At 36.9% G+C, this 144,179-nt stretch overlaps 5 protein-coding genes, 2 long non-coding RNA genes and 1 pseudogene across 7 annotated transcripts; 5 read left to right on the top strand and 3 right to left on the bottom strand.

Annotated features, from left to right (window-relative positions):
• Positions 1 to 9,262: 9,262 nt before the first annotated feature.
• On the bottom strand, positions 9,263 to 27,687 carry sdhaf3 (succinate dehydrogenase complex assembly factor 3). The gene is made up of 2 exons (XM_065294497.2): positions 27,291 to 27,687; positions 9,263 to 9,556 (listed from the first exon to the last, which is right to left on the bottom strand). The coding sequence occupies exons 1-2, from the start codon at positions 27,465 to 27,467 to the stop codon at positions 9,362 to 9,364; spliced, it is 372 nt and encodes a 123-aa protein (XP_065150569.1). The 5' UTR covers positions 27,468 to 27,687; the 3' UTR covers positions 9,263 to 9,361.
• A 1,908-nt stretch (positions 27,688 to 29,595) lies between these two features.
• Positions 29,596 to 56,062, bottom strand: col28a1a (collagen, type XXVIII, alpha 1a). Its single transcript, XM_065294505.2, has 34 exons — positions 55,939 to 56,062; positions 49,194 to 49,759; positions 48,367 to 48,387; positions 48,199 to 48,258; positions 46,426 to 46,479; positions 45,476 to 45,520; positions 45,356 to 45,382; positions 45,122 to 45,166; positions 45,004 to 45,048; positions 42,803 to 42,856; positions 41,624 to 41,692; positions 41,418 to 41,486; positions 41,198 to 41,266; positions 41,030 to 41,098; positions 40,865 to 40,933; positions 40,689 to 40,757; positions 40,488 to 40,556; positions 40,311 to 40,382; positions 39,638 to 39,706; positions 38,845 to 38,916; positions 38,165 to 38,233; positions 37,921 to 37,989; positions 37,766 to 37,834; positions 37,606 to 37,674; positions 37,435 to 37,503; positions 37,280 to 37,348; positions 37,109 to 37,177; positions 36,878 to 36,958; positions 34,411 to 34,446; positions 34,294 to 34,330; positions 33,661 to 34,212; positions 33,435 to 33,568; positions 30,852 to 31,098; positions 29,596 to 30,514 (listed from the first exon to the last, which is right to left on the bottom strand). Exons 1-34 carry the CDS (start codon positions 56,057 to 56,059, stop codon positions 30,336 to 30,338), a joined length of 3,483 nt encoding a protein of 1,160 aa, XP_065150577.1. The 5' UTR covers positions 56,060 to 56,062; the 3' UTR covers positions 29,596 to 30,335.
• A 6,430-nt stretch (positions 56,063 to 62,492) lies between these two features.
• LOC135784009 (uncharacterized) lies at positions 62,493 to 64,290 on the top strand. The gene is made up of 3 exons (XR_010545966.2): positions 62,493 to 63,222; positions 63,315 to 63,372; positions 63,579 to 64,290. It is a non-coding gene; the product is annotated as an uncharacterized lncRNA (long non-coding RNA).
• Positions 64,291 to 70,514: 6,224 nt separating this feature from the next.
• Positions 70,515 to 70,885, top strand: LOC135784064 (uncharacterized). Its single transcript, XR_010545977.1, has 2 exons — positions 70,515 to 70,623; positions 70,790 to 70,885. It is a non-coding gene; the product is annotated as an uncharacterized lncRNA (long non-coding RNA).
• A 5,079-nt stretch (positions 70,886 to 75,964) lies between these two features.
• On the top strand, positions 75,965 to 86,058 carry LOC135783100 (protein NLRC3-like; annotated as a pseudogene).
• Positions 86,059 to 86,091: 33 nt separating this feature from the next.
• rpa3 (replication protein A3) lies at positions 86,092 to 87,113 on the bottom strand. Its single transcript, XM_065294501.1, has 4 exons — positions 86,869 to 87,113; positions 86,554 to 86,628; positions 86,362 to 86,470; positions 86,092 to 86,271 (listed from the first exon to the last, which is right to left on the bottom strand). The coding sequence occupies exons 1-4, from the start codon at positions 86,965 to 86,967 to the stop codon at positions 86,189 to 86,191; spliced, it is 366 nt and encodes a 121-aa protein (XP_065150573.1). The 5' UTR covers positions 86,968 to 87,113; the 3' UTR covers positions 86,092 to 86,188.
• A 340-nt stretch (positions 87,114 to 87,453) lies between these two features.
• On the top strand, positions 87,454 to 98,391 carry umad1 (UBAP1-MVB12-associated (UMA) domain containing 1). Its single transcript, XM_065294491.2, has 3 exons — positions 87,454 to 87,962; positions 90,557 to 90,642; positions 96,637 to 98,391. Exons 1-3 carry the CDS (start codon positions 87,881 to 87,883, stop codon positions 96,913 to 96,915), a joined length of 447 nt encoding a protein of 148 aa, XP_065150563.1. The 5' UTR covers positions 87,454 to 87,880; the 3' UTR covers positions 96,916 to 98,391.
• Positions 98,392 to 98,682: 291 nt separating this feature from the next.
• glcci1a (glucocorticoid induced 1a) lies at positions 98,683 to 143,689 on the top strand. Its single transcript, XM_065293967.2, has 8 exons — positions 98,683 to 99,533; positions 119,719 to 119,870; positions 132,925 to 133,014; positions 140,270 to 140,413; positions 140,525 to 140,674; positions 141,265 to 141,472; positions 141,803 to 141,923; positions 142,157 to 143,689. Exons 1-8 carry the CDS (start codon positions 99,110 to 99,112, stop codon positions 142,488 to 142,490), a joined length of 1,623 nt encoding a protein of 540 aa, XP_065150039.1. The 5' UTR covers positions 98,683 to 99,109; the 3' UTR covers positions 142,491 to 143,689.
• Positions 143,690 to 144,179: the final 490 nt, after the last annotated feature.

The following is a 144,179-nucleotide window of genomic DNA, read 5'->3' as shown; positions in this document are numbered from 1 at the left end:
AAAAATAATTGTCAGCTTTATAATTGTTAATATGCTGAATAAGACTGTCTTGATGACGTATACCGCCTACACATGCAACCTCCGGAGGCTTCAGCTATCGGCCAGCATGAGTGTAGAGTGAAAGCGCGAAAGGCGGAGCTTGAATTTCAGCAATGTCCCTCGTCGGCGAATGTATTTCAAAGATGGAGGCACAACATGGATTCAGCCAGAGAGCGCTTCGACGGTATGCATTTTAAATAGCAGATTCTACACTTACGAGAATACTTTCATTAGTGGGTGGGAAGTAATTACACATGAATGAGCACATACTTTTGAAAGAAAACATGGGTTTTTGTTAAGAATTAACTCAATAAAGTACACAGTAGAGCTTTAAAAAATCTAAAAAATAAAAAGCTTCAGTTCATGTTATACTATAAGCATTTACAGTAAAGAAACACGTGGAACAATTTTCAATCATTGTTTAAGCCCTCAAGGAACTAATATAAAAAAAAATGGTTGGAAGGGACATAATTGACTGTGACACTCAAGATGGCCACCAGGTAAGCAGTTCTTATTTTTCTCTCAAGATAAAAGTTAAAATTTTGTTTGTCATAGTACCTAGACAACTTTTTACTTCTCATTACCAAAACATATTAAATGCATATATTTACTGTAATATCATGTTGCGGTAATGATCATTTTTGATAATGATAATATAAAAAAAATTATAATTCTATAGGAAATAGTAGTTATAGTAAGTTCAGACCTTAATCTTATATGTGCAAAAAAAATTGGCTTCAAGGGATTTTTAAAAATTCTAATGCTGGACACCTTCTAAATCTGGATTTCGTGAGAATCACCCGGGAGCGTAATTATTGGACCCAATTTGAGCTTTAGATGCGTTGAAAAAATAAACTTGTGTGACTACACCGCATGTGACACGCCGACCAGAAGTGATGTATTTCAGTGTGTTACAATCAAAACACTTGTAAAAATTATTAATACTTTTTTTTGTTGAACTTTATTAGTAACACTTGAACCCTTAAAATGACTGCCACCAGGGGGCGAACTCTGACAGTCGCATCAGAATGTAGTGGACAATGGAAAGGCGGTGTAGCCTATATATCTTTAAAATATTAAAAAGAAAACCGGAAGTGCAATTTAAGTCATTAGTAGAAGACTGACTATCCACTATCTGTTGTGAATCCTTGAAATGTAACAATTTATGAAAGTTAAACAGTTTTAAACAAAAGAAGTTTAATTGCTCTGCTATACAAAAATACATGGGTTGATTATTTACACTTGCAGTTTTTGGTGCAATGTTCAGAGTTAAACTATTATCACTTGGCTCTTGCAATGTTAAACTGCAATTGTTTTAAAATATTAAAAAAGAAAATATGAGTTTTAAATAATTAAAAAAAAAGGTATAGGACCTATTACAAAAAATTACAAAAACAACATAAGTTATAACATTCTGTATGTAATCGTAAAAAGTAAAAAAAATATAAAAGTTAAAAAAATAGGTGCATAAGTTTGGCCCGCATCATATTTACAATTTTAAAATCTGGCCCTCGAAGAAGAGTAGTTGAAGACCCATGAAGTACAGTATATGGATAATAATGTGGTTTTTAAACTTAAACCATTTAAACACATTGCATTACACCAAATACACCAAATAATATTATTTTTAGCAACATCACATGACACCTTTAATACTATATTATGCCTGTTACTTATCATACACTGTCAGAAAAAATTGTCAGAAATTGTCCCTAGCTAACAAATGGTACCTGTTAAAATATACCTTTGCATATTGAGTTCATATTAGTACCTCAGAGGAACATATTGGTCCCAATGCATATTAGTACTGTACCTAAATGCTATATTAAGACCTTTTAAAGGGTACTGCCCCCGTGACAGGGGACCAATTTTTCTGCTTCTTTTTTTAAATTTTCTTACTGTAAATTATTAAGGAAAACGATAACCATACAGTAATTTCAAATGTAAAGTCATCTCTTGCACATCTGGAGCTCATAACCCTGAAAATGTGCATTATGTGCCGTGAATAAAAGATGAAGCGTCGTGAGTGAACGGTACCTCCATCTGGAAAGCCTCTTAAATAATTGACTTTTAATAATTCAGGTTTTTCCCACCGACTATATTAAATCTCTCTGTTAACAAGCGTGAAGCAGAAGAGAAGCAAATTAATGATCATTGTTCGGATCTAAGGCTGCAGAAGATTAAAAAGGATAGAAATAGCATTGAAGATTTAGTCTATCAAAAATGTAAAAGGTGTAATCAGCAAAGAGTTGAATTATAATGGAAATACTGATCGAGTGAATTAACAGAGTGACCTTTAGCAGAACAAAACTCTCGAGCGCTTTTATTGTTCTCATGTCTCACGAACAAGGCCAGCATTTGTGCAAACAAACTCGCATCCTTAACGCTTTTTGTGGGTGAGTCGTGATCACACCAGTAATTAGTGAAGCCAAATGGCAGTGTTGAGTTGGGAGCTGGAGATTGTTGTTTGTTGGAGAGAACGCATACGCTGGGTTAGTCAAAAAACACGGCAATTTAACATCACACACTTAAAAACAGAAACTCTCATACAGAGGACTCTTATAAAGCGTAATTAAAACTGTAGTCACAAGTGCTTCTCTCAACACTGAGTGCGTTGCAATCTGTTCGATTTATGCCATGTTGTAAAAAGTCTTTATAAATAAATTCATTTCAATAAGCAATCAGCTGCATAAACATTTCAAACAGATGCTTGCATATGATATCAAGAGAAAAGCTTTTTAGTTTTAAAGAGCCAACCCTGAACAAGGCAATGAGTCACCTCACCTGAATGTAATCTTTAAAGTCACGGATCCCATGCAGCTCCCACTTTAGATGACATGTATAAACACTTCAGAGTTAAAAAAAACAGGCCGTGAATAAAGCAGAGGGATGTCGTGGAAGCACTTAAACCAGAAAATATAGCTGTGCTACTTTTACAAATCCACTCTTAGGTGAAATGACTTGCTCTATAGCAAAAACAAATTATTTTTTTTTTTTAAAGCAAGCATAGGGCAGAGCATATGATAACTGTTGAGAGACGAGGAAAGAGGCATTTATTTATAAGTACTGTAGTAGTCCTGAGTAAAAATACTGACGTAGAGGACAGGTCTCAGTCTCCAAAGCTACAGTAGTAAAAAATAAAAGCCTCTTTTAGGACTTTTAAGATTTGTTGCCATTATTAGAAGTTTTTTTTTTTTTACTTAAGCACATCCATTAGAATAATGGGTTTTACAAAAACATCCTGATGCATTATGGTCACAAGAACCTGCCTGCGGATGTGGGAAACTTTCCTATCGGCTTTTTTACTTTAAAACAAAACTTCCTTTAAAGGGACACAAGGCAGCATTTTTATGTTAATAAATCATCTTCGTAAGTCGGTATATGGTTAAATGACTCATTACATGACGAATGAAGACTCTCTCGCCCACCCCTACCGTCTGTAGGAAGAATACCCCACTTGCAAGTTCGCTGTATCCGACCCGGTGTCCTTCAGTCTGTAAAGTCTCAGATATAGAAAGCTATTACTCCCAGACACTAGGGGGAGCTATCAGACTTGCCTTGTGTGCCTTTAATTTAAAAGAAAATAAAAAACTTTAGAAATGAAAACTTTTTCCACAAAAATTAAACTTTACTCAACGTGAAGTTGTTCAAAACCTGCATAAATGTCAGTGTTTTGCTGAAGACAAAGGAAGATATTTATAATTAAGCAGGGAGCAGGAGCACCACTGACTTCCATAGTAGGAAAAATACTATGGAAGTCAATAGTGCTCCAAAAGTGTTAGGTTAAAAACAATTGCTGAAAAATCTTTCTTTGTGTTCAATCTAATCTGATTAGATTGTTTGAAGTTGGGTCATGTTACTAAAAGATGGACGACGCGATGTTCGCCTCCCAACATTGTAATGAATTGAAGCCAAAAATGTCGGACCACGGTCTTCGCCATGTTACGTAAAAACGTCAGTTTGGAGCCAAGGCTTGCACAGAAGGAATCCTCCGTGGGGCCAGAGGCGGAGTCGCGGTATCGAACTTCTGCCCAAACGCTCGCGCGACCAATTCAACCACGCCAATCATAACGACACGCCCCGTTTCTATAGCATCAAATTACTAGCTAAAATGAAACTTACCATATAATATAATAATGAACACTTGAACATATATCAGCTTGATAACAACTACTTGAAAAGACCAAAACCATCTTTCGGAAACTTTTATTAGAAGTGTAAAAAATTTTTTTATGTAGAGCAGAGTCCCATTCGTTTGAATGGAGAGGGCGGGCTTTATGACTTGTACTGCAGCCAGCCACCAGGGGGCGATCCAAGAGCCAGAGGCTTTACTTTTCATGGCTTATGAGGCACACCCGGAGGTGACGCATTACAAGTAACGTGCATTACGTAATAATATTACTTTTCTGAAGTAATGAGTAAAGTAACGCATAACTTTTTAAATGAACACATTACTATTTGAGTTACTTTTAAAAAAAGAAATGCAAGTTACTTTTTAAGTTTAATTAATTTGATTAAAAAATATGTACTGAATTAATTAAACTAAACGTAGTCAAATTATGCACTCTATGTGTACACGCCTGTGTGGGAACAGCTTAAGTCAGAAACTGAGATGGCAGGCCAGAGCTAGACATTTTTGTGATGAAAAATGCAATTTCTGAATTCAGAACTTTTCAGTCATAAAAAAACACCTGAAAGGCCTGAAAGAGATCAAGCCTCAGCCAAGAAAAAGTAACGCAAAAGTAACTAAAAAGTAGGTACTTTCCATGAAACGTAACTAGGTATTGCAATTAGTTACTTTTTTTGGGTGTAAATTAATATTGTAATGCATTACTTTTAAAAGTAACTTATACACTGTTTATATGATTAAAATAATAGTTAAAAGTGTAATTTTGGATTAGAAAGATAAGGGTTTTCTTTCTCAGGCTCTTTTATTCTTTAAGAAAAAAATTATATTTCTACACTGTAAAAACTAAAAGTTGGATTTAGTCACCATGAAACGGAAGTTGCGATTGCCTTATTTTTCCTGTGGTGACGTACAGTATATCCAAGTGAAACGGCTTTTGAAATGAAATAAGGCAGGGCTGGATTTGTATTTGTCCATCGAGATCTGATTAGATTGTTTGAAGTTGGGTCATGTTACTAAATGCAATCTAATCCGGACCCCGCCCACCTGCTATACCATATGACTGAAAGTAAATAGAGATATCTTTTGGATAAAAGAGGAGATTTGTGTTTCTGATTAAAGATTATGAGGACACATGAATTTTTTTCATAGATAAGTAATTTGTATAGATACCAAATTATTCCAAAACAAATTACAGCTTTTCTTTTAAATTTTTATGGTGACTTTAAAAAATATATCTTCAATTGGTAAACACCTAAAACCAATTTATTTTCTTACTTTAAGTGAAAATTTTAAAGGGGACATATCATGAAGATGTGACCTTTTAATTTAAGGGCTATAATTGGGTCCCCAGTGCTTCTATCTACTTGAAAAAGATCAACCCAGTAACTTAGTTTTGGTAAACCATTCTCTGCAAGCATGTGACAAAATAGGTAATTGAAATATGGCTCCCCTTGTGATGTCAGAAGGGGATAATACCGCCCCCTAATCACACTTTTCAACCACAGCACTGCTATTTAATGCAAGGAGATCAGCTTATTTGCTTTTCAAAGGACACACCCTAAAACTGCACATTTTTGCTAACACCTACAAAGTGGCAATTTCAACATGCTATAATAAATGATCTATATGATATATAACTTCATATTCACACTCTTGGAACACCAAAGTTTTATTTGACATCTTAAAAAAGTCTTGTGAAATGTCCCCAAGATGAAAGAAAACTTTAAATGGTAACACCCAAAAATCTGTGGCGGACGGATTTTTTCATAAACGGTTTTGACGCGTGTGCAGCAGGCACTTATTTTGACAAAACACGTGATGCACATGGTTCACATGATGCAACAAACACATATTTTGATAATGCAAGCATCACACGACACTCCAAACACTTACTTTGAATTAGCGCCCCTTGGATGAGCAATCACGGCCCGCCACTGCTAAAAATGTAAGCTTTTCAACTTTAAATTTTTTAGGTGTTATCGATTGAAGTATAGTTTTTTTAGGTTAATCCAACGTTCACTTTTTAAAGTCTATTGAACTGTATTTGTTTCACTCTTTATTAACAAATCCATCTTGTTATATTACACCAGTAGCTTGTTTGCGATGGGCTGGGTTTGTTTGAATAAGCAGCGCTTCACTTTATGAATAATGCAGCGTGTCAACACATGAAAATTGATTTGTCAGAAGCACACACACTGAGATCTCCATTTCAACAGCCCCCTGATAACCTGGACACTTTAGCTCTCTGAATCATATCTTTTTCATATGGTTCATTTTATAACTTGTTGACTTTTATTATTGAAATGCCCGTAATGTGTGCACTGCGAGTCGAATGTGGCCATAAATCCAGCCTGTGATGTTTGAACCCAATCAAGCGGCTTTAACTAATTGCACGCTGTATAAATGGTTTACTTCACCACATTATAATTACAGTAGCAACTGTACTTGTCACTTACACTGATAATGATCGCACTTAGAAGTAATTACCACTCTTGTATGTAATTCATCTTTTAGAGAAAGGTTTACCTGCAACCTAAGGAGCTCATAGGTTCAAATGGGTGATGAATCGCTGATATTCATAAACCTTACAGATCACAATCTCAGTACCATGTAACATGAGAAACACTGAAAATGCTTATATTTGGTCCATCACTAACCAGCCCATGATGTAAAGCATATCAATCTGCAGTCTACTCAAACAACATGGAAGAGTGGATTTTTGCCCTTTTCTTAAAGGTTGCAGTCCGTGCACTCCTGTTTTATCACTTTATCACTGTGTGCGGAGACAAAAGCATAGAGATTACCCCAGAGTTTTGCCATAATCCCTGAGGTTAGATGATCTCTTTCTTTCCTGTGTGAAATATGCTGAGCACACAGTCAAGCACTGGTAGAGCTCACAGGATCTTGGGCATCTTTACAGAGTAAAAAAGAAAAAAAAAAGAAAGAAAAAATCAGATGCAAGGCAGACGCTTTAAATGAGTCTGACATGTTTTCTTGTAAACAAGTATATGTTTAGAAATTTCACTTTAATAGTGATGAAAAGGTTATTAGTCAGTAATTGGAATGCCTCTTTTCAAAAATGTCACTTTTGTCATTTCATTAGTATTTAATACATTTGACTGGCTTTCTCTACAAAACCCTCTAAGTGCATGCAAAAAATCTTGTAATGCCTCTTTTCAAAAAATGTCACTTTTGTCATTTCATTGGTATTTAATAAATTTGACTGTCTTTCGCTACAAAACCCCTTTACTTCTAAAAAAATATCTCCAGTTACTCTGCACTGTTCTTTCAGAATACAGGTAAAAGGCTCAAGAATTCGATCAATATCCTAATATATTCAGTAAACCTTCTTTAATCAGGTAACAAACTATTGCACTATGAAATGCAATTCCTCTTCGGTGCACTTAGAGGATTTTGCTGAAAAATCATCATGTCATTTAACGGATTTTGCCAAAAAATGGCATTTCTGATTGGCCTGAGGCCAGGATTAAGCAGATTTGAAGTGAAAGTATTGAAGAATACATGCCGAAACAATTCGATTAAAATCATCATCTGATTTTTGATGGAGGTGCACTGCAAAAAATGACTTTCTTACTTAGGATTTTGTCTTGTTCTTAAATTAAGATGTATTGTCCTGATGAGCAAAATGACCTTAAAAAAATTATAGTTTTTAGACAAAAATAATATTCAATTTAAGTGAATTTGTGCTTTAAATAAGCAAAAAAAAAAAAAAAAGATGCCAATAGGGTAAGACATTTCTTTTTGCATTTTTCTTGAATTAATTGTTTAAGAAAAATATTTATTTTTCTTACCCTATTGGCAGATTATTATTTTTTTTTTGCTTGTTTTATTTTAAGATTTTTGTCTAAAAACTACACTTAAATTGCTCATTAAGAAAATTCATCTTTAACATAAGAATGTTTATCTGTATTGAAAATAAGATAAAAATACCAAGTAAGAAAGTCATTTCTTCAAATATTTGACAATGAATGAAGGCCTCACTATCATGAAAACAAAATCATGTTCAAATCTTATCAGTTTAATAAATATGACAGATTGAGGGAATGTAATCGCATGCGTTTTATTTGGAAAGATTGATTTTGGCTCACATAGCCTACTGTAGACTTTCACAGGAGCTGCATTGTTTAGTTATGGCTTCTTTCATGAGTGAAGGGGCATTCAAAAATTATTAATTTGCACAATGAGAGAGCCACGTTCAAGTGCCGGCAACAAAACAAACCACCTCCGCTTAAACGCCTCTATTCAAAACACTTGAGAGTATTTCTTGGCATTATACGAGTTAAGACTGCATGCTCTCAAGTGAATACAGATTTCTTTTCGAACCATTGATTTTAGCGTTCAATGCTGTGCAAATTGGTTTTCTTACTTGACTAAAGACGCATATCATCCAGCGCAGGATTAGTTAAGGTTTAACATGGGGAAAATCTGTTTCCACCAATCAGATGATTGCAGCTGACAGTGCTGATAGTTTGTAATGGAAGTAGTGTATATAAGCAGATACAGAAGTCTCTCAGGCTAATGAGGTATTATTTTTCAGACAATCTAATAATTCAAAGAGCAAAGGAAGCATTATTGATTTGATCTGCAAGGAGTCTCGGGAGAACGGTGGAAAGTTTTTCTTTGTAGGCACACTTTTCCCGGAGGCACTTATTGTATCTCTAAGGCACGATTATCCAGTTTGATGTCAATACACCGAAGCGTTGCCAAAACCGCTTTGATTCCTGTTTAAGTGTCTTTGCTAGCATTTTTAATGTTGAAAATCTAAATCCTAGTTGCTAGCATTTATGAAGCTCTGTTTGAGATCGAATGGGTTAAACTTTTAGAAAAGAAATGCTAATGCTCAAAATGGCATGGAGTTGTATTATAGATCTAAGAACATTTGTAATTTTTTGCAATATATGCAGAATGGTTGAACCATTTTTTCTTAAGTGACAATGATTTTTAGGCTGTGTAATGATATTTTGACCATTAGGTCGCTTGAGGAAACTGATCAAGTACCTTCACCAGGACCATGGGAACCATTATACCTGTTAAACATTTATAAGGTTCCCCTTGAATCAACCACAAATACTCTTGGATTCACAGAGCATTTTATTATAAAGTCTTGGTTATAAACAACAGTGCTTTCTTGTCCAAATATCTGATGAAGAGCATCTCTTTGCGGGCACTGTGTTACTTTGGTGTATCTTCCTCTTGAATGTCAAATTGCCGGTTTGGTTTTTTAGACTCAAGCATAAGCTCGTAAAGCTGCCCGATCTGCTCGTCCTGAAAGTCTTGGAGTTTCTCTTTTGATAAATCCAGCCCGAACGTCAACTTTTTGTTTCCCATCGCTTCCAGCACCTGCGTCTGCAGGGTGTCTTTGTAGACCTGCACAGAAAATAAGAAACAAGAATATAATTACATTGTTAAAAATGGTTTAAAGTAACTTGTCCTTATCACATAAAGCAAAAGGAACTTTATGGATCCAAATTCTGCATTTAACATCAAATATCTAGCTGGCTGTGTTGCTATGCACTGTAATAAAATTCCTCGTTGCACTTACATTTTGAAGTTTAATTAACTTGACTTAACAATTAATCAACTTTCTTGACTACTGAAGAGTTGTTATGAATTTATTTATTATTTAAACTTTATTTTTATAATTTATAGTAACTCCTCAATAGCCAAGAAACTTAAAATAAATTGCAAAGTCAAGTTGATTAAACTTAAATTTTTTTTACAATTGTTTATCGGTTGAAACTTGTCGCATTTCCTCCTGGTTAGGAGTGTTATTTTAACCATTACAACAAGCCTTAATGTATGTGCTACCACTTACTGATTGTATTGGTCTTCGTATTGATTTAACAAGCAGGCACAAGTCAAAACTTCATTTGATAGAGCGCTATTGATTTACTATAAGAGACTCTGACAGAATTATTTATTTTTTATTTATTTCATCGATTGCAATTCACATGATGAAACTGAGTCACAGGGATTTCATTGAAGCTGTTAAGGTCTAATGGAGGTCAAGTCTGCTGGATTATCCTTCTCTTCTTAAGAAATGAAATATTTCCCTCTATTTTGCAATTACTGTCTGTATCAAAGTCTTAACAAGTTCAATGTCCTATAAAATCGATGTTTGTTTCTGTCCAAGTTACAAATTTAGTCTCTCATCTGTTCTTTTTTAAGGATTTATTATTATGTTATGACACGATATGTTTTGTCTCATCAGAGTGAAGGACAGGGAGTATTCAGATTTACTTCCATTTTATATAGAAATGAATAATGAGTGGCTTTGTTACAATGATGGTTTACAGCAAAAAGCTTCTTATAATTTAATTATTTTTCAAGTTATATATATGGGGTAATATCCTTTTCTCCTTTTAATTAAGTTTGTTGTTCATAACCATTTGGGGTGTAATGGGTTTTTATTGTTGCAAGCATAAACCACACTAAATCAAGTCAGAGTAAAGAATTGTTACATATTTTTTACTGAAAAAAATTAACAAAAATACTACACTGTAAAAAAAAATTGTTGTTGAATCAACTCAGATTTACAAGTCATTTCAACGTACTATTATTTATCTTGACTAGAGATTAGTTGTTATAACTACAGATGACTTTAAAGGTGCAGTTTCCCAGACAGTGTTTAGATTAATCCAGGATTAGGCCTTAGATATATTAGGTCATTTAAGTAGTTTTTTCAAACAAACCTTACAAAAACGATGCTGGTGTGCATCTTGAGACAAAACAATGACACTTATATATTTCAAGATATGTCAAGATGTTTTTAAAGAGCACCTCATTGCTAAAAAACAATGTTATTTTGTGTATTTGGTATAATACAATGTGTTTGCGTGGTTTATGGTTGAAAAAACACATTATTTTCCACATACTGTACATTTTTGTAGCTCCGGATTTCACTCTCTTCCTAAAACACACGCATTTAAAGCAACACTATGTAGTTTCCATGTAAAAATGACTTACAGCTCCCCCATGTGGTTGAAAAGCGCAACAGTGCTGGTATCAGACACTCTTCTGCAGGCAGGGGGAGAGGCGGGGCTGTGTGCTCTACCCTCCACCGCCTAGATGCAGGATGAATTATGATAATGTCGGCCTTTACTACATCCCCAATCCCAGGAAGTAAACTGTTGCCTACAATCCGTGTGTTTGTTGTAGTCCAAGAAAAGAGATTTACGTTGGAGACGATAACTCGCGTCATCATTTACTTTATTGTTAACATGTACTAATACACCCTTACACACCAAATGAAACTTAAAAACATGAATCGGACAATAGGTGCTCTTTAAATTAAGGCAAATCAAATTTTCTTTTTATGGCGCTTTTTCATTGCATAGTAGCCCACAGTTTGGTTCGGTTCAGCTTACTTTTGCGATCTTTTCCACTGGGTGCAGTACGTAGTACTCTATATTTTTTTTAGAACCACCTCAGTCATGGTTCCAAGCGACCCGAGCTGATACCAAAACGTGATGCGAAAACACCGTAGATCACTGATTGGTCAGAGAGAATCGTCACTACCAGCGCCATCGCTATAATGTAAAAGATTAGCTTTACCTTTGGTGCTAGTCTGCGCTGTCTCGAGCAAACATGTTGTCATCTGTGCTCTGCTATAAGTTTCCAAACTCCGTTTTAGCGATGAAAAACATCCACAGGTTAAAAATCAGGAATACCATACCAATTTTTTTCCAGACTTGCAGTTTGTGGCGGCACATTCGCCACGCACACGTTCACATATATGCTTAAATGCAACTTAAATGTGGCTCAGGTGAGCGCATCGACTGACGCCATGGGTCTTTGTACAGAATATGAGACAGAGGGAGTGATAAATGCGATGTGCAAACATCTATTTGTGGTGGTCAATTTAAATTTTGTGGTGGCCTGAGAAATAAATGAATTTATGGGAATGTACAACGACGCTCTCACTTGTATGATGTCACAGCAGTAGGCAGCGCAAATTTAACAAAATGCCTATAATCCCTCCCACTCTGAAGTGTTACAAAACTCGATGGAAAAGCTAACCAAGCCAAAGTGAGCTAACCTGACCTGGTCCAAACCAAACCGTGGGGTACTACTATGCGATGGAAAAGCGTTATTAGTCTGCGACTAGTGTAAGCCCTGTCCGGGACATTCACATAAAATATAGTCGAAAAAAGTAATTAAGTTGTAGCAACTCATCTCTTATCAAGATAAATATAAGTAAGTTGAAATTAACTGTAAATATACGTTTATTTAACAAAAAATGAATGCAGAAAAGTTTTTTTTACAATGTACAATGTTAAATATATTTATACCACGGGTCTGTTGAATGCTGTATTCTGATCGGCTGAGAAATGTTCCGTGGGTATGCATTAATTTCTGATAACTGCACACCTAACTTGTCAAATGTCTTAAAAATAGGCACCAGAGCAATATTTGTGGTAACCGTGGTATAAGAGGAATAATTGACTCCGGTCCTTTGAATTATTTGAAAATAATGCACACCCGCTGTGTAACGATTGCACCTTGGGTGTGCATTATTTTCTTATAATTCAATGGCCCGTCGTCAATTATTCCTTACATATATCTTTATCTATATCTATATCTCTATCTATCTATCTATCTATCTATCTATCTATCTATCTATCTATCTATCTATCTATCTATCTATCTATCTATCTATCTATCTATCTATCTATCTATCTATCTATCTATAATATCTTTTCTGTAACTTATGAAATTAAGTTAAACAATTGCAACTTCTTTTTTTAGTGATGTCAACTTATCACAAGTCAAAACCTAAAAAAGTAGTTTGAATGAACTTTATTTTCAGTGTAGGAATCTACAGATGCTGATATTCAATTACCTAGGATGTTATTTGATGATGAATCATCAGATACCAATAGTTGTGCTTTGTACTCCTTGTTTCAAATAATTTTGTCAAGAAATCCTAGAATTGCAGAATGTACAAACTGCAACTCTGATGTCATTGTGACCCTTTTCAAAAAAGTCATGATGCATTTTTTGATCACCAGGATATAATCTTGCCTGATCATCGGCTGTTTTTAAACAATCAGATGATGGCCGATAGTGGGAAAATTGCTTTTATCTGCCGATAACAATTATAGGCCGATACATTGCTTTGCAATAAAATACTGAGTACAAAAATATTTGGCAGGGACGACACCACAGCAAAAGATTTAAACAAGCATTAGCAGTTTGGATTTGTGAACTTCTATTTAATGAATCGGACAAATAGACTCCCTCGTTTAGTGATTCGGTTAGTGTCTGAATCACTCAATCACAAAAGTGTTGTTGCCGAATCATGAAGTGTTGTTTATGAACTATAAAATCATGAGTATTTTAATATTAAGTATTCAATATGGTAGACAACTGTGTGCTTTAAAAGTACAGAAACAATTGTTAATGAATTCATTTGGAGCCAAACTTGTAGATAAGAAGGTAAATCAAAAACTTAAAAATGGTCCAATATTGTATGCACCACACATAGTCCTGAAATGTGTCAGAGTGCCTATTCGCATCCCACCGTGATCTCAAGTGTTTGGTGATTATATTATATGTGCTTGCTTGTTTGGACATTTTCATCAAAACTGTCACGTCTGTCACGACGGTTTACGATCAGACTTATAAGAAATTACGTAGAGACCCATTCAGTAAAACACACTGAAAACAAAACCATTAAGGGGCTCCATTCACTCATCTAACGTACTGGAATGTGAACGCAATTCAATTTTGGAAGCAAAAAGCCATTTGTCTGAGAAGCTTCTTCCGCTACATAATGTAATTAGATTGAACATTTGCCAAGGAGTAATATTTTAAGAATGGAGAGGGGGAGTGGATGTTGAACGGCAAGCTTTTTGGTGAAGCTCACCTTCTGAATATAAACACTTCATTTCCCATCGCAATGACGTAATTGGGCAATCCTTTTCAAGCTTGTCTGACTTTCCCAAGGGCAAAAAAACACTATACTGACAAACAGATTTGCTGCGTCAACTACTCTGTACTTATTAAACTAAAGAGCTTGCTGTACAAAGTATTAAGTCTCTGAATAGATACATTATTTGAATTATAGTAGTCTAATGATTCAAAAAATTACTCTTGCTTTTGGGTGGCCTAACAGCACTGCATTACTGCCTTCATTTATCCATGTTGTAGCTGAATAAAATAGTAATTTTCTTTGGTTATTGTCATGTTGCATATACATAGTTGCTTATAAAATGTATGCGAAAAAATTTTAAATGTATTCGAATATAAAGGAAAACTTATTTTAAAAATATTTGACCTTATAAAAAGCTAATTAATCATTTATTTAAATGATGTTTGAGAAAGACGTTATTATAAACCTCATTCACACAGCACTTTGATCCCAGACAGAACATTTCCGTAAAATTGTCAAAAAAGGCTTCTGTGTGAACACAAACACATCCTGTTAATGTTTTGGATTTCGCTCCCGAAAAGAGGAACCAGTAACATTGCCATAACATTCACGGAAAGCACGGAAACAAGACACAAAAACATTGCCGTAACGGGTGTGCCGTAGTGAGGACTTGGGAAATGTCGGCAAACTGTACTGAAGCAGAGATCAGGGAGCTCGTCACTATCCGCGCTGAAGCTGAGATCATTTACCAACATGACAAAACAGCCCATCACGTGCTCATTATTATCTTGTCATAATTAAAAATGCAGCCGCGTGGTTTCTCGAGATAGAAAACTTCAAACGCTATAGAAAAAACTACCAAGTACAGAACTTACGTCATGTTTCTTTACAGGATCTTTACGGTGTTTGTGTGAATGCACGCACAGTTAGAGCTGCACGATTCTGTATAAAATGAGAATCACCATTCTTTTGCTTAAAATAAAGATCACGATTCTCTCACGTTTAACATAAATTTTTACATGTGCAAAGAATTCTGCTTCTGAGAGTTTCAGATAAGTTTAGATAATATTTAAATTAAATTTATGTTAACTTTAAAGTGATTATGTATTCATTTTATTTAAAGAAAAACTTAAAAATATACATTTAAATTAGCCTAAATAAAAAAACAAATATGTTTTGGTGCAGATTGCTGCCACATGGATTGACACTATGACGGGGTTATGCGGCAATCAATCGGAAGGCGGAAACGTTGGACGGCAAAACCAATCGGAAAGCGGAAACCTCCACTTGAGAGGATTCCAGAAAATGCATTCGAGCGTCAGAGCGCAGGGCAGCCAGAGCGTTTTTTGACACTCTCGTCGGCATGCTTAATCTTCAAGCCCACTAGAACACTGCTGCGTTTACACCACCGCGTTTGAGGCGTCAAAATCGCGTCTACCGCGCCTAGTTTTCCGTTTCAACAGTTTGAATGCATTTGCGCATCTAGATCCAAATAAAGGAAAACGTCATGTAAGTTGTCAAGTGGTCAAGTGCAAAGACAGCAAGTGTGGTTTTTTGGACGCAGCCAATGTTTCCCCCTGAGTTAAAAACCCATTCGATAAGATAAGGAATAAGATCCTCTTTTTGGTACTAAAACAACGTCAAGGTTCTTGTCGGACGTACCTGTGCATTGCTCTGCATTCTCTTTAGTTTCTGTTTCTTTCTGTCTAACGTCTTGGCGAAAGCATCCGCTGTACCGGTGGAGCGAACACGTGCACGTCTGGCTTACGCAATAATAAATGAAAAGTCATCGCGACCGCTATTAGTGATTGCGTGTTGTCGCGAGAACTGCCGAGACTGCGTCTTTCCTCCTTGAAATTATAATTACCTGAATCTTAGAAATGCTGGATTATTGGGGGGTTAAATCGAAACCACATTTTTTTAACAATTAATCGTGCAGCTCAAACGCACAGATTGCAAAAAACCATTGGCCGTGTGAATGAACCAAAAATCAAATGATCCCGGACGCATTTTCCTTAATCTATGTGTGAAAAGGCAGTCCTTCCAGAAAAACGCAGAGGATTTTTGTGATTGTTGCGGGCAAAAATCCTGGATCGTGTTTTCTTAAAAAACGCGATGGAATATGCGGGATATTTATGCAATTTTATGCGATGAAATTGAGGGAACTTGCAAAAACTCGGGAACTTGCAAAAACTACGGGAACTTGCAAAAACTACGGGAACTTAGGGAAACTGTTTGCAGCTTTTGCAGCTTTTCAATGATGTTCACGTCACATAATCACTTCATAAAGTTCCCATGGCAACAAGGGACATGGCTACGCTTGTGAAAAGTAAATGCAACATTTTTCAAATGTCTGCTAAGATACATTTGATTTTTGCTACTAAAATGCGTGGAATATGAAATTATGCAAGCCCTGCATATTTTGTGCACAGAAATCTGCAATTTATGCTGCAGAAGTATTTGAAAAAATGGGCCCCCACATAAATATGCGGACTTTGGCTCATTATGCTTTGAATCATGCGATCGCATAATCGTGTGAAGGGACTGAAAAGGGCTTATTTGAATCATTAAGATCTTTTCACCATTTCAGGATGAGCCTAAACTTATTGTTGTAATTATTTAAAATGCTCTTGTTTAGAAAAAGCAAGCATATCTAGCACCTCATACTTGTCTTGTTTCATGAATTGCACTCAAACAAGCCCCTATTTCATATGCAATTCAATAACCCAGTCTTCCCCACTGAGCCATGCCAGCGACAATTTAAGAACGAGATGTGGGTGTGTCAACCGATTTTACAAAGTTGAGAAAATGCATTTTTATGCAAACAAGCAGTGACAGCTTCCAATAGTAGTCAGGGCAGTGAAGCCTGTGATCCATTTATTGTAAAACACTGTGGTTGGCTTTAGCTAAGGGGAAAACCGTGTTATACATTATCAGCATTCTGAGTAGGTTTGATTGATTCATGCGCTGATTCATCAGGTTCATGATATGATGCTGATGAACAGTGCTCCTGTACGGCTCTGTCTGTGGTAGAGCATTGTGTTATTAGGTCATGGGTTTAAACCCAGGAAACATGCATACTGATAAAAATGTACACCAAGTAATGCACTGTAAGTTGCTTTGAATAAAAGCATCTGCCAAATGCATAAATGTAATGTAAATGATGCATCCTGCAATTTATCTTTAAATTACTTTCCTCTCTAGAAAAAAATCAACTGCATCTCATTCAAAAAATGCCCAGCTTATAAATAACAACCAATGTCAAACAGTACAGCTATACAATACAACTACTGTCAGTGTTAACATAGTTTAAGCAAAGAAACAGCACACCTCTTCTCAATAAGCTGCACAATTTGGTACAATTCATGTCGGCACAAAAGTCATCCAGGATGAGTTATACAACATACAGTTTGGCCAAAATGAATACGCATCCTTGTTTAGCAAACGCCAAAAAATCTAAGGCTAGAAACCTATACAGTATATATAGTTCGCCTTAAACACATTCTCTCATTTTTCCCTTAGTCCTTAAGGAATGCTTGTCTGTTGCAATGCAGGCGATTTATTAGGCGATGAGAAGTCCCCTGGGTCATCTACTGTAACGGGATTAAAGTGAACACTCAGTGCTTCTAATCACATTTGAAGACTCGCTCCACGTCTGTTCCTGACTGCATTCCCCCCACATTCACCCCACCACCCGCTTTTCTCTTTTCCCAGCTGTGCTTTGAAACCCAAGAGCCGCTCGGTGATTCATTCACCTCGTGATGAACGTAAGGGGAGGGGTTCTTAAGTACAGACTGGCTCCTTCCCAGAACTAGCCTATATGATATATTTATTGGTACCAAATATATACATATCTGTACCTAAATGGTACATAGGATCTTTTTAAAGGGCACTGCACCAGTGTTTTCTACACAATAAATAGTACAAAAACAATTATATATGATATGATTGTTATTATGTATGATTAGTAGATAAAAAACGTTAACTCTTTCCCCGCCAAACGTTAAACTTTTTTCCGGAGTTTATCCGGCAATCCGTATTTCCGCTATTATCCACCAGGTGGCGCTCTTACCTAACTTATAAAACCCAGAAGTATTCCCTTAGGGTCCACAGTTCAAACTCCGTGTATGTTTTGATCATTGCTCTGAATCTGATCTCTACTCAAAAGTCCTAAAAATGCAATTATTATCTCAGCTTTTTGCTCAAAATCTTTGTATTTTTGAAGAAACGTACCCATAATTAAGAGGTGATACAAAGAGAACAAATGGTAGGTAGGATTTTTTGTTTTTGTTTGTATGTTTATATATTTAAAGAAGAAATTTCTTGGAAGGTATTAAAACTTGTGTAAAAATCATAAAAAATGCTGGCGCTGGCTGACAATTTTTTTTTTTTAATTCTGGGGGGAAAGAGTTAAAAAAATGTCAGCCAGCAGCAGCATTTCCCGCCATTGATGCCAGTTTTCTCATCAATCAAAAGAAAACATTTGCATGAAAAACGTGTTGCTGCTGTGGTTTTATGGTTATTTGTAATATCGCGGTTATCCACTAGATGGCGCACTTACCCAATTTATAAAAAACTAAAGCAAAAAATAATTTATTAATTTTACACTCTGATCTTTAACAAAATTCCTCCACAAAAATTGAATTATTTCAGCTTTTTTGCAAAAAAAAGAAAAATACCCATATTTAAGAGTTTATAAGCAGAAAAATATAGATAGGATGAAACGTTTTTTCCCCCGTTTGTTTGTATGTTTGTTTAAAAGCAGAAGGTCTGTTCTTTTATTTGATATATTTGTTTGTTGAAGGCACTTTGTGAAACTTTTGTGAAAATCACAGAAAAAACAGGCTGGCGGGGAATGAGTTAATGTCTTCCAGAAAATGGTATTTTATAAATATATAAAAATTACAATATATCAAATGAAAGAACAGACCCTCCACTTCCAAACAACTTCAAAAAAGTTTCATCCCATCTTCATTTGGTCTCTTTTTGTCACCTCTCAAATATGGGTATGTTTTAGGGGTGTCACGATTCTCCAAATCCTCGATTCGATTACATTTTCGATTCTAATGTTGCGATTCGATTCTTGATTTTTAAATTATAATTTTTTTGAAAGACAAAAAATGATATGCCATTATTATGTTGGCTTGAGAAAGCCAACATACTGTTGTTGCACTTAAACTTATTATTATTATTATGTTGGCTTTGAAAAAGCCAATATATTGTTATTGCTATTAAACGTATTATTATTATTCTTTTTCTCCCCCCAAAATTTCGGCAACTAACTCGTCCTAGGGCTTTCAAGCTACATGCACCAAATTTTCCACAGACCTTCAGACTGGTCTGACTTAGTGTGCTATATCTTTTCTAACTGATGGGACCTTCTGAATTCCTAAACGGGGGTCTCGAACACCCCAAAATTTCCATTGACTTAACATTGAGACAAACTTTGACGGGTCATAGCTGTGAGTGAGAAACTTGTAGAAACTTGTGGCTTACCACATTTAAGGTGGCTGACAGGCTCTGTAAGAACATACATAACAATGGGGTGTAAGCTATACCCCTGGGGTGTAAGAGGCCCCCAAAATTTCCCATTGACTTATAATGGGGCAGGAAACATGCCCATATAAGGGAATAAAAGCGTCCCAGATGGAATATCTTTACTTTAGAGTGTCGTAGAGACATGGGGGTGGGCTCATTTTACTCAGTCATCCAATCAGTCTCTTAGGATCGCCCCAAAGCTATTTAGCCACGCCCCTAGCAACAATTTTGGGTACCCTAGCAACATCTCCCATAGACTACCATTATAAAAAGCCCAGATGGATATCTTTACACCAGAGTGTCATAGAGACATAGGGGTGGGCTCATTTTACTCAGGCATCCAATCAGTCTTTATAGGATTCTTATTGAGGCATTAAGCCACGCCCCTAGCAACCAAATTTGAGCACCCTAGCAACATAATAAACAAAGCCTTATATCTCTTGGTCTGAACATCATAGAGACATGGGGTTGGGTCTTTGGGTCATGTTAGCTTCATGCTAGCTCTATGCTAAGTCATACTAGCTTCATGCTAGTTTCATGCTAGCTTTATGCTAATTTCATAATAAATCTTGCTAACTTCATGCTAAATCATGCTAACTTCATGCTAAATCATGCTAGCTTCATGCTATTCATGCTAACATCATGCTAGCTTCATGCTAATCATGCTAGCATCATGCTAATCATGTTAGCATCATGCTAGCTTCATACTAATCATCCTAGCTTCATGCTAATCATGCTAGCATCATGCTAGCTTCATGCTAATCATGCTAGCATCATGTTAGCTTCATGCTAATCATGCTAGCATCATGCTAGCTTCATGCTAATCATGCTAGCATCATGCTAACTTCATGTTAATCATGCTAGCATCATGCTAGCTTCATGCTAGCTTCATGCTAATCATGCTAGCATCATGCTAGCTTCATGCTAATCATGCTAGCATCATGCTAGCTTCATGCTAATCATGCTAGCTTCATGCTAATCATGCTAGCATCATGTTAGCTTCATGCTAATCATGCTAGCATCATGCTAACTTCATGCTAATCATGCTAGCATCATGCTAGCTTCATGCTAATCATGCTAGCATCATGCTAGCGTCATGCTAATCATGCTAGCATCATGTTAGCTTCATGCTAATCATGCTAGCATCATGCTAGCTTCATGCTAATCATGCTAGCTTCATGTTAATCATGCTAGCTTCATGCTAATCATGCTAGCATCATGTTAGCTTCATGCTAATCATGCTAGCATCATGCTAGCTTCATGCTAATCATGCTAGCTTCATGCTAATCATGCTAGCATCATGCTAGCTTCATGCTAATCATGCTAGCATCATGCTAGCTTCATGCTAATCATGCTAACATCATGCTAACTTCATGCTAATCATGTTAGCATCATGCTAGCTTCATGCTAATCATGTTAGCATCATGTTAGCTTCATGCTAATCATGCTAGCATCATGCTAGCTTCATGCTAATCATGCTAGCATCATGCTAGCGTCATGCTAATCATGCTAGCATCATGTTAGCTTCATGCTAATCATGCTAGCATCATGCTAGCTTCATGCTAATCATGCTAGCTTCATGTTAATCATGCTAGCTTCATGCTAATCATGCTAGCATCATGTTAGCTTCATGCTAATCATGCTAGCATCATGCTAGCTTCATGCTAATCATACTAGCTTCATGCTAATCATGCTAGCTTCATGCTAATCATGCTAGCATCATGCTAGCTTCATGCTAATCATGCTAGCATCATGCTAGCTTCATGCTAATCATGCTAACATCATGCTAACTTCATGCTAATCATGTTAGCATCATGCTAGCTTCATGCTAATCATGTTAGCATCATGTTAGCTTCATGCTAATCATGCTAGCATCATGCTAGCTTCATGCTAATCATGTTAGCATCATGCTAGCGTCATGCTAATCATGCTAACATCATGCTAGCTTCATGCTAATCATGCTATCATTATGCTAGCTTCATGCTAATCATGCTAGCATCGTGCTAGCTTCATGCTAATCATGCTAACATCGTGCTAGCTTCATGCTAATCATGCTAGCTTCATGCTAATCATGCTAATATCATGCTAGCTTCATGCTAATCATGTTAGCATCATGATTATCATGTTAACATCATGTTAAATCATGATAAATCATACTACCTTCATACCTCAACATACTAACTGCCAGATAGCCTACTAAACTTCTTTCAAACCGTTTTAAACCTTCAGGCTACGCTTTTTCAAGCCAACATAAAGTTTGTCTTCAAACTTTAATATCTAGTTATTATTATTATTCTTTTTCTTCTGAGACTAAAATTTCTAACTCTAACTCGTCCTAGAGCTTTCAAGCTACAGCCATCAAACTTTGGACAGACCTTCGGTCTGATCTGACTCGAGTTGCTATATCTTTTCTAACTGATGGGACCTTCCGAATTCCTAAACGGGGCGCTGAAACACCCCAAAATTTCCATTGACTTAACATTGAGACAAACTTTGACGGGTCATAGCTGCGAGTGAGAAACTTGTAGAAACTTGTGGCTTACCACATTTAAGGAGGCTGACAGGCTGTGTAAGAACATACCTCACAATGGGGTGTAAGCTGTACCCCTGGGGTGTAAGAGGCCCCCAAAATTTCCCATTGACTTATAATGGGGCAGGAAACATGCCCATAAAAGGGAATAAAAGCGTCCCAGATGGAATATCTTCACTTTAGAGTGTCTTAGAGACATGGGGGTGGGCTCATTTTACTCAAGCATCCAATCAGTCTCTTAGGATCACCCCAGAGCTATTAAGCCACGCCCCTAGCAACAATTTTGGGTACCCTAGCAACATCTCCCATAGACTACCATTATAAAAAGCCCAGATGGATATCTTTGCACCAGAGTGTCATAGAGACATAGGGGTGGGCTCATTTTACTCAGGCATCCAATCAGTCTCTTAGGATTCTTATTGAGGTATTAAGCCACGCCCCTAGCAACCAAATATGAGCACCCTAGCAACATAATAAACAAAGCCTTATATCTCTGGATCTGAACATCGTAGAGACACAGGGGTTGGACCGTTTTACTTGTGGCTTGAAGTGTAATCATTATGGGATGGCAATTTTCTCCCTAGCAACCAAACGTAGTACCCTAGCAACGGAATAAACAAAGCCTTATATCTCCGCTTCAGAACATCATAGAGACACGGGGATTGGACCGTTTTACTTGTGGCTTGAAATGTGATCATTATGGGATGCCAATTTTCTCCCTAGCAACCAAACTTAGTACCCTAGCAACAGAATAAACAAAGCCTTATATCTCCGCATCAGAACATTGTAGAGACACGGGGGTTGGACCGTTTTACTTGTGGCTTGAAGTGTGATCATTATGGGATGCCAATTTTCTCCCTAGCAACCAAACTTAGTACCCTAGCAACGGAATAAACAAAGCCTTATATCTCCGCATCAGAACATTGTAGAGACACGGGGGTTGGACCGTTTTACTTGTGGCTTGAAGTGTGATCATTATGGGATTCCAATTTTCTCCCTAGCAACCAAACTTAGTACCCTAGCAACGCAATAAATGTTAGCTTCATGCTAGCTTCCTGCTAATCATGCTAGCTTCATGCTAATCATGCTAGCTTCATGCTAATCATGCTAACTTCATGCTAGCTTCATGCTAATCATGCTAACTTCATGCTAGCTTCCTGCTAATCATGCTAGCTTCATGCTAGCTTCATGCTAATCATGCTAGCTTCATGCTAATCATGCTAACTTCATGCTAGCTTCATGCTAATCATGCTAACTTCATGCTAGCTTCATGCTAATCATGCTAGCATCATGCTAGCTTCATGCTTATCATGCTAGGATCATGCTAGCTTCATGCTAATCATGCTAGGATCATGCTAGATTCATGCTAATCATGCTACCATCATGCTAGCTTCATGCTAATCATGCTAGCTTCATGCTAATCATGCTAACTTCATGCTAGCTTCATGCTAATCATGCTAACTTCATGCTAGCTTCCTGCTAATCATGCTAGCTTCATGCTAATCATGCTAACTTCATGCTAGCTTCATGCTAATCATGCTAACTTCATGCTAGCTTCATGCTAATCATGCTAGCATCATGCTAGCTTCATGCTAATCATGCTAGCATCATGCTAGCTTCATGCTAATCATGCTATCTTCATGCTAATAATGTTAGCATCATGTTAGCTTCATGCTAATCATGCTAGCATCATGCTAGCTTCATGCTAATCATGCTAGCATCATGCTAGCTTCATGCTAATCATGCTAGCATCATGCTAGCTTCATGCTAATCATGCTAGCATCATGCTAGCTTCATGCTAATCATGCTAGCTTCATGCTAATCATGCTAGCTTCATGCTAATCATGTTAGCATCATGCTAATCATGTTAGCATCATGCTAATCATGCTAGCATCATGCTAGCTTCATGCTAATCATTCTATCATCATGCTAGCCTCATGTTAATCATGTTATCATCATGCTAATTTTATGCTAATCATGGTAGCATCATGCTAACTTTATGCTAATCATTCTATCATCATGCTAGCCTCATGTTAATCATGTTATCATCATGCTAATTTTATGCTAATCATGTTAGCATCATGCTAGCTTCATGTTAAATTATGCTAGCTTCATGCTAACTTCATGCTAAATCGTGTAAGCATCATGCTAGCTTAATGTTAAATCATGCTAGCTTCATGCTAAATCATGTTCGCTTCATGTTAAATCATGCTAGCTTTATCTTAAATCATGATAGCTTCATGCTAAGTTGTCAAACTCTACTCTCAGACTAGGCTTTCTCAAGCCAACATAAAGTTTGTTCCGACGAACTTTTCTATCTAGTTATTATTATTATTATTATTATAGTTTCACATTAACATGCACATTGTGTGCTTTTTTCCAGCGGTCATAAGCAGCTGCGCTTCTCTCTGTGTCACGTGCACGCTCTCGCATCTGTCCAAAGTCTAAACATAAACTAAAGTAGTAATCCTTACGTATTTGTTCAGTTTTATGCGTTTCATGCGAGCTGAGGCAAACTATCCCTTTTGTTTAAAATATAACCCGCTGCATCTTGGCGGCTCTCACGTGCAGAGAGATGCTGTTTATGATATGCATTAGATGGAGTTGTAGCAATACATCCCTCGTGTTTAAAATATAAATCACGTTCCGCTGGACCAATGTTTTTAAAGGCACCTCTGAGAGGTTTATTTTCCCCCGCTTGACAAGCCGACCGGACGTGACATGGGGGCGTGGCAGCATCGACGATCCCATTTTTTAATTCGAAGTTCGAGGTTGTGACTTAATTGTGATCGAACAACCTTAGTATGTTTCTTCAAAAATACCAAATTTTGTACCAAAAGCTGAAATAATTTTATTTTTGTAAAGGACATAAGGGGCGTGCAAACCAAAACTTTTAAACGCAGCTGAAAACGCCTGGAGGACACTGAATCCCAGCAGTTTTTTCAGCTGAGCCCCAGCTTTCTTCAGATGAGCGCTTTGGTCTGTGAGCCGGTTGGTTGTTGTAATTCTTGTCCTGCCCTTCTTCCACTTTGATTGGACGGCTGTGTGTGAATTGACATTGACGAGCGGAGCTTTTCACCCAAAGTTGAATCTCTTTCAACTCTCGACGCCGAAAAAACGTTGAGCGCCGGCTTTCAGTGCGGAAAAAATACGCTGGCTGCTGGGTGTTTTCAAAAGCATCGCACTTCCATTAGAAACAATTGATAACATGTGCCGGCCACAGGCGTAAAAGCTTTGGTGTGCACGCCCACTTATATTAGAGATCAGATTCAGAGCAATGATCAAAACATATACAGAGTTTTTACTGATTTTGGATCAGTGTATTCTTTAATGTTTTATGAGTTGAGTAAGAGCGCCACCTAGTGGATTATAGACTGTTTCATCTGACCCACGTGCGGTGACGCGATTACGCGTCTGGTCAGAACTTTACTTCCGGTTTCTGTTTGTTTAATGGTCTGACTAGTTGCTAAACTGAACTCTTAAACAAATACCTCATTAAAAATAACAAATGTTTTGGTTTCCTAGGTAATCTGCGTGGACTTTGTTGTTATTGATTCTTAGCGGTGTTTAATAGAAGTTACGTGTGTTCAACGAAAGCTGCTTGTTTAAGTTGTTACTGCTGAAACTCATTATTGGCAGGGAAGCGTTTTCCCTTAATTGACAAGATAACTCATCAATGGCGGGGAAAGAGTTAATGACATCCCACCCCTAACCCTGCCCCTAAACAAAACGTCACTGGGGGTTGACATCTTACTGATTAGGCTAAATTTATTTGTGCCAAAAAAGTAGAGTTTGATTCAAAGCGTAGCCTTTGTTATCCACAAAAGCACAACACACCTGTGACCCATTTTTGGGCTGCGACTCACCAACTGTAAACCACAATTCGTGACCAAAATCTAGGGCAGCAGTGCATGTATCCTTTACAGAAACAAAGAATTCCCAGAATGCATTGCACCAACCTCTATAAAAATGATCCGAAATGGTAGCAGAATTTCAGATAAAATGTCTATTATAAATTCATAACATCCTTCATCAAGTTTCACCTTTGTTATAGTTGACATGGTATGGTATGACGTGTTATTGTGAAATAGCGACCTGTAGTGGTAAACGTCCAACATATTGTGCCTTTAATTGTGACGTGACGATGGAGTTGTAGTTGTTGCCCATAGAAGTGTTTCAAAATTTAACCAACTGCACATTTTGTTTGTTTCCCTTATTCAGATTCAAACCATCAGCTTGTTAGCAGAGAGATCCATAAACTGAAGTAATTATGACGTATAAGATCGACGTTCATAATGTGCAGTACTGGGAGTCCCAGTGAGAACCACAGGTGTAGCGCATTGTAAAACCCCATTTCCATTATGATGTCTACATAGATTTCATCTATTCATGTACGCAGCTAAACACAAAAGTAGCACTCTCTTTTTGTACAAGAACAGAGCGACTCTTGCTACCTGTAAGTGGGTGGTTTTTACCACTTTAGACAATATCTGTTACCGTCAATGTCAATCCAAGAACATCCAGTCCTATGAAGTCACACTGCATGACTGTGAAGATTTCAGTGAGGATCTGCTTCCACGCAGCAGTGCTGATACAGAATAACACTGCAGGTGTAATATATCCTCCTTTAGCATTCAAAAAACACTGCCAATTTGCAGCTTCAGCATCACTGCTCCTTGCTCTTGCATGTTTGAGTTTTCATGCATTAAATCAAAGTGTAGATTTGTCATGCAACATTTCAGAAACATAACTGTAGTACATTCATAATTGAAATGTAAGTAGTATGCATTAGGAGCAGAGTGATGCTGGATTAAAAAACGAAAAAAAAAAAAATTTAAATTCTTAAAAATAAGACAAACATTAAAATAAGCCAAAATGACTTAAAATCAAGTTATTTTTAAGTGTTTGGTTCATTTCATAGCAAGCTATAAAACACTTTTTGATTTAAAATTGCGAGTGTATGCCTTAAAGTCAAAAAGAGATTCACTGCATTAAATGGAGTTTACTGCCATCGTGTGGACAATTGCAACAATTACAAGCAGATGAAAAGTTAATTTCTAAAGACTATCATTATTTATTGCACGGTTATGTGCATTTATATTTACACACTGTCAATATAAACGAACTTAAATATATATAGAAAAGTAAATATATATTACCTCCCATTCTGTCATGAAGCGTTTGGCTTCTTCATTTGTTGCAGTCTTGTGTCTTCTGAATTCATCTTTTACATACTGATCACCCAGAGCTCGCAGATCTATCGGCATGAAGCGGTGGAGTAAAAGGATCCTTTTATACAGAGACCGAACCTTTGACACATGAGCTAGATTTGCCATAACCTGTGGGTGACCTGGCAGCAATATTCTTATAAATAATGTCTATTAGCACGCGGAAAAGCAGTAAAAGATTCAAAGAAATGTCACAAAACAAACCAGTCCTGGAATATTCCAATCATAGTCGATCTATTTATTATAAAATGTCACATGTACACATGTGTTCATTATCGAATGCCCTTGTTTGTGTGCAGATTTCTTCACTGCTCTGATCCGAGTATGAGTTGAGTTGGTGCTGCCCTCTTCTGGCGAATAAATGTAGTGCAACTAAGAAAACGAAACGAGCAGCATGTCCGAAATATCCCCCTTAATGCTTTTAATTTTCAATTTAAGTACTTCATTGGCACGATTGTGTATAGTTTCAACATTGCGAAACAAAAAATCATAATGACAACAAACAATAAGGTGAAGGTGTTAAAAAGGTGTTAAGAATAAAATTACATTATGAAAAAGTATCCAAAGACATGGATGCCTCCATTTCTCTATTAATTGCTGGTTTTTAAAGTGTAGTGTTAAAAGGGATGAATCCAGATTAACCCAGAAAATGTTTGTATTTGACCCAGCAATGGGTTAAACAACCCAGCATTTTGGGTTGAACCAACCTAGCAAAGATTAAATTAACTCAATTGGTTGGGTTCATCCCTTTCTGACCCAGTGCTGCTGGGTTAAAAATAACCCATTATTTTTTTCATGTCGAGTGCAAGACAGGTAGCATTTGTTCTCCTAAATGTCTTTATTTTTTATTCAGAAAATTATTAAAAAGGTACATGATTATTATTAACCTGTACAGTATATTAACCTACTGTACTTTGTCTAAATGAACCTTTGACATGATGTCTTAAAAAATCCAGTCTAGAACTCATGTTCTCACCACATGGGCCATGCACTTCAACATGAGTTTAAAGGAGACAGATTTCCCCATAGGGTTTAATATATGGCCCTCAGTATACTTTGCTCCTCAGAGCCGATGATGGCACGTTCATTGTCTTTGAGAATTTGCACTACAGTCTTTCAAAGCACAATTCAGAGGAACCCTATTGATATTTTGGATGCAGTTTCACACTGAGGAGCATCTGGATATGCTCTTGTTGCAGATGTAATAAAATAAAAGAGAACAATTAACATTATTTAATTGTATTAATATAGCATAAACAGTTTTTCAATTAAAGACCATTGAAAATAAATCATATATTAGCTATATTATTTACTATTCCATAATACACATTAAAACAGGTTTTTCCTACACATCCTCATGCCCATGGCGTCAATATTTGACGCACTTGACCATGCGTCAATATGTTACGCCGAGGGTATACCTTTCGCGTCATTTTTTGACGAACTGGGGACTTCAATACTATTACGTCCGTTGCATTCTCTTTCCTATTTTCTTACCATTTTCGCGTCGGTTTAGGGTTAGATTACGCATATTAAACAGTGTACGCGAAATTAAACAGTTTAAACAGTTGTCACCTGGCGTTGGGGTTAGACACAGTTGTCACCTGGCGTTGGGGTTAGAGTTAGGTTTGGGTAGGGATGTCATTATGTAAATCTAACCCTAAACCGACGCGAAAATGGTAAGAAAATAGGAAAGAGAATGCAACGGACGTAATAGTATTGAAGTCCCCAGTTCGTCAAAAAATGACGCGAAAGGTATACCCTCGGCGTAACATATTGACGCATGGTCAAGTGCGTCAAATATTGACGCCACGGGCATGATTCTTTACTTTTTGTTAAATTTAATTTAAAATTATTTGTTAATCCAGACATAATATTTGTTAATGAGGGAAACTAAGGTGATTGTGGATCTGGAAGTATTTTACAACAACAGTCTTTTAAAAAGAGAGGCCAAATTCCTGAGATTATTGGCACTTCTAGCCTATGGTTATTTTATATATCAACAAACATCTATAAGTTTATTAATGAAATGCTGAAAATCAAAATTATGTTTTGACACATAACATTAATACTGTCATAAATGTGCACACAAAAGCACAAAGATGCATGGGGAAATTTTGGGAAACATGCTGTATGAAAGCCCATTTCTGCCATATAAGATTATGAGATAAAAAGTCAAAATTATGATATAAACAGTCTAAATTATGACTTTAAAAGTTATCAGAGCATGATTTTTTTTCTTATGTGGCGAAAATGGGCTTCCATATGTAATAAACAATATACATGGTCAAAAAATTAACCAAAACTGTCACTTTGGCAGTAGCCTTTAAAAAGCTCCTACTTTGTACTACTAAGGTACAGATGTGTTATGTAGCCTACATCTGAGGTGCCAATATTAACTCTTTAGATGCAACGCTAGGGATCATTTTTATCATTTTTTTCTGACAGGGTACACTGACAAATAATGTGACTCACTAGAATTGTATATTGTTGTACAGATAAAGCAATTATTCATATTGAACAGAAATATACTTCTACAATGATATTTGTTTCACACTGTTTGCAACATACAAAATTCTAGTTTGTTGGAAGAAATAGAAAAATGAAAGATTAAACAAAACACTTTCAGTGCGAGTACAGTAAACCACAATTTGCCATTTCTCATTTAAATAAAAGCACAACAGCGATTCACTAAATGAACATAAAGTTGTGTCTTTTGTTTTAATTGACTGTTTTCTACCTAAAAATCATCCTACATAAAGAACATTCTGTGAAAATATATCCTTAATATCTTTAATATTAACTAAAGATCATTGAGAAATCAATAACTGAAATCAAACTTTGATGCTCCTAATCTCAGATTATGAGCTTAAACCTGGATTTCACAGAGAGGGTGACATATCTAACTGTAATGGTGACACATAGCTTGATAAATATAAATCAGTGATACAAACCTGATGAATAAAGCATTATGCTTCATTGTATTGTCTGCACGCAAGCTTTTTTACAAATGTCTTCTGTATCAAAACGGTTGCTGTTGCCTTGGCAACCACCATACCAGAACTGCGCACATGAGTTTGCCTCTGGGTCATAGTACCACATCACCTCATATGTCCTACATGGCCCGGGGTCCAATCCCTGCATACAGCCTCCATCTAAAAAAAGATGTCATATGTAATACAATTCAATTGAAATGCATCTTTCATGTGTTCTGCACAGTTAAAGATTAGATAAAGGGGGGCAGTATTATAATTAGTTTACAACGGGCACAATTAAAGGGCACATATAAGTGATGTTTCCCTGACAAATTACGGTAATTTATTAATCCATTATCATTGAACCACAACCTCAAAACGAATATAGAAACAAAATGGCATACAAACGGTAACACCTGGAGTGGATCCCCTGAGACAGATGTTAATGCCAAGTACAAAATTACATCTTTTTAGTCTTATACTGAAACATTTATATCAGTCAATATGTGTGAGTTACCTTCTACAAAGACCTCGGGCTGAGGCGGAAGTAACGTTTGTGGAGATGGGCTGATTTCTGGAATACGCAGTACATCTGTAGGTATCTGGGGTCCCACTGCTGAGTTAGAGGACTGGGGTCCCATCATGTTCCCAGATGGGGCGGCTGTAACCATAGGGAACTCATAGGCAGACCCATTAAAAATCATGTCTTCATAGTCTGTTAGTTGAGGAGGAGAAGGTGTCTCAAACTCTGCTGGAAGTTCAGCCTATGATGAAGAGAGACTTTTAGACCATGACCACAAGATCATCAATCACAAAGTCAGTGGGTTCTTTATAAATTATCAACACAGTCTGTGGCGAAAAAGATTTCATACTATTTTTTACGAGCCGATGAGAACACTGAGCATATCTGACTTTGTCTGTGCAATCAGAAACTGTGCAAATTGTATAAATGGTATAAAACATTAAAGGTCACCTAATATGAAGAATTCAAATTTCATTATTTGTGTGTCGCCTGAGTGTGTGACACAACCACCTTGTAATGATAAAAATCTGCCTACTTCTTTTTTTGAATCCCCGTAAAACCCCAACAGTCTCACTGTTCACACCAGATGCAAGTTAAACGTTTTGCGCGAGTAGATTACATACAAAGTCAATGCCAAGATGCGATCAGACGCGTCCTTGTGTGGGGCGATACGAATGACGCGTAATGGGCGGCTTGTTTGGCACGAAAACACGCACTATTCGCCTCAAACGCGTCTTCGCCCAAGTTGAAAATATTCAACTCGAGCAAAAAATTTGCATTACACGAAGTTAAATCCCGCAATTATTCTAGTGCGAGTAACGCGATTCCCTGCGTTTGGTGTGTACGTACCCTCTCGAACCGGTAGGTGTGGCCTCATAGAGCAGCAAAGCAATGCATTCTGGGATTTGGTGTCTTTCATTCACATTAGCAAAAAACACATTTTCTGTCTTTTCTCGGCCTAGAAGGCACCAATTTCTAAAAAAAAACTTCACATTTCTACTACATAGATGACCTCATTTAAATATATATTCATATTTCAATTGAGTGAAATATTCCTTTAAGTTATCTACAGTACATAATCCTTAACTATCTGTTTAAGTTAATTATAACGTGACTTTACACAGGCCCCGCCCACAACCGTTCAAAGACCACAGTTAGATCATAATTTGTATATTAAATAATGCTTAATCTAGATTAATCCCCCAAAAAAGTATTTTTTTGCATAATATATGTGTTTTGCTGTGTGTAAATATTATGTATATATATATATATATATATATATATATATATATATATATATATATATATATATATATATATATATATATATATATATATATATATATATATATATATATATATATATTCTTACATATATACATGTAAGAATTTTTTTGTTTATATATAATATATATACATTCATTATGCAGTGTTTCCCACAGAAAATGTGTTAGTTAAGGTGGTAGGGATGTGCTGGGCAAAGGGGGGGGGGCAGGGGCGTGGCAATCAAAGGGGCGGGGCGTACACGTTATGATAAAATTTAAAATATTTTTATTTGTAAAAACTCAAATAAAACTTAATTTTGAAGAAACCATGACAGAAACGAACACATACTAGATTATTAATTAATTAAATGTTTTTACCTCTAACGGGAATAGCTGCATGATGAAGTTTAACTAAAGGGTTAATAAACACAAACTAAAGCTGATGTTGTAGAACGTCTGGCGAACGATGATAGATAGCGCAAAAATTGTAATAACGTATTATTTCCCACTATTAATTACATTATCTTAAAGGAGTGTAACTACTGTAGCATGTAAATAATGCACATAAATAACTTGAGCAAGAGCGCTCAACAATTATATCTAATCAACAGGGACGTGAAACCTAGCTAGCAGGTTGCTTAAACAACAAAATCACCTGCGAACTTACACACTTGTGGTGTGAAGCGAGTCTGCGCTATTCTCCGAGATGTTTTATCAACTGGCTAGTTATCCTCCAGACAGTGACAGTCCGGACCAAGTCTTTCTCATTTCGGCCGTGTGGCACACATGCCAACTTGTGGTGTGAAGAGCGTCTGCGCTATTCTCCGAGATGCACTTTACCGCATTTTTTTGCATCTAATTTTTTCGTAAAGATGTAAGGTAATTGTCTTATTAGAAATGCTATGTTTTCAGTGTAGATACCAGTAAACGAGGAGGAAAGCAGCAGCTCATTTGCATTTAAAGAGACACACACCAAAACATCACTTCTAGCGCATCCAAAAATTGTCCTTTTTAACATTGTGTGATAAATTATCTATTGGGTGTTTAGACCTGAACACATTTTGAGACTAATATTACATTTTTTAAAAATGCCTTATTAGGTTACCTTTAAGTGATAAGATTTAAATTTCTATAAGTGGAAATGTTACCTTTTTCCTAAACCACTGAAATATGCCAGGGCATTTTACTTTACATTTAAATAACACATATCCTTGATTTTCTAATAAGTGATTTAACAACCTTTGCATATATCATATTAATTGTTAGTTTAGAAGTTATTTCTGTGTGCTTGTGTAGAAGTATGCAGGAGTACCTCTTTGCTATCTGTAGTGAAATAATTACTGGTGGTGGACTCAGGTTTGTCTGGAACAGGACTGGGTCTAAATGGGTGAAAAGCGCTGCTTTCATCACGCTCACAGATTTGACTCAGTAGCCTATTCTCCAATGCTAAAAAATATAAAAACATAAAAAACTCATAATTTAAAGGACCATATGATGTCAGAAATCAGAACTTAGACATATCAGTTTGGACAACGTACAGGGTAGTGTCATGAAGTCATCGATCAAGTAGATGTATTCCAAATCAGGATCAGAGGCTAAAAGGTTCATCTCATTTTTAAACTCTGGGTAGTCTGAGTTACTGCTGTCCATGCCACCAATGACAAAGATCTCAATTCCATCAGAGTGAGCTTCTTCCGCAGCCTCTTCCAACCTCACTTTGTCTCGTCTGTCTGCCAGCCCATCTGTCAACACAACCGCAACCTTCCTCACACCTGGCCGGGCTGCCTGGAAGAGCTGAGCGGCTCTGCGGATGGCGCTACCTGTGAATGTCCCCTCTCCTAGGTACGGCATCCTGCGCACAGCAGCTTTGATTCCAGACTGGTCGGACATCTGCTGCAGGCTGGTCACCACCGTATTCACGTGACTGTAGAGCACCACACCCACACGAGTGGCATCCCAGCTCACGGACATGCGGTCAATCAGTGCGTTCACGAAATCCTTCACCACCTCAAAGTTCTCAGGACCAACACTCTCTGAGCTGTCAATGATGAAGACCAGCTCCAGAGGACTTCTGCATTTGAGTCCACTTCCTGAAGGAAAAAAAACATAGTTCTGTCCCGACTAAGCTTATTTATACATTTTGTGTTAAAGTATTAGGAATGGTTACATACCACATATTTCCAAAATTACTTGAAGCACCTCTTCTTTCTTTAACATAAATAGAGATGTAAATTAAATATACAATATTTGCTCAGATAAAGTGAAAGGTGTATGATGTTTTGACTCACCGATAAGCCAGGCTCTCCTTTCTGTCCTTCTTTTCCCTACAATATTAGTTATGGAGTTGTTTGTTAAGTTATCTACAATACATAATCTTTAACCATCTGTTTAAGTTAGGTGTGAATGAGCTGAGAGATTGAGGTGGGAGTTTGATCTGGGAGTGAGGTGTGAATGACCTGAGCTGATGGTCAGATGGTAGTGAGTTGAAATTATCCTCAGGTGGAGTGAATTGAGAGTGAGGTGGGAGAGAAGATGATAATCAGGTGGGAGTGAGGTAAAATTAGCTGAGCTGATCATCAGATGGAAGTGAGTTGGCAGAGTAAAGTGAGTGATTTAAGATGGGAGTGAGGTGGGAATGAGCTAAGCTAATCAGGTGGGAGTGATTTGAGCTGATAGTTAAGTGGTAATGAGCTTAGCCGATCATCATGTGAGAGTGAGATGATCATCAGTTGAGAGTGAGTTAAGAGTGAGATGGGAATGGGAATGAGCTGAGATGATCATCAGGTGGGAGTGAGGTGCAATAAGATGAGCGAATCCTCAGATGGAAGTGAGTTGACAGAGTAAAGTGAGAGTAATTTTAGATGGGAGTAAGGTGAGAATGAGCTGAACTAATCAGGTGGGAGTGATTTGATCTGAAAATTAGGAAGTAATGAGCTGAGTCAATCAAGTGAGAGTGAGATGATCATCAGGTGGGAGTGAGTTGAGAGTGAGGTGGGAATGACCTGAGATGATCATCAGGTGGGAGTGAGTTGCAAATAACTGAACTGATCCTTAGATGAAAGTGAGTTGACAGAGTAAGGTGAGAGTGATTTGAGATCGGAGTGAGGTGTGAATGAGCTGAGCTAATCAGGTGGGAGTGATTTGAGCTGAAAGTGAAGTGGTAATGAGCTTAGCCGATCATCATGTGAGAGTGAGATGATCATCAGTTGAGAGTGAGTTAAGAGTGAGATGGGAATGGGAATGAGCTGAGATGATCATCAGGTGGGAGTGAGGTGCAATAAGATGAGCGAATCCTCAGATGGAAGTGAGTTGACAGAGTAAAGTGAGAGTAATTTTAGATGGGAGTAAGGTGAGAATGAGCTGAGCTAAACAGGTGGGAGTGATTTGATCTGAAAATTAGGAAGTAATGAGCTGAGTCAATCAAGTGAGAGTGAGATGATCATCAGGTGGGAGTGAGTTGAGAGTGAGGTGGGAATGACCTGAGATGATCATCAGGTGGGAGTGAGTTGCAAATAACTGAACTGATCCTTAGATGAAAGTGAGTTGACAGAGTAAGGTGAGAGTGATTTGAGATGGGAGTGAGGTGTGAATGAGCTGAGCTAATCAGGTGGGAGTGAAATGATCATCAGTTGGGAGTGAGTTGAGCGTGAGGTGGGAATGAGCTGAGATGATCATTAGGTGGGAGTGAGTTGAGAGTGAGATGGGAATGAGCCGAGATGATCATCAGGTGGGAATGAGTTGAAAGAGTGAGGTGGGAATTATTTGATCTGAAAGTGAGGTGGGATGATCTGAGCTAATCATCAGATGGGAGTGAGATGCAATTAGCTGAGCTGATCATCAAATGAAAGTGAGTTGACAGAGTGAGGTGAGAGTAATTTGAGATGGGAGTAAGGTGAGAATGAGCTGAGCTAATCAGGTGGGAGTGATTTGATCTGAAAATTAGGAAGTAATGAGCTGAGTCGATCAACAAGTGAGAGTGAGATGATCATCAGGTGGGAGTAAGTTGAAAGTGAGGTGGGAATGATCTGAGCTAATCATCAGATGAGAGTTAGGTGCAATTAGCTGAACTGATCATCAGATGGACGTGAGTTGACAGAATGAGGTGCGAGCGATTTGAGATGGGAGTGAGGTGAGAATGAGCTGAGCTAATCAGGTGGGAGTGATTTGAGCTGAGAATGATGTGGTAATGAGCTTTGCTGATCATCAGGTGAGAGTGAGGTGCAATTAGCTCAGCTGATCATCAAATGGAAGTGAGTTTACAGAGTAAGGTGAGAGTGATTTAAAATGGGAGTGAGGTGGTAATGAGCTGAGCTGATCATCAGGTAAGAGTGAGATAATCACCATGCGGGAGTGAGTTGAGTGAGATGGGGATAAGGTGGGAATGAGCTGAGATGGGAATGAGTTGAAAGAGTGAGGTGGGAATTATTTAAAATGTAAGTGAGGGATTAAGATGATCTGATCGTCAGGTGGTATTGGGAGTGAGGTGCAAATGAGCTAAGCTGATCATCAAATAGGAGTGAGTGAAGATAATAATCAGGTGTGATCGGGAGTGAGGTGCAAATGAGCTAAGCTTTTCATCATTTAAAAGTGAGTTGAAAGAGTGAGGTGAGAGTGATTTGAGCTGGGAGTGAGGTGAGTCAGGTGAGAGTTGATTGTCAGGCCAGACTGAATTGGTTTTACAGGTGAGAGTTAGATGAGGTGTTCATCTCTTATATAAGTTGATCAACTGAAGTGTTGTTCAAAAGCATCTACAACCTTAGGTCCGGATTTTCCTGGCTTGCCATGTTCTCCTCTTTCTCCCTTGCTCCCTTGTTCCCCTCTCAGGCCTCTGTTACCCTGAAATCACAAGCATGTGTTATTCTTTACTATCACTTAAAAATGTATATATTTTTATTACCACTGTCAAAGTTAATGGGTTAACATGATTAATATAAATCAACTTTAAAGACATATATTACTTTCAGCCAGTGTGTGCTTATTTGGTACCTTATCTCCTGGCAGACCATCACCTGGAAGCCCCCTAGGACCAGGGGACCCTTGAAACCCAGGCTCTCCCTGTAATTATAACATGTTTTCTTGGCATTCAAATTGCATGATTTTCAGTGATAAAATAAAAGTAATGCCTGTGTGAGTAAGATCATTGTGTACAGTATTTACCTTGGGCCCCTGGATACCCTCCCCTGGAACACCTGGAAGACCAGGAACACCAATCTTGCCGGTTGCACCCTGCAAAAAACTCAAATTTCTTAATCAGTATTGAATAAACTATGAGTAAATACACAATTTAGTTCTGTAAAAAAGTGATTTACAACCTTTGGCCCTATCACTCCAATGCCTGGAGGCCCTGAAGGGCCGGTAGCACCAGGTGAGCCCCTGTCTCCCTGAGAACAAACAACATCTTCATAGCCTAAAATTCAGACTTAACTGATGCAATGGAAAGTAAAAGGAGTAAGTTATCATGAATTAGATTTGTTTTACAGTACCTTTGGTCCAGGAATTCCTTGACCTTCGGGTCCAAATTCTCCTGGTAGCCCAGGCAACCCTGGAGGTCCCTAAAAAGATATAACATAGAAAGATTATAGTATTTTGTATTCTATTTTACTTGCAGTAAGTTTAATTTAAGGCTGTATCTCCATCACACACCTGGGGCCCAGGGTAACCATCCCCCTTTATTCCTTGTGGCCCCATTGGCCCAGGACTTCCTCTGTCACCCTGAAATATTCAAACATAGCATTTGTTTTAGTGAATGAGTGCCAAAAAATAATATCAGTACTAAAATGCATATCTGATGGTGTTACCTTTGGCCCGGCAGTCCCGACCCCTGGCTCTCCAACAGGACCTTGGGGGCCTGCAGGTCCTGATTCTCCCTAACAAAAACATGCAAGCACTGTCATTATTACAGAATAAACCTTGACAAATCTTACACAAACTTTTTTTTTAAGTATCTAAGTATATCAGAGATCTCTACTGTTATTATTATTATTTAAATCAACTGTAGAATGACTGAATATTGGTTAGTGAATTGTTTGTGTAGTCACAGACCTTTGAACCAGGTAATCCTCGACCCGGCGGTCCCGGTAACCCCATCATACCGAAACGTCCAGGTTCTCCCTAAATACATGAAAGAAAATGTGTTATTAACATAACTAAATCTGTTATCCCATTGTGTGGTTTATTAAAGCTTGTAGAAAAGCTGAATTTAAATCATAGTTACATAAAGAATAACAGTAAAATATAAAGATTTGAAAGCAGATAAATTTATACATTATGTAGATAATTATAAAAATAGTATAAACATATTTTAATAATTATATGCATTTTTTCTTTGATTGTGTAAGACACTTTACCTATACAGTAAAATGTGCTATAAAAAATGAATATCATCCTTGTCTTGTTTAATAGTCTGTGCCTCACCTTAAATATCTTGACTATGTCCATGATAAAAGATTGTAACTGTTTGCAATTCTTTCACAACAAAGTCCAGGTTATTTTGAAGGCCAAATGTTTTGATCGCACAAGCTTGACCATTCAAACCTTAATTATGAGGAGCCATAAAAGACTAAAACCTGCTTATGAAGTGTTTAAAAGTCTTAAATTATAAAAACTGACATTCCAAAGCTCTAAACACGATAACCTTAACATTAACCTCCACATTTCTAGTGCAAAACCAGACTGTCTAAAATGTGTTAAATGTGTTTTAGTGCAGTCACTGTGCCACCCACCTTGGACCCTGGAGGCCCCACTGCTCCGGGACTTCCAGGGAGACCCCGAGGTCCTCTGACACCCTGGTCCCCCTATGAAAAGATTCGCAAACAATTCCCCCAAAGCAATACATTTAGAGGAAACAGTGTTTGATATATTATGTAACTTTTTTGTTCATATATTATAAAGTATATGACAGACTCATAAAAGATGGTTAAGATTAGAGTGCAGTATTTCATTCTTAAGTACAAGCTTTTGAGTATATCATCGACCATGTTTCACCCCAAAATAAAAATAAGAAATTTTGTAAAATAATTATAAGTTAATATTTTAATTCAATTTGAGTTTACAAATTATCAGGTTTAAAAGTTTATATAAATAAATCTAACATAAAATGTTTTCTTGTTTTACTGTAATTTTCATTACTCCCAATGATTTAAAGTTTTTTTTTAACAGAAAAAAAACTTCTGATATAATGAATAAATTAAAGGCAATAAAATAATAAAATATCATAATTCTTTATAATAAAAATGTCCTGAAAATGTTTAGCTCTAACTTATACACTGTAAACACACTGTGATAAATAAATGTGTTCGCTTTTTACAGTGAACACCCTTGCATTGAGTGGCATGAAATGTACTGTATCTGTTTTTCATTCACATGGGTACTGTACATTTTAATTCCCTGAAATGTATTTTTTCCAAATTCATGACGGTCTGTAGGCCTATTAATCACCGTTAAATTGCAACTAGATCTATCTAATGTGACAAAATCTAATGAGGTAATATGATGTCAATGGGAATGTCACTGTACCTTCTCACCAGGGATTCCTTTTCCTGGTGCTCCCTCTGGTCCTCGTAAACCTGGCAAACCTATCTCACCCTGCAGATATAGATAATATATACTGTAGTGTAGTACATATGCTAGGATAAGGGCTTCAAAAAGGACCGCAACAAGTAATTGGACATCGGCATTTAAAAAATCTTTTTTAATTCTTCATGAAAGTGACTTGATCTAAGCCAAGAAAAAAATCACACTTGTGGTTTGAACAAAAGTATACAGTATACCATCACATAAGCCTTAAAGTTCTGCATAATTAAGGGCGTGACCACTAAAGTGATGGGTGAGATGCACCTGTTGTCACTAGAGTCGAGCTACGCGGGCTTGGTTTCCACCAGTCACCTCAGCTTCACCCACATCCCACCTCTTTACCCATTTTTGGTAATCTGTGAGTGATGCGCGGTGACGCACGGCCAAGATGGTAATGGTAGGCAACGCCTACTATTGGCTTCAAAAATGATCTTCAGAAACCTATGGGTGACGTCACGAACACTACGTCCATCTTTTTTACTGTCTATGATTTTTATGTGTCCACATGTGTTTTGGAGTCAATAATTCATGGGATCATAATTAAATTTTAAAGTGCCCACAATGTAATCTGATTATAATCGGGTTTTTTTAAACTCATAATAAACATCTGATCTACCTTTAGACCAATAGAGCCATCTTCTCCTGGGATTCCAGGAATACCCGGTGCTCCTTCTGGTCCCGAATCACCCTAAAATCACAGACATACCACTACTACATAAAACATTTATACATGAATTTGCCTGTCTGTATCAAAACATGGCAAAATTTAAAGGAGCATTTCTATTATTCATACCTTTGGCCCAGGTTCCCCGGTTCCTCTCTCACCTTGTTGTCCCGGCTCTCCCGGAAAGCCCTGGTCTCCCTGATATCAAAGGTAACAATAAGCAAATAAAAACAGTGCCACGGATTCCTTGGTGTCCTGAACTCTACATTTTACAATATTCATTACAGTATACAATTCATACCAGATCAAAAAAATAAAGACACAATGTACCTTAGGACCAGCAATGCCCACTCCAGAATGACCCCTTGGGCCGGGTGGTCCTATGGGCCCCTGTTCACCCTGTAATAAAAGATGTCACAACAAATGGATTTTAAGATGGATGACGTACTTTGACTACCTCTGAAATACAGCAAAGGTTTGGATGTTGGTTAAGAACATTGCTTTGCCTTCTCTCCCTGAGTCCCTGCTCCTGGAACTCCTATCAATCCAGGCAAACCTGGTTCCCCCATGTTACCCTACAAAAAAACACAACAATAACTTTCAGCTGTGTTGTATTTCTTAATCTCATAACATTCAACACCATCATGTTTTATTTGGAGAAAATGCACTACCTTCTCCCCCCTGATTCCTTCACCTGGAGGTCCACGAACACCTTTAGGGCCCCCAAATCCTCTGTCACCCTAAAAGCACAGTGTAGTGTAGTTAAAGGAGCTGATCTTTAATAAACAAATGTTTCTGTACTGCTATCAGTGGTCAATGGAGATCTGGTTAACTCTTGCCTTTGGCCCTGGTAAACCCTCCCCTGGAAAACCTTGGTTGCCTTGAACTCCTTGTTGTCCTGGTGGGCCCTAAAAAGAGACATTTAGTATATTATACAATACACTTGGTGTCTGTTTGTACCGTGTTACTACATTAGAGCAGGTATAGCACAATGAAGTACAGTATCTCTGAACAGTTCAATCTGAACAGTTTCATAAAGTATTGTGGGCCTAAACTCACTGGTAGTCCTTGCTCGCCTATACCAATAGGTCCAGGTGGCCCAGGCCTGCCCTGGCTGCCTTTGTCCCCCTTAGCAAACATAAAGAATTCACGAATATTATTCTACCATATCCTTGTTTTGTCCATATCTATATTGTATTGTGTTATATAAATGTTGTGTTGAAAAATATTTGTGAAACCCAAAATAGTTTAAAGCTTGATATTACCTTGGCCCCAGGAAACCCAATGCCGGGGTCGCCTGCTGGTCCGGTAGGTCCACTATGTCCTCGTTCACCCTGGGAAAGATGTTAGTGATATTTTATAATGGGTTTTATGATGTATTGTAACCAGGGTTTAAATTGGTCCGAGGCCGTCCGGGGCTAAGCCCCGGCACATAGGCTGAAGGTCGCGCTCTGCTCTTGCCAGTGTATGCCCGCTGCGCTTGTGCGTGTGTACTGACGCGAAGGGAATAATGCGTTTTCATTCATTATGGGGCATACTCACCAACGCAAATTCAACGATTTGCGCGAGCAGATTACATACAAAGTCAATGCAAAGATGCAACCAGGCGCGTCCTCGCACGGGGCGATGAAAATGACGCGAATTGGGCGCCGCAATTGCCGCGAAAACACGCGCTTTTCCCTTTAAATGCGTCTTCGTGCAAGTTATGCAACTCAAGCGAAAAAACTCAGAACTTCAAGAACGCGCTCTCACGCAGGATCATTTGACGAGAGAGCGAGAGAGAGAAAGAGAGAGAGAAAGAGAGAGAGAGGTAATAATGGTGCCCACGCCGAGAAAACTTCATAGAAGACTAGAAACGTGTAAAGGATTAAAGTATGTATGTCACTCATCTAATTACATTATGTTAAGGATAACACTGGATATAACTATTGTATAGTTTAATAAAATAATGTATTTTGATTACACAAATCAAACCTAACTATATGATTGTTTTAGCTGCTGACCAGCATAGGGAATCTCTATGGCTAATTTATAAGACATGTTGATGATACAGTACTGTGTGTTGTACCTTTTCTTGTTAATTGAGTCTTTTTGGGTAGCCTATCTTATGCCTAGAATTATTCAAGGAGGTTGATTCTTTTAACTTCCTTTAAAGTTTGATCAGTTATGCATAATGACATGTGCAACAAATGGATATAGGGCGTCAAACTCATAGATTTGCATCATTTAAAATTCAGAAGCTCTTTTTAAAATATTTTGGGTCAACCATTGGCACAGCTTTAAAGCTGAAACTTATCAAATCCTATCAGTGGCTTTGCTATCATCAGTATTAAACATGTTACCCCTTGAAGTGCCCCTCCCCGCAGAGCCCCCCCACATAACAAATCTCAATTTAACCCATGATTGTAACCATTCATGATTTTAAATCCTTAACATCTCCTTACCTTAAGTCCAATAGGGCCCTCAGGGCCTGAGTCACCAGGACTGCCTCTTGGCCCCTTAAATGGAAAGACAACCAAATATTGGTCTTTATACAGTATACATCAGTAAACAATAAACACATTGAAAAATATTGTACAGTTAGTTGTACAGTCAACACAATGGTTAAAATATTAAAGGACAAGTTGGGTATTTTACACTTAAAGCCCTGTTTTCAGATTGTTTATGATGAAATAGTACGGTTTTGACTGAAATTTGGACATATGCGGCTACCCCGAGAATTTTGGGGTGTTTGTGTTTCACCTCCCACCTTTACAATGGGTTTAATGATGCAGTGGAACAATCCTTCCTATTTAGACTTTCGTTTACAAAGACGTGAAACTCACCGAGTGGTCAGGGGTGTTCACTGATATGCTCACACAAAAATCGCTGCAAAAGATGCTTTCCAACAGCTGTTTTAGCATTCGTTGTAAACTTGTGGACCTATTTTCCAAACGCCTCACACCCATTTATACCATGGTCTGTTTAAATACTCGATTCTGATTGGCTGGAAGGTGTGCATTAAAACCGTTTAACGCACAGGTAGTTCCAGTCAGTTTGATTAAAGTTAGAAATTAATCCACTACTATAAACATTGGTAACCATAGTAACACAGTTACACTTGCAGAGAGAGCGAGAGAGAGAGAGAGAGAGATTTCCAACTGTTTGATTTTTGTTTTCATTTAATTTAATCCATTTCAATAAATGTAATGTGTCCTTATATAGTAATCGTGGTTAGAGATGTCGGTTTTATTTCACACTTTACATAATTCATTTAAATAAATGATTAGTTCAAATAAAGATTGCCTTGTCACTGTCAGTGTTGGCTGTCATTCATAAATTATTTAATGAGTTTAAATAAATATTTAAATTTTTTTAAATATTTAAAAAAATACGCTACGCGTCGGGTGGTTCTTCGCCTCTACGTCGTGCATTAAAACCCTTTAATGCATGGCTGGCCGTGGATTATCCCTTACATATTCTTCCGCTGAGAGCTTGAATAATAGACACTCCAGCTCAGGTGGTGGCGCTAATCCGCCATTGCCAATTGCAAGAATAGAAACAAAGTTCCCGGCGCGGAGTAATACTGTCAGCACATCTAATACATGTCAATGGAGTTGGCAAAAACTACGATAAAACCTGTTGGAATGCGTATTTTGCAGCGATTTTTGTGTGAGCATACCAGTGAACACCCCTGACCACTCGGTGAGTTTCACGTCTTTGTAAACGAAAGTTTAATGCATTTTAGGAAGGATTGTTCCAGTGCACCATTAAACCCATTGTAAAGGTGGGAGGTGAAACACAAACACCCCAAAATTCTCGGGGCAGCCGCATATGTCCAAATTTCAGTCAAAACCGTTCTATTTCATCATAAACAATCTGAAAACAGGGCTTTGAGTGTAAAATACCGAACTTGTCCTTTAAATAAAGTGAATGGTATTCAAGCTCTAACCAAAACAGTTTGTTTAAAGGTGCATTGTGTAACTTTTAGAAGGATCTCTTGACAGAAATGCAATATAATCTACATAACTTTATTATCAGTGGTGTATAAAGACCTTAAATAATGAACTGTATTGTTTTTATTTAACTATGCCATCAGTTATAATGTGATATCACAGGACACCCACGACAGCCGGACAATTTTTCACCACAGAAGATAAATCTATGTGGGAAATGAAAGTGGTACTCAGCCTCTCTAAATCTGAATGGGTTCAGAAGCGGAGGCTGCTGTCATCACAAAATCACAGGCATAGAAAACCAATGGGAATAGGTGTAGATAAAAACCCTCTATCATACGCTAATCCCGGTAGACAACGGAAGCAGTCAGAGGGAAACAATCCAGCGAAGGCCTGTATTCTCTGCTTAGCTTTGCTATATTAGTGTATGGATATCAGTAATCCCACAATCACATTCCATATGTGCATGAGATGGAGAAGTGATCAAAGTCTCTGTCTGTCTGTGTATGCATGATCATTTCCTCACTGCAATGAATGGTATGCCACTCTCTCATTCATAATAATGGGAGTGTTATTGTTCTGCACGTATGGAGATTTGCAGATATTTGGGATTTAAGGATTTATCAACAAAATCTCACTAAAACATGTTCGGCTCATGATTTACGAATCGAAAGTAATTTATTTATAAAGAAATTCAATGAAAAAGTAACCTGATCTCCTCTTGGTCCTCGAGGCCCGGAAGATCCTTCTGGACCCTGTGGGAACAAAGTAAAGGTGATGAACACTGTGGATCACAGATCCAGAAAATCACATAATGTATAAACCTACTTGAACTCCTTTCATTCCCGGGGTCCCACACTCTCCTTTTCCTCCCTACAGAACACAGAAAAAGAAAGAGAGAGAGAGAGAGAGAGAGAGAGAGAGAGAGAGAGAGAGAGAGAGAGAGAGAGAGAGAGAGAGAGAGAGAGAATTTATCACTGTACTGTGTCCAGTATTACCCATAGTGCTTCACCCTCAGGCTGATGTGACTGAATGTTTTGGTTTTAACAAACATATACTAGCCTTTTCTCCTTTAGGTCCATGCCTTCCCTGCAACAAAAGAACCAAATTACTCCTCAGTAAACAAATCAACAAACATACTATATAATATTATATAAGGCAAATAATTAAAGGATATAATACCCTAATACCCTCTAATCCTGGATGCCCATTTAAACCTGGTTCGCCCTGTGAATACAAAGGGTAAAAAAAAATTATAATCAAAATAATAAAAAAATAAAATGTTTACACATTCTTAAAAAATGTGAATGCGTTGCATGAAAAAAATATAAGAATATTGATGCTTCCCTAAACATAAGACAGATTTAGTGCCCTGAAATGAGGCTTATCAGGCTGATCTCGCGAGAATTCATACATATTACACAAGTAGGCTAACTCGTATGAATTTGTACAAAGTTAATTGTGCAAAAATGTAAGATTATTATAAAAAAACAACATGATCTCATAAAACATGAAAGTAGTGTTATAGTCACAAAAATATTTATTAATTTATTTGTGTCCAATGGCACGAAATTCTTTTTTGTCTTTTTCGTGTCACAGAAATTTCTATGAATAATTTTTTGTGTCCGTGGCACGATGTATTGGTTTCTTCATGTTTTTCTTCCGTTTTTAAAATTCTCACCTGGAGTTGGGGTTAGATTTGGGGTTTGGGAAAGGATGTCTATAAATGTAACAGAAAGTGATTCTAACCCCAACCCCAAGCAACAATGGTAAGAAAATAGGAAAAAACAATGAGAAAATAATACATAAAATGAAACAAAAAAGACAGTCGTGCAACAGATTTATAGAAATTCGTGTGAGTGACACGAAAGAGACAATCGTGCTCAAGACATGAAAAAAGCTGAATTTCGTGCCATGGACACGGATAAATTTATCAAAATTTTCTTGACTTTAACCCGACTTTCCATGAGATCAGTCTGTAAAAAACAATAATCAAACCCCTTCCCTAACCCCAATGTCACAGGGGGGAAGGCAAATCATACAAAAATGTATGAATGTGGTTGTAGTAATTGATACGAATTAGCCACTTCATAATATTTTTACAAATTGCCATGAGATAGCAGTGGGCTTACCCTTGATCCTTTTGGACCAGCCAGCCCATTAATTCCCGGATCGCCTGGTTTTCCCTAATAAAAAAAAAAGAAATACAGAAGTACTTTTTAAAGAACATGCAAGCACTGTAATGAATAAAATGTTCTTCAAAATTCAGAAATGTAAAACTGAACTTCATATGAGGACCTCTTATTAAACTTTACGGGGTGTTTCCTGGACAGGGATTATCTTAAACCAGGACTAGATCATAGTTTAACTAGGAAATATAACTAGTTTTAACAAACATGCCTTACTAAAAACATTACTTTTAAGGCAAAACAAAGGGTATTGATGTATTTTAAGTTATACCATGGTCTGTTTAAATACTCGATTCTGATTGGCTGGAAGGTGTGCATTAAAACCGTTTAACGCACAGGTAGTTCCAGTCAGTTTGATTAAAGTTAGAAATTAATCCACTACTATAAACATTGGTAACCATAGTAACACAGTTACACTTGCAGAGAGAGCGAGAGAGAGATTTCCAACTGTTTGATTTTTGTTTTCATTTAATTTAATCCATTTCAATAAATGTAATGTGTCCTTATATAGTAATCGTGGTTAGAGACGTCGGTTTTATTTCACACTTTACATAATTCATTTAAATAAATGATTAGTTCAAATAAAGATTGCCTTGTCACTGTCAGTGTTGGCTGTCATTCATAAATTATTTAATGAGTTTAAATAAATATGATAATTCATTTAAATAAATGCAATACAATGGCACTACTTTATTTAAAGCAGACGGAGTGTGAGCCTTAACTTAAGAAGATGACCGTCATTTTTTACCTGTCGGTTAAAATTACACTGTAAACATTAATTACAGCTTTAACTTGGCAAATAACCAAGGTATAAGCGGGATAATCCACGGCTAGCCATGCATTAAAGGGTTTTAATGCACTTCGCAGAGGCAACCACCCTCCGCTACGCGTCGGGTGGTTCTTCGCCTCTACGTCGTGCATTAAAACCCTTTAATGCATGGCTGGCCGTGGATTATCCCTTACATATGTCAGTGCAAGTTGTTTAAGTTGTTTTCTGCCCATTAATTGGCCTTGACTTTTAACTCCTCTATGTTACAGATGATGAAATGCACATGTGAAAGAGAGGCTTAACAGTTCATAATCTGTGAACCAATCTTAGAGAAACCAAGTTTTCGAGAAACTGAACAAGCTAAGCGTTCACATTACATGGGTTCTGTTGTTTAGCAGTCGTTCTTAAACAGAGCACACTGGGTGCAAATATTTTGAGCCTATTTTGTTGTGACCAGATCAGGTCAAGCTCTTAGTCTAGTTTAAACAACGTTATTGTAAGGTCAGCCATGGAGGAAATATTAGTCATGTTTAAAAGACATTGATGTACATACATACAGTTCAGTTAGAAGAGTAAAGGTTTATATTGTTCTGTTACAGTTTATGTATAGCAGCATTTACATAAATATATTTTGATACTGAAGCGTTTTTTAATTAATCTATTAACAGAGCTGTCAGACAGACTGAGGCACACTCCTAAAAATAAAGGTGCTTCAAGGTGCCACAGTGGAACTATTGTTTGGCTGAATGATAATTTAACATTATTGGAAGAACGTTATTGTTTCATAAAAGGTTTTTGTAATGAAAAAGGTTTGATTTGATTATAAAAAGTTAAGAAATAAATTATTCTTCTAGGGACCTTTGATTGAATTATTTTTTGAGGAACCAAAAATGTCATCATGTAGCACCTTTATTTTTACAGTGTTTAGTAATTGAAGCTAAACCTACTGGATTTCCAGGAGGACCCCTCTCTCCTTTCTCACACAGACAAGATTTGGCCTGTGGACACTGTAAAAGCATATGAAACCACCAATGAGATACATACACGGCAAGTATTTTCCACTATACTGTATGACAAAACAGTTTTTATAAGCTAATGTATCTAAACATACTTACAACCACGTTAGCAATTTCACTCTGTAAAACAGAACAAAGACATTTCAGACGGACACGCACAGTATGAACCTTACATACACTATAGTGATAGAAATGTGTTTGTATGCCAACAAATATATATTTTTAAATGTTAAGGACTACATAAGTACAATTTATTTACTGCACTGTATTACTGTAACACAGATTAAACAACATTATTACACTGCACTCTTGAATACTTGATCCATCATGTCATATCTTCAGATAAAATGAACACAAAACATAAAAATATAGATATTGAAATATGCAAATTGACTCCAGGCACATTATTTTGTAAAAATAGTCAATTAAATGAAATGGGTTTTTTATTTTGCTTTTAATAGTGTTTGGAACATTGAGTATGATTTAGGACATCTATGAGTTGTGTAGCACCTTGGTAGGTAAATGGTCATTTAGCTATTTTAGCCAAAGCAATTTGTTTATAAAACTGGTACAACTACTTGGGGTTAAAGGAATAGTTCAACCAAAAACTGATACAGTATTGGGAACTTAATACTGTATACACTTCAATGGTGTTTATGTTAATGGAGATTTTAGACAGTCCCTGTCTTGACTTTATATAAAAAGCAGTTCCATTAAAAATGTGTCATACAGATTTGGAGCAACACGATAATACAGGATGTTTTAGGTGTCGCTTTGGATAAAAACAACATCTGGTAAATGAATATAATATTTAAATGTAATTATAATGAAACAAAACAGCAACTTTTTGATCACACGCCCTGAGGTTTTGCCATTGTGCTTTACATTTAAGTACCATCCTACTATCACCGACGCCCACCACTCACCAGTTCTCTGTAAAGCTTGTCATCCAACTGTGTGTCGGTGAGGCTGAACAGGTGCTGTTGTGGTGGTGCGCTGGCGATGGACCTCAGTCCACCATTATCCTGCTCATCTAGTGTGGCACCCGACAGCCCAATGACAAACACTCGGATGTTGCGGTTTTTTGCATCTGCCGCTGCGTTCACAGCACTGGGGCTGCGCGGGTGGTCCACCCCATCCGTCAGTAAAATGGCAGCTCTCAGGCTGCTGGGGGCGGTCTGTCGGGTAAATAGATGAGTGGCGTTGGAGATGGCGTAAGATGAGTAGGTCCCATGGCCAATGTAGGTCATTGAATTCACTTTGCTTTGAAAAACGTCGATGTCCTGCCAGTCTCGGAAGTTGTGTTCCACAGAGACAGTGCTGCTGTACTGCAGGGCGGCGAGTCTCACCCGCATATGCCAGCCTGGCACCTGCAGCTGCATCAGTTTGGTGCTGAAACGCAACACAAAGTTCTTCTGCTTCTCAAACAGAGGCATTGTGGCCTTCTCGGAGCTGTCCAACAAAAAGGCCACCTCCACTGGACAAAATAGAGCTGAGAAATGCAGGAAAATAGTAGGAGAATAATAATAAGACATTACAGTAAAGTGCTACTGTAGGTGAGTAAACAGACAGGTGAACAGATAGACAGACAGACCGACAGGCAGATAGACAAACATATGGACATACAGGCAGGTTACCAGATGAACAGGCAGACAAAACTAAGACAGGCAGACTGACAGAAAGACAGGCAGGCAAATAGACAGAAAAGCAGACAGAAAAATAGACAGGCAGAGACACAGAAATACAAACAGACAGACAGACACAAACACATAGAGAGGCAGATAGATAGACTGACAAGTATATAAAGAGACACAAAAATAAACAACCAGACAGACACAGATAGAAATAAACAGACTGACAGGCAGATAAAGATACAGACAGACAGACAGACAAACAAACAAACAGACAGACGGATAGAGAGGCAGACAGACAGAAAGGCAGATAGAGAGACTACAGACAGATAGACAAAGACAGATAGCCAGAAAGATAGATAGACTGTCAGGCAGATAAAGAGACAGACAGGCAGATAGACAAACAGATAGACAGACTGATGGGTAGGTAGAGACAGAGGTGTCAAGTAACGAAGTACAAATACTTCGTTACCTTACTTAAGTAGCTATTTTGGGTATCTATACTTTACTGGAGTAATTATTTTTCAGACGACTTACTTCTACTCCTTACATTTTCACGCAATTATCTGTACTTTCTTCTTCTTACATTTTAAAAATCGCCTCGTTACTTCTCTTATTTCGGCTTGTTTTCTTTTTTTTTACATTCCGGCTTGTCATCGTTAAAAAACCTATCTTGATAAATTGCATCATCCAGATGAATGCGATTGTGGTTGGATGAGAAGTATAAACATACACCATTCCGACACCCTATTGGTTTGTTCGCAATCCCCGCCCCCGCCCCCCCAGCCGACTGCAGATGATCAAAAGTTTGTTCGATGCTGCGGCACAGATAAACACAAAAGAACCGCGAGAGCGATTAAAAAGCATGCGGAGCAGTTTGCTCTCGCGATGCTTTGATATCATCCGCCATCCGTTTGTACAGTAACAGAACGCGGCATTCTGTCTTCAAATGGAAAAGTACGAAATAAAACTCGCGCATCACTTTCAGGTCAGTTCATATTCACAAGCCTGTGTAAATGTACAGCTGGCTGCTGACACCAACTCATCTGTGTGATTAAAATAGTGTAACAATACCAATTTATATCATATAACTTCAGGTGTTCAACTTAAATGACATTGTGCTGCGTTGCGTTTTGAAGCATGGCAAAGATATCTATGCTAAATACATCTGTTGTTTTGTATATGCTAATAACTGCCCTAAATTTTATTTGCATTAACAAAACCTACTTAGCTGAATGCTTGAGTGTTAAATCAATCAAACACACAACCATGCATACAAACTTTTGCTTTTGTAAATGGACATCAGCTGTTTCCTTAAACCTGACTTTTTGAATTTACTTACAAGAAAGACATTTAGTAATTCTCCTTAATTGCTTGGATTTATACTGACTAAAGTAAAGTATACTAAAGTCCATTAGCTACACAAGTACAGATTCAGAAATATAGGCTATAATATATAATTGCATATTTGTAGTTTGTGTTGCCTGTCAAAATACATTTATAAATGATGATAACAATAGCATATTTCTATTCTCACACATACTATAGTTGTGTGTGATTTTGTTGTTTTTTTAACTAAAGAGGGCACCACTGTAAAAGTTTTGCCAGCAGCGGCCCTGCTCTGAAGTTTGACTTTTTGCACCATTACAATATTTATAGGCAACTAGTCATCATATCTTCTTCTCTATGGAACACATGTTAATGCTCAGTAGTACACATATGTGGTTCTTTAATGCAGTGGTTATCAAACTTTTTTTTTGCGGCCTCCCTTGTGTACAGTGGATTCCTTCACGACCCCCCAAAGAAAATGTATGACATAAACATTCTTAAACTTACAACGAACATATAAAATTATACAATGTATTGCTTTTGTTTAGTAGCCTTATTTTTCTGAGGTTTAATTACACAGAATTTATAATAAAGTAATGTATTTCATAAAATATTATAAAACTGGGGCCCCTGGCACCATCTCACGACCCCCAGTTTGAGAACCACTGCTTTAATGTATTTGTTCGCATTGTATTGAAATGCGTTCATTTTTAATGGGCATGTACCGTATGTGGTTGAAACAGATAGTCTAGTGCAGGGGTAGGCAACATGGAGTGCCGATGTCCTGCAGTGATTAGCTCCAGGTCTAATCAAGCAGACCTGAACAAACTAATAAAGGTCTATAAAGTCACCTGAAAATACAGGTAGCTAAGGTTTTATAAGGGTTGGAGCTAAAATCTGCAGGACATCGACACTCCAGGACTGACGTTGCCTACCCCTGGCCCTAGTGCATCCCAAATTTTTTAACATTAACATTTTTACAGTTTTTCTCAATTGCTTTGGCTCAATTCTCAAAATTTTATTTTCCAAAACAATAAGATCAGATCTCTAAACAATTAGCTTATTGTTTACATCAGATTGGAATTTCTTATTGATTTGAGCAAATTGCAAATGCTTTGGCACATGTGTGCAAACAATAAGTACAATCGTCTGCAGTTTGCCCAACAACTAATTGCATATGGCTTGTTGATCAAAACTGATGAGTCAATTCTCACTTAAACTGTCAAACTCTTCACAACTTCTCAATCATTTGTCATCGTGTACGCCATCACATTCAAAACGATCCATTCACTTATCAAAAACTACTAAACATGCATGTACATTCCATAAATATCTGACATTGATATTGTTTGTAATGTCTGCTTCATTGGAGATTTTTTCCCTGGTGCATGGCAATGGAAAACATAAGATGTGATGTGGATGAAAATCTTTGGCCTGACCAACAAGAGCGACAGGATGTCCAACAAGAATAATTAGTTTATCATTGAGGTTATTTTGTAGTTATTTTCTATTATATTTTTTTTGTAACATAGGAAATATGAAATGTACAGCAATTGGACAAGCAAGATTTCAGTTTAAATGTAATACACATACAAAAATAAATGAAGTGAATAAATAGAAATGTTCATTTACTTTTTTTCTATGTACTGTTGACTCTTCTCAATTATTACGATTTTTTTATGAAACCTTATTTTCTATGGTGGACTTTCATGGTGAAAAAACAACTAAACATTTTGACCAGTGTTGCTCACACGATGACAAAAATACTTTATATTTTGGTGCCCTTGGCCAAATTACTGACAAGATAACTAGGTTTTGAAGCATGAATAAAATGTTTTGGGTGTGTAACTTCATTTTGCAGACATGCAATTAAGTTCTGAAGTTCCAGCAAACAGTTGTGACATTTGCACTCACAGTTTAGAGAATAATAAGACTGTTGCAAAAAATGTGCCAAAGCAATTGAGAAAAACTGTAATATAACACTATAGTTATTATGACAGAAACATGTTTTAGAGGAGATAGGGTAGTGCACAAAAGGCCCCTGTGGCGCGGCCTAGGCTTTTTACCTTAATGACATTTTTTCCTTACATTACTTTTACTTTTATACTTTAAGTAGTTTTGAAACCAGTACTTTTTCACTTTTACTTGAGTAAAAAGCTTGAGTTGATACTTCAACTTCTACAAAAGTATTTTTAAACCCTAGTATCTATACTTCTACTTGAGTAATGAATATGAATACTTTTGACACCACTGGGTAGAGAGACTAAAAGACAGACAGACAAATACACAAACACACATAGGGAGGAAATAGACAGACTGACAGATAGATAAAGAGACAGAAAGACAAACAGATAGAGATGCAGATAGGCAGACTGACAGGCAGATAGAGATACAGACAGACAGACAGACAAACAAACAGACGGATAGAGAGGCAGATAGAAAGATTGCTAGATAAATAAAGAGACAGATAGACAGACGGACAGACATATAGAGAGACAGACAGACAGGCAGATAGAGCTACAGACAGTTAGACAGACAAACAAACAAACAAACAGACAGATAGAGAGACAGAAAGACCCACAGATAGAGAAGCAGATAGAGAAACAAAAACACAGACAGATACACAAACACACAGATAAAGAGGCAAAAAGACAGACTGACAGGTAGATAAAGAGACAGAAAGACAAACAGACAGGCAGACAGAGAGACAAACAGATAGAGATTCAGATAGACAGACTGACAGGCAGATAGAGATACAGACAAACAAACAAACAGACGGATAGAGGGGCAGACAGACAAAAAAGCAGAAAGAGAGACAGAAAGACAGACAGACAGATAATCAAAGACACAGATAGAGAGGCAGATAGAAAGACTGATAGGTAGATAAAGAGACAGACATACAGACAGGCAGATAGAGATACAGACAGTTAGACAGACAGACAAACAAACAGACAGATAGAAAGACAGACAGACAGACCCACAGATAGAGACCAGGGCCGTGCACAGGGGGGTGGCCCGGTGGCTAGAGCAACTGCCCCTCTGCCCTAATCAGCTGAGGTGCCCCTCTCACCAACCGGCGCCAACCCGGGTCAAAGTGTTCTGTTACCGCTCGTCTAAAGATCCACCTTTTCTGGTAATCCACTTCGTGATTTCCCGCCCGCTACGCAGCATCTCTCACAATCTGTGTCCACTCTTTGAAGGGCAGAGACGACAGTTTGTTGTATTAACAGGTAGATTCATTACATTACCTCAGTTGTTAAGCTGCTCAATTAGTAAGTCGGTAGTTTGAAGCCGAGAGAAGTCGTGTACTATATTTATTTTTGCTTGGTTATTTTCTCGTGATCACGATTTAATTTTCTCCTTATCTCGAGATAACAGTTGTATTCTTGTGATGTGATTAAAGCTTACAAAAGAACATAATTTTTAGACAGCAAAAGCATATTTAGCTAAATTAGCATGAATGAACAAATTAGATTTTACTTGGATCAGGGATTCGCTCAAGAGGAAACAGATTTGCCAATAATTGACCATTTGATAGCGCGGTGAATTTAGGGACCGTCTATAAAATATCTCCATATACGTTTCTACTTAAACAGCATTAAAATGGAGTTACTTAAAGTCAACAAAGAGTCACAAAACCAACTGTAAAGTGTTCATGTGGTTGTCAACTACGCACACTTTTTTAGATTTTTTATTTTTATTCAAATAAACTGTTAAATACTATTGAAGATAGAAACGTGTACATTGTTACTTTAGAGATGGTCCCTAAATTCACGAACATCAAACTTTATTTATTTATTAAGTCTATCGACAATGAGCTACGCGTGGTAACCCAACTCATATATGCATCAGCAGTCCACTTCAAAATAAACTAATATTATGGACAGGAAATTACATTATGGCATTTGGATTATCATGTCAGGATAACATGAAAACAACTTTTGTTATCTCGAGATCATGAGAAAACAAGCAGCTAAAATAAAAATGTGGATGACCTTTCTTGGCTTTCGTATGTTTTTGTATTTCTGTGGGTAATGATTTGCTCTTGGTCTTCTAAAAGTGCTAACAACTTAGTTGTAAACATTCTTAGAATTACAGTGATTGTCTAATATAAATAACACCAAATTTGCTGTTGTTGGCACACTTTGTAGACAAAAAAAATAAAAAACAATGTTTTCACAAAAAAAAGAAGACTGCAAAGGAAGGCTGCAAAAGCTCTTCAAAATTGTAAACATGGATTCAAAGCTTCAGCACGTAAATCATATTATTAAGCAGTTTTGTCACACTTTAATTCTTGTTATTAAGTATATTTTCCATTATAATCACTTCTCTTTTTCTGATACTGATCTATAACACATCATATTGTTAAAACCATATAAATTGTGCCCTCCCCCAGTGCCCCCTTTTTGGTTTGGGCCACTGCCCCTCAAAATGTCTGTGCACGGCCCTGATAGAGACACAGATAGAGAAACAAAAACACAGACAGATACACAAACACACAGATAAAGAGGCAAATAGACAGACTGACAGGTAGATAAAGAGACATAAAAAATAACAGAGAGACAGACACACAGATAAAGAGGCAGATAGACAGGCAGACAAACAACCAGACAGATGGGTGGGCAGGCTGATTGACAGCCGGAGAGAAAGACAGACAGACAGACAGATGGGTGGACAGACCGACAAACAGGGCCACAGTTGTGCTTCTTACTTTTAACGTCATTTTGGATGACATTATTTTCGGGCTTTTGTCTGTGTTTTCTTCTGGTTTGGCTTCTTACTCTCCAGCACAGCGTTAACAGCAGGAGACACAGCAACACTCTGCACTGCATCCTCCAAACCTACGCACATAATGTATGTTATACTCTCATTGTTTGTCATTATCATTTATTTATATAATTGCAGATAAGTTGCTATGCTAAATAGCATCCATAAAACAGTTATCATAAATTTAGTGAAGTATGCTATTGAACCATAATACCTGGTAATCTCCCCCACTGTGGTAAAGTCACTAAAGTCTCTATATAACTGTAGCCCTTGTGGTTTATTGCTGCTATGATCTAATTTCTGCTCAGATTTGCTGTAAAAAATGATCTTTACAGTTACACTACAAACCACATAATCCACATCTTGCCTTAGACACACTAAAAGTGTCATGAGGGCTTTATCCTTTAAACTGTCCAGAGATTACCATGCACAATATGGTACATGTGTTTTATGAACTTCTGTGCTAAAAATTCACAATCTTCCCTTACTTATAATAGTTACTATAGTTCTGTAATAAATTAAATGTATTGTTTTAAAACAAAACTGTGCTAGTCATCAATGCTCAATGAAATAATGCACAAAGACTTCTAAGAAATTTTTGAAGGAAACACAACATTATCATTTTATAATAGTAATAATAGTATTTTGTCAAAAATCTTTTTATCATGGTTAATATTTATAAAGTTTATACAATAAATGAGATCATAAGGCATTAAAACCTCATCATATTAGCATTTTTATGCTCTTATACACAAGAAGACCACATTAAAGTCTGGAAAAAGCATGTATTTATAGGACTGTAATAAAACCTTTTTAATAATGCATACTTTGTGCACTGTCCATCAATATATTAAGACAATAAAAAATTTAGCAGCATTAATATGGTGGCCCATTCTCTTACCTTAACGTTCAGTGTTCTGTCTGTATCCTTAATAATCCACTCATTAATACTCCAAACCAATCAATTACATCCTCATCGTGTGTGCAATCTTAATATGAAAGGGTTAGAACCAAAATAACCAAAGTTTAATTGAGGTCAGACATATATAAAGAAATACTCTCTTAGTGCTCAATGTGTCAGTGTCCTGTCAGTAAGCGGCTGAATGATTTGGGACTCATAGAGTTAAACCTTCTTTTGTCTTCGAATAGGGAGGGCAGGGATAATTCCTGTTTCTTTAAACATTTTACAGCCTATTGGTCTGATCAGCCGTCAGTTCACATGCACGTTGAAAAAAAATAAGGTCATTTGTTTGAAATGATATGACATTTGATATAGTATTATTGAGATTAATAAGACAGCAGGGGCAGATGGCAAAGAAAATCCTTAGAGAAATCTGCAGGTCCAAACTGGAGCTTTGTCCTCAAGCAAAACATTTTTTTTTAGAAGCCTTCTCATACATCAAAAATAATATTTATTTTCCAATATAATTACTTTTCAATTATTTATTACTTGTCATAAGGGAGAGGGCAGATGATTTGATTCAGTATGTTTTTGCACATTTTTAGAAATATTTTGATCCAAAGGCTTGAACCAGTAACATTTATAAGGTTGAAAATGTGTGTATACATTTCTTTAAACTTGGATACTAGGACTTGTATTTTGGAAATGTAGGACGAAATAGTAAAGGAATATGAGCCAGCATGTATATAAGAACTTTCAGTATTGTTTAAAATCATGCATCTCATAAAGTTAGTTGAGACAGTGAGAGAGTCCGGTGATTTTAATTTATGTCTGTTTAGGTTTTTGACATAACATGTTTTCTTTTTGAGATCCTCACCTCAGTCATACTCATCTTCTATAATGTTAAAATACAGATTTATTTTTTGTTATATGAGTTTTCGGTAAAGAGTAAAGGTTTTACTTTTTGGGACAAGCATGAATATGAGTACAATGAGTATGAGCAAATGTCAGCATCAGTCTTTAAAGGCAGTAACATAACTGAATCCATCAACTTGATCTCGTGACCTAGTTCCTACCTCTTTTCAAAAGTATTTTTAACTCAATATATCCTTGAGATTGTAAATCACTCCTTACAGCTTGGCATTTTTCACTCTAATCTCAATCTGTCCTTGTTAAACCTATAAAAAATGCAATTCAGACATTTTACCTCCTGGTAACTATAGATCTATTTGAAATATATCTAAAATAGAGAAAATTGTTTTTAATTAGTTAAGTACATGTTTTTATTCCTCCTCAGCAACCCGAACATACTGCCTATTATAAATTGTGAGAGCAATAATAATAAAAATAAAATAATAAAAAAACACTGAATTGAAAAAATAAAAATTGTATATTAATAATGAGAAAAAAGCAATAAAAACAAGTTTACAATTACAATTAGGTCAAAGGTATAATATTACATATATTATTAATATTCATAAGTCAAAGTATAATATAATTTCACTTCTGTAAACATTATAAATCCTGCATAGTATAGATTTGTACCGGTACCTGAAAGAGGTGTGCAAAACCTTATAAACTTGCAAAACAATGTACACCTCATTTCTCATCAGGAAATGCATTATGTTAAAAAAATATGATAAAAGGGGTTGCCAAACGTAGGACAATTTAATTGAATATTTCATATTTTCAAGTGTAGATATAACATTAAGTCCCTAAGCCAATGCAATGTTTTAGGTGGGTGGGTGTGTGGGTTGGTGTGTGTAATAATATTTGCCTCCGAACCAGTAATGATGCAAAAGGCTATAATGTTTAGTTGTCTTTGAGTCAGATTCACTTTATCAACTGGGTTGCCAAATATAGGAAATTCAGTTTCAGTTAATCTTCACATAATTCAGACAGTATCGAATATGATTGACCATTAAGTGGCAAGCATGGGGCAGAGCATAAACATGTGGGTTAGATCAGGTTCACGACCTTATACAAGTCTAGTCAAAAGTCTAGTCATCCCACAAATTGAACAGGTGTTCCTAATAATCCTTTAGGTGAGTGTATATTAACGCCACCTTATTGGAATATTCCACTGTATTGCATAAATGGGCTAAACGTGCTGAAAGTTGCAGAGGGGAAAGAGCCGAAATCTGTCCTGCTGCCATTTTCAAATCAAATTTAAAGGGGACTGAAGCGAACACGAATCCATGTATAGTTTATGGAGCTAAAATAGCAAAATTTTTAGGGGGGCTGAGAAGAATTTTGACTTTAAAATAGCCTAATGACGCCCCTGCACAAGGCCACTAAATACAGGAGTAAATCAAGAGAGCAACAAGTGTGGGGCATAAACCAATAATTAAAAGAAAAAGGAGACAAAGGTGTGGGGTCAAGAGACAAACAATGGCTATGTGCTTCCACACAAAACATGGGACTGATATGATCCTAACACAAAACTAGAAAAAGCAAGAACAAGAGAGGAAGGATCATGACATCAATATGGCAAGGCAAGGTATTGATTATTACATATCAGGCTCTAACACACAGAAGTACTTGTCTTTTAAGAATTCATTGGGAATTATTTTTAAAAGGTAAGCTGGAGGTTATTAGGACTTGAACTTGAAGAAGTTTCAGTACAGGATTTACCAATTAGTAATTCCTGATGGGCGTATCCAGCAAACTATTTTTTCTTTCTTTCTTCTTCTTGCCATTCCAGCATCTATGGCTATATTCATGGCAAGAACCAGTTGATCACAGATTGGGGGAGGGGCAATTTGGTATCTTCAATTCACATGTTTTTGGCTTGTGAAGAACCTGGGGTAACCCACACAGAGACAGGGAGAACATGCCAACTCCACACAGAAGGCCACCTGACCTATCCGGGGTTCGAACCGGGTACCTTCTTGCTTCCGACAGTGCTACCCACTGAGCCACTGTGCTGTCCATTAACTATTGTTTGAACATTGCTCTAACAGAGCTACACAGGAACACAAAAACAAATAAGTATATCTAGTGTGTTGAAAAAGCCTTTAGAAAATCGGGAGGCATTGAAATAGATATAGGAATCTTGGAAGGACTGTCATTTTAACACAATACACCCTGCCCACCAAGGTCAAATAAAGAATCCTCCATTTTTCAGATCTGAGTTGAATCAAAAGCAGAATAAAATCCTTTGAATGTTTATCCTTTAAAGTTATGTGATACTCAAATATTAAAACCCAGATCTTGCCATGCGAAAGGGAAACACTGAATAATGCTTGTGCAGGTTTTTGCCTGCTAGGACTTTTTTTCCTCGGCTAAAAGTCCGGGGTTTTTTCTCCTAGGGGGTTTTTCAACCCGGGGAGTCAGCCGTCTGTGGCTTTACTTTGCTCCCTCTTCAATACGTTACATTAGTAATACCCTCGATTATAATGTTGATTCATAGCTACAGCATATTCTGCTGCTTAAGCTACCTGTATTATGTTATGCTATCTGTTGAATGTTCTGTGTTTTTCCCTGCTTGTATTAATGTAAAGCTGCTTTGAAACAATTACCATTTGTGAAAAGCGCTATATAAAGAAAATTGAATTGAATTGAATTGAATTTTCTTTCTTGATGGTACAGCACTTTTAACAGCATTCATTTGTTTGTAAAATTACTATATAATTAGAAATTGCTTACTTGCTTTGCTTTCTACAACACATGATACAAATAAAATTTCTTTGCAAAAGTCAGGTAGTCAACACAAATAATTTTGAAGTGAAATTCCACAAAATTAGTTAAGTGAACTTAATATTTACTTATATACTCTATTCACATTTTATGTTAATATTTAATATAAATAAATACATCTATTCAAACGCTTGAAAATTGTTGTCTTAATTAAGGTCATGTAAATATCTGTGTACAAGAACAGATCACATTGCACATATTTTGACAATGTGATGTCATGAGTGATATTTTTTAAACTGCACATATAATGTCACTCGCAGAGCCATATTACATTCCCGAGAGGAGGTGATATATGCAGCCTGTCTGTATTATTAACATCCTCTTTCATCATGTTTAGTAAAGAGGCTGTTCTACATGAAATGTTCAGGTTAAAGGTAACAAGTAACCTAAATCATCACCACCTTTAATTGCATGTATACTCTGATGGGCCTATACACTATACTCATAACTGGAGATGAAATATTTGGTAAAAACTTTTATAATAATACCATTATACCTTCATAAGGTAATATTATGGTAAAAATATTTTTTCTACGGTAAAACATGGTCATTTGTTTCTACAAATTAGTTCCTTGTTGAATTTGTCAAGTCGCCTTGTTACTGTTACTTAAATCAATAAAGGATTTTATAACTAGATCCATCAAATTCAAGTAAATTCCAAATCTTTTGCCCAGGGTGGACAAGGAAAAATTTTAATCATACCGTGCCCTTAAGGATGTGTGTGAGAACCAATCACAGCATGAGCTTCAAGCTATTAAACTTGACACATTTTGAACTTTAGGTGTAGACATCATATGCATCATATGTGATTTCAAAGTGCTGCAGTGTTTTGCTGTTGCGCAGTACTCAAAGACAAAAAATGCTCTTAAATTCATGACCTCAGGTTATGGAAGGTTCTTGAACTTAGTGTGCTTGGGTGATTTGTTAATCATGTAACAGAACGTGATGAAGAACCCATCCTGAGGCAGTGGAATTCAGAAAGATCCACAGAAAAACATTCACACAGCAAATTATTGAGTGATAAAAACTTAGTGTTGGGCAGCCAGTGTTAAAATCTGGTGTTTAGTTACAAATATTTCATGCTTTAACACTTGTTTAGTGTTAATACACAGTGTTCTTTGTGGGTGTTAACATGGGTCAATCCCTGCCCTGTATCTCAAACAGTTCCATAGCCCCCTAGGTCGTGATTCAGTAAATCATATAGCTTTAGATGCTATTTACACTTTATTATAATTAAATTGTGCAAAAGTACCAATTCTTTGCAATACGTGTAAATGGTAATGGATGCTATAAACACATATTGGCTGATACTGTTTGCACCTCAGTATTTTCCTTTACATTAACAGGATGCAAAAATAAAATAAAATAAAATGTGTAAATTATCATATTTATGATTAAACACGCTTTGGAAAACACTTGAATTTTTCTCTTTTATGTACTAAAGACAAGACACAGTGCTAGAACAGCATTAGGATTAAACAAAAGTATATATTAAGTATATTCAGCATTAAGATTAAATAAAGGAACTTAATATGAATAAACGAAACAAATAATGAATTCATGAGACCCTAGACTGCTGGTTAGATGAACCAAAAGCGAATTATATCTCATTTTTGACACTCAGACACACCAGAGCCAGCGGAAATATCAGAGGAGTGGCAGAGAAATGGGCGCCCTCCGTGGGATACAGGAGCACTGTCCCCTGCTGGTCGAACTTGGAACTCACATCGACATCGTCTGAGCAGACTTCTAAATAAGCGCTATCTTTACTAACTGACCTGAGATATGAAGTTAACACAACCATATTCTCGACTAAACTAGACTTAAAACTAAATTTAGTTTTACAGAAACTAATATTGAGAAGCAGTTATTAGGCTATACGTCTATTGAATCGGCTTGTAAGCTCGCGCGAGCGTAGGGTCACGTGATGTTCCGTGATGGAACAGTACAAAGACCGTTTCTCAATGCAGCCTCCGGAGGTCGCATATGCAGGCTGCATACGTCATCAAGCCTGGTTTGTTTAACTTAACTGAGCATTACATTCGTAAGTCATAAGCATATTACAACAATTTACGATTAACTTAAAATAATAGTCAACTTTAGAATTGTTAATATTCTGAGTTAAGTCTTTATGACGTATGCATCCTACAAATGCGACCTCCGTACAAGGTAGCTGACTGACACGCATCCATATCTACGCATGTGCAATGCTTTTCGACTTTCCCGCCCATAAAGTCATCTTTATGGATTTGTCTGCACACAACGGAATATGTTCCAAGGTAAAGTATTACTTTATCAACTTGTGATTTACTTGTTAACTTGTATAATATCATAAACAACTTATATTTACTTTATATTAAACCGTTTGTGTGAACATTAATTTGCTGGAGCATTTGCACTGCACATTTCACTATTAAAGAGGAGTATGAATATTTCTTATTTAACAAAAAATATCAACGTTAAGTAAATATCTTTTAACATAAAAACACGAAGTATAGATAAATTGTAGCATACGTGTAAGTTGATATTAAGTTAACTGTCTGTGTTTTTACCTCAGGTAAACTCAGCAAGCTTTCAAAGTTACTTAAGATGCTGGCGATAAGTCTTGAGGTCTGAACAATTTTACAGGTAAAACTGAGTTACATTTTAAAATATGCTTTAACTTTTAGTGAATTACAAGACTGCCATGGTAATGTTTATTTTGACCCTCAAATTCATAGGACACCACCATCGCTAAAAGCAAAGCGGCTCAATTCTTTAATGGAGAACAGCAGAGATGTAAGTTAACGTGTTCGTTTTCATTGTGCTAAATGTAATAATTTGGTAAAACAATGAGCAAGTTTTATCTTTTGTCAAGTTTAAAAGTGCAAGACAGACATTAGGGAGTGGGTCGGCCTGATTTGAATCTTTATACTCTGATGTATTTGTGTTTTTATGTGTCATTTTTATTTCTGGTAAAAGCAAAGTTTGTTTACCTTTCACAGGTTGCACAGTAAGGGCAAGAACGCAGTACAAAGACACAAGAAAGTATGTAAAACTAAAAAAAAAACATTTATTTTTAAAACCGAGCTGACTTAAACCACTATAATTTATGACACTTGCATTACATGTGAACAGCCCCTACGCTAATAGGATTCTGTTTCTCTCTCCCTGTCTCATCCTCGACCCTGAGGACAATGAGACAAACAGACCCAGTTCCTGCTGCTGTGAAGGTCATCACACCACTGATCTACTGACCGTCCTTCTACGAGATGCCCAGCCAATGCCTGACCAGCAACCACCGGCGGAACCAGTTTAATTCGCTTACCCGTTCACATACCCCGATAGTATTTATATATATATAAATATATATGTATCTCTCTCAAGGGTTTTTCCCTGGACTAGCCAGGAGGGTTTTCTCCTAGGGGTTTTTTTTCATCCCCTGGAGAGTCCACCACCTTTGGCTTAACCTACTACTTTACTGTATATGTTACATTATTACTATGCTCGCTTTTCTATGCTTTTTTTACATTTATTAATGTAAAGCTGCTTTGAAACAATTGGCAATTGTCAAAAGCGCTATATAAATAAAATTGAATTCAATATTTAATGTTATATTTAATTAGACTGAGTGTATATTTACAAACCATAGTGACATTGAGATGATTTCATGGATTACATGTTGAATTGTTGTATTATTTATGTAAAATTTTATTCCAGTGGATACTGAATATTAAAAAATAATTTATTAAATTGTATGTTGATTTTATGTATTTTTCGAGTAAAGTGTATTATTGAAGTGTAAACTGAAGATTTAGAAAGGAAAAATTTTATTGAATTGTATGTTTCCCACATGTTTATTGCTGAAATGTTGCAGAATTGTTGCAGATTTAATAAATTCAATTTGATGTTTGTAGTCACTGTTTATTTTTTTGTATTTATTTTGAAAAATATATAGTATAAAACTTTTAGTTTTTATCTGCATTGGGATTTTAACATGAAAATGATTTACACCATAGAGTGTTGAACGTTTACACTACTGAGTGTTTGTTAATCAACACAGAGAGTGTTAAAAATTGACACTTTAACAGTGTTTGTTTAAGCAACACTTTGGTAAGTGTTGACTGAACACTATCAAAGATGGACCTGTGTGTTCACCCGGGCAGTGTTAATTTTAACACCCATGGTGTTAAATCTTCCATCATATTTTTGCTGTGCAGTATAAACCAGCTGCTTAGATTATACAAGCCGTTTTAGGTTCTTCTGGACAGCGGAGAAAATGGAGTAACCCGAGTAAACACACACTGACATAGGAAGAACGATATAATGACTTGTTCTTCCCTTTTTTTTTCTATTTTATTTGAAGCTGCTTTGGTATGATGAACAATTGTTAAAAACGCTACATAACTAAAATTGACTTTTATATATTTTATATATATTCTTATATTTATATATATAACATTATTATATATTAAAAAAACACCTGCTTAAAATTCTGAATCAACACATGTCAGCCAGCTTAAAGGTTTATGTATTAAGTATATAGACTAGGACGGAGTATTTGGTGCTACACTGAGTCATTTCTTATTAAGTAATTTTATAAATAGTAGGCTACTCCATTCCATGCCATATTATTATGGTCTAGGATTGAGAATGTGGATGTATTCATTAATTTTAGTAGAACAGTGTAGCATATCATTTCAAATTCAAACTATATTCTAGTTAATGTATTTCCTAAACAAGTTCCTGTAAGATACTATCACAGAAAAATCAAACAACAAAATCACTCCGGTTATGAATGAAGCCATATTAATTTTTAGCAGTTTTACTGTAATGTATAAACGAAAGTTCTAAGTAAAAACTAGCAGCAGTCTCCTAGTAAGCAAGACGAAGCAAGGGTTGAGAAGAGAACTGGCATTATATTGAACCAATCAGAATAGAGAAAGCAATGAGTCATCAGGTGCCTCATTTCATAGCCCCGCCTTCCCACCTGCACTTGCAAACTCAAATCAGTGAGAGAATTGTGACAAAACTGCAAGCGCAGAGGGACCAGTAGATGTCGGGTTATTTCAGGAAATAGTTTTCCTCCGTATGCAACAAGTCATTTACAACTGGTTTATTTTACACAAAGAGACAGATTCTGCGCGATTAATTCATTTTTGCCATTCATGAACATGTGTTTTTCATTTTCTTTCAATGCTTTTGGCAGTATTTCAGCGCAAAAACCGTGCCAAAAGTGTAAGCGCGGAAAAACTGAGGTCAGATGCATACAGTTCATACTTATTTAGTGCTAATATGAAGTTTCAGTTTTACAAGACACGAATTACACTTACAATTAACAGTACAATGATGCAAAACTTGTTTTCTTACGCTTGTAACTTGATTTACACCTTCACAAAATTGGTTTTGCGCATGCAAATTTATTTTATGCTTGCAATGTTAAGTACATTCTTACAAATTTTATCCTGCGCATGCAAATCTTTCAGCCGCTAAATTACCTTCATAAATAACACACCATTTCATTCTGAAGGGCAAATGGCGTTGTAAATGGATATGTAAAACCATCTCTGGATCATTTTTTTTTTCACTTATAAAGGCCACATACCTTCTATTTAGATATCAAAGAACAATGTTACATATTATGTCAATGCATTCTTGGTTACCTTTAAAAGATAATGTTTAGACAGAGAAAATTTTTGCTGTGGTCAATGACTCACATGTGTGGTCCATCAATACCAGGTGCAGCCTACAATTCTGTATTTGTATGTGTTGTATTTACAATGTGTTTCTGTATTTGTATGTGGTGTGAGTAATGGGTTTCTGTATTTGTATTTGTTGTGAGTATTTGCAATGTGTTTCTGTATTTGTATGTGTTGTGAGACATGCGTTTCTGTATTTGTTGTGAGTATTTGCAATGTGTTTCTGTATTTGTATGTGTTGTAAGAATTTGCAACGCGTTTCTGTATTTGTATGTGTTGGAAGTATTTTCAGCCAATTTCTGTATTTGTATGTGTAGTGAGTATTTGCACCAAGTTTCTGTATTTGTTTGTGTTTCGAGTATTTGTAGCGCATTTGTTGTCAAACTGATGAAGATGTTTTCTTGATTTGCTGGTGTTTTTCTATTTGCAAGTGTTTTCTTTTGTTGCAGTGCAGTGACCCCTGTCGGCCACTGTAAGTAACAAATTTCATTTCACTAGAAGATTAAGAGGTTGCAACTAAATAATGCGTACAATTGATGTCTTGTTGATATTAAGGTCTTATATATTTGAAGCAAAAGATATGTTCTGTTACTGATCAAATGAAACTTATTAATAATGTTATATATAAAAGGCTATACTGCTCCGAGCAGCAGTTGAAGAAACAGAAGGTTGTCTGGACTTGTAATAATATAGCAGCTGCTTGGCCTTGGGCAACTCCTCACTAAACCATTAGGAAGTATATATAGAGACCACCAACTTGATCATATTAACCATTTAAAACATAATGAATGAGGCCTGTAGGCATATCATTAAAAATTTTTTTTAGCAAAATTACAGTATAAATGAAGCATGACTATAGCACCACTTATGGTTCCACATAGGACAATATGGTTCTACATAGGTTCAACAGAGGTGCTGTTTAGCAATAAAATGGTTCCCATAAAATTACAAACCAAAGACTTAGTCTATCATCTAGCAAACACCTAAAATATGATAAAACTAAGGTCAACATGCTAAATTGGTCAAACTGGCATCATGTTAGATAGAATTAAAACATGCTAATGTTTATGATAATCCCAAAATCCATTATTATCTCAATGGGGTTATCCTGGTAAAATAAAATCACAAAAAATAAAAATACATATTCTGTAAAATTTTACATTTGAATGTCAAAGAATAAGTGGCCCTGTTTTAAAGTTTTAACACAGCATATGAAACACCACATAAGTAGAGTTTTAAGTTTTTTGTTAGATTAGTATCTACTAGTACTGTCAGGGTAAGAAATACACAGATCCAAATGCAGATATTACTTTTACTTCTCACAATAAAGGAGAGAGAGAGGAGAATGCTGATAGAAGACAGAAAGAGATCCACTGCTTGGTGACAGGGTGAGAGATCCACTGCTTGGTGACAAGGTTAGAGTTTATACTGCTAGATAGCAAGATGTGTGTTCCGCTGCTTGGTGACAGGGTGAGAGTATCGTCGGGCAAAAACCCGCTGCTTAGAGTCTAGACGAGGTGTCCGCTGTACGTAGACAGGGTGAAGTTTCCGCAATGCGATGACAAGATGCGACCTCCGCTGCGTGTAGACTGAGAGAGGCTCCTCTGTACGTAGACAGGGTGATGATTCCAATGTACAATGACAAAGTGATGTTTCCGCTGTACGAAGACAGGGTGCGAAGATGGCAGCAAAGCAGGCGGAGGAGTCTTAATAACACGCCGCGGATGGTCAGCATACACCGCTGGACAGCGATGGTGCTGAAGAGGCAGAGAGAATGTCTGAAGCAGCGAGAGCCCGTGGAGAAGTAATCCTGAGGGCAGAGAGAATGTCTGAAGCAGCGAGAGCCTGTGGTGAAGTAATCCTGAGGGCAGAGAGAATGTCTGAAGCAGCGAGAGCCTGTGGTGAAGTAATCCTGAGGGCAGAGAGAACACACAGAGCACACCAGGCAGCACAGAACGACACAGCAGAGCGCACAGATGACAAAATAAACTAAGAAATAATAAAACTAGAATAAAGAACAGAAACAAAACTGGACAAGACTGGGCGGCGAAGCACATAACTTAACATAATGAACTCACAGGGAAACAGAGGGAGGAAGGGAACTAAATAGCAAACCGTGGGAGAGATAATTGGCATCAGGTGTGTGATGCAGGTGAAAGGAATGAAGCGGGAGGAGGAGCACCCGAGTGACAGACGTGCACGTGAAAGCTGTCAAAACACACAGACACAAGACAAAACCCAAAACAAAGCAGTTGATCAGACCGAGATCATGACAGTACCCCCCCCCCGTACGCCTCAAAAGGGGACAGGAAGTGAATTATGAGCATATTCTACCCAAGGAAGTTGTTGGCACCAAGAGCTCGGAAATCGTGATGTCAGACAGCAGAGGGCTCGACCGAGATCCTGATTAGCACGTTCACACTGGCCGTTGGTCTGTGGATGGTAACCTGAAGACAAGCTGGCGGTGGCGGCGATCTTTCTACAGAACTCTTGCCAGAAACGGGAAATGAATTGAAGACCCCTATCAGATACCACGTCAGTAGGCAGACCATGTAAGCAGAAGACCTGTTTGATTAATACCTGGGCTGTGTCTTTGGTGGAGGGTAGCTTAGGTAAGGGAATAAAATGAACCGCCTTACAGAATTGATCCACCACCATACCCGTACCTTAGAAAGGGGTAAGCCAGTAACAAAATCTATGGCTAAATGTGACCAGGGGCGGGAGGGAACAGAAAGGGGTTTGAGCAAACCAACGAGAGACTGATGAGAGGCTTTAGTGCATCCCTGAGATGCTAAAACAAACTGTTTGACATCCTGACCCAAAGAGGGCCACCAAAAACGTTGACGGACGGTAGCCAACGATCTCCGAACTTCTGGATGGCAGACAAACTTGGACTCATGACACCACCAGATGACCTCGGAACGGAGTGCAACCGGAACCCACAACAGACCCACCGGGCACTCCTCTGGCACTTTCGCCCCTCGTCCGGCCTCCCTCACCCGTTGCTTGATTCCCCTTCCTCCGGAAGGATGGTTTCGGCCCTCACAGCACAGGGACCCTCGAACAAACAGGAGAGGGCATCGAGTTTGACGTTCTTAGCACCGGGCCGGTACGAGAGGGTAAAATTAAATCGGTCAAAGAAGAGCGCCCAGCGAGCCTGTCGCGAGTTCAACAGAACGGATATATTCAGACCAGGAAGGGTTCCGAGGTATGGATGACGTTTTGGGATAAGCTCGGGTCCCCAACCAAGATGGTACTAAAAAAAGTATCGGGTACTACGTACTGCACCTAGTGGAAAAGCTCTGAAAAGTAAGCTGACCCGACCCAAACCGTGTGGTACTATGCAATGGAAAAGCACCATTTTTGTATAGGTTTAAAATAAGTTTCTTATTAAAAGAAAAAAAAATAACTAAAGAAAAGTGGCTTGGGGGTAAAAGAGTTGGAGATCTTCAACCAAAAATTCAAATTCTGTCATCACAGTCGTAACCTGAGACGTTTTTTACTTTTTACAAGTACATCCTCGTGTCTTATAGAAACAGTTCGCTCCAAAACAGAACTTTTTCTTACAGAGTTACTCCCCTATATGCTTCCACAAAAAATAACAGCAACTTAAGCCTATTGGGAAGCAGATGGGAACTAGTTCTGTATGAAAAAGTTTATGTAAGACAAGGATGTTGTGAAAGGTAAATAAAGTCTCGGGTTACACAAAGGTTGGCAAATACCTCACAAGACTCTGTACAGACCAGTCATACTAATTGTTGCAGTTTATATCGTTCACAGTAATAGCACTGTGGCATATTGGTAATAATATGTGACCCTGCCTGTGAAAGCCCAGGTAAACTCACTTTTGTGATTTACTATTTTATATATTAAACATCCTACATAATGTAAAGACAATTCTGTAAAAAATATAATCTATATGCGGCGGTTTCCCCAGACACGGATTAGACTAGTCCCTGACTAAAATAAATGTAAGAGCTGTCCAAACTAAAAACTACTTGCACTGACATTTTTAAAGAAAATAGAAGATTGTACACACTTAAAATACTTTATTTCAGTCAGATTAACTAAACAAACTTGTTTTTGTAAAATGCTTTGATCTGAATGAAACTCCATCACGCCTGAAATCACAATATCACACAAATATTGTTTTGTTCAGTCTGTTTGATCATTTAAAAAGCTAAAAAGATTTGTGACCAAGCTGTGAGACAGTCAACAGTGTTAACATTGTGTTGTGTTTTAGTGGGATTCATGAAGAACCTCCTGAGCTCAGCTGTGTGTTCATAAAGAGTGATGGGTCAATGGAGAAACGTTCTTCATTCAGTGAGACAGACGCTCCTGCTGATGAGAGGTGAGAACAGTATCATGATTTATCACAGGCGTGGACCTCTTGAGATGTCCTCTCTGAGATGTAATGACGTTTCAATTAAAATTAACACTGTTTTCAGAATTAATAAAAAATGAAAAGAGTTTGTGACGAAAATATTACAGTTTCTAACAGTGTTGTTGTGTTTTAGTGAATTTCATGGAGAATCTACTGAGACCAGCTGTGTGTCCATAAAGAGTGACTGGTCAATGAGAAAACCTCCTTCATTCAGTGAGACTGATGAGAGGTAAGTTTCATGTTTTAGATAAAACCACTTTATCAACCTGCATTCCATCAGTTGTAAAACTTTGTTTCATTTGTACAGTCAGTATGGCGTGGTGACAAAAATGTGAAACCAGTCTTACAGAAGCACAAAACGTATGCGAGATGACGTAGGGATCAGGAAGTATAGAAGGGAATAACTTCTGTGCCTTAAACGCTTCGTATGTGTCTGTCAAAAAATGTAAAGATATTATGTTAGCGATTTATCAAAATTAGTTTATGATGAGTTGTCACTTGCACACTTTGTGCCCATATGAGGTTTTTTGAGAAGGGTGATAGACTGTCTGCGCCTTGAGACAGAGCACTCATTCACAAATTAAGCTAGACGAGCACTTCTTACGTCCAAAAACTCAGCCTCCACTTTGTAGCTTACCATTTCGCCCAGACCTGCACAGTGAGCTTTCAAGGGATCAGCCAAAAGATACTGGATATACACTATATTGCCAAAAGTTTTTGGGACGCCTGCCTTTATATGCACATGAATCTGAATGACATCCCATTCTTAATTCATAGGGTTTAATATGGAGTTGGCCCACCCTTTGCAGCTAACAGCTTCAACTCTTCTTGGAAGAGTTTCTACAAGGTTTAGGAGTAGGGTTGGGTACCGAAAATCGGTGCCAATAGGGAACCGGTTCTAACGTAAACGGTAGTAACCAGACTGAATACGAATGAAAAATTCGGTGCCTGATTTCGGTTCCTGACTTTTCTTTACCGCCACCTGGTGTTCCGATATGCAGACTTCAGATGCAAAAGCCTCTAAAATGCCATCTGAGATTTTCTTCTCAAATTATCATTTTTATCAAGCTTGTATGTTTATGTTCAGTTATTTCACTTTAATGTCAATGAAAATTACATATTAATTGTCATTAAAGTGAAATTACTGATCCAAAATATATGAGCTTGATAAAAATGCTCATTTTAGAAGAAAATCTCAGATGGCATTTAGAGGCTTTTGCATGTGAAGTATATATATATATATATATATATATATATATATATATATATATATATATATATATATATATATATATATATATATATATATATATATATAAAGTTCCAGTAAATAAAAGTTTTTTTTTTTGACAACGTGTGTGCCTTTTTTTCTAAAGTACCGATATAAGAATCGTTTAAAGGACAAGTTCGGTATTTTAGACTTAAAGCCCTGTTTTCAGATTGTTTATGGTGAAATAGAATGGTTTTGACTGAAATTTCGACATTTTCGGCTGCCCTAAGAATTTTCGTGTGTTTGTGTTTCAGCTCAGACCTCTGCAATGGGTTTAATGGTGCACTGGAACAATCCTTCCTAAAATGCATTAAACTTTCGTTTATAAAGATGTGAAACTCACCGAGTGGTCAGGGGTGTTCACTGATATGCTTACACAAAAATCGCTGCAAAAGATGCTTTCCAACAGCTGTTTTAGCATTCGTTGTTAACTTGTGGACCTATTTTTCCAAACGCCTCACACCCGTACATTCTTCCGCTTAGAGCTTGAATAATAAACACTCCAGCCCAGGTGGTGCCGCTAATCCGCCTTTGCCTATTGCAAGAATAGAAACAAAGTTCCCGGCGCGGAGTAATACCGTACCTCACAGCACAACTAATACAAGTCCATGGGGCTGGTAAAAACTACGATAAAACCTGTTGGAATGCGTCTTTTGGAGCGATTTTTGTGTGAGCATACCAGTGAACACCCCTGACCACTCGGTGAGTTTCACGTCTTTGTAAACGAAAGTTTAATGCATTTTAGGAAGGATTGTTCCAGTGCACCATTAAATCCATTATAGAGGTCTGAGCTGAAACACAAACACGCGAAACTTCTCAGGGCAGCCGAAAATGTCGAAATTTCAGTCAAAACCATTCTATGTCACCATAAACAATCTGAAAACAGGGCTTTAAGTCTAAAATACCGAGCTTGTCCTTTAAGAACCGGAACCGTTTAAAAAAATACCGAGTAGGTACTGGTATCGAATAAAACCCAACCGATACCCAACCCTATTTAGGAGTGTGTTTATGGGAATTTGGCAAAATTTTTTAAGGTCAGACACGGATGTTGGACAAGAAGGCCTAGCTCGTAGTCATCTCAGGGTTCTGTGCAGGCCAGTAAAGTTCCTCCACACCAAACTCGCGCATTTTTTGGCGCTTTTCCATTGCTTAGTACGCCATGGTTTGGGTCAGGTCGGGTCAGCTTACCTCACTTTGGCTTGGTTAGCTTCTCCATCGAGTGTAGTAACACTTGGGAGTGGGAGGGATTATAGGCGTGTCCTTATATTTGCGCTGCCTACTGCTGTGACATCATACAAGTGAAAGTGTCGTTGTACATTCCCATATATTCATTTATTTCTTAGTCTTAATAATATGTGACCCTGCCTGTGAAAGCCCAGGTAAAGTCACTTTTGTGATTTATTATTTTATATATAAAACATCCTACATAATGTAAAGACAATTCTGTAAAAAATATAATCTATATGCGGCGGTTTCCCCAGACACGGATTAGACTAGTTCTAGACTAAAATAAATGTAAGAGCTGTCCAAACTAAAAACCACTTGCACTGACATCTTTAAATACATCAGTGCTCTTTGTTTTGCCTCAAATGCACACAGGTCATGTTTTTAGTACTGTAAGGTATGTTATAAATCCTAAATAAACTAAGGCCTAGTCTTGGCTTAAGCTAATCCCGGTCCGGGAAACCACCACTGTATCTTTAATATTGACTGAATAAGACCATTTTAAAGATTGAAATCAATGATTAAAATTCAACTTTGATGCTCATTATCTCATAATTAGATAATGAGACTTTAACCTGTTTTTTACAGGCAGAGTCACATATACTTTGGAGAAACCTAAAATCTTGATGTTGAAACAAAGATAACCTGTTATTTGTTACCTACTAAATGCTTGATAAAGATATTTGTCAGAAATGTTATTTTTCTGATTACCAACAGAAACAAACAAGATGAAACAAGATGTGAGTCCATCTCTTCTAAAAAGAAGCAGCTGGACTCTATTTTTAAGGTATAAGAGTTTTGTGTTGGATCTACGTTTAGCTGCCAAAACACTGAACATAAGTGGTACATACACAAACAATATAAGCTTTCCTATACACACAGTTATATAGTACCCAGCTAACAGAAAAAAGTTCTAAGAACGTTCCCTGAAAGTGCCCAAGGTTCCCAAAAACGTTCTGCCAACGGAAAAAGTGTCCAGTTTTCTTGACGTTCTAAGAACCTTTTTGTGTTGTCTCAACGTTAGAGCAATGTTACATTTTACCATTTTTAAACGTTATGACAATGTCATGTCTTAATGTTCACACAATGTTTAAAACAACAACTGTTTATTATATTGACTTGTTTGACTATTATGTAAATGATAGAGAAACATTGCATTTTATTTTTTTATAAAACATTATTTCTGAATGTTCAGTAAATATATTGCTGTAGAAAACACAATTCACTTATTAGGCTTAGATGTTGATGTTTTGTTTAATTTTAAGTCACCATTATTGTGATTAGTGTTTGTTTTAGTTGGACTCTTGACTTTTTGCTTGTTTGTTTTTTCCTGGTTGTGTTAACTTTGTGTTAATACACCACATTTGTTATGAACATGTAAAGTTAATAGTGTTATTCTGTGGTAGTTGGTACATAATGGTAAATATCATCACCTAATTAATTTACTAATCAAAAGTTTATTTTCTGTCAATGATGTAAATGAGATCCAGCACTTTCACAGCAGTTTGTCATTAAGGAGTTTTAGAAACTTAACACAAAAAATATCCGCTGTATATTTGGGACACACAAACCTCAAGAATCAGAGTATGAATCTCAACCATGGTGACAAATAAAATTGTAAAAAAAACATTATTTATCCATGCTGCAGTGCATGCTGGGAGTCCTGAATGAGATTTGTAATTTGTTGATACCCAGCATGCATTGCAGCATGAAGTTTTTCATTTATTTGTCACCATGGTTGAGATTCATACTCTGATTCTTGATGTTTGTGCATCCCAAATATACAGCGGATATTTTTTGTCCAAAGTTTCTAAAACTCCTTAATGACAAACTGCTGTGAAAGTGCTGGATCTCATTTACATTATTGACAGAAAATAAACTTTTGATTAGTAAATTAATTAGGTGATGATCCTTACCATTATGTACCAACTACCACAGAATTACACTATTAACTTTACATGTTTATAACAAATGTGGTGCATTAACAAAAAGTTAACACACCCTGGAAAAAACTAGCAAGCAAAAAGTCAAGAGTCAAGAGTCCAACTAAAACAAACACTAATCACAACAATGGTGACTTAAAATTAAACAAAACATCAACATCTAAACCTAATAAGTGAATTGTGTTTTCTACAGCAATATATTTACTGAACATTCAGAAATAATGTTTTATAAAAAAATAAAATGCAATGTTTCTCTATCATTTACATAACAGTCAAACAAGTCAGCATAATAAACAGTTGTTGTTTTAAACATTGTGTGAACATTAAAACATGACATTGTCATAACGTTTAAAAATGGTCAAATGTAACATTCCTCTAACGTTGAGGAACCACAAAAACGTTCTTAGAACGTCAAGAAAACTGGACACTTTTTCCGTTGGCAGAACGTTTTTGGGAACCTTGGGAACTTTCAGGGAACGTTCTTAGAACTTTTTTCTGTTAGCTGGGTACTTGCATGGGTCCACATAGATTCCCACAAATGGTAACAAAAGTGATAGTTGTCATTCCTGTCCTCAGTATCACTAGATGCTGGTTACTGTTCAAATTTGGGAATGACTTCTAATTTTCTGAATTTAAATGCAATATTTGATTTGCAATCTGAAATTGATTATAAGGAAGAATATTATGTAGCCTAATTATTTTATTTTATGATTATTAAGTGCACATTTAATACAATTTATATTTAATAAATGAATCGTTATTGAATATTATGATAATACACACCGACCAGTCATCTAAATCAAATGTCTCAAGAGCCAAACAATATTAAGCAATTTTAGTAGTTGACTTTAGTTTTTCATTCCCTAAATAATCTTTCTGATGAAGAAAGAGCTAAAGAGGTACAAGAAACTACTGAGTACAGATGACCCAGCATGCTCTGAGAAAGAAGAGGAGGATGAAGGTCAGAGAGGAGTCAGAGAAGGGCTTTTGAAGACGACACTGAATGTCCTAAGAATGATGAAACAGATAAACCTTGCTAACACATTACAGACCAGTAAGAGCTTATAAAATTAAAACTATAGAATGAAAAACTCATGTTTGTCAGAATTTCAGTAGCTATTATTAGATTATGTGTATATATAATAGATTATTGTGTATATACTACTGTATATACTAGTCAACATTTGAAGTGGATCAAAACCTTTCATAAAAGTTGTCTTAAAACCAATACTTTATACTTGTTCTTGTCTTAGGACAACTTTGATGAACTTTTTTGATCCACTTCAAATGTTGACTAGTGTAGATTGGATGAAGAACTTTGCAGATGTTGTTAAAGCATGCTTTGTAATTCAGCAGATGTTTTATGATTGATTACTTTGTCGGTTGTCTGAACAATTGACCCTTTGCTAAGCCATGCTCGAAAACCGCCACAGGCCAATCGTGGTTAAGCAACCGTAACTAGGTGCGGGAGGTCTGAAAAGCATTCGAGAGAGGGAAACATGTAAAAAGTGTTGTGCATATGGGTTGTCTAAATTTGATAACTGGTATCCTTAAAGTTTGGATGTAGTGGTGGATTTCTTTCCCTTCCCGAAACTTAAACCCAAGGGGAGAAATGCTGGACGTGGATCATGCATTGTGGAAAGCTTTATTTACATTTAAATATTAACAGGATTAACAAAAACACATACATTTGCTCCAATGTAAGAGCATATGTTAGCTAACGTTAGCTAGCTAAGTCAGCACATCATTGCTTGGAAATAATGACTGTTCTTATATTTGAACATAAAATAAGATGATTAAAGGCATCTTTACTTTAATAAATATTTTAGCATTTTGTTAATGGACGGCCTACCACCAAGTACCCCAATGTGATCGCAGCTCTCGCGGGTTAGTTTTATAAGTGGGAGAATGTTATCCTTGCAAAGTGGTCAGGCCTATATCTTGATTTAGAATCATTAGATTATTTTCAAAAACTTCACTTTCCCTGCTGTGCATGAACAAAGCTGTTCCTAAATTTGTGTGTTTCTCATTTGAATGATCAGCGTATGAGGCGGCTGCTGCTTGCGCTGGGGCCTAAAGGCTTTAGCTTTAATTTTGATTAAATTTTTTGTAGTTAGTTGCATATTATGTTGTGGATATATCCCTTGAAATCATACTGCAGTCCCTTTTGTCTTGCTCTCTCAGAACACAATAGACTTGCCAGGCGCGAATCTGTTTAAAAATGTTAAGCAGGAAAGCTGTATAAATATATAATCCAAGAACTCAAACTAAAACTAGTCCCTTTTGTTAGATGGAGAGCATTGCAGAAGATGGGACTATTACTAGAGAAAAGTAGTCATGCATCAAATTTTGCATCATATTCAGCAAGCATATTGATTACCATTTCTTTTTTTGTGCTCATCAGAACTTGCCCCTATGTATGTGAAGCAACACAAATCCAGAATAAAGGAGAAATGTCAGACCATTTATGAAGGAATCTCAAATCCTGGAAGTGTAACACTTCTGCATGAAATCTACACAGAGCTTTACATGACAAAGGGAGGAAGTGGACAGATCAATACTGAACATGAGGTAAGACAGATTGAAACATCATCCAGGAGTGCAGAAATACAAGAAACACCAATCAAGTGCAATGACATCTTCAAATCCTTACCTGAACAAAACAAACCCATCAGATGTGTGCTGACAAAAGGAATTTCTGGAATTGGTAAAACAGTCTCTGTGTAGAAGTTCATTCTGGATTGGGCTGAAGGAAAGGCGAATCAGGATCTTCACTTAATATTTCCACTTACTTTTAGAGAACTGAACTTGATAAAGGACAAAAATTTTAGTTTGTTGGAGCTTCTTTGTCATTTTTTCACAGACATAAAAAAAAATGAGATTAACAGACCTTGATGACTTCAAGGTCCTGTTCATCTTAGATGGTCTGGCTGAATGTCGGCTTCCTCTGGATTTCCCAAACAATCAAAGTTTGTCTGATGTTACAGAATCAGCATCCGTGGATGTGATGCTCACAAACCTCATCAAGGGAAATCTGCTTCCTTCTGCTCTGATCTGGATAACCTCTCAACCAGCAGCAGCCCACCAGATTCCTCCTGAGTCTATTGACCAGGTAACAGATGTACGAGGGTTCAATGATCCTCAGAAGGATGAGTATTTCAGGAAGAAAATTAATGATCAGAGTATGGCCAATAAAATCATCACACACATCAAATCATCCAGGAGTTTGTACATCATGTGTCACATCCCAGTCTTCTGCTGGATTTCAGCCACTGTTCTAGAGAGAATGCTGAGTGAAGCAGAGAGCGCAGAGATCCCAAAGACTCTCACTCAAATGTTCACACACTTCCTGATCATTCAGATAAAACTAAAATTCCAAAAATTTGATGGAAAATCTGAGGTGGATCCTCAGCAGGCTAGAGAAAGTATTCTGTCATTGGGAAAGTTGGCTTTTGAACAACTGGAGAAAGGGAATCTGATCTTCTATGAAAGGGACTTGATAGAGTGTGGCATTGATGTCAGAGAAGCATCGGTGTATTCAGGAGTGTGTACCCAAATATTCAAAGAGGGCTCTGGGCTTTACCTCGGTAAGATGTATAGCTTTGTACATTTGAGCATTCAGGAGTTTCTTGCAGCTCTATATGTGTTTCTGCTCTTTGTACACAAAGCCACAAATCTCTTTAGTTTCTACATGTCAACAATTAATGATTTTCTAAAGAGAGCCGTTGACAAGGCCTTACAGAGTGAAAATGGACACCTGGACCTTTTCCTCCGCTTTCTTATGGGCCTTTCATTGGAGTCCAATCAGACAATGATACGAGACCTCTTCACACTGACAGAAGGCAGCTCTTACAGCAGTCAGGAAATAAATGAGTACATGAAGCAAAAGATTAGAGATAATCCCAATACAGAGAAATCCATCAATCTGTTTCACTGTCTGAATGAACTCAATGATCAATCGCTAGTGCAGGAGGTACAAACATTCCTAAGTAAAAGAGCTGGCAAAAGTCTCTCTCGAGTCAAACTGTCTACTTCTCAGTGGTCAGCTCTGGTATTTGTTTTGCTATACTCAGAAGAGTTAAATCAGTTTACACTGAGTAAATATATTCGATCAGAAGAATGTCTTCTGAGGCTGCTGCCTGTGGTCAAAGCATCTTCTTAAGCTAAGTAAGTATTTCATAGTGTAAATAATGTTTTTTTTAATAAAACAGGAATAGTATAATGGACATACACTTTTTACTTTTTCAGTTTATAGGAGTTTCTTGCACATAATTCGATACTTCTTACTTTTTATTATATTAAAAAAATATATATAAATGATTATTAATATAGTTATTTTGTCATTACCAGTCTCAGTGGCTGTAATCTCACAGAGATAAGCTGTTCAGCTCTGACCTCCGTTCTCAGCTCAACTTCCTCAAATCTCAGAGATCTGAACTTGAGTCACAATAAACTTCAAGATTCTGGAATGAAGAGGCTTTCTGCTGGACTGGAAAATCAAAACTGTTATCTGGAGAGATTAATGTAAGTAATTCATCATAGTCAGGGAAAAGTGACACACAAATGTGTCCAGAAAGGCCCAGCTTACTTAAGCACAAAGATCATGTAAAGATGCACACTTAGAAGACCTTAAAGAAGTAACATTCCTAGTGAAGTGGGCTCTAACATCTAGGCAAAGGCAACCCACAAGCATTGTAAGCCAGAGAGGACTGATTTGTGATCCAGTGTTGTATACCTGTCCTGCTGTGGCACCCAACTGATGGGGCAACTGATAGGGAGTTCCAATCTCATTCTCTTTTGGGTGATGTTAGTGGTTACTACACTTTTACCACAAGAATAAACATGGTTAATTTTCGTAAGCTATAGACTCCGCTAAAGACTACAAAGAATACAAAAAAGACCTTTAATGAAAACTACAAGATCATGAACTACAAAACACAATTTCAAAATAAAGAAACTAATGAACATGAATTTGTAATGATCTTTAGTAGCTTTAATTTACAGTATTTTGTCAGGGTTATGGTGTATGATGCATTGTTTAAAAGCTATAAATATATAATAGTCACCCATTTATATTATCAATTTGTTTGTTTGTTTTGCAGAATGTCTGACTGTGGTATTACAGAGAAAGGTTTCTCTGCTCTGGCTTCAGCTCTGAGATCAAACCCCTCACACTTGAGAGAACTGAATCTGAACTATTGTAGCCTAGAAAATATAGGAATGAAGCACTTTGATGTACTGATGAATACAGACTGTAAACTAGAGAAGTTAGAGTAAGTGTTACTTTATCATATTGTAACTAGTTAAATACAAATGCACAGGTTATCATATTTGATTTAAATATGATTACATTTATTAGACACAGACACACAAACCCAGTTCCAACTTACTTCCATTTTAAATATACGTGTTCGTCTAGCTGTAAGTGAGAGCTAGGAGCTTTTCTCATTTTCCCTACAGATTGTCTGGTTGTTGTATTGGAAAGGAAGGTTGTGCTGCTTTGGTTTCAGCTCTAAAATCAAATCCATCACACCTGAGAGAACTGGATCTGGGCACTAATACACTGGGAGATTTAGGAGTGAAGCTGCTATCTGATCTACTTATGAATTCAAACTGTAAACTAAAGAAACTACAGTAAGTTAAAATATTATCTGAACAGTTCAAATAAAAATACAAGTATAAGTTCACCAGTGTTCATTTATTTCAGGACTTAATTTGTTTAAATATGAAATGTTTATCTCCTTTTTACAGACTGTATAACTGCAGTATTCCAGATGAAGGTTGTGCTGCTCTGGTATCGGCTCTGAGATCAAACCCCTCACACCTGAGGGATCTTAATCTGAGTTGTAATAAACTAGGAGATTCAGGAGTGAAGCTGCTCTCTGATTTTCTGAAGGATCCACACTGTAAACTAGAGAACCTACAGTGAGTTTAATGTTATTATATATTAAAACAACATGTCACAAAAACAGGGCGTTACATTACCAACCCCTATACCATCAAATGGCATGTTAGCACTAGTAATGCGCGGGTCAATGTATAAACAACCCGCACCCGACCGACGTTTTCAACTAACCCGCCCGCAACTCGGACCGCAAAAAAAATGAATAGTGTACCCGACCCGCTTCCTGGCCCGCATTTTTTAAAAGTAGTAATTGTTTAAAATAGGGGACACTATACTGTCAAAAAGCACCGTCTTTCGGATGAGACGTTAAACCGAGGTCCTGACTCTCTTTGGTCATAAAAAATCCCAGGATGTCCTTCGAAAAAGAGTAGGGGTGTGCCCCGGCATCCTGGCCAAACTTCCCCATTAGCCTACTAATCATCCCTCATATTAATTGGCTATATCACTCCGTCTCCTCTCCACTAATAAGCTGGTGTGTGGTGAGCGTTCTGGCGCAATATGGCTGCCGTCGCATCATCCAGGTGGATGCTGCACATTGGTGGTGGTTGAGGAGATTCCCCTGTTCATATGTAAAGCGCTTTGAGTACTGAGAAAAGCGCTATATAAATGTAAGGAATTATTATTTATTTTTTTATTAAAATAGTTAACTGGCATCTTTATTTCAAACGACCCGACGGGGCTGCGACCCGAATATCATTAAAAATATTTTTGGATGACTCGTAATCGCAGGTAACTGTGGATGACCATTTCGGATCAACTCGCGCATCACTGGTGAGCACACTGTCTGTTCAAGTTACATGTACAGTTGAAAAAAAGTTGTTTGGGCAAAATTTAACAGGGGTGCGTTTCCCAAAAGCATTGTTAGCCAACTACTGTCGTAAGTTTCGTCGTTACTGACAAAGTTCAACAATTTAGTGTTTCCCGAAATTGCAAACTGCATTGCAAACTTTTTGTGGTTTGAACGTCCTGCAAAGTTTAGTTCCAACCCTAATCAAACACACCTGCATTTAATTTCCATGTAATCCTGAAGACTTTGCTTTGATTTGATTTTGCAGGTGTATTTAATTAGGTTTGGATCTAAACTCTGCAGGACAGTGGCTCTCCAGGACCAGGATTCCCCACCCCTGTTATGTAGACTTATGTTGATCATGCTTTTGAACAAAATAAGCAAAATACATGTAGTTCATTCTATATACATCATTCTAAATATATTACAATTTTATTTTATATTACAATTTTATTTATCTTTAAGTTTGTAAACAGAATTAAAGCGCTGTATTTGAAAACTGTGCATGTGCGTAGATCTAAGAGCTTTAAGATCCTGGGGAATCCCTGGGAGAAGGGACGTCAGAGGGAACTTGCGCATGAATTAAATAGCTTGAAATAAAACAACTGATAAGTAAATGACGATAACAAAATCAGTCTTCCGACGCAATTTATGTTATTTACAGCAGTAATCTGACATTAAATTGATTTGCACAGTTTTATTAGTACTCCACCTCCTATGTGACATCATCAACTTCGTTGTTAAACCAACATGGTTCAAATGACGAATGTGCGACAAATTTACCATGCTTTCGGAAAACAGTTGTGACAAGCTAGTAAGTTTCTCCAACTATGCATCATACTATGGTGGTTCAGCAGCGAGTTACGTCATTGTTTGGGCAACGCACCCCAGGATACTTGTGGGGGGGGGGTCTAGGGGCATAACAGACAGCAAAGGGGCCCCATGGTCAAAAAACAGCACCAAAACATTAAATTCTGGTGACTTTGAGGGTAACTTTTATATATTTATTTATTTTTATTTTTATTAGGCCTATATTGTATTGTATATTATTGTTTTTATAACAAACATAAATATATGTTTGCAGATATACTGTTAAAAACTATTCACTTTAACTATTTTGTGTATTTGGTATAATACAATGTGTTTGCGTGGTTTATGGTTTAAAAAACACATTTTTTCCACACACCGTACATTTTTACATACGGTACATACTGGGCGGGAGTGGCTTAGTGGTTCATGTAGGTTGTCTACAAACCGGAAGGTTGGTGTTAATCCCCGGCTCCACCTGACCAAGACGAGCTGACGAGCTGACACCGCTGTCGGTATATAAATGAGTGAGTTAATGGGTGAATGTAAGGCAAATTGTAAAACGCTTTGGATGGCCATTGGTCTATAAAAGTGCTATGTAAATGCAGTCCATTTATCATTTTTTTGTAGCTCCAGTTATCCTGTCTTCTTGAAATGCACTGATTTCGTACAAAACTCACGCCTGAACACCTCTGACGTCAGCCAGAAATGTGACGCTCCTTACCATGTTTAAAAGATTTGCTCACAATGCAATGCTTACAGGAGTTAACTTAGAGGCTGTGAGTCTGAAGCGGGAGGAATTATGATAATGTCGGTCTTGTCTACATCACCAATCACAAGAAGTAAACTATAGCCTACAATCCGTGTGTTTGTGTAGTCCAAGAAAACAGATTTACGTTGGAAACGATAATTTGTGTCATTGTTTATTTTGGAGTTTGTACCTTTTGCATATCGTTAACATGTACTAATCTAATACACACAGTTACATACCAAAGGAAATGTAAAATCGTGAATCGGACCATAGGTCCTCTTTAATATATTTGAATCTACTTATGTTTGTCGGATGCAACTAACCACTTTTTATGTCGAACTAATGTAATAATTTTGTGTAAATTTGCCACATAATTAAAATTAGCATTCATTTTTTTAATGAATGCTTTTCTGCATGGTATTTTTTTCTTCTCTTTTCTTCTTTCTGCAGACTAATTAAATGCAGTATAACAGAAGAACACTGTGCTACTTTAGTCTCAGCCCTGAGATCAAACCCCTCACATCTGAGAGAACTGAATCTGAATTATAATAACCTGGAAGATTCAGGAGTAAAGCTGCTATCCAAAGTAGTGAAGGATTCACACTGTAAACTGGAAAAATTACAGTAATATTGTTTTATCATATGTTAATGGTTAAATATTATATTATAAATTATATTATAATTTTTTTTTACTTTTTACATTCTTTCTGCAGACTGTATAACTGCCATATTGGAGCAGAAGGTTGTACTGCTCTGTTTTCAGCTCTGAAATCAAACCCCTCACACATAAGAGAATTGGATCTGAGCTGCAATAAACCAGGAGATTCAGGTGTGAAGCTGCTCTCCGATGTACTAAAGGATCCACATTGTAAACTGGAGAAACTACAGTGAGTATCATGTTATATTACAGCTGCAGTCTGTAACTGTGGCCTATTTTTCACCATCTCTGATTCAAATATAAAATTGCAGTTATTTGCGGAGTAATGCATTGTGCTTCACCCCGCTATTCTACATGAATGAATCTGATGTCTGTGATTACCGCATCAAAGCGGATCTGTTATCATAAACACGACATTACAGGAAGTACATCCTAAAAGGTTTATATCCGAAAACATGTTATCTGAACAAGTACTTTTCCATGCATATCTGTGTCTGCCCACCACAAAATCAGAACACACCGCTCCAAATAGATGTTTGCACTGGGACCACCCCATTTCAGCGAAGTCCAGTGTAAAACAAACACACTTGCACAACTCTGCTTCTACCAGGAGTAAACAAACTATATCCATTGTTCCCATAATGCTGGGTTCTTTGGGCAGCTGAACAAGCTTAAATTTCCCTTACAAACAACGACACACTTCTTTGGAGATGTTGATTTCGTGTCAGCTCTTGGTTGGTTTGTGTGCTCCCTATTCCAGGTGAAGTGCCCATATAAGGAGGACTTCCGATGTACTTCCCGCCATTCTGTTACGTAACAGAATCAGTAGTCAATAAACTTTCCAAAACTTGTCTGAACTCTGACAAAGTGCATTTGGCACAGAGTTACTCCATCATGTGTCCAAATGGTTCTTAAAAACATGCCTATGTTTACTCTTTAACTTGTGTTAATAAGTCAGAATGCACAAAACACCATTATACCCCCCACCCAATTCAAATATAGTTAATTCTTCAATTCTGTTTTTAGATTGTCTAGTTGCAGTGTTGAAGAGGAAGGTTGTGCTGCTTTGGTTTTAGCTCTGAGATCAAACCCCTTACACCTGAGGGAATTGAATCTGAGATGTTGTAAACTGGGAGATTCAGGAGAACAGATGCTTGTTGATTTACAGAAGGATCCACAATATTCACTGGAGAAGCTACAGTAAGTTATTGATTTGCAGTTGTTGATTTTTTATTGTAAGTCGTATCAAATTTCCCATTGTGTCATGTTTACATGGAGACACAATTGCAGATTGCAGCTTGATTATAACTGCATGTAAATGTACCTCACAAACAATGAGTACATGTCTTAGCTTTCTAACTATCTTACATTTTTATCCTGTACCTAGTATTGTGTAAGAAAAACTCTACAAAGAAGCTACAAGGAGAAACAAAAATAAAACAGTAAGAGTTGCTTACTGCCTCCTACTGGACAAACACAAGCACTGGATGAGATTCATTGTTGTGACATCATTGTCAGTCACCCAACACCTACACAGCACTTGCAAAGCAGAATATCCTGCCTGGGTGTGTGTGGCAAAGAGATTACTCCCTCTTCCAACAATAAACCTTGATAAAGTTTTTGGGATTTACAAGCACAAATAATAAATAGAAACACTGTGTGAAAAACAATTGAAATTTTACTATAAACATGAAAATTACTACATTCATGCCCTGAAATCAATTATTCCAAACTCTGTGATTTTGTGTAAAAACCTGCTTAAAAGTGTGTGATAAAGCTGTTCAAATGTTTGAATTGTAATAACATAAAATATAATATACTTTTGTAACTGTAATATATTAAGTACTTATTTTCAATTCTTTTAACTGGTCTGCTATTATAATTATTGTAGTTATAGCCAATGAATATTTTAAGGCATGCCAGACATTCACCAATCTATAACTAATGTATCCAGTGTAATAAAACAAAACATATAATCTTGTAGAGAGAGACGAATGCTTACCAGAAGTTGTACTGAATTTGTCATTACATGCAATAATAAAATCACTTTTCTTTTGGCATTTTGTTAGGGTACATAACTGCAAAATGTATAGTTGTTTAATTTGTTTTATTTTAATTACAAAAAAAAAGGACAAAAATATTTTACAAAACACAGTAACTATAATTACTAATTATACAACAACAGGTTTATCCGCTTGCAGACACTTCAAAGGGGTAATGCTGTGGATAATCATGAAGAACTTTCAGGCCTTCGTTGTACAGCTCCAAATCTGCAAAACAATAGAAAATGTATTTTTCATCAGAATGTGTGGGGTCACAATCAATAAAGGTAAATACCAAATGAACGCAACAAATAATACCAAAGGGGATTTTGTCCTCTCGATATTGAGTGTATGATGTAGCCATGATTGTGCCTTTGGTGGATACCATGCCAATAACCTCCACAATCCCACTCAACTCTTCATCCAGCTAAACGGAGAAACACAAAACATTTATTAAAGAACCACAACATAAACTAAAGTGTAACATACATACAATAACTGATCACTCACAGGTTCATTTAGCTCCACTGATGCATTCTTTCCTTCTCCATCTGTCAAAGTCAAAGCTTTTCCTGATGGGTGGACCTGACAATATACCAAATTGGTGACACTCTTATTAACATATGCAACATGCATAATAATTATCATAAAATAACTGGTCGAAAAACTTACATACATTCATATTATAATGAACCATTCATACCAATGTATTTTTTTATAAACAATTATGAAGCACAATCACGAACAACAAGATTACATTAAATTATAGAAAATCTATGTTGGTAAGTTAGTCTGCGTAAGTTTTTAATAACGTCAGTAAGTTACCTTTTCCAAACGTCCAAGAAAGCAGACCGGTCGACTAATGTATTGAGACAACATTGAGGCATTTATTCTAACTTTTGGAGATTCATACACGCCTGTCATCGTAAACGTTTATTTAAAACCCTAAAGAAAATAAACACAAACTGCGGATTTTGCGAACAGCCGAGTCAAAACCTCAGAATCGCGGGAAAACTAACGTGAAGTGACGTATTTCCGATAGAGGTTTCCGGTGCATCACATAAAATGGCAGAAACAAATCCCATGTTCTGATTGGTGCCGTCCTAAACAACGTGCCACATTTATACAAATAATTATTAATATAAAGTATACATATCATACATAAAGGTTTTTAACCCTTAAAACTCTAATTATATACCGGATTATTTCATAAATAATCCTGTGTTTTTGTATTTGTGTTAGTGCGTGTTAAACATTCACAATTTAAAATAATACTTTACTATTTTGGGGACAATATATACAAAAAGATGTCTATTTTTATGTTTCTCTGTAAATGCATTATTTATTACAGCGTATTTACTTTAAAACGTATTAAGATAAGAAAGAAACATAAAATCACTTGATTTGGTTTCCACACGGACAGGTAAGGCAGACGAACACGACGTGACTCGTAAACAAAACTCTGGTTTAACCACAATCCGACAGAGATATGAAAAACACTACTTAAAGCAACAGACCATTCGTAGTTAACTCAAAATTTAAACAGTTTGTCTTGTTCTTTTATTTTGACGACAAACATGGAGGATTAAATACACGCGTCGTGTTTCAAAACTAGCGCTTGCTTGCTAACTTAAGTTACCTTGAGCTGTCAATATACAGCAGCTTAAAGAGCTCAGATTTCCTTGAATTCGTGTTATAGCTTTAGTGCGAAGATTTTCTCTCTATTATTCCTAATTCATAAAGAAAGGCAAACATTGTAACAATTAAATTTGAAATACTGGTTTAGACCAAGCACGTGTGTTATACAGTACTACTGACTCTTCCAAGACAGACACTCATGATGTTTAGCTTCTTAGGATTCAAGAAGGATGGAGCAAAAAAGTCATCTGAGAGAGAAACTGATGGGTTTGTACTTATAGGTAAGTCACATGAAAAATCATGACCTAGTTGCGTAACATCTTTCTGTATACCATGATTATAAGTAACGACTCCAGGATATGACTCTAGATTAAGAGTCAAATAAATTACATAATTAGTAGAAAAAATGAAAAATCTATACCATTCATGTATAAAACAGACATCAGTATTACTAATACACTGTTAAACTACTAACTACTGTACCACCACAAGAGGGCGCCCATCATTAGCCATCAGTTTGACCTTGTGTTAGTGCAGAGCAGAGCTACTCATATATAGACTATTTGTAGTGTCTTTGACTTCTCTTATTGTGTATTTATCTATTAAATGAACACCAGATAAGTAATCAGGATATTTACACTAAAATCTGTGTTTGATGGTTTCTGTTTTTGTGTGGTTGTTGTGTTAAGAGAGTGAAAGTGAAATCCACCGGCACCACCTCATTAGAACTGCACATGTCACATGTTATTTTAAGCAGAAAGATGCATGTTATATATGGAGTGAATGTAGAAGATTGTTTATATTATATTGTTTACTGTATTTTTTACCTTATAGTTGAAATTACATTTTGACTACAAGTTGCGATAGTAACAGTGTGTTGTCTGTTTCCTGTTTGCCAGGTAGCTCCAGTTGTCATATGACTTTTAAAAATATGTTATCTCTGTTATAACTTTTACAAGGAATGTAGGTCACAGGGAAGGGTAGAAAGATAAATATAAGGAGTGTTACTAACTATGCTTCATAAATAATGATTTCTTGACTATTAAAACTGCACATATAATTTCAGCAAAATATTTAAGGTTAGATGGATATTTGGCAGAATATTAGCTATGTTTCTCAAAGTTTAGGCTTACCATGCTGTGAGAAGATTTTGGAAGCAGCAGGCAATAAAGAAGAAAGGGTCACCCATGAGGGGTCATTATAGTACTTTCAATTTAAACATGTTGTTAATTTGTACAATTTTGGATTGACAGGAATGGTTTTGATGTCAGTCTTCTTACTGGATTTGTTTAAAGAGGAAGTCATTTGAGGATATTAAGAAAAATGTACTAGAAAATTGTCAATATTTTGGCAAAGAAGCCTGGTCATATTTTCATCGCTCAATGTCAGGGAAAATCATGGAACAAAGAATTGCACATTGACATTGACATTGCACATACATATTATACACACACACACAAACATTAGTCTGAGCTGAACAATAGAGACGGGGCTAATTCACATATTCATAGATCCAACTTACAGTGGGCCATGTCACAGGACTTTTTTAAGATGTCAAATAAATCTTTGGTGTCCCCAGAGCACATATGTGAAGTTTTAGCTTAAAATACCATATAAATAATTTATTATAGCATGTTAAAATTGCCACTTTGTAGGTGAGTGCAAAAATGTGCCGTTTTGGGTGTGTCCTTTAAAATGCACATGTGCGGATGAAGTGCAAACACTGATCACAATGATGGTGGTTTGTTGAAATTGAAACTCAATTTTTCTGTGAATTATTTTCTCTCTGCACTAAATGGCAGTGCTGTGGTTGGATTAAGGGGTGGTTTTATTATAATAAGAGCTCCTTATGACATCATAAGGAGAGCCAAATTTCAACGACCTATTTTTTCATGTGCTTGTAGAGAATGGTCTACCAAAACTAAGTTACTGGGTAGATCTTTTTCAAATTTTCTAGATTGATAGCAGCACTAGGGACCCAATAATAGCACTTAAACAGGGAAAAAGTCAGATTTTCATGCCATGGCCCCTTTAAGTATAGTAAATGAGGCAAGGCTGCAAAGTTACAGTCAAGCTGTTTTAAATCATAAAGAAATTACTGTGACAGAGTAAAACTTATTATGATGCTCAAAAATGAGTTCTAACTGATTAAATTTTTTGACTACAGGAAAACTTTAAACATTTGAATGCACCAAAATGCCAAACTTTTTTACATGAGCTTTCACTTCCGGTTTCCAGCATTCACATGCATATAAATCGAAGTCAAAGGGACAAAAAGTGTAGTGTGACTGCCCCATAAGGCATATGATGTAAGGCATATAAACAGAGCATATTCCCAGAATACAATGCTTGGACACAATCTCAAAGGAGTTTGTTTAGAGGTGTTGTGAAGAGATCAAAAGCAGTGAACTCTTGAGACTGTGGTAATAACAGAGAAGGCCCCAGAGGTGAGCAGATGCTTAGGAGCTCTGTGGAAACCAAGACATTCAGCTCTATGATGCTCAGGAGAAAGGGAGAGGCTGGGTTTACTCTTCAAACAGGTATTACACCATCTGTGAGAGGAGGGATAAATAACAATGCTGGAGAAGAAACAAGAGTCAACAAAAAAGGGAGTTTAGATGACAGCTGGTTGATGATCTGTCATACATGATAGTTTACGGTGTTTTAGCTCATGTATGATCTTTATAATGATTCCACGCTGTTGCAGTCGTCTGGAAAGTAGCAGCGTTGATTGTGCCTGTAAGTATTCAAGAGATCCAATGTGCTGTAATTTATTAATGGAGTCAGAAAACTACCTATTAAAGCTAAAGAAAGAAGCTTTTCTCTTCACATTGATTCTGATTAACTTTTTATTCTATTCTCTTTATCATTTAAGGTGAAACTCTGGAGGAGCAGCGACAGAAGATACAGAGCTTGAACATTGTGCAGCCAGCAACAAATGTAATTGTTCAGCCATCTAAAGTAAGTTTCTGTTCATGACGTTTTGATACAAAAGACTTTGCATGTTGAGGGTGAGTATTTTAGAAAGTAATTAAATCTAAAGAATCGCTCAGAGTTGTACACATTAGCAGGAAGGCGTGATTTCCATATGCTGGGTGCTGGATACACACACGCCCTGTAGAGAGAGAGAGAGAGAGAGAGAGAGCCCTTGAGTTGTGCTGGGTGAACAGCTCTTACACTGCCGGGCCTGTGACAGGTGGCAGGACTAAACCGTTCAACACGTGGTAAAACCAGCAGCAATCTGTTCCACGGCACCGCCTGGAGCCATATGGCTAATGAAAGGGGCTCAGTAAAACTCTCTCTTTAATATGAGGGGATTTCTCAAAACCCCTAAACTTGGAGCCAGTTATTGGGCTTTAATTGTGGAGTGTATGACTGTGTATGTGCGAAAGAGTTAGGTTTACAATGTATTAACAAAGTATGTCTAAAAAATGGACACCATATGCCAAACACAGACACGTGCAGTACATGGACAGGAACAGAATGACACTTTAAATGCTAGCTGACAAGGCTAAAGAAGTGACCACAGAATTAAATCGGTTCCTCTGTGACCAAGTGCACACTGTACATTATAAAGGTGCAGTTATGATAGGTGCCATATATCAGTAAACGATGCACAACGGTTAAAGAAATTGTGTTCCTTAAATTGAAAATTGGGTCATCATTAACTGGCCCGCTTGTCATTCAGAAACTCAGTGACTTTCTGTCATCTGTGTAACACGAAAGCAAATGTTTAGCAGAATATCCAAGTTGATCTTAACCATACAGGAAAGTCAAACACATTTCAACTGACATGACAGCGAACAAAAGATGACATAATTTTTATTTTAAATGTCAAAACAGCACAATGCCTTGTGGAACTTTCAAATGTCTGTTTAATTGCTGTGTAAGGCAGTGACAATACAGTAAATTGTTGTTTAATATACAGCATGGGTCTTCAACCAGGGGTCTGCGGCCCAAATTATGTTAAATTACAAGCATTTTAATTGTTAAAAATATAAAACATTTACAAAACGTTACAAGCAATTTTTCTTTTAAGTTGAGCACATGCACTGATGCATATGCTTATTGAAGGTCCTGCGTGCCGTGCAATTTTAGCATTCGGACAAAAGCTAAATATCTTAAGACTCAACCTTGTGCCCACTCAGGAAGCAGCAGTAGCGACAGAAAAAATTACCTCTCCATCAAAAAACGGATAAATCCTATAGGCACGTTTGTCTTTTTTCAGAATGTAATTTTAGAATCAGGGTGATCTGTCTTATCGTCTAATTTCTGAACTTGGAAATGCTGTACAGCTCTAATTTACAGTCAAATGACACCACACCGCGTCTGCATTATAAACTATCTATTACTGTTAGAAAAAAAATCTAAAAACGCATGCCAATGTACTGATTCATATTAGTTAGATTGAAATCAGGACTAAGGGTGCTTTCACACCTGCCTCGTTTAGTTCGGTTGAATCGTACCAGAGTTCGATTGCTAACTTGGTGTGGTTCGTTTGGGCAGGTGAGAATGCAGCAATCGAACACTGTTGTGCACCAAAAAATGGGGTCGAGACCTCTTTGAAGAGGTGGTCCTGGTGCGCTTTCAAACGAACTCTAGAGTGGTTCGTTTGTGGTGAGGACACGATCCAAGATCAAACCAACCTAACTGCAAAAGTACTGTGCAGGAACCAAAATGCTAAAAAAGCATGCTAAAAAACCTTTGGTCCGGACCAAATGAACCGAACTACAGATGTGAAAACACCCTAATTGTGCTTGTCAAACATGTTGCCCTAAAGATAATGCAGACTCAATGCATATTGTTCTCCTGCCGAAAATAAACTTGTGTAACTCAAACAAGTGACAATAGTGATCCATGACCACATAAAAAACAAAGGTGCTCAGAATTATAAAGTAGCAGTGTGTGTGCTCTTCACCTGCAGCAACACACAAAGAATTAAAAAGACGCATTTGCAAAGCACTCCACTTGATAAAATGATGTGCTTTTACAACAGAATCTATTACTGTACGTCTGCACTGACCAACGTCTTTGTGCCATTCATGATCAGTCATCTTCATAAACTGAAAGTTCAGGTTCAAGTGTACCCAAAGCAAAGCATTGAGAAACCAAGCTAATTTCTTGTGTAGGTTAATGCAGTTGGTTACACAAAAAACTCAAACCAGGGGGGTTAAATTACACCTCAAGGGTTGGGTATGTCCCTTTTGACCCAATGCTGAATAACCCAGCATTTTATAGAGTGTATGTCATGGGCTCCTGAATTACATCTTAAGTAGTTTAGTTTTTTGTTGTTTGATTTTCCTTTAATGTACTGTACTGGTCTTATGTTGCATTAAAGCACAGAGATTAATAGATTGTTCTGACATGTGTTTGGCTGGTATATTGGACAAACAGGAAAGGTAAGAGCGGAAAACCACCTCAACTACTTATGACAATGTGTCCATTTAATTGCATGCATTTAGTTTCAGAGTTGAACATACTAAAAAGGCTGGGTTATTTTCAGTCCTCATGTTTGTTTGCAGAATCCCTTAAACGCCAGAATGATTTTTCAGCCAAATCCTTTAAGTACACAGAGAATTGGATGATTGATGGCGTGCATATGCCAGATTTTTTGGGGGGTCTTTTACCTTTATTCACAAAGGACAGTGAAGAATTACTTTTTAGATGTGGAGCGTTTTGCATGCACTTAGAGGGTTTTGCAGCGAAAGACACATTTGTTAAAAAACAATGAAATGATAAAGTGGCATTTGTTAAAATAGGGCATTTTAATTACTGACTCATAACCTTTTCATTCCCATTAAATTATAATGACTGAACCTAAGTATATTTTATCTGAAAAAAATATATATTTACAAGAAAACTTGTCAGATGCACTTAAAGGGTTTGACATCTGAGCTCCTTATATATTATTATACAACAGTAAATTTGCAAATTTGTGTTTTTTTCATTGAATACCCTTAAGCAATTAAACTAAAGATTTCCCAGATCCCAACCTCAAATAATGATGAGGAAAACATGGCTCTCTATAAATCAGTTTTAAATACTTCCCAGGATTGTCTGAAACTTTGAAATTATCTGCAGATGACATGCTGATTTTTAGTCTCTTGAGAATGTCAGACGTTATTTGTTGAAAAATAACCATTTGCATTTGTCCTTAAAGTCTTTAATATATTAAATGTTATTGGCAGCAACAATCACCACATATTTCCCACAGATTTTGATGTTCTGCTATATAAAACACTACATGTGTTCTTTTACTTGGTTGTATTAACAGAGAAATTTAGCTTCAGTTAACATGTGACCTCAATCCTAAGTACAGAACTTTGGTGTGTAACTCATCCTACGATAGCATACCTGATCCATATGCATTGACCAAAATTTTATGGTTACCTTTCACGTTTGTCCCAGCCTACTAAGCAGCCTTCCAGCAGCAAACCCTTACTTTGAAACCACTTACCAATTTCTGGTCCCCCCAACATTCTAGCACTGTCAAGCACAACACAATGTTAATTTATTTATTAACGACGTGCTTTGGTCGTTTTAGGGGTGTAATAAGAATCAGATTTTAAGATAAGTCTATAAAAAGAACTCTTCATGTAGTTAAACAGATAACAGTACTATAGACACTGATATCTGATGTATCGTATCACCTGACCTTGATGATAACAGCAAGAAAAGGCTAAATTTATTTAGGAGACATGAGGATTTAAAGTCCCCATGAAATCAAAACTGACAATTCTTACTTTTTAATAGAATATTGCAGTATTAATTATAAACAATTTATCCATGTGGGTCAGGGGCGGACTTGGGTCGTCTTGGCCTGCCGTGCAGTCAGCTCAGCTCAGGTTGACATGTGATAGGCTGATATAAATGAATGACGGACCTCTTAAAAACTACGAATCAGGCAACGCACTGCCTTTTTGGCTTTTGTCTGACAAATATGCAGCGCAAACGCAAAAGAGAAGCAGAGAGAGAAAGTGAGCGAATAAAAGAGGCAGCGAGATGCTGCAAAATCACAGAAATATTCCCCAAAAAGGGAGCAGGTTGGTAAAGTTACCAGTAAAAGCATGCATCTATATGTTGGCTGCATGTTTTAAAGTCAGGTGCTGGCATGATGCATTGTTTTGTGTACAGTCCTTACCGGGAAAACACCTACTGCCGCTCTGATTGCATCAGGCAGATCATTAAAGGTAGCTAACGGTAGCCGCATAGCAATGAAATCACACACTTTCGGTTGTGTAGACGTTGTAACTATATCGTTACGCTAATCCGTAAGCGAACACAAATTTCATAAGCAACACAATGTTTCATCAAAGTAGAATATCTGAATCCATCTCAATACAAACATATCGCGTACCTACCTAAATAAACAGTGCAACGACCCTTTCAGACCCTTTGCCTCCTGCAGCTGTTTGCATCTCGTGGTATAGCACGAGATGCATCGGTAAGCAGTAAAGTTACCGATGTTAATTTGGGTTTTTGTTCTTTGCTGATCCGGGCAGTTTTTGCTGTTGTTGTTATAAAAGATGTCTTAAGCTCACGTGATGATGTATGGTGTCTGCGTGGACTAGCTGCGCGGTGGGCATTCAAATTACGCTTACGGATGAGGGACAAAAAGGCAACGTCCGTTCGAACCGAGATCTATAATTGGTTGAAAATTTTTTGGTCCTATGCCTTTCACAGATGACACACATTTCTACAAATAAATTTAAACAACTTAACATAGTGATTGCTATCAGGATGTGAGGAGACTTTTAACCAGCATAACTAAAAATGTTTCAGGATCAAATGTGTTACCCTACCTTTAATTTGCATTTTCAAAAAGTCCTGCTGTTTTTATGCAACCACAGCGAAACACCAAGCGTGATATGTGAAAAGTTTATCATTTTATAAAACTTTTGTTTTTGTGAAAAACTGTATCAAAAGTGCTTTTTTACTGTCATTTCTCCTTTTAATTTGCAGCTGTTAAAAAGGTCTTTTTAAAAAAAATCTATTAATATAAGTAAAGTATAGATTATTAAATATGTTTATTTTATTTCATTTAAAATATAAATATTTCAACAAGTTTAAGCCAACTGTGTATTTGTCTGTGGTATGGTGGTATACATTGTATATTCCTAGTAAGTTTTTGAGGGTTCACCTTCAGTATAGACATACTGCATCTTGACAACTCATACATACATTTGCATACATTTGTTCCCAGTCAGATGAACACAAGGACTGAGTTTACAATTCGTAGTCTACCCGTTATATCAACTAATAATGTTAACCTATAAGATTAGCAAGTCCGGTAGATTAGATAAATATGGTGACAGCAGCAGCGCAGGTGGCCTGGAATGGAGTCAAATTCCCGACCTGAATTATTGTCCCAGTCCGCCCCTGATGTGGGTCATTTTTTATTCATGTGTCCTCATAAACTTGAATCAAAATCTGAAACCGTACATCCGCCCTCTTGTGACGTTCCTTTTCTGATGACATCACTTTGATAGGTTGGGAGGAGCATCCGTTAACCCCACCCATTCCAAACGTCAGTCTGCTGCGAGTTAGGTTTCTGAAGGAAATGCCTACTTTTCTATAGCTGATCGATTCACAGTAAAAAAAAAAACACAAGCCAAGCCCGTTATTTTTCTCGTTTGATATTCCGGTTATTTTGGAAATGCATCACAATATGGAAGTAAAGTTGTTTGCGATTTCCTGTTCACTGTAACTTTTAAGAGGTAAACTGTTCATGGAGGCATTTGGTAAATGAAACCGTACTTTAACCACAGGTACCAGCACTCCACATGCCAAAAAGTTTGAGAACCACTGCTGTAGCTTTACGAGCTCACTTGATTAAATGATATGTCATTTTGTATAATGATGTAAATATACAGTGTATACAAAAAATACAGTGCTGCGTCTCAATTAATGTATTTTGTGGTTTTAATGTGGATTCTCTTCTTTCTTTTTGTTCAGTCATCCACTGCTGGGAACAGAGGAACCACAGAGATGGCTCAGGCTTCCCTCCAGCCAACAACAGCTAAGGCATCCTCAGAGACTCACAATACAGACGTCCCCCCTGCCCTGCCTGAACTTCTAGGGGATATACCCTTCACCTTAGCACCACATATCCTGGCCATGCAGATGGGTCTACCACTTGTTCCAGATATTGCCCTCCCTCATGACATGAGCGACAAGCTGGACAACTTTCGTTATGACTTTACGTTGGAGAACTCTGTGCTTTGTGAGCCTTGACTCGGTTATATCAGTTTATCACTTGCGGTGAACTATGGCCATTTGAATGACAGGATATTCCTTAACCGTTGCCTTTTCCCAAGTAAATGAAGTTTTGTTTTGCTGGTTATAAGGGGGTGGGGCTCAAGATAGGATATTGTCCATTTTGTTTAAATTAGTGAAGTTAGTCAAAATGGTTTACAGTCTCTCAGGATGTTACACTTGTGTGAAGACACTAGGTGAGTATTTATAAGATGAATCATTTTTTTTAAACATAATGCAGATTTTATGGGTGCAGTTCTGTATTTCGACACTGCTTGGTCCTGTAGCATAAGACAATATGCTGAAATGATTTTGAAACTACTATGGTGTTTAGTAGTTGCATTTGATGTTTAAAACGTCAGCCTTCTTTGGCCTTCTTTTTACTTGCTAATAATCAGACACTTAAATATGTATCATAATCATATGTATATATAATAATAGTAAGTATTATAAAGTGCAGATAATGTACAAAGACTAATAGTTATTTTTCTTCACAAATTACGATTGGGAACTATGCCCTTTTTGTCAGTCCACAAATTTTACAGTGAATTACTAATCACTAAAAAGTTCATTAGCATCGCCAAACAAATTACAAAACATAGGTACTGGTTTCAAACGGGTTTCCCCAAACACTCCCTATTTACCAAAATGAGAAATGTTTTAATAATACCACAAATCCAAATAGGATCTCCATACGGTCAGCATAATGAGAGCTTGTCTGTCTGTTCATGTTAAATTTGGATTAAATAATCATATTTAATAAGTAACTGCATGTAGTTTGCGAGAGAGACACTGCAATGTTCGGTACAAAGATGCTAACATGGCAAAAATGTTTCTTTGATTGATTTGCATAGGAACATTGTTGCATATCTTGACTGAGTTGTTTGGTTTAAATGCATGACGTTTAGAGGGTCTTATATTAACAACAGCACCCAATTCTGAACAATGTGTGATTATTGCTTTTCATTTGAATTTAGTCATTGGGTTTTATCATGCATGCTGCTATTTACACAATGCACTCAGGTGTTTCGTTTTTTTTTTCTTTTTGTATTCCCTTCACATCATCTGTACCCTACTTAGTGGATACATCTATTAATTAGATATCACATTTAAACGTATTTTTGCTTATTTGTGAAACCACACACGTTTATTTACTTTGTTTAGTTTGATATGGTTTCCTCATTTGAGTTCATCCTACAAATTGTACTGAACAGTAAACATGTAAGTAAGCACTTGTGTAAAATATTTAAAATCACTTCTTCAGGTAAATATCCTGTCAAAAATTTATCTTCATGGGATCTCTTTAATGCAAGGTCCTTCGTACTGATTTGCATCTGGAACAAAAATCCACATTTTCTGTTTATGGCGTTTATGCTAAATCCGGAGCATGAACAAAATGTAATATGTTAATTAAACTGTAATTTGATTAAAATAATATGTTGCAATTTGCTTTCAGTTGTGTGTTTGTGTTTATTTATCTACAATATTTGCATTTTTCTGTATTTTGGTTAACTTAGGTCCGGACCGGTACACAAACAATGTGTTATCTAGTAATAATTTGGTTTCTTGAACTTTCCTCTCCAAAGTCAGAATCTATATGATTATAAACATTAATGAATCAATTGGTTCCTTATTTTTATGCGAACCAATCATATTTTATTTAGATCATGCGATCCACCAATCAGAGATCGTGAGAGCGCCGAACGAACACGCCCACACACTTCACTGGCTGCGTCGCTGAAGTGTCTGTCATTTGGAGCCGATTTGGAGTAACGCGAGGCAAAGAGTGGTAGAGACACACGACAGTCGGGATGATACTTGTTAAGCTTCAACTTTTTATGTTTTAAGACTCGAATAACTTCTTCACGTATTTTAAATATAAATGTGGTTAACGTCAAACAGTATTTTAAATGCCTAATGAAGACAACTTCGTTCAGGGAAGCTAAGTTACGTTGCTGTAGATGTAGCTCACTAAACAAGCTGAAGCCGTTACACCAAAATTAAAATACGTTTTTATTTGAAAGTTGTATTGGAGACTTTATTTTATCCATGCATTTAAACTGTATTTAGCGCCTGTGCTTTACATGCACATGCTGTCTGAGGAGAAATTTAACGTTAACGTTACTTTGTTAGTTTGAAGTTATTAGATAATCTAGTTTTGTCTAGGTCGGTAATGTCAGCATCACCTGTGAACTCATCCCGGGTCAGACGCAACAATGACGGGTCCCCCATCAACACCTCCTCTTCCTCCTCCTCCTCCCCAGCAGCAGCAGCATCATCATCATCCTCCGCCGGTAACGGCAGTGGCAACACGAGCCGGTTGCAGCCCATTCGCGCCACGGTGCCCTACCAGCTCCTGCGTGGAAATCAGCAGCACAGTCCGACCCGCCCTCCCGCTCCCTCCTCCATCTCAGTCGGGAGTAATACAGAACCGACAGCATCAGCCCAGCACTGCGGCTCCAGTCCTGGCAGCCCGACGCTCGCCAGTCCGGCAGGAAGCGGCTCGCTGGACGGTCGGCTGATCCCGCGGCAGAGGCGATCTCCACCGGAGCACAGGAGCTCGCCCGAGTGCTGTCCTCATTCACCTGTGCTTAGAGGTAAACAACAGGCCCGGATCCTGCTTCACTCACAGCCATTCATTTCATGCGTCATTCATTTAAGCATCTTTTTCCGTAAGCCTGGTGCCGTTTATTTGGGTCAGGGCCGCTTTAAACCGAAAATGAGATGCGTTCGTAGCTATTTGGAGCGACAACATATGCATGACACAGATATGACAGGCTTACAGTATATGGGTCTTATGTCCAGATATGACAGGCTTATATGGGCCGTATGTACAGATATGACAAGCTTATGTTGATCTTATTTAAGTTACAGTAAATAAATTACAAAATACGTTTAGACCTGGTTAGTTTCTTACACTCAATTATTTGCATATTTGAGGAGACTATAGGCTACACAGAATTGTAAAGCCTATGTAACACAAATTATGTCAAATATGTAAATAATATAAACAAATAACTTGTTCCGTCATGATGCGTGTCATTAACCTAGTTAGTTAGCTACCTAGAAGCATTTTGGGGCATCATATGTGTGCATTGACATGGGACGCGTCGGTGCTATTTTGTAGCGCTCATGCGTCAGACGCGTCGCGCATCGGGATCCCTGCATCCAGTTCAATTCCGATGCGCTCAGTTGAGGTGTTTGCAAACCCGAAAACCATATTATGTGCGCACGACGCCTTTGAATTGCCCAAAAATTGTATTTAGGTAGGCAGCTCGCTAGGTTTCGAGACACGGCCCAGGTGGGTTCAGCTTCTGCTAAAGCTAGCGCTCTGTAGCTTCGTAAACATATGCGTTAGTCTTGATATGTTCAGTATTTGGACTATCTAAAGCTCTGTGGTAGGCTTATATGAGATGTTTTAGTGTTTGGCGCTTACCAGAACTGGAATGAAAACAATTAACCGGCTAATTGAAGGCTTGAGTGTGTGTTAGGGCCACACAGGGGCCACAAATACACAAGCGTACTGCCTTGCTTATAAAGCATAATGATGATGCTTGAATATGACATTTGAGCACATAAGGCATTATTTTGCGGTTTAGTCAAAATATTTAGGGTAAAATGAGTTAGGCTAACAACATACACAATGAGCTGTTCATTCATTCTCAAAACTGCAATATCAATATTTATGTTCAGGTACCCACATGAAAAAATACTGTAGTGTAAACTTCATACTGTTTGAACCTTTACATAATAATAAATATTAAGGTGAGCTACAGTACTTACACTTAATCAATTTACTGTAGTTTAATAAAACTACAGAATACTTCACCATACATTAACAAGTTTAGTAATTACTGTAATATACACTACAATTTATACCATTTCCTATAATAGATACTAATGCGTACTACAGTATTCGTCATGTAACCATATACTACAGTAAACTACTGTAAAGTCATCTTAACTTATTAATTGCAACCACTTCCATCAAAAACAAGAAATATATTTATTATGATTTACAGGAATGACAATAACTGTGGTTCCATGGCCCCAAATACATAATCTATTTGGATCTACTGTATATAGGAATAAAACATGGTTGCCGTTGTGCATATTGCAAGAATAATATAATGTCCAAAATGTATGAGAGAGAGCAATACAAACAGCTGTTTAAGTTATAATTTCTATTTTTATTCATGCCCATAGTTGCAATAACCCTGACTGGATATTGTGCTGCTAATAGTTGAATTGTGCAAGTCAGTACCATTAGACAGGCTAATCCAAAAAAGTGGAATTTTCTTGAATCTAGACAATAATTTAATCAGTTGGTATAAATTTCCTAAGGCATTCATCTTATGGATCACTAAAAGTTTATGGGTGATAACTAGAAGTCCATCTTATCTGAAGTGAGCATGTATTATGACCTCTATTGATTGGTACAGAAACCCCTCCCTAGACAACACTGCGGGATGATTAGTGGTGACATCATACTGGATGTAACACCGCACTAGTATTAGATGACAGTCCCACCCTGTTATTTCACTATCACAAGACTGACCGTTGAATGATAATGATGAATACATACATTTTATGTATTATTTGTATTTGTGTTATTTTTGCCTGGATGACTTATCTGTCTGTTATTATGTTTTCACTTTTCAGCATCACATAAATTTGCCCAATTGATGTAGAAAGGAGCTCTTTTTAAATGTTTTGTTGGTTTACCCTTGTTAACATCGCTCAAAAGGAAATTTTCTCCGTTGTAATGGGTCAGCCATTTTTGTGAATCCATTTGTCATGCGTGTTAATGCCAGATCACCCGACGAAAAATCAATACGTGTTTGTAAAGGAGAAGTGGTGAGGAGTAGTGCAGAGAAAATTATGTTACGCAAAATGTAATATAGTTTCTAACTCGAGGCTCTATACGGGAACCCTGTGCAGCTGGTTGGGATTAGAGACGTGCAAAACTACATGTTTTCAAAATGGACTGTTTTGTAGGGTAAATAAAGTTGACTAAACCGTTCGAATAATTAAAATGGTCACAACTGTTACAGTACATTTATTAGAAATAGTCCCTGGTACTTTTTTGAGTCATTTTTAAAATGCAAACTGACAGCACAGCATGCTAAATAAAGTACTGCAGCTGAAAATTTATTGTGGACCATTTTTACTTGACCCTTGTAAAGAAGGGCATTTGCAAATATGGTCAGCAATAAATACTTTCTTTGCTAACTATTTTTTTTTATATGTTAACTCATTTGAAGTTTTTTTATGATATTTAAACAGCATCTTCCTCTGTCTGACACTGAGTTAGTGAAAGTTAATGATTTGGAGTCAGTAGTGGTCAGTAGGTCTGACACAGTGTGAGATTAGATAGATGCGAATGGTTTTTTCCATTATTGTGTTCTCTTCGCAACATGCATGTTATTATTATTTCTTACTAAATTATTTGCATTTAGAATTTATTCTATAAAATAAGTATTTGTAAGGTGTTTACAATGTGCAGTAGGTTAGTTGGCAGTTAACATAGACATGAACCTTTGTTAGGTAAAATGTGTGTTTATCTGTGCAAAAGTCTTAGGGCACCATGCCGGAATTAGATTTGTTGTTTTTGCAATGTTATATTGATCATATATTATTGTTTCTCTATTGTCTCTTTAATAGAATACATCCAGAAAATACAGGAAATGTGTATATAGTATTAAAAACTGTGTAAAAATGAAAACTGATGTGTCAAGTTTTTAGGGTAAACTCCCCTTCTACTTGAGCAATAGCATGGAAACTTCAGGAACTCTTAAATCTAAATAAAATCCTAATTTCTAATTTTAAAGAAATTAGTCTTTTTACTTCATTCTGCTTAAAAAACGCTCAATATGTGTTTACTGCCAAGAGAGGTCACACTAAACACCCACGATGCCTAAAGGAGACATTTAGTCCTGAAAAATGTATTTACATTTTTTTTTTACATATTTTACATTTTTTATTTCCTGTTTTTTTCAATTTGTATCTTAATAAAATAGATTGAAAAATACATACAGATGGACATTAAAACTTCTAAAAAAAAAAACAAGTCTGGTGGTGGTGGCCTAAGACTTTTGCACAGTACTGTATATATAACCAACATACTTCAGTTTCATGTCAGTGTTTGATTAATTGCCTGTGAGTACAGACCGATCTGATTGTTCAGGAAATTTTAATGCAATTTTATAGCCAGTTTTTGTTTGGTTCTGTGATGGATCTGGGTTTTGCGTACGTGCTGCACTGGGAGTGTTTGTGAACACTGGAGACGTCAGATAGGGTTTTCATCTCCATGCTACAGTAAGTGTTGTTCAAGGCTAGCTGACTGGAGTCTGAACTGTTATCTCACATGGGGTGAGAAAGGGATTATGACATAACACTAATTCACACACACACACACACTGTTTACACGCTCTTTCCTTCTGCTAAAGCAAGATCTGCTAAGCTTATGAGAAAAACATTGACAGATTAAAGTAGTTTCTCCCATGTTACATTTGATTCAGAATAATTGACAGTAAGGGTATCGTACAGAACGGTTTGTTATAACTATTTAAGTACTGCATGATTTTCATATCATTTATATCATTTCAAATAAATGACAGTTAGCATTTCTTCAAGGCAAATTCTCGCTGCACAACACTTGGCTATTTTTAATTCGACAGGAAATATTAAATCAAAAGAAATCCCACAGTGAATTTCAGAGTTGACTTTACACTAAGCAGTACAGTTGTTTAAAAGTCATTTAGGAGGATGGAGGATACTTCAAATATTGTGCTGTTTAATGCTCATATACTTTACACATGGCCTTTGTGCATTTATTAATTGTTTTTGACTAAACAAATTGTTTAAACAGTAACATAGTCACATTGTCAGCATGAGAGGCAAATTAATGCAGAGACGTTGTAGTAAAGTTGCTGCTGGCTCAATGTAACAGATTGTCTCATGAACTCATACATAGTTATTTTTTTCATAGTTACATACAAACATAGTTGTTTGAAACATCTCCCCATTAAATCTTATATTGAAATATTACGCGTCAGCTTAATTATTAAAGTCCCCCTTGTATCACTTCAAGCATATCTTTAAGCATTATAACAGCATATGTAAAAGTTTTTCCTGTGACAGTGATTTCTTTATGCTTTAAAATAGCTTGAATATAACTCTACACCCTTGACTCATTTAGTATATGCAAATTAGTCTTCACTTTGACTCAATCGCACAGCTTGGACCAGATATGAATATGCAAATTAGTTCCCTCCTCCACTCTTCACACCACCTCGGACTGTAGATATATATGTAAATAGATGCTTCATCCGGCAGTTTAGACACATAGGTCCAGTTTCACACAATGCATACGCAAACTGTGCATTTGCAGCACTAATGTTTAGTGAAAGGGTTAACAGGTTAGCATTTACACTGCATGTGTGAACATCACAAATGAAGAACTGAAGCAGCTACTGTCTGCTGCGATCAGTTTAGCGTTGAATCTGGCTCAGACCGCCTGATCCACTCGTTCAACATTGTTAATATGAATGGTTACATGTAGGTGTCCAATGTGATTCCAAACCTCGGCATTGAGATTATATTTATGGAGAAAATACTCCACAATGATTGTAACCACAGGGGAAATTTAAGTACTTTTTGGGGTCACTGTATATATACATAAATACATGTGTATACACATATATCCAAATATGGACAGACTGTCTTATCAACATTTGCTTTTTTATATCACTTGGCAGTTTCTACTTGTTCTTGTTTATAATAATATATACCTTAACAGCTGTACACCCTGACATTTAGCCTCCAGTTTTTGCTGATGACTATAATCTCTTTTTTTGGATGCATCACTTCAGTGCCATAATTAGTGCTGTCACAGTACCAAAATTTCAGTAGCTGATACCAATACCAGTAAAGTGTCATGGTTCGCTGTACCAATTACGGCACTAAAGCAAAACACAAAAACATCCTTATTGAACAACACGCTCTTTTTATTATTACGTAAAAATGTATATAAAATTTATAAAACAACCATTGCCATTCTGTATTCATCAAGTATACAGTGTAGTTGCGGTTTAAAATCTTTAGCAGCTGTTGTCTGAGTGTGTTTGCTGCAGTCATAATGAACATCCTCCTTACACTGCATGCTGTAGAAGACAAATTGAATAAACTTAATAAAGACATTCATGCATATATTATTTTTGATGACTGTCACCATCCTCAGGGCTTGATATTAACACCAGCCAAATGAGGTTAGACTTTACCTGTGGCTGGTAAGACTGCCACTTTGGTGGGTTGAGTGTAATTATTTTAATTGTAGTTTTCTTTAAAGCCATGTGAAATAATAAACAATGCGCGGTGCGACGCTTCAAAACTACAACTCCCCTGCACCAAGTTTAAAGGGTTGTTTTTTTACCATGGAGATTTCCAGCGCTGAAGGGACGCAGTCTGAGTGCACACACGCACACTATGCGCAAGAGGAATATTATTTATATATATATATATATATATATAATATGCGATTGAAATAAAAACATTAAAGGTGTGTGCACACTCTTTGAGCGAGATCGGATATACATTCATCGAGATCTGCGCAGATAAGAACGCGCGTCAAGTTTTTTACAATGGCAAATTAAACCAAACTAAAGAGGGATAGGCTCGGCATCATACTGTGCTTCTGCACTTTTACCCAACATGCCCTCTCGACATTTGTCAGTAAATTAGCACCTTAAATGAAGTCTTAAATCACTTTTAACAGAAACCATAATCAAGCTTATAAATTACAATCTGCATAAACAAGTTGACAGTAAAATTAATGTACATGTTCTGACTGAGCAGTGTTTACTGCCGAAGTTAATACATTTAAAGTGTTTGTCTAGAGTTTGTTTGTGTGTTTATCTTGCCAGTTAATCCTTCACACCCCTGCATCCGCTTTTATTATATTCACTAGAAGTTACTCTATTTATGCCGTACTGCACTGCAAAAAATTACTTTATTACTTAGTATTTTTGTCTTGTTTTTAGTATAAATATCTAAAAATTATTAAATCAAGATGTATTTTCTTGATAAGCAAAATTACCTAAGAAAGAAAGTCTAGTTTTAGACATAAAAAACACAGTTTGAATTGAGTGTTTAAGAAAATAGTTCAAGATTTTTTTTACCCCAGTGGCAGATTATGATATAATCTGTAATAATACCAGGTATATACCAGCTAATATATGTAGTCTCAATTTGGGTGTCAAATCTTAAAAAAGTAATTTTAGCATGCAAAAGTCAATTTTAATCATATATGATGTATTTTTTCCAACAACAAAATTGTGGCCAACAGAAATGCTGAGTGGCTAGTTACTTTGGAAAACCACTGGCCACTGTGGCTGGTGAGCAAAAAAGTTAATGTCAAGCCCTGACCATCCTACTTGAGGTATCAAGCCAGTAATAGAAATTTTTTTTTTCTTATTGTCTATAGCCGCCTTTCCACTGCACACGACAAACGACGGCCGATAAGCCGGAAGTCATTCATTTCCTATGGAGAGTCGCAAAGGGATTGCGTGAGGTGCCGACCATCTGCGGATGCGTTAATATCGGATCCGTTTTGAGCGTTGGATCCGTTAAAAAATTTGAACTTGTGCGACTAAACCGCATGCGATATGCCGACCGGAAGTTATGTTTTTCATTGTATTCCAATCACAAACTGTGTGTGAGGTGAAAATGATTAATCCTTTTGGTTTAACTTTATTAGTAACACTTGAATTCTTAAAAAAAACACTTTTGATTACTGATAAGTAATACAATATTAATTTAATTTGTGTACGTTATTATTTTAATCTTGTCTTTATATGTTCTCTCCAAAAAATATTTGCAATCTTTGTCATATATGCATAGCTGTTTATTGTTTCATTCATTTGCGTTCATTTATTTATTCCACCATGGTAAACATATTAGAATGAAGCCTCTTGCGCTGAAATTGAGCTTCTCTCCCATATACGATTAAACTGAAACTTCATTACGACTGCCACTAGGGGGAGAACTCCGACTGTCGTTTCCGTATGTCGTGTGCAGTGGAAAGGCGGCTTAACACGTGTATATAGGTCATTATAAATACTCTGGTGTGTAAAATTGGTAAATCCCATAATGCATACACATTTACCACAGTTAAATTTTGTCAAGCATTAAATTGGTTAATAAGGACACCTGACTGTATTAGCTTTAGCTGTGGTAATAACAGACAAGGGTGTTTATTTCATTCCAACATGTAAATTAAAATAGCCTATGCTGCAACATTCATAATGCAACCACAAGCATAAATTGAAACTCACACCGAACTCCAGTGAATCTAACACTAACACTTTAGTATGGGGAACACACACTGTAAAAACAATTACTATGATCTACTCAATATTTTTGGTGAAGCATTTTTACACTAAAAAAATTGAGTAAATTTGAAAGCTATGAAATCGATTAGATTTCAGTAATTACATTAATTTCCTATCACAAATTAAATTGAGTAGATGGAATCAAAAATATAAAAGCAAATCAATAAAAAATCCCAGTGAAGTCTACTAAAAAATGTAGTTGATATCATTAAAAATAGCTTAGATGTAGCTGAAAATTTTGTGAATATTATTTAACTAAAATAAATTATTTTTATTTACTTAATGTTATAAATTTATTTCATACTGAACCATCAATTATCAATGATAAACAAAGCAATTTGTATCTGTTATTTTATTGAAAATGGCAAACATTGTACAAAAACAATCAGCTGAATAAACTCTGAGAGGTCTCTCAAATTCCAAATTCACAGCATGCAGAATCAACACCTCTTGAACCCAGACAGGTGGACCACCAGCACCTGCAACAAAGATATCTTTATTTAAACGGCTGTCCGCTGTGACTCTGGACGCTGCCACAGAGCGCCACTTAGTTTAACATTAAAATAACATATTTGTCTCAAATCTGTAATGATTTACAAAGGCTATGAATGCATATTTTATATCTGGAAGTAAACTTTGTCTGACTAACCTCGCGCTATTTAATGCGAACGTACGCTGTGGTGTCAGAAACTGTGAGTTGTCCTACACGAGACATAGCGCATCTCCACCGGTGTGCGAGACCCTTAACACAAAAAAGGAAAATAAAGCATAGGCATATGGAGTCGAGAGATAATTAATATAAATGTATATAAGCGTGTGAGCTCTGTTGTGTTATTCTGCTTCAAATAAGTCCGGGTGGAGCGAAACTGGGGACCGGATTTCGGATCGCCTGACTATCACCCACTACAGATTTGCACGTGTTTGTCTACAACGGCATTATGCAGTAATAAAACGATCAGAAATGATTATTTTACACACATTTCAAGTAGCACAGCTGTATTAACACTTTGGTGACCTGAATAAATACGTAAAATAAAAATATTCTTGATTAATCTAGCAGTATGTGCACAGAAAGCTGTTATTGTACCCAGTTTACGGTATGGCTCCGAAAGTATTCAGATAAATACACCGTAAGTTGTTTACGCAAGGACACATCAAATATTTCATTAAAAACAAGTGTAAATATTAATAAACTCAACACTTACCAGGATTTTTGAGGAGTTTTGGGGTTGTTTGTCTTCCTGCAAGAGGCGCAGTTTCTTCTGCTGCTGATTAAAAAACCGTTGGCTTTGTGATTTTTAAATTTACATCTGATTTAATTAATTTTTTTGCCTACATTTACTCAAATAATACAATGTAATAAATGTTTCACCAAAAATATTGAGTAAATCATAGTTAAAGTTATGCATGAAATTTACTAATTTTTTGTTGATGTTAAATACCTATGTTAACTTGAAATGAGCAATTATAATAGTTTTGAAAGCTAAAATATATAAGTGTGACATTCTTAAATATATTGATTCAAATTTACAACAAATATTAAGGATATCTATTAGAAATAATCTGTTAGTTAAATACTTATTTTATTTGATGTATACAACTAAATAATATCTGTACATTTTACACACAAATATATGTTTATTTTTTAGTCATTTATTTTGGTTTGTCTAACTCAAAAAATCAACTTAGTGACAGAAAGAGATTTTATTAACTTATTTTAATAATTTATTTTTGTGATATTTACAAAGCCACTGAATTATTTTTTACAGTGCATATTGATTATTAATTATGACTTTTACCCCAATAAACTCCTAATTTACTGCAAATTAATAGCTCTTAAGGTAGTTGTTGTAGCTTTAGGTTAGGTATTGTGTTGGTTAAAGGGATGTACAATATGGTCATGCAGAAAGGCATTAATATGTCCTTTATTAGTACTAATAAACAGCCAACATGCAAGCTTATAACAAACTAGTTAAAAATGAGAATTAGTCCCTATACTAAAGTGTTACCAATCTTTGTGTCACTCTTTAATGTTTCCTCATTTCGTCACAACACTTTGCTTGTTATCTTCGTGATCTGCCTCAAATGTAAAGTATTTCTGTACGCAACTTTTTTGTGCATTTTTCTTGTTTATACGCTTTTGTGAATTCATCTTCAAATATATATTTACTGTACATGATTGTCATGTCGTCTTGTTGAATCTATGAAAAGTTCCCGACTGACTACCAGACTTTGCATTATTTCTGAGTAGACCCAATACTCCGGTGGTTCTGGTACCTAAAGGAGCTGTATGTATTATTGACATCTATAGATTGAACTTGGTAGCGCCACAGTCTAAATAAAAAATATTGGAGACCCCCCTCCTCAGACTCAATGCTCACATGGGTTGCCAGACACTTACAGGAGCGCAGCTGAAGATGAAAAGCATAGTTTGCAATGTTTTTGTTGTTTGCAAATTGCTGTACAAACCCGCTCGTGTGAATTTTTATCTGCGGCTCATTTTGGAGGTCGCATTTGTGGGCCATTGTTGTTTTATGTAATTAACCGTAATAACTGGAAACTGAGCTGTCAAAATTCGCTATTGGATAAATTGGCAGTGGGCAGGACATTTAGACTCAAAACGCACATTTCAAAAAGAGAATAATTAGCGATAGCAGTTTTTCAGAGAAGCGGATACGTAAACTTAGCATGTTTCTTAAATATCTACAAATATATTATTATAGAATTTTTTTTTATTTAGTACAGTCCAAAACCTACACACAACTCCTTTATCTGGAAGACTTGACAACACTTGCTATAATCGCCACCCAAACAAAAAAACACTGCACACTATAAGCTTTGTTCAGTGTTTGTCTTACATGACGACCAATATTGAATGATAGCAAAATGGCAAAAGCTCATTTCATCTTCATGGATTGGAATGTTAAATTTGCATTCTAATAGATTTTTGTCTTTGCATGGCTACACTTGACATTGCGCTGTACTCAGCAAAGACTTTTTCCAGGATATTTTTGTGTTTTGCTGTAGTGAGGCATAAATTAGATGTGCGCTGGTGAGTTAGTCACATTCAGAGGGGAAAAGTTCACATTTGCATGTCCCCCTGCCTCGCAGTTAGGTTTTGTTTCCTGAAGCGTTTCGCTCAGCCCAACAGAACTCCGACTGTGCTGATGGACGTCGTACAATAGTGTCTGTGTTTTCTGCGATGCAAATCGACAGGGACTTTACTTGCCTCTAAAGGCCTGAAACTTCCACATATCCAATAATGATGATGCTGTTGGCTAGCCCTGCGTTTACCTTGGCTATATCCCCCTAAATAAAAATGTTTCCCAACACATGAAGAACAGAAGCAAGGAGCAATGTTTGTAATTTCCCAATGATTCATATTAAAGCCATGAAAGACTTCCACACGTGTGAAGACATCATAACCTGCAGGCTGCAATTCTAGAGCTTACCAATTACTGTTTTATTCCCCGCTCTCGCAGTGAGCAAAACCACCTGTCCCACATCTAATATGACCTAATTCACAGCTCAGAGTGATAGCAGGATGATGTTTGTTATGTTTGCGTTAATAACAGCAGAAGGTTATAATAATAACAGCATAGTTTTACCCACTCACACACACACACACACACACACACACTGTAGTCACCAGGGTTTTATTTTACTGAATGTCACCCATCACACATTTACCAATCGCCCGTTCCCCACACTCACAGCTTTCAAACTGATAAAGGGAAAGATGAAATAAAGACGTTTCTTTTCTCTCTCAATCTGTCGGCCCTGCCCTGCTGCGGGGGTGTCAAAGAGACAATTTTTGGCATGAAGCTGCTTTGCCTGTTTCCATCTGCTCTCAGGAAACTGTAAAACAGACTGAGAGGAAGGACTTCATTGCCAGAGCTTCATGAGCAAATGCCTTCCACACTCACCGAGTAACATTTGGGCAGGACATACCGTGCGCCAAGTTAACCTCAGCCATCTTGTGTTTGACGCGAAAAATAAGCGTAGCTGTCGTTATCGCAGTTTCGATAACCAGACATGTAAGACTAATTCTGAAATTATGGTTTGTGTTGGATTGAGAGGTTGCAGGTGGCATGTCGGGTCATGATACCAATACTTCAGTTGTAGATAGCAACACCAATATTGTTACAGAAATAAGCAGTGCCAATTTTAGGTATGAAAGCATTATGCATTTAAGTTAAAATTTTGAAAATAAAAATGTATCAAATGTAATTTAATTTTGTCGGATTTCTAAACAATTAAAACATTGGCTTATAGAAACACTAAAAAGATTTTGAGTAAATGGTGGTCTGATTCATTTTTAGTCTGTGCAGTTCAGTCTAAAACATTTTCTATGACTTAACTTTTACTGACTAATGCCTGTTTCACACATACTCCGTACACAGTGCGTTTGCGGTGCATTTTTTTATGTACCCATGTTAACAGGTTGGAGCTTTCACACTGCATACGTATATGGTCCGTCGGGTTAGTTGCAGATGCTGTGCGGTACAGCAGTGCTCCCATCGTTTTTGCACCAAGGCTATTTTTGCTGGACTGCACGAAAAAGCATACGCTAATTTAAAGTGATAGCGCATGTTTAGGCTTAAAAATGAACATTGATTGACGATGGCTGTATCATTTCTAGTGTAAAGAATTATACAAATTTTAAAGGTTTTATTGTTTTTTAACGTTGTTTGACTAAAAGTAAGCGTTTTCTCAGTCTAAAGTAAAAGTAAAGATAACATCCGCGAGTCTGCTAGTGCCCTCTGCAGGCATTTGTTAATACGGAATACTGATTTTTATTACATAGGCTACATAGTGTTTTGTTTAATAAAACCATGTGTTCACTTTGTTTTGATACTTTATTTGAACAATGAAATTTTAAAGGTTATTGCTCAGTTGGGTTTATTTTTATTACTAAAAATATCAAATTATCTTTCATATTCAATTACCAAAATAATGGTTAGGGAGAGTAGTAGATTAGGTAAATAATTTCAAAATTATGTGATTTCTGTTTTCTATTCATATATTTTATCATTGAGGATTTCTAAAAAAGTGTCAAATCTTATCTCGTTCTTGTGAACCTAATCTTGTGTCTCGTCTCGTGGAGTAAGTGTCTCGTCGCACCCCTACTCTCGTCTATAAGATGCAAATCATATATACATAGTGGGAAATGTATAATGTGGTATACTGCAAAACCTTAGACAACCCTGCCTGTCACCTACATTTTCTCTTTAGCAAGTTATTTGATAGTTTTTGATATATTTGGAGACAAATAGGCCTGTCAAAATTAACGCGCTAATAACACAATAACCCAAATTAATTTTAAAGCCACTAATTTTATTTGCATGCCAATAGTGCAATTTCTGTTTGACCCTGTCTAGCCCATAGTTGGATAAATTGAGATACAGCCTTAGACCATAAATGTGACCCGTGTTGTCTATATGAGTAGGAGGTTTTTATAAAAATAAGAACATCCCGACCCCAATATATACACAGATACACAGAATTTCAGTTTTAAAAATATCTGCTTTGACAAGAGTTTACAGATATAATATGTTTTGTCTTAAGTGAATGTTTAAATAACTGTTAAGGAAAATATCTGATGTGTAACATCAAGCATCTTATGTGTAACATAAAGCATCTTATGTGTAACATAAAGCATCTATATTTGTCCACACGTATGTTGATTAGAATATTAAAACTTGAAACGTGTTTAAAAAATGTGTGTGCATTCATAAAAAATAATGTGTTTGATTTTTAGATACATGACGCGGTGCTTCTCACCCGGTATATGGCCACCTTTACATGTTAGTCTTAAATTTTTCTTCAAAACTGATCTGGTTTAAGTTTTAAGTCAGGTACCTAAAAATCAGGACTGGGATGTGATTAAAATTTTTAATCTGATTAATCGCATAATGTGCCGACTAATTCAGTTAATTAATCACATTTAATACCTCATTATTATTGGCACGCATAATCCAGTACCGACAAATAAGTACTTTCCACTACACGATTCAGGGCAGCAAAGGAAAAGCTTCTCTTTAAACAAAAATAAAATCCCAATCTTGGTCACAATTGGCTGGATGGTAAATGGACTGTATTTATATAGCGCTTTCACAGACCAATGGCCGTCCAAAGCGCTTTACAGGTTTTTGTCTCACATTCACCCATTCACGCACTCATTCATACATCGGCGGCGGTGTCATTCATACAAGGCGCCATCCAGCTCGTCGGGAGCGGCTGGGGTTAGGTGTCTTGCTCAAGGACACCTCGACACTTGGCCAGGTGGAGCCGGGGATTGAACCACCAACTTCCGATTTGTAGACAACTGCCGCCCCAAGGCTGTCAATATGAGTATTAAAGGTCAGCTTTTCACCAAGCCAAATACAGAGATATTTAAATTAAGCAACCCTCTCAAGCTACACCATTTAAGGTTTTAATCATATAATAATAAAAAATACATATATATTTTTTAGTGTTCAAAATTAATTTGAACTCATCAAGAGTACTCTGGAATAAATTTCACATAGCTGTGAGAGCTGCATTGAGATCTGTTTCACGTCTTGTTGTGCTTAAATGTTTCAATTGGCAAGGCCTGAATACATGTGAAAGCATGTGAAATGATAACTTTTGTGATTCGATCAGATGAGTTAAAATTTTGAATGCAATATTTTTCACCATAATTAATTAATTAATCTAATTAACACGTTCAATCAGCAGCCCTAATAAAAATTTAGCATTTATAAGTATGAAGATATTTCTCTTTTTTTTATAAATATAAAACAAGACATTTTTTAAACTGATCTTTTGTGGGGTTGTTTGAGGGGTGGAGCCTATCATAGATTTTTTCTATAATTATTTTTACAGTATTTTGGTTTGACATTCTAGTCTTTTCTTCACAATGGTCAAGTCAGTGTAGGCCTACTAAAGAGTTATATAAAGCATTATGTATAGAGTTATGTATAGCATTATATAAATATAATGTATACTATATCTGAAGTCATAATATTCAGAGAATTCTTTATACATTTACACAAATTTATACAAACTCGACATTTGACACTCCACTGTCTTCACTCTCATTGGTAGACTTATCCCAAATATTTCTAAGCAGTGCAGTGTGTAGTTGTAGGACACCCTCACTTCCCCAACAGTCCCTTGCGTTCAGAAGTCAGTAGCTCTTGAAAATGAATGAGTTGATTAAGTGGGGCTTAACTCTGCATAGACTTGCACCAACTTATCCTATCTGTCATTCTTTCCTTCTGTTTGTATCTGTCACTGCTGCTGAAGCTTTAAAATCCCATGTGTATAGAAATTCTAATAATGATAGATATCATTTTAAAATGATCTGCATGAATAATTGTTACACTATATATTACTTGACATATTAGTTACATAAATGCAGCTAGTTATAAATATAAAGAAAGGTCTTCCCAGAACGAACTCGCTTAATTTTGTAGTTGCATGATTTCATTAGGAGTTAGCTAACATTATTCCAGTGGCTCAGTCTCTAGGCACTTCCTAAAAAGCACACAGTGAGATAAGGGCCAAGTCTAAATATGGGCTTCTAGAATGAACTGTAATCCATTAGCTTTGCACTGAACGACCCTACAGGTTACCATAGCAACCATACACTGTCAATGTCTCTAGAACACAAGTTTGCTTTTTGTTCATCTCTGGATCCTTAGAGCTTAATACCTACAACATGTAAACATGTGGCTTATATTTTGCACATTGAAGCATCAACAATGAATAATTCCTCCTTTTGTTTTTAGTTTTCTTTTGATGCTCACTTTTGCTCATCTGATGTGGGCTTCACAGAGTGAAAACACGTAGCGGTGATCATTTAACTGAAGGAGGTGTGAATAGATTTAGCGACATGCAGCAACGTGAGATGTTGAGAAACGTAATGCAACCTACCTTGTTAACCAGGCTTTGAGTTGCAAAATAAACAGCCAGTTCAGGCCAGGCCATAATCTCATCTTGAATAAACTGCACTACTGTAGGTTTTCTCTAAAACATGGCGTTTTTCTTTATTGTGAATATGAGTTGCACATTAAAGTTATACAATGCAAAAAGGTTGGAGAGCTCACAAATTGGATTCATGCTGAATTTTTATCCAAAGCATTACTAGTAGCGCTGGTTGAAAGGTAGTCATCCAAAGAAAGCACTATAGTGGGGACCAACATTTAAAACACAACTTTCCAGCATTTATTAACCAATCAATCCATTCTCTGAACCGGTTTATCCACTGTAGGGTTGCATTAAGGGTGGAGTTTATGCCAGCATCTTTGGCCACAGGCAGGGTTCACCTTTACAGGCCTGGTTGATTAACCCTTCCAGTTAATTATTCTTGAGCTCAACACTACAGCATTGTATTCAGTTTCCAATGTTCTGCTTTTCACATAGCCTTGTACACACAGATACCAGAGTTTGTCTTCTTCAAGCTATAAAGGTGAGCCATGGCCCTGATGATGTATGCATAGAGGCACAGAGAGGTGTAAATCCACCCCAGGAAGGTGTCATGCTCTGCCTGTCGTTGATTAGATATGTTTACACGCCCTTGAACCAGCTCACCTGCCTTTCTTGTCTGTATGGGATGAGGGATGCACTAGTGGTGTTTTTATCATCAAGGATAGAAGTTGTGTTTGAACAAAACTAAAGTGCAGCCAATATCAACCACATTATGTTGCCCCAGCCAAATCCGAGTTATGCAAGTATAGTAGTACATTTACAGCATTTTAAAACGATCACTTATAAGGTTTCATCATAAGTCAATTAGCATAGAAGATGGGTGTAAATGTAGATTTTGAAACAATTTGTGTTATTCATGGTTTCATGGTAGATTCTAGGGTTGTGCCGATAGACGATAGTATTGTGTATCGACGATCGTCAGACATATCACCAATAGCGGGCTTTTGTGACGATAGTTGCCGATGGTTATTATTACCACCATCATAGTTTCGCATAAACATGCGCATTTCGTGCTTTTCCTCGCATGAGAGGGTTTGTGGACTTCACTTTGCGCCAGAGAGCTTGTACAACGTGCGGATTCCTTCTTGCAACCACCTGGACTGAATGCGCGTGTCTTGGACTCTTGCTCAGACCTGAATGCGTGAGGGTCTGACATTTCCTTGCACACACAGTGTGTTGTTCCCGTTCCCTGGCACACAGGAATTAAATGACATGCTTGGATTAATGGCATCAGTTTTAAGAAAGTTGCAGTCATGACAGTGTTGCCCTTGCTTCTTTTTTGTCCACCAATCAAGGTTCTTGTCATAATTGAGTCAAAAATGAACAAATAAATAAATGAGTGAACTACTGCCCCACCCCCCGATCTCACAGGCTGATGAAAGGACGATCTCAAAATGGGGCATATCGCCCAACACTAGTAGATTCTAGGCCTGTCACGATAGCTACTTTTCATAAGTCGGTTAATTGCCCCAGAAATAATGGCGAGAGTCGATCGTATTGTCTTTTTAACTCTTTCCCGCCATTTCCTCGTCAATTAAGAGAAAATGCTTCTCTGCCAATGACGAGTATTTATGGCAGTATTATTTGAGAGTTGATAAAAAGAACTAATGAAGGTTGGATGAAAAATATGAAATATTACTATGAAATTGGAATGTAAAAAATTATATTTAAATATTTAAAACATAAATAAATATTATAAAATATGCATTTCAGTTTTAAACAGCTAATAGTCATTGCACTGCAAAAAATGACTTTCTTACTTAGTATTTTTGTCTTGTTTTCAGTAAAAATATCTTACATTTTGACAAAAATATAAACTTTATAGGGTGGTTTCCCGGACAGGGATTAGCTTAAACCAGGACTAGGCCTTAGTTTAATTAGGAAATATAACTCGTTTTTACAAACATGCCTTACTAAAAACATTACTTGTTTGGATTTTGGGGCAAAACAAAGGGCACTGATGTATTTTAAGATACGTCAGTGCAAGTAGTTTTCAGTTTGGACAGCCTTACATTTTATTTTAGTCTAGGACTAGTCTAATCCCTGTCCGGGAAACCGCCCATAAGTAAATTAGTGCTTAAAACAAGCAAAAAAAATCTGCCAATGGAAAAAGAAAAATTTTCTTGAAATAAGTTTAATTTTTTCTTATTCCATTGGCAGATATTTTTGCTTGTTTTAAGTATTAATTCGCTTAAATTTTATGTTTTTTGTTTAGAAACTAGACTTATTTTCCTAGGTCATTTTGCTCATCAAGAAAATACATCTTGATTTAAGGATTTTTAGATATTTTTACTGAAAACAAGACAAAAATACTAAGTAAGAAAGTCATTTTATGCAGTGTGTTCAGTGTAAATCCCAGCTTTACAGGGTTTATTTCTTTAGACAGGTGTTACTCTGATCGCATCTGTGAGTACAGTATGCGCTATTACGCGCGGTCACGTTTATAATGTTTATTATAGATGACTTTTTATTTGTATAGCTCTTTGCATTGCCTCTGTTTTTGAACAGATTAGACTTGCCAGCTTGACAACGTTAATTTTCTCTCCTCACGTCTCATTTAAGTCAGATATGTTGGTTGTAGCTTTGAAACCAATTTCGGTCAGATTTATTCTTTCAAACTGTGTGTATTTTCCGGAAAACACAAAATTTTAGCTTTAGTAATGCACTCTCTTCGTCTGTTACTGTCCGCTCTGTGCACCCAGCTGCACATGCCACTCTTTCGAGACAGACAGAAATGACAGGCAATCGCGATTGGTTAAAATGCTAATGACATTCATTTTTATAGAAAAATGCATGTAAAAGCAAAAAATGATTAAGGTCATGTTCACTTATCATGCGATAAGTCGATATAGTCATTATCGGAACAGGCCTAGTAGATTCAAGGGTAAAGGTTTGAATCAAGTTTTATTCAGTAGAACCATTCGTTGTTTCATGTATTTTTTTGAAAAAACTGAATACATTTTTAAAACTACACTGTTGAGAATGTTGATCTATAGCTACACAACCAACTGCACAACCTGGTAAAGAAACCCTACCATAGTGCTTAAAAATACATATAGCTAAATGATTTTTCTGTAACTTGTTTTGGTTAAAAAATAAATAAAATCAGTTATTGAGAAAGTACATTAGCAATTTGTGTTAAAAACTCTCCATTCCTACAATGGTAAGTTTATCAGGTCAGCTTTCGCAGGAGCTCTCAGGTCCAATTTCACGAGAACATTTGTTTTTTTTTAACAAATGTTAAGATAGATACATATAAAGATTGTAGCTATAATTAAAGGTAGCATCAGGCATATTTTGGAGATCTTTATTATCCAGCAAAAGACTTTTACAAATTTGCATTAACTGGGTTATTTAGTAGCCACACAAAACTGGTAGCTGTGTTTGCCAGAATAATTCTTTAAAAAAACAGTAAAAATATCAACTTTATACTTTACAGCTACAATTATAAATAGTAAAAATATGTTGTATGCTTTTACAATAAAGTTTTCTAATCAAATTATTTATAGAGCACTTTTTTGAAACAACAATTATTTACCAAAGTGCTGTGCATACAGAATAAAATCATAAAACATTTAAAGATACACTCCACTTTTTTGAAAATATAATAATTTTCAGCTCCCCTATAGTTAAACATTTGATTTTTACCATTTTGGAATCCATTCAGTTGATCTCCGGGTCTGGCGCTACCACTTTTAGCATAGCTTAGCATAATCCATTGAATCTGATTAGACCATTAGCATTAGCTTTGCTGCTGTAACATGGCTGCAGCAGGTGAAGTGATATTATGCACTGCCTGAAAATAGTCCCCTGTTATTGAAAGTTACTAAGGGGACTATTTTCGGCTGCTGCGTAATATCATTGCGCCTCCTGCAGCCATGTTACAGCAACAAAGTCCTTGATTATTACGCCAGAATGAGAGTATAGTTCCTAGCCATATCTGCCTAGAAAATCGCAACTTTACATTTTTTGTCGGTCTTCTACACAATGTAACTACAGAAGAGTCAAGTTTTAAATAGGAAAAAGATCCAAACTCTTTAAATATTTTTAGCGCGATGCTAATGGTCTAATCAGATTCAATGAATTATGCTAAGCTATGATTAAAGTGCTAGCGCCAGACCCGGAGATCAACTGAATGGATTCCAAAAAGGTAAAAAAGAAATGTTTAACTTTAAAGAGTGTATTTTCAACAAAAGTGGAGTGTCCCTTTAAGAACTAATATAAAATATCAAGCAATAAAAAACATGACATAGATAGTAAAAGAAGAAATAAATGTAAAAAATCTTAAAAATACTGAGTTATATGCCATACTGTACAAATGTGCAATTACTGACAGTAACAGGGAAATACCTTAAGGGTGCACCTGCTTACCACCCACCTGTTCCTCTGTCTTTCTCTTTCTGTTTCCATGTGGCAGTTGAGAGGTCAAAGTCACAACAGGTGTGGAGCACAGGTGCTATCAGACGGACTTCCTCTCTGGGTGCTATCACCGGGCCCTACCTGATAGGGCAGTGGCCTCGCGAATCCCACCTGCACAACCTCCCATGCATGAAAGACAAGTCAACGCAGGTAGGTACTTTCACCTGGTGTGTTTAAACCCCCATGTGTTACTATTACTCTCTGGTTGCAAAGCCTGTCTGTTCAGGTGTTTGCAGACGTTACTGTCATTCTTGTTTTAAGATTTTTATATGTTTGCTGTGTATACTTACTTTTGGTCTTTGCATACTGTTTCAAGGTGGTGTTAAGCTTCTTTATGTTTGCTCTCAGTTTTTTATTTTTGATTGTGATCTAGAAGCTCACTGTGAAAATGACTTTATAGCTGCAATAGAGAATTAGTCTATGAAGTTAAGATGGTTGTAAACCTAAAAGAAGTACATACTTGTAAACGTAAGTTACAGTAAGCATTGAACAAAAAACATCTTGGTGGTAAAAATTGAACAAATAATCACTGATAACCTGGAATTTTAGCACATGCAATCTGGATTGATTTCTCTAAACGGCTGTATCACACACTGTAAAAAAAAATTTAATCCAAGAAGACCATTAATTATTTTGTGTATACTGCATAAGATTAGCCCTCAACATGTTGCTAACAAGTATTCATTTCTTCACCGGACTTAAATACTTAAAGGAACAGTATGTAGGATTGTGGCCAAAACTGGTATTGCAATAACAAAACTTGTGGCTAAAACTGGAACTGCAATCACACAACTAGTGGCCAATACACAAAATGACAACATAAACATCAGTTGAGGGCTGCAACTCCACTTTTTAAATGTCAATATCCTGGCCAGACTACTGTTGTCAGGGATTTAAGTATTTGAAATGAACATGATTTCTAAATGTCTAGTGACATATCAGGGCCATTTTATGATTAATTGATATAAATTTCTTACATACTGTTCCTTTAAGTTCTTGACCAAAATGTGTAAAATTTAACTTCGTTAACCAAACTGATTTATCTGAACAAACTGTTTTAAAAGTAAACAAACATTCCCAGTAGGAATGTTTATTATGAATCGATCTTCGATTAATTGTCGAAAATAATTAAATTATTCTGCTATTGAAAGTTACTAGGGAGACTATTTTCGGCTGCTGCGTAATATCATTGCGCCTCCTGCAGCCATGTTACGGAAGCAAGGTCCTTGATTATTATGCCGGAGAGTAAAGTTCCTAACCATATCACCCTAGAAAAGTTTTAATTTTCTGTTGGTCTTAGTACACGATGTAACTACAGAAGAGTCAAGTTTTAAATAGGAAAAATATTAAAACTCTTTGGTTATTTTTTAGCATGATGCTAATGTTCTAATCAAATTTAATGGATTATGCTAAGCTATGCTAAAAGTGTTACCGTCAGACCCAGAGATCAGCTAAATGGATTTCACAACGGTAAAAATCAAATGTTTAACTTTAGGGGGGCTGGAAAATGAGCATATTTTTGGAGTGTCCCTTTAAGGTTATGGGGTCACATGTTGTACATAGTGCAGCATTCATGTCTTTCATAATATTACATAAAGCTATAAAATAGCATTGTGACTTTCGAAAAGTGTGTTTTCTTTAGCTATATCAGAAAACCTCATTTTTGCGGACTTTGGATTTGGTTTACTTTTAAACGTTTTTTTAGTCATCTGATTTTTTCTGAGAAAGTTAAAGATGAAAAGATTTTGTTCATTGGCTATTGGCACTTGGACTGTGAATAGTCGTTGGGATGCTTTTGGGCTAGTTTTGAAAGTCTGGTTTTGATACACGAATCTTGCAACCCTGGCTGTGCCTTTGCCCAGACGTTTGGTTCAGATTATGGGCGATTCCACAGTTTAAGCCTAACTGCAAGGACAATAGCTTACAAAATCTATCTTTATGAAGAAAGCCATTGTCCTCAGATTAACATCCTAGGGAAACCTGGGGTACAGCTGTGTGAAAGGCAGGATATATCTGGCAATGGTAAAGGAGTAACCTTTGGTCAAAGTTGAGTTAATGTAAAATGTAACGTATGTAACATGGAAGGGAAAAACAATGTAAATTCAAGCAGAAAGTGTACTTAATCTAATTTAGTTTAATGAAATTCTGGTTGAATCCCAGTTCATGTTTTGCTTTGTTCCTAATTTGGTACAGTTATGAATCATGTGTTGTGTATGGTTCATAAAACTGGTAATAGGACTTCCATGCAGGCAGGATGGCCGTCTAATATTATCTGTTCTATTAACTTAAGGTCAGTGTATATAATAAAATTGAAATAATAAAAGCAAATTAAATAAAAACTTAATCTTTTTCCCTAGTTGAGTAAACTCATTTTTAAGAAATGTGTTGATTGGCTAGCTATTTTAGGCTAAACTAATTTTTCATTTTTGTACCGAAGTTGACACAACTCATTAAATTAGGTTAGGTACTGTAATCTACTTGGCCCAAAAGTTGAGTAAACAAGAAAAAGCATTTTTCATTGTGCTGAATGAAGATTTTTTTTTATAGTAAACTTTCTCATAATTCAACACATTTCTGTTCTATCCAACATTGATCTTAATAATCAAAGAGCACCATGACATTTTATCGTTCATTTGGTTTATATTTCCGAATAGTCAGCTTCGTTGGCATATAATGAAAGTGTCATACAGTATTGTGGTTTAATATCCGCTCAATTCCAGACAAGCTAACTATTGCGGCATAAGTATATTACCAAGACAAATTATGTGAATGCTTTGTTCCAGACAAGCCTACTATTGCATGATAAGTACATTTACTAGACTAATTATGTGAATGCTTTAAATCCAACTTCACATTTACCATACAGTAACCATAAATCGTCTTTTAAATAGCTGTGATTTTGTCCCGTCACAAAGTTCGTGTTAAATTATATTAGTTATCTTGGTTTCAGAATGAGCTGGCTTCTATAGCTTATGGTTAAACTACTGCTTAAACATTTAAACAAACACCTACACAAACAATAAAAGAGTGACTGTTTTATGATTGTGTAAAAGCAGAGGCGTTGTGAAAATCTTTCACATGTTGTCATTCATATTCATATCTGTTCTGGTTACTTGACCCAAATAATATTTGCAGAAACCACGCTACTAGTTCGTGGCTTGTATTTACATTGAGACAGGGTAATGACAATTGTCATGTGTATGCACAGCAGAGGCAGTTATAGACAGAAAAGTAAAACAACTGAAGGTAACACAGACATATTTTATGTAGAAAATGTAAAACATTGTGGCACTGCATCCTCACATTGTAATGGTAATGCTCAGTGGAAGAGCATTGTGTTAGCAGCGCAAAAGGTTATGGGTTTGATCCCAAAAAACAAACACTTAAAATAAATGCACTAAAAGTGTCTGGCAAATGTATAGTTGTAATGTAAACGATCATTTACATTCTTCTATTCACAAAAAACAGCTTGCTGTGCTGAAAAGAGGCTTTTCAACATAGTGCAAACTTTTTTGTTGATGCTTTGCATTTCTCCGCAATTAAAGCAACAATTGCTTCAATAAGATCTGTTCCTAACAACCTCTGTATTAGATTTCACTTAAATCTTATAAAGCCGTGTATGAATTTTTGTTGGTGTTTTACCAGTCAGCTTAATCTATTACTAATGCATGGCCCTACTGAGCACACAGCGTTCCCAGTGCTCCCCCAGCGTATGTTCAGGTGAGGATTTACCCTCAAATGTCAGCAGGTGTGTCGGTCCGAACACAATCACCACAATCATACTTTTCCACCCACCATCTGCTGCTACACTGAAGGTGAGATTTGGCACCTGTTTAGTGTGTCTAAAGGTAAAGACTCAGCCGTGCCTCTCATTGTGTGCCTCTGCATGCACACAGTGTCATGTTCATCACTCAGAAAGATGAGATGACTCTGGAATGTCCTTCCTTGTGTTTACTGGCCTCCGCTGTTAATCTTTTCAGACACAATGTGCATTTGCTTTGGTTTGAAATCCTTAAAAAGTTGTGGGTTTTTTTGATAACTGGTTATTAGAGCGGATAAAAGTTTAGGGAAAGTTCTGCTGGAACAGCAAAATTTATGCTTTATTAAATGTCTTGTCAAGCAAACTTATGCATGGAAAATTTTTTATTATTTACATTATTAACCATCACTGTATGTTTGTGGAAAATTTTTACAGTTCATAGTGATCATGTTTTAAAGGCTGTTGCTTTGTTTGAGGAACTGACCAAAAATAAGTCATTACTTACCAAAACTATCCGCTTTGCCGCAGGAACCTCATTCTCAATTCCACAAACTCAAACCAGAACTTTAGATTCGGTTCTCGCATAAATGTGGGCACTGATATAAATAAAACTTTTTTGAAGGTTGACACCCACTTTCATACTATGTAGTAGGCGGAAAGCAGTAGGCCAGGCGATTAGTATGTATGAATTCATAGTACTCGAAAAACAGTAGGCGAAAAGTACCCGGATGACCTACTAATTCCAGCAAGATCCTGAAGTGTTCATTCGATTACTATCCAGTGAGTTATCAGGTGAAGAAGTAGATGGAAAGCTGTTGTTTTATTAAAAAATGTCAGAAAGCGGTAGCGCTTTTAGAGGTCTTCACGGGTCCACTTAGATCCGAAAACCCAAGGTTCCTAGTTCAGGTCGGACTCGGGTGTCATTTTCTCGGGTTTGTCTTGGGTCGGGTCTTTCTTTAAAAAAAAATAATTATGCACGTCGGGTTCGGGTATAAAGTGATTTGGGTCAGTTGGGTCGGGTACGTTTCTTTGGATCCGAGAAGACCTCTAGCGCGTTTCTATTCAAAAGCAAATACATATTTTAAACCGCTTTCTCTTGTGGTTAAATTGGGCTCCAGTATGACTAAAGGCTCATTATAGTTGTGCGTACGTCCTACGGCGTAGCCGCGATGGCATAGGATATGCATAGTTTTTTTTTTTGTATATACATCTGCGTTGTCGTCTGCGTCGATGTGCAAACACACATGCAAACCGTAGGTAGGCAGTATCCACGCGTGTTACCACAGTAGTAAACGCGACCATCAATGAAGAAGTAGCTTGGTCAGTTTATCCCACAAACGAAGAAGAAACAGCAGCTTGTTGTGTATGTTTTGAGAAGACAAGCAGTGATGGAAGTTCCCATCTTTGTTCTCACCGTGACAAACGGAAATACCTATGACGTAGTTTGTCACTGACGCGCTGTTAAAGATTTGGCGAGGTGCACGTCAGGCTACGCAGGGGTTACGGATAACCTATGACGTAGACCTTACGCACGATTATAAATTGGACTTAACTTGTTGTTATGATGACTTATGTCATGTGATGTATCAACATGGAGGATTTAGTACGTCTGAATTCATTAATGCTATATAGTACCTCCTGTTTTATATAACTAGCTATAACTAGCTCAAAATACCAATAACGTTCATATAATTCTGTTCCTACTGTCGCAGTATGCGATTTCGACCAGGCACTTACACCACTGATCTTTTTACATGACTAGATTGCGCATAGAAAGCTTAACGTAACCACGAGAAGTGATGCCACCGCAGAGTTTAAATTGGCAGATGGCGTCACTGACTTATATGCAAAATCATGATCTAAATTTACCCGGTTTAAAGCGTATCTGATGAAATCTGATCTTATTGTATTAATTTAACAGGATGTTTTGCCATTCGGTGGCTTCACAATTGTGACTTCATGCACAATCCAGTCATTTATATAGATCAGTTCCGACATGTAAAAACACAAACTATACTCCAGGCTAAATGCATCAGGAGTGAAAGTGATTGTAAAAATTTTACTTCATCGAAAAGAGCATCGGCACAATGTGGCAGATTGCAGGGGGAGTGCATGCAAACAGATCACACGTGAACTATTTTGAGTAAGGGAAGCTACTAACAGTCAACCGCACTAAAAATAGTCCATTATTACTAATTTTTATATGCAAATAAGGTAGCCAATACAGCCTAGGACTTACTTATACAGTACTGTGGAAAAGTCTAAGACCACCATGCCAACATTAGATTTGTTGTTTTTGTAATGGTATAGTGACCAGACATAATTATTTCTCAGAAATTGTATTTGCTGTATTAAAAACAGAATAAAACAATAAGCTGTCAATGTTGTCACCCCCCCTTCCCCTTCAACAATTGCAGGAACCTGCAGGCTTTCTTAAACCAATTAAACTCTTTTAAATTAAATCAAATCCTAATTCAATGGCTTCATGACTTCATTCTCCTCAAAAGAGTTCAAGATGTGTTCAATGAGAAGAGAGGTCACACTTAATACTGACCTTTGCCAGAAGAACATTTTGTTCTGAAAATTGTGTGCGTTTTACGTTCTGAGGTGGAATACAGTGTTACAAAAAGTGTATAATGTGACCCCTTAATCACATGCACTGAGTGAATGAGAGGTCACAGGTCTTGTACTGAGTGATGTACTTGGACTCACAGGTCATGAGAGCAGCAGCAAAGTTACACCGTGTCACATGACCTCATGCATCCTGTTTTTACGACTGCATGGCAACACAAACCACACACTCGATTTGGCTTTTCTCGCAAAGACAGATATACTGTAAAGATGCTTATTTTGTACTTACTGTTTCCTTGCTGAGTTATGGTGTGAAATTTCACGCAAGGGTTAAATGGGTTCTTTGTAAATTCTTTGCTTAACCAGTTAGTTCGTCTTAAACTTCAGTTTCATTCACTTGTATAAGCTTGGGTGTTTCAGGGACTTGCCATCTCAAATCTCACCTTTTAACGCTCACTGGTGTCAAAGAAAAACAAATGACTCTCATTTTTGCTTGCCTTTAATCTTTGATGCATGCACAAAAGCATTATAGATTAGCGCAACAACTCTTGTTTGCATTCAGATTTGTCTCTTTAGTTTAACCCCTCGTCCTCTGCGTCAGACTGACTCACAGCGGATCCACTTAACGTTACCACAGCCAGATCAGGTAAACGCTTGTGACTCAGGGAAAGCCACGTACATCCTGACATGTTGCTTTATTACTTTCTTAGACAAACAACACATACAAAAAACTTGTTGCTGCAATTTGCTTATTTATACTATGCAAAAGTTTACTATTTATGTAATGGAAAAGTACATACATAGAACATACTTATAGGTAACACAAGTAACAAGTAAAAGTTTTTGCTTTTTTTGTTAACAATCACATGCACAATAATACATTGTCATTCATTATATATGTAATTTTTACTATACACTTTTATTTTTATTAATTGATAGTTGCATCATTAATTTTATTTTATTATTTCAGTGTAGCATCTCTAAACTCCTTCCTCCAGAAGTGGTGTGGGTATATTATACACTCACCTAAAGGATTATTAGGAACACCATACTAATACTGTGTATGACCCCCTTTCGCCTTCAGAACTGCCTTAATTCTACGTGAAATTGATTCAACAAGGTGCTGAAAGCGTTCTTTGGAAATTTTGATAGGAAAGCATCTTGCAGTTTTGGAGATTTGTGGGATGCACATCCAGGGCATGAAGCTCCCATTCCACCACATCCCAAAGATGCTCTACTGGGTTGAGAACTGATGACTGTGGGGGCCATTTTAGTACAGTGAACTCATTGTCATGCTCAAGAAACCAATTTGAAATGATTCGAGCTTTGTGACATGATGCATTATCCTGCTGGAAGTAGCCATCAGAGGATGGGTACATGGTGGTCATAAAGGGATAGACATGGTCAGAAACAATGCTCAGGTAGGCCGTGGCATTTAAACGATGCCCAATTGGCATTGATTTTGGCCTAAATTTTGCCAAGAAAACATCCCCCACACCATTACACCACCACCACCAGCCTGCACAGTGGTAACAAGGCATGACAGATCCATGTTTTCATTCTGTTTACGCCAAATTCTGACTCTACCATCTGAATGTCTCAACAGAAATCAAGACTCATCAGACCAGGCAACATTTTTCCAGTCCTCAACTGTCCAATTTTGGTGAGCTTGTGTAAATTGTAGCCTCTTTTTCCTATTTGTAGTGGAGATAAGTGGTACCCGGTGGGGTCTTCTGCTGTTGTAGCCCATCCGCCTCAAGGTTGTGCGGGTTGTGGCTTCGCAAATGCTTTGCTGCATACCTCGGTTATAACGAGTGGTTATTTCAATCAAAGTTGCTCTTCTATCAGCTTGAATCAGATGGCCCATTCTCCTCTGACCTCTAGCATCAACAAGGCATTTTCACCAACAGGACTGCTGCATACTGGATGTTTTTGCCTTTTCACACCATTCTTTGTAAACCCTAGAAATGGTTGTGTGTGAAAATCCCAGTAACTGAGCAGATTGTGAAATACTCAGACCGGCCCGTCTGGCACCAACAACCATGCCACACTCAAAATTGCTTAAATCACCTTTCTTTCCCATTCTGACATTCAGTCTGGAGTTCCGGAGATTGTCTTGAAATTTCAACATACTCCGATTTCAGAAACACTAATTCTTATTTCAAATGCTACTTAGGATGGTATGCGAATCGGGACATTCGCAATGTGTATCGTTATTTACTAACATTTATGTGCATCCTAAGACCATTCTACAATGCTTTTTGTCACATATTCATATATGTGACATATTCCACCCTATATCCATATTTAAAAATAGTCTAGACTCCAACATTTGACATAATTGACCTCAACCCTGCCACAGTGTCTTCAGATTGCATTTAAATAAGGACGAAAATTTGGGCGGCACAGTGGCTCAATGGGTAGCACTGTTGCTTCACAGCAAGAAGGTCCCTGGTCCACACCCCGGTTAGGTTAGGTGGCCCTTTTTGTATGGAGTTTGCATGTTCTCCCTGTGTCAGCATAGGTTTACTCTGGGTACTCCGGTTTCCACAGGCCAAAAACATGCAAGTTAGGTGAATATAAAATTACCTATGTATGGATTAACTTGTGTGGATTAACAGGTTCTTGCCGTGAATATAGCCATAGATGCTGGAATGGTGTAAAGAATAGATGATGAAGAAGAAGAAAACAAAAATCTGATAAGAGTGCTGCAGCAGAGAAGAAGCTTTTCAGCAAATAGCTTTTATTAACAAACACTCACCTTATTTAACATTTAATATGTTCCCTACACAAGCATATGCCTTCAAATGACTTAAAATATGCTGTTGTTGTTGGATATTTTTCCATTGGATGAACCAAAGCATACTCGTTTGGCCCATGATCACTGCTCGCTTTCATTGTATGAAAAAGAGCATAAATGTCAATACAAATGAAGTCAGAATATTTTATTTTTTGGTGAGCTAATCCTTTAAAAGAACTTACAGAAAGAATAAGAACAAAAATGCCTACAAAGCCTCTGTCTATTCCCGTGGCTTTCTAGTGTCGATCTGTTTCCAAATGCCAAGCTTTGAAGTGTTCATATGGGTTAATGAATGCAGGGGTTTTTCGCTTTCACAACAGCTCCAGGCTTTCAAATAAAGCCCTCATATGCTAGAAAGAGCAATTTTCCTACAATATATATTGTCTTTATTTTAGGGTTTCATTTGTTTACATTAGTTAACTACATCAACTGTGTGTTCACAAAACCCAATGCCAAATTGTCTCAACTTATTTAAAACACACACAGTTCCTATGCTGCCTGCACGCTGTGGTATTTCATTCAGGAAATCCAAGTGTTGACTTTATTGTCTTGACCTCAATGAGGACCAACAGGAAGATATTGTAGGAAATTTCATTTATTTTTAGAATTGCCTTCTTTTGCATAATATGCTACTTATTACACTGAGTTGTGACATTTTAGACCTCACACAAGTACACAAACTTGTGTCTGTGCATGTGTGTGTGTGTCTGTGCGTGTGTGCCTGTGTGCGAGGTTTATGGTGTGGATGGTCAGCCCCAATGATCTGCATACCTAAGGTCATACATCACATCCCACGTGTGCCCACATATTTACAGAATGTTGTTGTGAAGAAACGTTGGTGAGTGACTCTTCATTGAAACACAGTGGGACTGTTTGCAGGAACAATGAGGACTTTGTGGTTTTGGTGTGAAAATGAGTCAGAAGTGAGATGCATTTATTGATTTAGTGCAGTAAAGGTCTTGGTTTGAAAACTGTGCATGAAGTTGACCTAAATCAGACCAAACCTCATTTTGGGTAGGTCTGGGGACATCATCAAATAATGTATTTTATAAAAAATATTGTATATTAATATGAACAATGACCCAAAAAATGATTTGGACACAATAAACAACAAATGAAAATGTCTGAAGTTATTGTTTTTTATTATTTATTTAGGAATAGCGATTGATTAGATTCCTTGAAAAACTAAAAAATTCATTTCTGCAATACTTTGAAGCCCTCTACAGTTATTAACACTGCTTTTGTGCAGCAAATTCACCACTTTTTCAACAACACATTTCATAGAGTTGACCTTCAAAAATTTACTTTTGGACTTTTAAATCATTTTGCATGAGCAATGTTCCCATTATTATCCATAATCGTTAGGTCTCTATATTTTTTGTGGATACAGTAGTTTTGCACATTCTTGAAATTAGTTAGCAAGTGTATGATTAGAAATATTACATTTCACTGTAGGGCTGGGCGGTATACAGTATACATTTCCACGAAATAAAATGTCAACCGTTACAGATTTGTGTATTCCTCAAAATGTAAATAAGTGGGCGTGGCTTACTCAGCACTCCTGCATGTTAGACTGAGAAATGTGAAATAGTTCTCTCTCTTTCTTTCTTTCTCTTTCACTCTCTTTCACTCTCTCTCTCTCCTTGTGCAGAGGTCTCTCAAGTTGTACACAAAGAGATGCACTGCCAAATAAAGAAAGCACTTCTTGCACATAACTTTTCGCACATAACTTTTCTCACATTACCTTGCCCTGGTATCATATTTATAATCTCCATCTAGATACCCATCTCTCATATACATATATTTACCCTGTCTGTAGGTGTGTGCACATGTTCATATTTATTTGTTATACATACTGCCTATTTTTTATGTAATGTATGCATGCATTATACAAACAAAGGCTGCACAATTTTTTGAAAAAATTTGTCCATTTGTGCTTTTTTTTGTGCGTTCCGGCAGAATGTTTGTGCACCAAATTCAGTGGTAAATCAGGGATTTTAAAATTGATAAATTCGTTTTGGATTTTTTTTTCTAACAACATATATCCTTTAAATATTTTGTTTTTTGAATTTACCATGCAGCTTCTTCACAAAAAGTTATAAAACATTTCTAAATCTATTTAAAATCTATTAATCAACAATAATAATGGCAATTACAATATTAAAGGGGTGGTTTAATACTATTTCATGCATTCTGACTTATTAACACAGTTTAAGAGTGGTAGTCCTCATGGCAAACCTAAGCAAAGTCTGCTGTGAATCAAAAAGTAGTATCCAAAGCTGTGCATACTCGTTACTCTTCAGCTCCACCCACAAAGTGTTCGTCCTTTTCCGCCAAAAATCAGAAAGGCTGTTCTTTCTTTTATAAATCTGACAACATGAAAGACTCTTTGGACATATGAATGATGAAATACTACTCTATAGGTAAGCAAGATTAACATTAGATTGGCAAAAACGTCTTGTGTTGTGTCAGCTTTAAGGTGGATAATCAACAATTATGATTTTTGTCATAATTGTGCCATCCTACTGCATATATCTTCAGTAGCCTTTAAAATAAATAACTGTCTATCAAGACTTATCCTGTTGTTATTTTCGTGCCATTTTTACTTCAACTTTTACTTGCCCTTAAAACTGTGGTGAGCATTTAGTTAAAAGATATTAGTGAGTTACAGATTTCTGCAAATTTGTATATTCCAAAAATAAACATAAAGCTGACAAACATATAAACCGTGAAATATACAGTTACTGTGAAATTAAATGACTCATTTCGAGAAATTGATTTGTTATCATACCGCCCACATCTATTTCACATCTATTTTAGAGTCCTTTCAGTGTTTAGCACCATTACTATCATGCTTTGAAATAATAGTGAACCTAAAACAGCTGTAAAAAGTGCATCCTTGCATTCTGTGAACGCCCATTGTGAAACTGATTTGGTATCAGGTGGATTCATCCTAAACATGTAAACTTATTGACGGCTTCCTAAACGCCAAGTAGTTGTCAATCAACCGAAGAATCAGTCTTTTATAAAAACATGTAGTGTTGAATCTCCTTAGTAGTGTAGATTAGAGGTCTTCTCGGGTCCAAAGAAATGTTCCCGATCTGAAATGACCCAAATCACTTTTACCAGAATCTGATGTGCATAATTCTTTTTTTATTTTTTGAGAAAAACCCGACCCGAGACAAACCCAAGAAAATTAAACTGGAGTCCGACTCGAACCAGTGGCACTTTTTTTAACCCGACTAGACCTGAATGTAAACGGCACTGACGTGTGTGCAGTCTGCAGCCCCGCACACACCAATCAGACAGAAAGCAACCCTTGTGGCTTTGCAACCAATTTGGCACGCTTCTCCATTCATTTTCATTTGTTATCTGACGACAACACCAAGGTAACTCTGCTAAAATGTACATTAAAAATTGAATTTATTGAATTTAAGTCAACTCGGATCCGTTCGGCAAAACACATTCATTTTAAATTACCTGATGCCGCTATTATTGTACCCGACCCGTGTCTGAGGCACATGTGAAACTTTCAGACCCAAACCCGCTTGAGTCTCGGGTCTGACTTTGGGTTTTCGGATCTAAGTGTTTACAGCTTTTTACTGCAATATTTTATTAGATGCATTAAAACTTATGTTTTCATGTTGCATTTGTGTCTTTGGAGTATAAACTGAAGCTTAGCTTTGAAAGACGCCTGGCAAAAAACACAACACATGTGCAGACTTTGTAAAGACAGCCCGGACAATGACTACAAAATAATATCACAAAAGAAGATGATGAATGTCAATAATAAATAAAAGTGCAGTCAATGTAAGCTTTATTACCTATAAATTTTGTTTTTCCTATGCATGTTTTATTTTGTATAATCTGTATCATACCCCACAGATTTCAATGGTTTAATCTGACCTGTGTACAGATCACTTTTGGCTATCTCTATATATAAGCCTAATACATAATTTTCTTGTAGACTTGGTGTGAGTTAGTCTGTAGCCATTACAATTAGCCTTTATAAAAACAATAGAAGTCAGTTGTGTGTCCTCTTTTAGTTACGCAAAGTTGTGTATGTGTTTCAGACTCCTGGATGTTGGAGTGACGAAATCAGAAAGCAAAGAAGCACACACCAGCGCTCTGCATCCTGGGGCAGCGCCGACCAGCTTAAAGAGGTACACAGGCGCTCTTACACACCCACATAACATTGCTTTTACTAGCGAAACACTATACGTAGTGTGTCATGCTTGCAGTTGTATAATTTTCCCTCTTGGGTCCGGAGAGCATGAAAGTGCAATCGCACTAACAGCTATTAACAGAGCTCTCGCAGTCCTGAAAGTGATGAGCTATGCACTTTTGCCTTTGCGATGATCTCATCCTGTGCGGTTTGCGAAATAGCCGTTCACATGAAGAGCTGATGGGGGGAGGGGGGAGAAATTAAACCCTTCGCCCATATCTCTGCACGATCCTGCCAGTCACGACGACCCATCCTAATCACCCTGCACCCTCTGCTATATATAACTTCCTGTGCGGCTTCAGACTTCCTGCGCTGCGCGGCGGGTTGGGTTATTGCTAGCGCTAGCCGCAGCACAGTCAGCCTTATCATGGGTGCTCAGCCCCTCCCTGACGGTTCAGGGAAGAGCAAGATAAGACTATCTCCCCTTTCTCCTCCCGAATGAAGATGACAACTATTATCCCCTCTGCCCAGTTTATGGGTTTCCTAACACCTCAGGAATAATAGAGGTGAGGGCAAGTAATATGTGCAAAGTCATGTTGCATGTGTCCTTTCACATTGGAGCCACGGTCTTATCAGTTTACATGTTGATGATCTTTGATTTGCTCTTGTAGATCAAACAGCAAACAATGGCACCAGCCAGGATCATGAATGGTATTCCTAGGAATAGCTTTAAGCCATAAAATGCATATTTTGAATGCAAAGATGCTTTGGACAAATTCTGATTTACAATAAGCCTGTCGATGTTGCTTTTGCATTAGATTTCAAACCAGCGTTGTGCACCATTTCCTGTATGAACCCTCAAACTTGCAGTATTTACTGCTGAATGTGGCTGCTAGAATCATCATTATAGGCATCAGTTTTCATTAGGGATAAGATCTGATCTATACCAATATTCACACAAGTATTTGAAACATTCAAGGCCTGAATTATCTTTGTGGTTCTCTAATTTTGGAGACCATTTTTCTTTACCTACACTATTCAGAGTTAATGTCCTTAATTTAAACATTTTATTTAGGTTCACACAAGTGCTTCTATTTAGTGGCTTATATACCCCTTACACCTCTAAAGTGGATTAAGGTTGTGTATATTGACTTACAGTGGCTTTACAGAAGAGCACATTCAGGATTTCCTTTGCTAAACCTATACTGTGTGTTTATTTCTGACTTGGCATCTCTCTTCTTGTACTATAATTCTTACACTTTGTTTCATGTTTGTTGCCAGCTTAGTGAAGAACGGACAAATCATTTGCAATAAATTAGCATGTTTGTATATTGACATGTGTAATCTAGCAAAAAGAGGTTGTTGGAAACATGCCTCCGCTGCTGAAGTGTGGTGTATTGGCAGCGGTTAATCTTTTGTGCTGCTATGAAGCCAAAATATTTGTGTGAAGAGAGCCATCGACCAATTGTATCCTCTGCATGAACATGTCTAGACTTGTCCCATTGTTTCCATATGTACACAGTAGTTAACTGCAAACAAATCTCTCAAGTAAAGATCCAGAGGCCAGTTTAAGAAAGGAGAGCGGACCACTGGGTGAACCCTGAGGGACACCCCTAAAAGAAGCTGTTGAAGTCATAAATGATCTCAGATCATTCAGTAGATTGTTCTGTCTGTATCTCTTACTAATAGGGGCACAAAATCTAAGACGATCTGGAAATATATTATAAATATAAATGCATAATACTTGAGTGTGCCATGAAACACTTCTATAAAGAGCTTTGTCAAGGTTTTTCACATGGTTGCTTGTTTTGTAATGACCTCTTGTGGCCATGCTTAGTTACAGCAAGCATCAATTGAAAAAGTTATTTTCTGCCCCTTTTGGCTATATTTTCACATTGTATTACTTGATTCACAGTGCATTTGCATCTTCAATTCTACTAGAAGTAGCAAGTACAGGCAGTTTCTCACTGTATAAAAGCTCTACTTCAGAATATAGTAATTTGCCTTGATGTCTAAGCCTACATAGGTAGCTGTCTTCTGGGGTAGCATCATAACTAAAGTGGAATGTCATAAGTCACTGGTTTGATACATAAAGCACAGGCAGACTTCACCCACAGTTGGCTCAAATGGAATTTAAGTTGCCCAAATCTGGAAAATGACTTATTTCAACATGCTTTGGACCTCAAGAACATGAATTTTGAATATAGTTCCACTGAGATCATGAATTTTGGCCTAAATGAAAGCAATGTGTTTCGACCTGGACTCTTGGTTGTTTAAAGGTGGTAGTTTTACATTTGATAAGGTGATAAGCCCTGTGGTAAAATCATCTTTTTATCATTTTCTCTTAACTAAGGTCAAGCTGTTCCTGTCGTGGCAAGTTTGAAATGGTTATGTTTTTATTGCGATTTGCTTTAATTACTATAACTTGCTTTACATCAGTGCCCCACTTTTGTCTATTTCATGCATTCAGCAAGTTCAAAATTATGTGGCCAGGTCAGCCTCCTGAAAGGCACAATTTGTAAAAGTGCATTAAAATCACCAGCGGAGTGTTATATATTTTGTTCACATGCGTAGTTACATTGTCACAAATGTTTCAACAAATGTTTGCAGTTTTAACCAGCGCTCTGCTGCTATTCATAGGATCCCTTGTCAGTGGAGTGATGTCTGGGGGTCTTCATGTGGCAATTCGCTGACCGATCAGTGATTTTAAAGCAGACCTGTTACGTCGCTCTTGCGATACTATGACACTGTTGGCTAACATAATGTAACCGTTATTAAACATCTTGAACAGTATTTACGAGTCCGATTGATTCCTATCAGCAGTGAAGGTAAAGACTACAACTTCCATTGTTCCACACTCTTTCACATTGTCAAGCCACACAGTTGTTTAGCGACCTCCTTCTGCGGTGAAAAAATTATTTTGTCCCACTTCCTGCACCTGTAAACTCTATTGACATATCTTTATGATGAATTTCAATTGCTTTGCATTCCTAGGTTAAATTATTACAACAGATGTGATCATGATTTGACGTGCATGTCCCAAATGGCACATTCCAGACTTGTAGACTTCCTCAGAGTCCACACTTTGATGACATCGCGTAGTGCAGATCTTAGGGACCCTTGACATAAGTCCACGAGGGCGCACCGGAGTCATATTTTGGGACAGAATCGAGCGCCACGCCGGAAATAGGAAGAGAAGTTGCCCATCAGTGTGAACTCCTCCCATCCATCGACTAAGTCTTTTTTGCAATGACTTCTGGGTTGGTAAAGTGCATGAAGCCTGCAGCAGTGCGGGCGCATCAAGGGTGCAAAGGGGGCGCTGATGAGCACACTTCAGAGTCTAAAAATGACAGATGGGACACCCTATGGACTCGTAGACTAAGCAAGTACGCGCAAGACGAAAAATCTACATGAAGTGTATGGCGTAATATTTGTGCCTCATTCCTGAGCGAGCAATTGTAAGTTTTGAGCACAGAGAACTATATTTTGCAAGCACATTACATTATATTTTGAACAGAAATTAACAATCGCAAAAAAATAATTAGTTTGAGCAAATAAAAACGATTCCGTGCTCAATAAATGTATTTGCTTGTTTGCTATTATCCATATATTTACGTGCAGTAATTACCCGTCTCATGCACTTCACTCAGATGCTCTCTCACAAACTTATTCTCTGCGCTCCTGTCAAGTTCCTCTCTCTCTCTCTCCCAACCTCTTTCTGTGCGCGCTCAACTCGATGCACACGCTCGCTCAACTTACAACAGCGTAACAAGTGTGCCACAAAATCAACCAATCAGAAAATGAAAGGTCAATTTTGATTGGCTGTTGGTCTCCAACCAAATCGCTAGTAGAACCAAACCACGTCTGGTAGAACTATCTACAGCATCCCGGAAGCTTACTGAAAAAAATTACTGACTACAGCGAGACTAATGGATTAAAACACATTTTGGAACAAATAAAAAATGCCTTGATAGTTTTGTGTATTATAATACTGTTACGTTGTTTAACTTACAATATTATATATTGTGACTAAAGTTAGCTTGACTTATCCTTTTCAAAGCACAGCTGCAGACAATTTCATCAGAACAGCAATCCCTAAATGTCCCACCAAAGCCACATGTGAGTAGTTTGTAATATTTTGGTTATATAGTTACTGTGTTTAATATTTTGTTTGTCTGCATTCTTAGCGTGCAAACTAAATTTCGTTAACTAATTTATTTTAAAAAAAAAATGAATTACTATTTTAATTCTGATTATAATGCAAAATGTTACTAAATGTAACTATTAACATATCTATTCCTGCTCCTGTAATGGAATACATGTACTTTGTATGTTAACTCTCATACATCCTCCCCAAGCCTCAAGAAGACCAATTTCAATTAACATCTGAAATGTCTGGCAGTAACGTGCATTCTAGATAAAGTTATAAGTTTAAATAACGTTTAAATCATTATGGAGAACAAAGTTGAACCTTTATTGTTCTCTTAGTTTGCCAAATAAAGTTATCCTGAGAGTTAGTCTACTGCTTTTTTATATAAATTAGTTAACGTAAGCAACGAAATGTAGTTTGCACACTAAGAATGCAGACAAACAAAATAAAGGTAATAAACACAGTAACTAACCAAAATATTACAAACTACTTAACTTTAGTCACAATATAGCGGAGTGGCCATCGGGAGAGTCGGGACATTTCCCGGTGGGACGGTAGTGTTTTGAGGCTGCGAGGGCCAGTTTAGCAGTTTAGAGCGGCTCCTCCCCAAATGGCATAGACTGGCGGCCTTTGATATAAAAAGCCGCGCCACCGAATGCCTGTTTATTGCCGTACATATGCGGTCGGATTGATAAATCAAGCGGATAGACTATTTGATAGTAAGTGTGGAGGACGTTTAAAATCTATAGCCTGGTGGTCAGTACTTGAATGGATCAAATCAGCATATTTGCAAAGGTTTATCTCCATATGGGTATATCATAAATAAAAATTAGATTGGTAACTTTGCAGTATCACATTATATATTTCTTACTATGTGATTTCCATATTATAGACAAGTATTCAACTGCAATATGGCAATAAATAACCTCACAACATTATTATTTCTCAAAACTTTGACAAAAATTATTTTCAAAGGAACTGAATTCTTACAGTTATTCAAAGATGCACACATTATTCCGCATATGATTTGAATATTAGACGAGAGTATATAACGGCAATGAATATCCACATATAACTATATCATAACAGCATAATGAAATGAATAAAAAGACAAGGAAGCAGGATTTGCATGTTAAATTGTATTATTATTACTGGAAAAACAGCAATATTACTGAAATAATCTCTTGAGGTAAATGTGCCAAGCACGGTAAAAATTAATAAGCAATAAAACATTATCTCTCAGAACTAAAATTTTTAAGACAAAAATTATATTTAAAGGAAAAATTCTTACACTTTTTCAAAGATGTAAAGAAAGTATTCCATATTACTCCCATTTATGAGCACATTCATCTCTGGTCTCGCTCTGTTATGTAATAGCTGATTGAGGTGCGCATCTCTGTCTTTCAAACAGGTATCATTTTGTATAGTTACTCATTTAGGAAAATTTGCCATGATTTAATGATTTTATTATTATTATGAAAATGTTTATTTATTTATTTTTTTGGCAGATTTATTACGATTTGTATTACCCTAGTTTTACTACCAATACAAGACCTTTTTTTTTTTTTTACCACGGAGGGCTGGTGGTATACGAAATTTCCCGGTAGATTTTTTGGTCCCACTCTGCCCAGGCTGCAATACAACAGCATTATAATACACAAAACTATTAAGGCCCTTTAAGTTAATAATAAAAAAACATACCAAAATGTGTTTTAATCCATTTATCTCGCTGTAGTCAGTTTTTTTAGATTTGTTTCAGGAAGCTTCCGGGATGCTGTAGATAGTTTTACCAGACGGGGTTTGGTTCTACTAGCGATTTGGTTGGAGACCAACAGCCAATCAAAATTGACCTTTAATTTTCTGATTGGTTGATTTTGTGGCACACTTGTTACGCTGTTGTAAGTTGAGCGAGCGTGTGCATCGAGCTGAGCGCGCACAGAAAGAGGTTGGGAGAGAGAGAGAGAGAGGAACTTGACAGGAGTGCAGAGAATAAGTTTGTGAGAGAGCATCTGAGTGAAGTGCATGAGACGGGTAATTACTGCACGTAAATATATGGATAATAGCAAACAAGCAAATACATTTATTGAGCACGGAATCGTTTTTTATTTGCTCAAACAATTTTTTTTTTTGCGATTGTTAATTTCTGTTCAAAATATAATGTAATGTGCTTGCAAAATATAGTTCTCTGTGCTCAAAACGTACAATTGCTCGCTCAGGAATGAGGCACAAATATTACGCCATAGAAGTGCGCCATTTGGGACAGGGCCTTTGTTGTTGTTAAATGTAAGCTACGTATGAAACAGCCTTTTGGCACCTGCCTCAGAGTTTTTCTTAGTTTTTAAAACTAAGCTTAAAACGTACTTAAGCGTTAAATTTAATTGATGTTTTGTTCATTTATTATATTAATACACTAGTCAACATTCAAAGTGGATCAAAACCTTTTATAAAACTACCAGTTTACATATTGGTTAACATAAAACCAATCCCTAATAGGGGGGTCCCCTTAGGACAACTTTTTTAATCCACTTCAGATGTTGACTAGTACAGTATATTATTCGCAAGGCTCGTAATTAATAGCTATGTCTTCATTTTTGTCTCTTTATTGTGCATTATTGTGGTCAACCTTGGTTGTGTTTAAATTTGCCCTATAAATTAACATAAAGTTATTTAAAATGTTTTTGTCAATTGTCCAAAAAAACGAAATATTCAGTAAACACTGAAAAACACAGTCATTATTGGTGTGGTTTTTCTGCATCTCATGTGCCCTTGAATTCAGTATCTTAAACGTTCAGGAAAAGTGCTTGGATTTCTCTCAAACCCAACCAAAAATAATAACTTTACCTGCACACTTTATTGCTTAGCCAGCTTTATTATAAAAATACTTTGGTTGACCAGCATTTGTTTCTGGGGAACATAACTATGGGGGTCCACTAGCCAAACAAGCATCACATCAGCAGTACCCAGCATCACTATGAAAAAGGTTCTTTAGATTATAAAACAGTTATTTGTGTGCACTAAATGCTCAAATGTCCCTTTTGATCAGCACTGTTCTATAAATAAGCATTGTTTCCATCTTCTTAATACTTCTCTTTGTATTAAACAGATTGCTAAGCTCAAGCTCCATCTGCAGCGCAGTAAACAGGGCGGAGGCCGGCAGTGTAAGGACAGTAAAGAGCGTCTGTCCCCTCTCTACAGCTGTACCACCACCATCACTGCCTCTAACATCAGCACAGCCAACCAGGCACCGGTGCGCACACACACACACACACACACACACACACGCGCGAGCGTATTCAGCTATCAGATCCAACTAAAAACTGTTAATTGACATGTAAACGTGTGCTGTCTCGTCCTGTAGCCATCCATGTCGAAGTCAGCACAGATGCCACTGTCCAATATCACAGTGCCAAAGCCCTCCATCTCCAGAGTTCCCAGCAGCATGGAGGGCATCAACCATGAGCTGGAGAAGGTCTTCATCAAAGACAATGGAGAAAAAGAGGAACTGAAGGTATTCATGCTAGCAGGTCATGCATTGAAATATTTCGTACACTACCAGTCTACTAGTTTGAACATATATTTGACTGAATGTATGTACTGTAGTGTACTTAAAAATGTGATTATACAAAAATGACCAACCTTTCCTATAGTAGTATGATAAAAATTTGCCATTGGGCCCAGTATAAATGGTATTGGTGAGAAAATCTGTTTGTGTTATTTATTTACTTTAACTGTATTAACTTTATTTTAGTCCAAATGTCTTTAAAACAGACCTTAAAAGACTCAAAGTACCACAAGTCTACTGTTAGGGCCACTATGATTTTGCAAAGTACGACGTGTTTCTGGATCATCTTTTGTTGGCACTGGAACAACATTTCTGTCAAAGAAACATATCCTCAACTAAACCCTACATATAACCCAAAACCATAACTTACTCCTCAAATCAGAGGAATATAAACCAGAACCTACAACCCAGTCTAAATCTAACATTGACCTTATTGCTAATCCTTCAATCTGATTGGGTTGATCCAGGAACATGTCATCTTTGGTTAAATGTTATGTAGCATGATTATTTAAAGACTCTCTTTGATTGGCTCTTAGGCACTGGAGGTTCCTGATGGGCGAAGGGCTCCATTTCCCCCACAGCGTAGCAGCAGCAGTCGCGGTGTGGACGGGCAGACGCCATCTGCACCCGGACGCTCCAGTAGCTGCTCCAGCCTGTCGCCGTGCCCCTCGCCGGCGTGCCCACCCCGATCGCATGACGGCAGCCCATACTCCACCGATGAGATGCTGGACGACAGAGACAAAGGTCACAAATACAAACCACACAAATACATTAAGCTTCAGAAGTTTTTGGTTTGGTTATAGTATATGACTTTCTTTCTTCAGCTGAACACAATTTTTTATGCTTATATTTTTTTCAATCTTATGGTCTTGTGGTCAATAGGGTGAAACTCCAAAAAGCATCATTCAAGTATTCTGAGTATTAAAACTGAGAATACATTTAGTTCCAATCACAATTTCTGAATAATGCTGATTTCTGTGGACGCTCTGTCTGTTTCATTGCACAAATCTTGAATAAAAGCAAGTTTTGAGGTCTGGCATAGACCAAGAGTGTAATTCCAGTTTCTTCCTGCAGATAGCGGCAGCAGTTCACCTCTGCCCAAGTTTGCATCATCTCCAAAACCCAACAACAGCTACATGTTTAAACGAGAACCACCAGAGGGCTGTGAGAAGATCAAAGTGTTTGAGGAAATGACGTGAGTAGAGATTAGTTTCAAAACCAACACTAGTAGACACTGTCAAAATTTCTGGGCCTTTTGTGTATTGCGTGTATTGGCCTGTCCAGGTTGTTTGCAGCCTTTGGCCCGACATATGCTGCAATACATTCCAGCATTCCCTGTGACCCTGCATAGGATAAGCGGTTTTATTGTAGCATATAGCTTGCAATACATTAGTGCTTTATTTATTGTGCGTTTTATTTCTTTCTCAGGTCCAGACAATCAGCCACCGTCCCCCTCTTCTCCTGCCCTGACAAAAACAAAGTCAATTTCATCCCCACCGGTTCTGCGTTCTGCCCGGTCAAGCTCCCCGGATCCCTGCTCCAGCATTCCAGCTCCCAGCAGGAGGACGAGGAGAGACAGGACCCACAGGCGGGCCCAAGCTCATCATGCCCTCTCGCCCCTCACCATCACCACATGCCCACTCAGGTCTCCACCAGCACGAGCACAGACGACCCTCCCGAATCACTCGCCATTTCACCATCCCAACAGCAGGAGGCGCCCACGCAATCACCTTCCCAGCCTCAAAACTTTGAAGTCAGTTAAGCGCGCAGAGCTGGTCTCTGCCGCTACCCCGCCACTGCGCCTCCCCATCACAGGCTGTGTAGAGGACCGTTACCCCGTCCCTCCTCTCTCTCTCTTCTCTCTTTGATGGACCCCACCTTTGTGCTGAATCTTTCCTATCTGCATGGCATTGCAACTGTGACCCGAACAAGAAATCGCCAATGTGTTCAGAGCGAGTGCTGGTGGATTACGCAGAAGGATTCGAGTATGTGGCAATGCCACACTTTGTGATTCGGCAGGAAATGCATCAGCAGTGCCCGATGCATTGATGCATTGTGGAAAAAGCTCCACAGACTTTAGTATATGCAAATTAAAAATCAAAATGGCTTCACTGTTATCTTAAACGAAACAAAGATTTGATCGAGCTGCAAGAGTCTCATAACGAATTCTTATTTATTAAATTTGCCTATTAGTAAGTTCGATCACATTCCAGATATTCACCTTTTGCTTTTCTAGTGTCATAAATATATACAGATGTGAATGCGTTTGCTGGTACATTTTAATTTCGACATCGAGCAACTCGCACAGCTGTTTTCAAACGCAGCTTTGCTTTCGTGTGTGCTTAAAATTTAAGCAAAGTGGCTTTTGTACGAGCACTATAATCGGAGGCGTTTTCTTGATTTATGAGGAAAAACTGATTCAAGGTCTTTCTAGCGTCAGGGCATGCATTTGAAGTTGATAGTATGGTTAACATTACATGTTTCGTGTTCTCTTTCAACATCCACAGTATGAATAAGCTCTCTCTCTCTATCAATATAAATATATATATATATATATCTATATATGAAAAATCTATATATAAAGAAAAAAAGCTTGTTTGAATTTAAAGCCGTGTATTGCTGTGTTCTGTACATTTAGAAGATGAGCTGTTCTCCACAGGTTTATGTTTATACTCTATCCAGGTGTCCGGCCTTTTAAGAAAATCACAGAAAGAGTACGCAATTTTTCTTTTTACATTTATTGCCCACTTTTGGCCTCGTTTCAGGTGCATCGCTTGATGTTTAAACTCAGGTAATTCAGAATGTACATCCCCACATTCATATTTGGCTCGGCATCTTTCAATGCTCATTCAATCATTTCTTGCATTTCACAATGGGATCCACCTGCGGTTTCCCACCTCCCAATCTGCTGATGTTTTACATTTGGTGACATTCTGTATTGGGTGGTCCTGTTTCTGTCAGAATTTTTTTTTCAAAATGTGTACTTTTTTAAACAGTACAATTTTGCACCTAAAGAGTTCATATGTGACCCTGGAACACAAAACCAGTCATAAGTCGCACGGGAATATTTGTAGCAATAGCCAACAATACATTGTATGGGTCAAAATTATCAATACTTTTTTATGCCAAAAATCACTGAGTTATAAGTAACAATCATGTACCATGAAAATATTTTTTTAATTATCTACCATAAATATATCAAAAATGTATTTATCATTATTAATATGTGTTGCTAAGGTCTTCATTTAGACATCTTTAAAGGGGACTTTCTCAATATTTACCTCAAATTTTCAAATAGTTCTATATCGACCAAATATTGTCCTATACTTACAAACCATACATCATTGAAATATTTATTTAGTTTTTTGAGATTATGAATATCTCAATTTAAAAAAATTTACCCTCATGACTGGTTTTGTGGTCACATAGTACCTCACAGGTGGTGGTATCA

The sequence above is a fragment of the Paramisgurnus dabryanus genome, chromosome 19 (genome assembly GCF_030506205.2).
Source record: "Paramisgurnus dabryanus chromosome 19, PD_genome_1.1, whole genome shotgun sequence".
NCBI lineage: Eukaryota > Metazoa > Chordata > Actinopteri > Cypriniformes > Cobitidae > Paramisgurnus > Paramisgurnus dabryanus.
This window is presented reverse-complemented; position numbering and strand designations above follow the sequence as displayed.

What these genes read in the sequence shown, in the direction of transcription:
- sdhaf3 (XM_065294497.2), bottom strand. Translation starts at nt 27,467, where the DNA reads ATGGCAAATCTAGCTCATGTGTCAAAGGTTCGGTCTCTGTATAAAAGG. An exon ending in GCTTCATGACAGAATGGGAG is followed by an intron (nt 9,557 to 27,290) that starts GTAATATATATT and finishes TTTTCTGTGCAG; the next exon opens with GTCTACAAAGACACCCTGCA.
- col28a1a (XM_065294505.2), bottom strand. Translation starts at nt 56,059, where the DNA reads ATGCAGTGCAGAGTGTTGCTGTGTCTCCTGCTGTTAACGCTGTGCTGG. An exon ending in AGGGTTTACCAGGGCCAAAG is followed by an intron (nt 41,099 to 41,197) that starts GCAAGAGTTAAC and finishes CTGTGCTTTTAG; the next exon opens with GGTGACAGAGGATTTGGGGG. An exon ending in AAGGAGAGCCTGGCTTATCG is followed by an intron (nt 34,331 to 34,410) that starts GTGAGTCAAAAC and finishes TTTATGTTAAAG; the next exon opens with AAAGAAGAGGTGCTTCAAGT.
- rpa3 (XM_065294501.1), bottom strand. Translation starts at nt 86,967, where the DNA reads ATGACAGGCGTGTATGAATCTCCAAAAGTTAGAATAAATGCCTCAATG. An exon ending in CAGTGGAGCTAAATGAACCT is followed by an intron (nt 86,471 to 86,553) that starts GTGAGTGATCAG and finishes TTCTCCGTTTAG; the next exon opens with CTGGATGAAGAGTTGAGTGG. An exon ending in AGAGGACAAAATCCCCTTTG is followed by an intron (nt 86,272 to 86,361) that starts GTATTATTTGTT and finishes ATTGTTTTGCAG; the next exon opens with ATTTGGAGCTGTACAACGAA.
- umad1 (XM_065294491.2), top strand. Translation starts at nt 87,881, where the DNA reads ATGATGTTTAGCTTCTTAGGATTCAAGAAGGATGGAGCAAAAAAGTCA. An exon ending in TGATGGGTTTGTACTTATAG is followed by an intron (nt 87,963 to 90,556) that starts GTAAGTCACATG and finishes TTATCATTTAAG; the next exon opens with GTGAAACTCTGGAGGAGCAG. An exon ending in TAATTGTTCAGCCATCTAAA is followed by an intron (nt 90,643 to 96,636) that starts GTAAGTTTCTGT and finishes CTTTTTGTTCAG; the next exon opens with TCATCCACTGCTGGGAACAG.
- glcci1a (XM_065293967.2), top strand. Translation starts at nt 99,110, where the DNA reads ATGTCAGCATCACCTGTGAACTCATCCCGGGTCAGACGCAACAATGAC. An exon ending in GAGAAAAAGAGGAACTGAAG is followed by an intron (nt 140,675 to 141,264) that starts GTATTCATGCTA and finishes ATTGGCTCTTAG; the next exon opens with GCACTGGAGGTTCCTGATGG. An exon ending in AAAGTGTTTGAGGAAATGAC is followed by an intron (nt 141,924 to 142,156) that starts GTGAGTAGAGAT and finishes TTTCTTTCTCAG; the next exon opens with GTCCAGACAATCAGCCACCG.